General features: G+C 32.4%; 6 protein-coding genes and 1 long non-coding RNA gene across 8 annotated transcripts; 5 read left to right on the top strand and 2 right to left on the bottom strand.

The window, feature by feature from the left end:
* Window positions 1-9,430: 9,430 nt before the first annotated feature.
* Window positions 9,431-11,468, bottom strand: LOC139487151 (uncharacterized). The gene is made up of 3 exons (XR_011655775.1): window positions 11,316-11,468; window positions 10,450-10,557; window positions 9,431-10,006 (listed from the first exon to the last, which is right to left on the bottom strand). It is a non-coding gene; the product is annotated as an uncharacterized lncRNA (long non-coding RNA).
* A 23,677-nt stretch (window positions 11,469-35,145) lies between these two features.
* On the top strand, window positions 35,146-43,921 carry LOC139486414 (transmembrane protein 272-like). The gene is made up of 6 exons (XM_071271286.1): window positions 35,146-35,169; window positions 38,737-38,812; window positions 39,906-40,022; window positions 40,544-40,603; window positions 41,999-42,202; window positions 42,953-43,921. The coding sequence occupies exons 1-6, from the start codon at window positions 35,167-35,169 to the stop codon at window positions 43,141-43,143; spliced, it is 651 nt and encodes a 216-aa protein (XP_071127387.1). The 5' UTR covers window positions 35,146-35,166; the 3' UTR covers window positions 43,144-43,921.
* A 4,195-nt stretch (window positions 43,922-48,116) lies between these two features.
* LOC139484438 (uncharacterized) lies at window positions 48,117-49,250 on the top strand. Its single transcript, XM_071268171.1, has one exon. The coding sequence runs from the start codon at window positions 48,117-48,119 to the stop codon at window positions 49,248-49,250; it is 1,134 nt and encodes a 377-aa protein (XP_071124272.1).
* Window positions 49,251-50,185: 935 nt separating this feature from the next.
* On the top strand, window positions 50,186-51,511 carry LOC139484437 (uncharacterized protein F54H12.2-like). Its single transcript, XM_071268169.1, has one exon. The coding sequence runs from the start codon at window positions 50,186-50,188 to the stop codon at window positions 51,509-51,511; it is 1,326 nt and encodes a 441-aa protein (XP_071124270.1).
* Window positions 51,512-53,607: 2,096 nt separating this feature from the next.
* Window positions 53,608-57,757, top strand: LOC139484436 (uncharacterized). Its single transcript, XM_071268168.1, has 2 exons — window positions 53,608-57,295; window positions 57,408-57,757. The coding sequence occupies exons 1-2, from the start codon at window positions 53,608-53,610 to the stop codon at window positions 57,755-57,757; spliced, it is 4,038 nt and encodes a 1,345-aa protein (XP_071124269.1).
* A 15,736-nt stretch (window positions 57,758-73,493) lies between these two features.
* LOC139487150 (vasorin-like) lies at window positions 73,494-90,243 on the bottom strand. The gene is made up of 6 exons (XM_071272128.1): window positions 90,053-90,243; window positions 87,102-87,261; window positions 79,004-79,072; window positions 77,322-77,453; window positions 74,743-74,862; window positions 73,494-73,678 (listed from the first exon to the last, which is right to left on the bottom strand). The coding sequence occupies exons 1-6, from the start codon at window positions 90,056-90,058 to the stop codon at window positions 73,665-73,667; spliced, it is 501 nt and encodes a 166-aa protein (XP_071128229.1). The 5' UTR covers window positions 90,059-90,243; the 3' UTR covers window positions 73,494-73,664.
* A 15,332-nt stretch (window positions 90,244-105,575) lies between these two features.
* LOC139486413 (uncharacterized) lies at window positions 105,576-121,880 on the top strand. Of its 2 annotated transcripts, none has more exons than XM_071271283.1 (10): window positions 105,576-105,646; window positions 105,893-105,949; window positions 106,983-107,027; window positions 109,726-109,808; window positions 111,685-111,756; window positions 114,023-114,149; window positions 115,224-115,315; window positions 118,446-118,514; window positions 120,095-120,239; window positions 121,795-121,880. In XM_071271283.1, exons 2-10 carry the CDS (start codon window positions 105,922-105,924, stop codon window positions 121,827-121,829), a joined length of 696 nt encoding a protein of 231 aa, XP_071127384.1. In that variant the 5' UTR covers window positions 105,576-105,646; window positions 105,893-105,921; the 3' UTR covers window positions 121,830-121,880. The 2 variants fall into 2 exon arrangements, with proteins under 2 accessions (XP_071127384.1, XP_071127385.1); XM_071271284.1 differs by having other exon boundaries at window positions 105,581-105,646; window positions 105,911-105,949.
* Window positions 121,881-125,933: the final 4,053 nt, after the last annotated feature.

Below are 125,933 nucleotides of genomic sequence, written 5' to 3'. Positions count from 1 at the left end.
TTCAACCCCGAGTGCAGGATATTTTCTCTCTGTATTGAATACTCACATGTGGCCTTCGGCTGTTTTCTGCCCTTTGGTTAGGTTGTTGTCTCTTTGGCACATTTCCCCATTTCTATTCTCAAAACTAGGCAATTGTCGATCACATGAACCAAGTATGGAAACACGCTTTTCTAGAAGGAAACTTGGTCAAATGAAAGTTGGGAGGGGTAGTGTCACCAATTCCTAAGTATAGACCTCATTTGCAAATAATTTGTAAATAATCCTACCTTGCCATTTTAGTCTAGGCAACCTTATGACATTATTTATTATGTATATCTTTTGTAGAACAAAGATCGTATGTAGGGATGTGTTACCAATTAAATTTTGAAGTTGGTAAGGTCGCAATACCTGAATTCGAACCTTGAACTTAATTTCAGACGTTCAATGAACACCATACGCCAACTATTGATATGTCTACATTCGTTGACCCAATGTTAAACTGAAATAGTTTTGATTGTTGTGATTTATCCCCTTTCTTTTCATTTCAAATCAGTATACAATTAATACTCTTCTCCTTATTTCGTTGAACGAAAAACGTGAGAATCTTTAAAAAAAATGCAAACTGTTCTTAGTTTTAATTTCAATCTGACTCCAATATTCTGTAATTGACGTTTAAAAAACTGTATGTCTTTCTTATTATTATTTTTAAACCATATTCGTATGATCTATTTTTAAAACTTATATCTATGTTTTAAATCCAAACAGTTCCTAATTAAATAAATCCTATATTAGATGCACGGTTGTTCGAAACGTTGTTACTATACTACATATAAAAATATTAATTTTCGCGAACCATTTAGGTCACGGAAATTCCAAATAAAGGCAACAGTAGTATACCGCTGTTCAAAACTCATAAATCCATGGACAAAAAACAAAATCGGGGTAACAAACCAAAACCGAGCGAAACGCATTAAATATAAGAGGAGAACAACGACACAACATCGAAACGCAACACACACAGAAACCGACCAATCATCAGACAAAACACCACTAGAATAACAAATGTAACATGAAAACCAAATACATGAATTTGGGATAGACAAGTACCGTGCCACGTCTTATCTCAATATCTCAAAAATAAGAGAAAACACAAACGACTCAACGTTAAAATGCAACACAAAGAGAAACGAACAATATATAACAATGACCATCTTCCTGACTTGGTACAGGACACTTTTAAAGGGGAATAAAAGTGGTGGGTGAATATGGCATCAGTAAGGAGAGTTGTACAAACAATGTAAATACACAGAACCCCATCCAAACTTGCTTTAACTAATAGTATTCATCTTTTTCTATTTTATATGTACTAACAACATTCCATTTTTCTATAATTTCGATTAAAAAATTCCAAAATCTGAGTTAAAATAGGTCGAATGCCCCAAATAAACGTTGTCTGATTGGTTGAAGTACTGTGGCGTCGATGATAAGCATAGAAAGCCTCGATGTAAAGCACACGCTTCACAGGAATAAGGAGAGTTTTACAAATAATGTGAATACACAGATCCTCCATCCTATTTATGTTTTGCTGAAAATGTTGCAGTGTTCATCATTTCTGTTTTGATTCTGCTAACAACATTCCATTTTTTTCTATAATTCCGATTTAAAGATGTGGAAACCCGTAATAAAAATAGATGGCCTGTGATTAATGATTTAAAAGCAACACAAAAAATTCCGTTGATATAAACATGTTGAACTTCGACCCTGAGTTCAACCGGGGTTATATAAACCGATTCACAAATAAAGATTCTTACGCTCAAATGTAATTCTTAGTGAAGTATACGGGTAAATTCGTTTACGGAAATTTATACACACTTTATCATTAATATATTACCAGGCTTTTGCATATTCACGTTTTTTTATGCTCAACTTTAGTCAAATTCAATTCTATACATTTTTTTACGTAAAGCAATAGGAGTAAGAATATTATTTCGCGCCAATTTAACCAGCATCATCACCATCATCAAAATTATTTACCGTTATCTTTGTGAAATTTCAGTTATATAGTTTATTAATTAGAGAAATTTTGGTAAGTTTTACTAATTAAGGTTCTACTGATGTGCTTCTCTATACCTTTTTGACGGTCAGTTTTATCCAATTTATCTCAATATTATCCCCGATGACAGAAATGTCAACCCGACCTATTCGTGTCAAAAGTGAAAATCGCATATTTGATGAACTCATTTCTTCATAAACTGTACATACATTATTTCTGTATTATTTGATAACCAATCACATTCACATTGCATGTTTGCATGATAATGGGTTATGTATTAGTGGATTGTAAGGGCGATGCAACATGTGAGGTCTGCGCGATCACGTGACATTATTATTTGTAAACAAATATGGTCCCCGTGTAACACGTGTGAATTATCCTTTCAAAGTGTTATGAATCTTTCAATCACTATTTTATGATATATTTTTCTGTTTGTTTTTAGGTTTGCATATCAGTAGTCAAAGTGAATTAGACATAGTTCTGAGTAGTGTGTGTGTTTTTTTTAGAATTAGAAGGTAAGTCTACATAACTTCATAAGTCATTATTTAACTGAAGTCTAAAAAAATGACTCAACTTTCCCTCTAATTTTCCCTCTATTTTTGAAACCTGCATACCAAATTAAAGGGCATTTGCTCCCCTTGAACACAAGTTGGCCCCTTCCCTGTCATTTCCCTTTAAATTTGCCGAAAAGTCATACTTTCAGTCCATTTACAGTAACGGCTGATTTGTGATTTTACCATCTTTGCTGCAATTTTCATATTGAACACATTTGACCATTCAGTATGAGTTCCCATGTATTTTTGTCTTATATGAAGGAGGTTTTAGGTCATGTTTTCCTAAACACCTTATTGCTATTTGTCTGTTTGGATTGTTAAAACCACAAAATCAAATATCGATGAATATGCAAGTTTTCAACAATCCAGGAGAATTGACATCCACGAAAAAATATAGGAATCCACAGTAAGATAGCTCCTCTCTAGGTTTTGATAAATTTTGGATATGACATTAGGAAGTTATAAAACTTTATTCTTTGAATATGTTTCGAGCATACCATGCATGCTCAGCACCGCTTTTTATCAGGAATTTTATTATTTAAGTCTTAAAATTCGGGTTTTATCCATTCTAATAGGTGAATTTTCAAGTTAATGCGAAAAATGCTTTGTTCACTAATTCAGCAACGCTTTAACTGTTTTTAACTAGATTTACTTCATTCATTTTTAATTTAAGAGTTCTCCTTTCATTTAAAAGGTAGATTTTCATTTTTGCTGGTCACTTGACTAGAAAATGCATTCAGTGATAATGTTTGTCTAAATTTACACCTGAATTTCAGATTTTTCCTAATTGCCAATCACTAAAATAAATGTCATTTGATACGTAATAAATAGTATTGTATGTGACTATCATATTCATGTTTTTATTTGACATTATGAAAGTACTATTGAGATCCAGGATTCTGACTTGAATAAACAGTGTTTGTAACACACATGGTTTTATCCATTTCTTTCCCTTCCCTTAAAAGTATCTTTCAGTTTGAAACTATCTGACAATCATACTGAGTTCACACCTAATTTGAATTGGATTGACATTAACTAATTTGAATTAGTTTAATTCACATTTGAAACGGTTTACATTAACAAACACATAGTTGAAATGCGAATCGAATGCAAGTGATTTGTTTGTCTATCTATGGTCAACATGTTGGGGTATGACTATAAACCACTTTTACCAATTTTAAGAAACATTGTTGAATTTTATTTATGGAAGCTTACTTTCTATTTATATAGATATAAGATTAATATTTTTGAGATGTAGGTTATGGATTGTCTCTACTTATAAAGGGGGAGGATTCCCAGTAATTTAATATATTTAATCAAATTATATTCAGGCGGGTAGCTCCCTATACGCCAACATGCAGTTGCGTGCACACCAATTCAGCATGCAAAATAGAGGCGATGTGTTCGACAGACTACCAGAGACAATCACCCTGCAGACATGCCAAAACAGTATTCGAAAGTCTCGTTATATTTTGCGTTCATAGACCACTTGATAATGGAACTGGAGTCGCATCTGATATCATCAGAAACTGAATCACTTCTTGGCGCATTATCTGCTTCCTCATGTTTTAGGAAATACAGAAAACAATTGTATGAGACATAATGTAAAAGAATGTACCAAACTGACCTGGCATGTAATTTTTACAAATCAACCGGGAGATTGCTCAATGGCGAACACGCTGGATTAACACCTGGCGAACACCTGGTGAGTGCTACTGTGGAGAGATCGCTAAGTATACTATGTCTGTTGAAAACGTATATACGAGTAACCATGAACAACGGAAGGTCACTGCATATTCTTCAGGATTTAAGTGTGACTATTAACAAAGTAATAGAGAAGTTCGTTCCTGCAAAGACCCAAAAAGCAGACTTTGCAAAAATTTTAGTAAATTCTGTATCACAACAATGTGTTGTTTATGTATTCAATTAACAATGCTTTATTCTCTTCAGAAGATTGCTGAATAGTTTTGCATTCATGAATTGTTTGTAAGTCATGTGTACATGTAGCTAATCTTTTAACCGTCATGTGTACATGTAGCTACTTTTTGAACCGTCATATATATGACCGAATACCACAACAAAACCAAAATCTTAATAAAAGGGTCCCAAAATTTGTTCGCCTCGCTCCGTTTCCCAAATACATACTTGCATATATTTGCATTCTAGCTAAGTACTCGGTATTCAGTTTATGGATTGTGGTCCCTTTTTTGGGGTTGTTGGTATCAATTAAGGTGCATAGGGGGAAACCAAAATAGTTGGAAGAACATTCAAAAATTTTTCTATTTAAGTCCATTGGTATATGTGTATGTTTAATCAGACAGTCAATTTAGGTATTTAGAAATCCAAAATTCAATACAAAATGAATTCATGGAAATACATCAGAATTATTCACACAAGGTGCAATCAATCTTATTTATTTCACCATTTTATTTCTCTTTATTTCTTGGTCTCTTAGTAGGTGTTGCAGATTAGAAGTATTTTCATACCATAGTATTGTTAGTGTTCCGGATCCTGTTCAGTAGTTAATTTAGAAAATTTAGGTAAGTTTACATAATAAATAAACTAAGTCCATGCAAAACTTTCTCTGATTTTGCTGTATATTTCTCACAATTTTTGAAATACTCTTGCATAAAATAATAACAGATTGGCATAATAAGCTTTCTTCTGCACCCCCACACCACCCTCAAACTCAGTGGCAAAATGACTAGTCTTAGGCGAAAAAAAATATATGTCTGTTTACGGTTACCTGACCTACCTTATTTTTAGCGCTAACCCTAAGGTCTTTTATTTCCGTTGTAAAGTGAAAAATAAATTGAACTTGTGTCAAGAGGGTACATTTTAGTGAGGGTAGTAAGGGTTGCCAATAAATTTAATCAATTGCCTGATACATCCCAATGTTCATAATCGAAAATATGACAGCTGTTTTAAGGAAACTTGCAACTAGTGTAATGAAATTAAAACATCGTCGCCATTTTCCTTCCACCCAATGACCAAGGGGAAAACCCTATTTATTTTGATATTGTGATCTAAAAAAGACATTATTTAAAAATTTATAGCAATACTGTTTCTGTCTGCTTTTTTGTACGAAGACGCATTTAGTTTGCTGCAATAACTAAAAATTTTATACCTGGAGGTTCAATACTTCCATAGGAAAATGTGAGGAAGGTGGGGATTGAATTTGGGGGTTATGGTCTCAATAGTTTTGGAACTAGGGGCCACAAAAAGGGCCCAAATAAGCATTTTTCTTGGTTTTTGCACAATTATTTTAGTATAAGGAAATAGAAATCTGTGAAATTTAAACACAAGGATAATGACCACAATGGAAAGGTACATGTAAGGATTGTTTTTGGGAGTTTTGATACCAACAGTTTAGGAATTGGGGGCCAAAAAAGGGTCTAAATATGCATTTCCCTTGGTTTTCACACAATTACTTGAGTATAAGTAAAGAGAAACCTATGACATTTTAACAAAAGTTTATGACTACAAACAGAAGGTTGGGATTGATTTTAGAGTTTTGGGTCCAATAGGGTCTAAATTAAACTTTGTTTGATTTCATCAAAACTTGAATTATTGTGGTTCCTTGATATGCCGAATCTAATTGTGTATATAGATTCTTAATTTTTGGTCACGTTTTCAAATTGGTCTAAAGGGTCCAAAATTAAACTTAATTAGATTCTAACAAAAAACTGATTTCTTGTGGTTCTTTGATATGCTGAATCTAAACATGTACTTTGATTTTTGATTATGGGCCCAGTTTTGAAGTTGGTCCAAATCGAGGTCCAAAATTAAACTTTGTTTGATTTTAACAAAATTAAACTTTGTTTGATTTCATCAAAAATTGAATAATTGGGGTTCTTTGATATGCCGATTCTACCTGTGTATGTAGATTCTTAATTTTTGGTCTCGTTTTCAAATTGGTCAACATAAAGGTCCAGAGGGTCCAAAATTAAACTTAGCTTGATTTTAACAAAAATTGAATTCTTGGGCTTCTTTGATATGCTGAATCTAAACATGTACTTAGATTTTTGATTATGGGCCCAGTTTTCAAGTTGGTCCAAATCAGGATCCAAAATTATTATATTAAGTATTGTGCAATAGCAAGAAATTTTCAATTGCAGAGTATTCAGCAATAGCAAGAAATCTTCAATTTCACAGTATTGTGCAATAGCAAGAAATTTTCAATTACACAGTATTGAGCAATAGCAAGAAATCTTCAATTGCACAGTATTGTGCAATAGCAAATATTTTCAATTGCACAGTTTTGCGCAATAGCAAGAAATATCTTATTGCACAATATTGTGCAATAGCAAGAAATTTTCAATTGATATGAGTTATCTTTCTTTGTCCAGAATAGTAGTTGAATCAACTTAAATCATTGTTTTATACAATATATACAATGTATATTCACTTTTACTACCAACTGATAAATTAAAACAATCTTTACCATTCAGTGATAACAAGCACCTTTTTTACATTTTAATATTTTATGATGTATTTAGAGAAGTTATTGCTATTTCTTCAATTTTTTTGAGAGGATTAATATTCAACAGCATAGTGAATTGCTCAAAGGCAAAACAAACATTTTAAGTTCATTAGACCACATTCATTCTGTGTCAGAAACCTATGCTGTGTCAACTATTTAATCACAGTCCAAATTTAGAGCTGAATCCAGCTTGAAAGTTGTGTCCATACTTGCCCCAACCGTTCAGGGTTCAACCTCTGCGGTCGTATAAAGCTGCGCCCTGCGGAGCATCTGGTTTTAATATTTGCATATGGTTTCCTTTAATTTCTCACATCTATTTTATTTGAATTTAGGGAAATAAGTATTATGTATATAAACAAATCTCATGTCGATATATAACATGTACAACAATCAAACATCAACCCACACCAAACTGGCTGTAGTTGAAAAATATCAAAAGGGAAATACAGTGAAATTTGGAGAATTTATATTATCACATGTACATGCATTTGAAATATTTAAAATATTTTTTTCAATTTTTTTAGTTTAAGGTTTCACCTAGCTACCATATTAGAAAACTTGGATTTAAACGCTAGTCTATTAGAGGTAAATACCAGTGGCGAATCCAGAAATTTTCATAAGTGGGGGCCCACTGACTGCCTAAGAGAGGGCCCACTCCGGTCATGCTCCAGTGGTTCACTAAATAATCAACCATATTTGTATATCACTGGATTGAGCTCTCTGTCTAAGTGTATTATTAAAGTGCTTTGCTTTGAGCTCGGTTCATTGTTATGCAATTCATTCTTTGTGAAATAAAGATTTTACAGACAACTCTCATGATCATGTACAAGGATGTCTCAAAGTATTATCATTTCTATGTACAATGTAAGTAACAGGGAGATAAAAGCATTTTATTTTTTGTTTGAACCAAATATTATTTGTCCATTGACCAAATTTGTTTTGCTTTCACCAGCTTTGAAGGAGATATTATCAAAGAATTGATAGAAAACAGCACAGAAGCTTACTTTCTAGCTCATCAGGCCCAAGCATCATGTTAGGCATTGTCATTACTAAAAACCATTAAATGTCTTCTAATCTGAGGATCAATTCAACATTTTAAAGTGTTTTACTAATGAGACTGACAAGCCACCACAAAGATATATATATAGAACCATACAAATAGTTAGCAAATACATATAAAAAAGATGTGATATGATTGCCAATGAGACAATTCTCCACAACAGACCAAAATGACATAAAAATTAACATTTACAGGTCACTGCACAACCTTCAACAATGAGCAAAGGTAATGCAGCATAGTCATCTATAAAAGGTCTTGAAATGACAATGTGAAACAATTCAAAGGAGAAAAATAACAGGCTTATTTATGTACAAAAAATAAAGAAAAAACGAATATGTAACACATAAACAAACGACAACCACTGAATTACATGCTCCTTATATCATGTTCTCAGATATCATCTCCCAATTAAAAAAAATCACGAAAAATTGAACCTATTATGTGTTGCTCTCCTAGCTATAAAATGTATCCAAAATTAAAGATGTGGAACATATTCTATCATAATCATTTGGTAACTAATGCAATTGGTGTCTCTTCCATGCCCGTCTTGAACATAAAAACTAAACTAAATATAAAATAAACAATACTCCTAATGCTCAGGTTGGTTGTCATCGTGCAACACAGTTAATATCAGTTAATAACATGTATAGGAAATTCATAGAACTACATTTATCATAAAACACTGTCAAACATCCAAACATACTATCCACACTCATCTGTGTCCACACTTGTATTAAATAAACAAAAAACTTATCAACATTGTTGTTGTAAACACTATATTTCTTCATACTTGAAATTATTGTCAACAGATTTTCGGTTTTACGGCATAATTAGTAAGGAGCGTTTTTCCTAATGCCTGCTAGTTTATCGTCCGCTATCTTTAAACATTTTATTTTTTACTGGCTAATTAAAAAGCAATCGTAATCTAACCTTTTTTTGGTCGCTTATTGCTTGCTAGATTAACATATCTAATTGGTTAAGATTTTAATGCTTTGTGTACTTAGTCTGCTTTCAATATTTAAACTATTACAATTGCAAAAAAAATGTATGCTGTCATTTTTAATTAATACTTGAACGAAGGTCAGCAAACAATTTATTAGTCGAACAAAGGAACCTCAGAACACTTGGGAAGAAATATCTAATCATCAATCAATGCTCTCCAACAATTAACAGTGGTATGCAAAAGGGTAAACCTCTTACCATATATTAGAATATGCTCTCGATTTTCTTCAGACCATTACACAATAAGAACAACATTTGAACTATATACAATTTAATAAACAAACAATTCCTTGGCATAATTCACTAAATTAAAAAAAACAATATCGTTAATACATCATTGTACAGATTTTAATGTAATTGTTGATATTACAAATTACAATAAAATATCATTGAGTTACACATACTATACATGCAAATTAGAACAAATAAACGTATATGCTTTCTTCTCAAAAATAGTATACTCTGCTATAATTGAAATCAAATTATAAATCTTCACTTTATTTTGATTATTGTTAATTTGGACCACAAGCCACTATAAATAAACCAAGACCCACCAGCATACAGCCAGACTTGATCATTTGGATTTAACATCGTTGTTACGGTCACTGCACCAGTAAAAGCTTTACTACCACTATGTTCTACGATGTATGTGTATGAAATATCATTTCCATTAAGTCTGATGTGGTAATATGCCTTATTGGTATTTGACATTACAGACGCAGATATCAAGTAAAGTCCTTCATGTTCACAGGTAAACTTTCCTGTTGTCTTGTATGTTGAAAGGTTTGTGATACCCACGCTGTACTTGATATTATCGAATTTAATTATGGCATAACCTATCGTTCCCTGTGACGATGGATGAGCAGTCATGGCAACTGAAAAATTGGAGGAAATGTATTATTATTATTTTAAAAGTATTTCTATTTACAGATTCCAGTCTTTTGAAGTAGGTAACTCTTCTTTTATTGGAGTACATAATTTCGTCTATTTTATGTGCCTTTACGTTTTGAATGTAAAGTATTTATTGTATGCAATGATTTATCATTATTCACTTTGTATTTTGTTTGTATACTTCTAATTTATTATTCGAAATTGATACAATATCATCCATATAGTATATGTCTTCTTGTACTATAAGATCAAAAAGTGTACAAATTGATGTTAATTGTATTTAAGGATAGCTATGTTGAAATTCCTCGGAAAAAACATCTTTAGAACAAGACAATTTCCGATCGCGGATGTAAATTGTTCGCAATGATTTGTCAGAGGACAGTACACACTATAAATTGAAGATAATACATATCGACTATTTACAAACCTCTCTGGGCGGTTCTTTTAACCTTGGATTCAACAAATAACAGTCTTGATGTCGTTAAAGTCTGTTTTTTATATAAATCTTGAAAATCATCTTTCCGCACACAATCATCTAAAAGATATGTATGGTGTTCAACTTTAAAATTGGTTAATTGAATATAACTAGACAAAAAGAGCAGAAAATATCAATAGCAAGCACACACTATACGTCAAGAGGGAATACATAACTAAAGTAAAAACTGACGGAATAATATTACGAAAAATAGATCCAAAAAACATAAACAATAAAAATACTTAACTTTAAGATTTGATTAAAAGATAGAAAAAATACACAACCATAGAATATAAAATACCCGACATCAATACATGATTTTTTTGGACAATATTCCAGTTATACAGCAAAGACACAAATTGTCAAAAAATTATAAAATCGATGACAATCAAATCATTGGCATCTATCAGTTAAAATTTGTTGACTCCTTAATAAGAGTCTAGAGGAGAAACACGAATTATTCAGAACGATTTGAGTCGGAATTTTTTTTTTCATAGTTTTCTATGTCCTTTTGAAAAGATGAAATTGTAAGATTGTTATACGTTTTTTAGTTTTCCACGGCAGATTTTGATGTCTTATCTACTATTTTCTCAACAATACCATTCATTGCTGTTGAAACAGCCTGTTTCCATCCGTGTCTTATCAGTTCTTTCAGCTGCTCTGTTAGAATTGTAATGTCCAATTCCGCTTTTAGTGGCGCATTTAAATGTGTGATTAAAGGTATGTCTATCGCAGATGTTCAATTGTCCTTTTCACAAGAATTCCAAAGCACGATTTTATTAAGTGAAAAAGTAAACAGAAAGATAACACATACGTACAGCATCGTTAAAGTCCTGATATTGAAATGCCATTTGTCTGTTGGAAGATACAGCTTTTATACATTGTGTCTACTTAACACATTTAATATTTTTTGTAAATTATATGCACTTTTGATTATACAGTTTAATACTTTGCTTCAGCACATCACTTAATTTTGACGTGATCAACAGAAGAACTATATCAACTATATCATTATCAGTAACTGAAGTAGTAATACTCATAATAGTACATCTAATTAATGGTGTTTTAGATGAAACATAACAACAACAAATACAGGAATACGACATAGTAATGAAGTTGTCCTTAATCTTTTAAGTAGTTCTTATTAAAAAAAACATCACAAGCATATGATATGAGCATTGACCGAATAATGTGGCTGAATATATATTTCGCTCGCGTTCGTGACTTTTATATAAACATGATAAACATGATAAAAGTATATACAAATACAAAAGTGTGTACTTGCTTCATTGAGAAATCAAACCTAATTGAATATTCGTCAGCTGGCAAATTCAAGGTTTGATAGTAATCAATCCTTGTTAAATGAGGTAGACGTTTGGTTGTGCGGTATGCACAGATACGCAGTCATCTTTGGTCGGTATTGATACATTAATCCAATGACAAGTGTACGGATAGTCCTCTCTAAACAGTTTAAGAACCACTGCAGCAGCATTTTAGGGCTCGTGTCGTATGTATGTTGAATTTTATCAGATAAAATTTCTGTTGCTTTCTTACTTACCCATTTGTTCAAGTAGCAAGCCAATATCAGCCCTTCATCCTGGTTTAGACCATCTTGCAAAACCTACCCATTTTACTTGTTATTAATTTATTCTCAAATTAAACTTCGAAAGAAGATAGTCGTAATGTGTGGACAAACAACTTAAAAGATAATCGTAAATGTATAAAATATGTCTATGACCATAGTAACTTATTTTTTCAGAACCCTTGGCTAACGGAATATCTAATTAAGTTGTGTAAAGATTACAACAAACGCGTAAACAACATTCGTCACCGACATATTTTTTCAACATAAGGTAAGTTTGCATCTTTCATGATCATTTATACAAATATTGGTATACTATTTGGGACAACGACATGTCAACGATATTAAAAATATAATGCTCCTTATGTTAAAACTATACTAAGTTATAGTTTCCATTATATCTTTATTTAACACTCTTAGGGACTTCATTTTTTCCACAGGATTCACAGGAAAATTAGATACCGTGACCTGAAGCATATCCTTACTTAAAGTCATATGAAACCTCAAATTAAAAAAAAATATGCATATGTTTTTTAAAACTAAATGGATAGTTTTTATTATACAACTTATGTACATATACTATTTTCTGAGGAAAATTCTTTAATTTGTCCACATTTCGAAGAAGTTTACTTATTTTTAATTGCTTGCTGCCAGCAAGCAATTCGCCGACATATTTTCCGTATGCATAGTGACCTAAGCGTGACCCTCCTCGTAAAAATCCGGTGATAGCAATACGCATGAATCTGTCATTAAAATTAACAATTACCTGATTGTATATGTTAAACACGTGCTAAATACCCATGCTTTTTGTTGATTATTTACTATAAGTTGACAATTGGTAAACTTCGGCTTCAAAACACGGCATTTAATGAGTAGCCATATTTGTTATATCATAACAGACAGATAGAAAAAAATTGACGATTATACGATATATTTGCGTAAAAAATAATAAAATCGTGCACAGAAGACTAAGTTTATGATATATACATGCATTGGTTCAAGAATTGGGTGAACATTATTTTTCACCAGTCACTCGTTTCTTATGACTTTAAAAATGAACATAATTTAAATTTTATAGTTTCCTTTACAGCAGTGTATGTAAAGTGCGGATCCTAAAATATCATTTTTACTGTATATGCCATAAATGTCTAATGTAGAATGATAAATAAACAGACGAACTTTTTTTTATTTTTGAAGAAAATGAAGAAAAATAGTTAAAATGTATATGTTCAGAAATACATAATACTGATAAAACAAAGTAAGAGATGCGAGCGGGATTTATCGCGCCTAAAGCCATCCAACTGTGAAATATATACCAAAATAAGTGAATTTTTAGGACATTTCACGAACAGATCGTGCAGGTGCTTTATAACTAACAGGTGAGATGTTGTTGCAGTAAAAGATATTCATTTTAATAAAAGTTGTATAACGTAGAATATGTTTTGTCATTCAGTTTCTTCATATTTAACTAAATTCCACTATGATGATTTCGTAATGATAGTCATGTTTACTGTCGAATAATGATACTATTCTTTCATTTTAACTGTGGAGCGAATCATTAGTATTGTATATGCGGTGCATTTTCACTGTATAATTATTTTTTTTTTTTATCTATTACAGCTCATTTCTTTAAGCATGTAGAGCAAGACTTTAGTTGATTTGCTTGCTTTTTTTTATTGGATAATCATTATGATAACACCCATTGAATTTAATTCAAATATTAAAAATACAGGTTAAACTATGCCTATTCATAGTGTTTAAAAATGTCAATCTTATTTACAAAGTTTGTATAAACAATTATACAAACAAAGCAAGCAAGCCAACCAAAGTTTTGCTTTACATGCATTAGGAAATTAGCTGTAAAGCCTTAATTTAGCCGACTTGCTCAAATAATAGATAAAGTAAGAGAAAGATTTGATAAAATTTAACTTACGGATAAAAGTTTGGTTTTAAAACACTCTACTAAATTCAATAGAAATAACATTTATTTCAAATGTATTCTATTTAGTTTCTTATAAAGCGTATAGAGATCTTTATCCTTATTTTTTTTTTTATCCATTTCCATGACACTTCACCACTAATTACGTACATCTTGATATAGATTGCACCTTTGTTTTCCCGTTTAAAAGGTTTTACACTGGAGCCCTTTATAACTTGCTGTTCGGTGTGAGCCAAGACTCCATGTTGAAGACCGTATTTTGACGTATAATGGTCTACTTTTATAAATTGTGACTCGGATGGAGAGTTGTCTCATTGCCACATACGACATCTATATGGCTCAAAAACGAAACGAGACGGGATAAAAGGGGATGAAAAAATCTACGCTACTTTTTTTAATATATTTATAATGGGCTTTATATGAGTCAAAATAGAGTAAAATAGTGGGTCGCATTTGGGTATAAGCGTCACGCCGGATTGCCGATTTTTTGCAAGCGTGACACGTGAAAGTCAAATGATTGTGTAGAGAAAAACGGGAAATGAAGTCTAGCGGGATACGGATAATTACAAAAAATTAGAACTGCATAGTATAAGCTGGATACGGGAATCTGACAAAACAATAAGCGGAATACGGGAATCTGCCAAAACAGTAAGCGGGATCCGGGATCAGAACCCCCCAATGAGACCCCAGAAAAAGATATTTTTGTATATTCATCCTATTGTTACAGTCATGCCTTCAATAACAAAAGTATCCGATGCATGCATTTTTTCATATTTTTGGTCCCTTTTGCAATTTTGTGGGGTCCAAATTTATAGACAAAAGTCCTTTAATATAGATATTTGGAATTCGTTGACATGCTGAATCTGACCATGTATCAAGTTTGGGGATTTTTTGCCTAGTTGCTGAAATAGCCCACATAGAGTTCCAAAGGGTCTAAAATCAACAAAAATGAATTGTAGCATGCATTTCGTGTACAATAACCCAAATGTGCATGGTTTTACCTCTGTGGTAGTATCCATTCGCTTTAACTTGATATTTTCAAAACGTAAACAAATACAGTTTTCCCATGATCCTTTATTCTACAATAGACATACCCGCATATAACAGTAAAAATGAACTAGCTGGCTTCGCACTTTATATACACTGTACAGGCAGAAACCCAGTTGAAATAAAACAACTTAATCGAAGCTCTTTGTTAGAGAAAGCGATAAATACTTACTGTAAAGTTTACTATAGTAACAAAAAAGAAGTAATATGACGTGCTTCTTTTGCTTTATGAATAAACCCTTGCTCTAAATCCAGTATGTTTTTAAAAGATTTCCAAACTCTTAAATGATGCACATGTTGTTACTAATTAATTTATAAGAATGTAATGTGTTGCATTCCAAAATTGACATATTTGACCTAGATACGACTCTGGAAAATCCCAGTGCCAGCTGTTTGCTTCTTTACAAACAAAAAGGGAGGTTCATGGAAGAGACTCTACAAATCGCTTTATCCTTATACACATCGGACATAGAAATTATCTTAATTATCTTAATTGTCCTAATCAGAATCGAAATAATTGATGCAAGCTATATACTTTAATGTAGTTTTAACATGGGTAGGCATTATATTTGTGTTATTTTAGCCCTCAGTATCGCTCGGGCAAAAATAATCACGAATATAATGCCTACCCATGTTAAAACTACAATAAAGTTTTATTTTTTTCTCAGTACCATTTTGTTTTTATAAAGAGACGTAACACCACTACTAACCGTGTATGAAATAAGCCCCGCCTCCCTTTGTACCTTATATGGAATAAAATAGGACGCAACACCACTACTAAGCGTGTATGAAATAAGCCCACCTCCCTACTAACCAATCAAAGCGCGAAAGCGCTGTAAAGGCAGTTAATTACAGGTTGTGTGTATTTCTAGTCCAGTCATATCATTATCTTCCATAGTACAGAGATGGTTTGTAGTATTTAAGATTAAGAGTTCTCTTGTACCTAGTTCATCTATATTCATAGTCTACTGTTTCAGTATATTTTCTGTACCTCGCCAAGAAATGCATTTTTTTAAAGACATAAAAGAACTTTTCCTTATTAACATAAATAGACTATTTTTAATTATTGATTATATACGCATATTCAATGACTATGAGAAGTAGTTCACAAAGATTGACTAGTCACCGTACTGTGCATATTGCAAGAACATCAAGTAACATAATGGTAAATGTACATAGTAATATAACATGTCAACTCTTTTGATGACCATATTTTTTCTAACTCCAAACAAAATTATTTTTCAGTATAAACATGATAAAGTATTTTACCGGTCTGAATGAAAAAGGAGTTTTTAATTAAGAAAACAATGACATCTGGTGGTCATTTATAACAGCTGTCTCATTAGAATTTTAACCACTTCCTATATTTGCAATTAAGACAATCATGACAATAGAAGAAATTGATGCAACGCAAAAACAAAACTTACTTCTAAATCGATGAAATTCTCTTCACGGTATGAGTTTTTTTCATCGTTGGAGATTGTACAGTAGTATCTGTAACTGCTTATACCCATTTCTTATGCACTTTAGTTTGATAAACTCACTAAATATCATGTATATACCACATCTCCTTATTTTATATGCATTACAATAACATTTACAGTTGTAATTCAAATCTATTTATCAAAGCAAAATGAATTGCACCACTTTCATTTATGCATCCTTTGGCAAAATACAAGTTCTTAAATTACACAATATAAATTTATTTATATAAAAATAAAATTTAGTATACGACTCTTAACAGGTACAAATCAAAGAGCTAGTAGCTCTGAGGTGGCAGAAGGTGAATAAAAGGTAACTTTAATTACCATAAAAGCAGCCCCACTAACACAGGCTGCTTTGTTCCATTATCGTTATGATGTATTTTTTTTTCTTCAAACAAGAATGTGTCATAAGTACATGGATTTACCATCCATACATTCATTTTTTATATTCTGTGGACTGAGAAAATTAGGTAAAATCTTTAATTTTGAGGTAAAAGTAGAAAGATCATATCATAATGAACACATGTGTACTAAGTTTCAAGTTGATTGGATTTCAACTGCCTAAAAAACTACCTTGACCATAAACTTTAACCTGAAGCAGGACGGACGGACAGACCAGAAAACATAATGCCCATAAATGGGACATAGAGATAGTAGGACTTGTTACATAGATACCCGCCAACTTTTGAACGTTCCCATGGTTATTTTTAGTGCGCAACAACAATTTTAAACATTACAATTTTTAGCGAAGTATTTTGCACGATCTGGATTGTCTAGAAAAAGTGTCATATTTGTATAATGAACTTACATGCCTTTTTCTTAAGTCTGTTTGCATGATTCTAGTTATTAAATCGGTAGAAAAGATGAACATGTAGCTAGCAGACCAGGGTTTATTCATTTGTGTAAGAATATAAGATGCTTGTTGAAATGTCCAATTTTGAATTATGCACAAAGATGGACCTTTAACAGGTTGGGAACAACACTCCAAATGAGGGGTAACCCTCATTGGAAGAACATTACATTACAACCCACTGTAAAAATGAGCACCTTTATATTCATATTATTTGATGAAACTTCTTCCCAAGAACTATGCATCTATTAAGTATTAAATGGTCAAAAATTTAAACATGTCAAAAGAATTTTGTGATGTTTCTAAACTTATATATATATCTTCTTTATTAATATGATCCCTCATTTAGAAAAGTTGTTCCAAATATAATGAATTTTCCCACTTTTGAGTTAAAAATCTAAATTTTTTTTTACAACAAGTATTATGTCAATAAATTAGTGAAAAAAAATACTATTTATTATCTTTATGGTAGTACAGTAGACTCCGGCCAATCGGATACCCAAAATGTCAGCTAAAAATATCCGATTACCCGATATATTCAATTAGACGATGAATGTATATTCATTGAATATTCTACAATAATAAGTAGATTTATTGCTTAATCTGTTAATATGTAAAAGGGCTGGAGGATTGATGGAGTAATTTTTATCAGTTACATCATCACGATGTTTGCGTAAAAAAATATCAGCTGATTATGTAATGATTAAATTTGTTTGCACTTGCAGTTTTTAAATCCTATATTTATCAAAATAAATCAAATGTCCTGAAATATTTATGTGAATTGTTATCTTCCATCCATAGTTTGTCTTTACTTGTTTAGTAAACAAATTAATATCCATTATTTACATTTTCACACAGGTAAACTAGTTTGGCTATTAATAGATCAAAGCATGTCTGTATAGAATCTCTAATCTAAAATCGTAATTGTAATAATTTTATTTCTTTAAATAATTAAATTTAAATTTATGAAAATAATCATGATTGATAAAATAGTATTGCATAAAGTTTACGTTTTCGGAAGACTATTTATCTTTAGGTCATAGTTCTAGAGGCTTCTTCACAAATTTGTAAACAAACCAATATGGCCGTCACACGTGATTACCTTTGCACATGTGAACAAAATATTTCTGACAAAAGTCAGATTTCTCTTGTTAAAAGGGATTTATATTTATATAGCAATAAATTATTCAGAAGGAGGTACATTCAGTTTAGATTATATTTCTTATTCTATGAGCATTTAGAGTTTAATCAAAATTCTCCCAACAGCAACGTAGAACGTACTGCTCTTGTCAACTGTGTCATATACACATACACGCGTAGATTGACTGGTACCCGATCGTAATGTTACACATATATCAAATAGCTAATGCCCGGAACGTAGTAGCGGGAACCAGGATAATACGTAGACAACATACATAACTAACGAAATTGAAAACGCTTACGGTTTCTCGTTCATAAACCGAATTCCGCTTTGAATAATAGAAAATGCAATATTAATCATGTTCAGTCGACCTTTCATTGTTATATCAACGTCTGAACTGATTCAAAAATCTTTAGATGTCAGATAACACTCGAAATTGACCCGACCTCTTTCCACACGGAATACAAATAATGATAGTTTGTAATCAGGTTGACTGCTTATAATGCAAAATACACATTAATAACAAGTTTTTTTATTTCCCAATGTAAATGAAAGAAACAAAAACCATATCATACCATAAAAAGGAGAGGAGAAAATTGAACATTTCCGGATCTATTTCTGGCCAAATGACCCCCTACATAGATGCGTATGAAAAGATGTACATCATGACTTGAAAGTCAGGCCTTAAAGCACTGCCTTTAAAAATGAAATGTACACGGTCTCTTTGCGAACGTTTTTAACCAATCATATTCCTAGAAATATATAAGAGGTAAGATAAAAAGACTATATCTTCAAAGCATAAAGTAAATTATTAAATTATTCACTAGTTCTAGCGACCCCATCAAACATTTAAACATGATTTATATATAGTCACCTATCAGCATATATAGAGAATGTTACGATCATCACTAACAAGTTCATGTCCAAGTTACGACTATCTTATAATTAAGTTACGGCTATCATAACAAACAAAACGATTCTTGGAGTTACGATGATCTTTCGTAAATTTACAATGGCTATTATTTCTGTAACAAGGTCACATATGATATAAAGAACACACACATACACCACTACCGTACATATCAACCTAGCGGCTGAGAAAAAACAACGCGTGTACACGGAGAAATAACAAACAGACGATTTTACCTGTTTTGGGCTCCGCCATGTTGGGATCACCGTAACTGCAATTACGGTGATCAGTTTTACACCAGTGGACTATCATTCAAAAGAATAGGATACCAGTCCTGTCATACAACTGAAGCCTAACATCATTCAAACGAGAACGAATCTATGACAACGTAAATGCGCTAAAAAAAGAGCTAAACTATAATAGGACGGGCGCTCAATTAGACGTGCCACACGGGTTGTGTCAGACCTCATAGAAAAAACGAGTTTCTTAAGTTCAAACCTTCGAATAGATCGAACCAACAAATTAATTTGGAAGTGTTCAATAATATATTCAGATACAGTTAATTAACTTATTTATCATTCCTAATCAAGTAAAATATGTCTAAACTTATTCAATCTCAAACACCAATATAGTACGTCATATTATGCTTTTGTATCTTTACATCATATATATTCTCACAGGTATAACCACTTTGACATTTGGTTTCAATTCGCAACTCCGTCCTGCAAAAATAAGTTAGAAATGAACGTGAAGACAGTTATACTTGCCAATGTAAACACAACATTGAAATTTTAAAACTTCCACCATAGAATGTCTGTGTGGCAGACAGATATATTATAATGTATTTACAAATGTAATATAAACATTAAGGACTTTCACGCAGTCAATACGTTATATATATGTACCGGTCCAAATAACCTATTGACCTCGTCAAAAGTTCATTCTTGATAGGACTCAAATCTATTTGCAGGTTCCAAATCTATCGCAGATTCATAATCTATGGCAAATGTGACGTTATAAACGTCAATAAAATAAAATCTATATATGGCAGATTTTTTTGTTTTCTCAAAAATCAATGGCAGATCTTTATTTTGCGTAATTTTCTTCGGGAAAAAGTAACATTTAACGTCACAATTCAATTGAATAAAGCCATATTGCATCATCGCGACTGCAAACGATGGCAGGACCCATAGATTTAAACACCATTCCAGATCAAGGTATTTCCGTGGACAACAATATTGCGGCTGGTTTAAAGGACGATTTGACCTATTTTTCAGAATTTGAACAAAATGTGCTGTACCGGCCGAAGCCCGCGATGAACAAGGACACCACCTGTTCAGTACTAGGAATTATAGAAAATGAGTTATAGTTATATTCTACTGTCTGCGACTGGCAAAGTTAATGAAGTGAAAGGTAAAATGACCAGATATCAATTTTATTTAAATGGTCATAAAAAAGATGGGTATTTGAAAATTCAAACTGTTCATTTTTATTTATCATTTTTGTTTTATAAAAATCTACCTTCTTGTTTGTTAAGGGGCTTACTTACTAGTAGAGGGTTTAATAACTGTGTTAAACAGGCATCATGCACAGATTAGAATATGTTTATTTCTACGGTGCACATCATTTTAATCTTGAATAGATATAAGATGATGTGGTATGAGTGCCAATGAGACAACTCTCAATCCAAGTCACAATTTATAAAAGTAAACCATTATAGGTCAAGGAACGGTTTTCAACACGGAACATTTGCTCACACCGACCAGCAAGCTATAACGGGCCCAAACAAAATTACTAGTGTAAAACCATTCAAACGTGAAAACTCACGGTCAAATCTATATAAAAAACGAAAAATGAGAAACACTTTCATTGTATGAGCCATCACAAACGACAACTACTGAACATCAGATTCTTGAGTTAGGACAAGTGCAAACAATTGCAGGGGTTTAAACATTTTAATGGTACCAAACCTTCAACCTTAACTGAAACAACAGTATAGCATCAACACATAGTCATCGAAGTCTGTATTTAGATACATGTATATGAATTCATCATTTAAGATTTTGTTTGGAGTTGCCATCACGATTTGGTTGACCATTGTGGAATGTTTATTTCACAAAAGTTTAAAGACATGCTCTTGTTGTTGTTCATATAAACAAATGGATGTGATATGATTGCCAATAAGCAATTCTCCGAAAGAGACCAACATTACACAGAAATTTACAACTATAGGTCACCGTACATGTAATAAGACAAATCATTGTTCATGTATGTTCTGCATTGTTTTCCATTTGTACAACAAATGAATATTTGCCACAGATTAGGAAACAACAAATATCCGCCATAGATAAGGAAATTACAGAACTTGCCACAGATTGGGATTGTACAAAAACTGCCATAGATTTGGAATGGCATGATGTCACATTTACCATAGATTATGACTCTGCCATAGATTTGGAACCCACCATAGATTTGAGTCCTACATATATACATCATGCACTTTGATCGATTGTTGTTTTGTATACGTGTATCCCAGTCACTTCTTATGTTACTCATAAAACAGGTTTAATCATAAAGAGATGAGTTAAAGGAAGAAATAAAGGACTCATGAGGATCTTGACGGTGGTCCAATTATTGATATTTTTTTTGTAAATCATTCTCTCTCTTTTATATTTTAAACCCTTTTGTTTACTGTTAATTATTACCCTTTTTTCTCTTATCCTCTCTACCCTTAACTTGGTATAAGGACATGTGGTATGATTGTCAAGAGACAAGTTTAAATTAAGTTGATATAGGCAATTATAGGCAACCGTTCGGCCATATAGAGTCGTGTTTGAATTGGATACTTTATATTTCAATAATTAACTATAATTATAATCAGATATCACAAATCAATACACTTATTGTAACTAAGAAAACAAACTTAACAATGTATTCTTTTTGCCCAAAATCTTGATTATAAATACATAACAACCAACATTAGACCGTTGGTTTTTTCGTTTGAATGGTTTTACACTAGTAATTGTGGGGTCCTTTATAGCTTGTTGCTCGGTGTGAGCCAAGGCTCCGTGTTGAAGGTCGTCGTACATTGACCTATAATGGTTTACTTTTATAAATTGTTGTTTGGATGGAGAGTTGTCTCATTGGCACTCACACCACATCTTCCTATATCTATAAAATTAGATATTTTTAATTCAAAGTTTTTTAATTGAAATAATTACATCTTGCATAATTTTTAATTCAGTATATATCGTAACACACCGGCAAAATTAATTGAAGTTTTTAATTATTTGTGTTCAAAACTGACTGTATAACGTTTAATGTGTATATTATGTTTGGTTACTAATTTCTGAAAACTTATTTTAGTCAATACTTTTTTGACAGTTTGATAAGAGAAATACAGAGACAGTTAATCTTCATACTTAGGTGTCCATAATTCCGGTTTGAAGTGGAGCAGGATCTGCTTACTCTTCCAGAGCATCTGAGATCACCCCTAGCTTTTTGTGGGTTTCGTGTTGCTTACTCTTTAGTTTTCTATGTTCAATTTTGCGCCTGTCCCAAGTCCGGAGCCTCTGGCCTTTGTTAGTCTTGTATGATTTTTAATTTAAGTTTCTATTGTATAGTTCGGAGTTTAGTATGACGTCCATTATCACTGTACTGGTATACATATTTTTAGGGGCCAGCTGAAGGACACCTACGGGTGTGGGAATTCTCGCTACATTGGTGGCCTTCGGCTGTTGTCTGCTCTATGGTCGGGTTGTTGCCGCTTTGACACATTCCCCATTTCCTTTCTCAATTTTATTAGTCTTGTGTACTATGATTTGTCTGTTTGACGTTTTCTTTTTTTAGCCATGGCGTTGTCAGTTTATTTCAGATTGATGAGTTTGACTGTCCCTTTTGGTATCTTTCGTCCCTCTTTTATAAACATTAGCTGTCATGCAGATTTCAAAACAGTGTTCCAATATACATATACATAGGTGGTATACGAATACATGTATGAGGTTCAAAATTTTAACTTCTTTAAAATTAATCATTTATACACCACTTTTAAATTTTCTAATTTTCCAAAAAATGAATAGGAATAGATTTTTAGTTAAAACTTTACAGCACCTTATAGGTATATACTTCCCCCAAAATGTGTATAATAGTCTATAAAAGTGTATGGCATGTGGTCCAATGGTAGAAGATGTATGGTGCTATGGTGTAAGGTGTAAGGGGAATGTTGTTATAGTGTATGAGGAATGGTGTGATTGTGTAACGTGTTTATAAAGTGTGGTTATCAAAGTTTACAACTAGGCAATATGAATATTGATAAGAACTTATTTTTAATTTTAAACCTTAATTTATAATATTGTGATCAAAATTCGTTTATCAAAATAAAAATAAATAATTTTGTATTCAAACGCTTCCTTTGAAATGAAATTGTATTATGGGTAATTTCGGATGGTGTAGATAGAATGTGTAAGGAGCATGGTGCAAAGGTGTAACGTGTATGGTGTATGGTACAAAGTGTATAGTGTAATGGTTTTTTGTGTTAGTGAGAAGTTTACACCATTCAAGGACTGTATGCAATATGTATCTGCTCTGTCCGTCAAACAGTAAAAGCAGTTATCGTAGAAGAGCGGAAGATTGTGGGGGTGGTGATAAAAAAATCAGAGACAACTATTTAGATTTTAACAGCTAAACATCAAAGCGGCGGGTGTAAATTTTAGAATGTAAATTCTATACAGGAACATAAACAACAAACATGATCATATATTACTACAGCGATACCTCCAAAATCTAGAGATATGGGCCAAAACCATACGATTCAATGCAAAGAAGTGCTATATTTTTAGCATCAAGCGAAAGCCAGAACATGTGCAGCTTAGACGGACATGTACTACAACAAGTCCAACACAATCCTAAACTAGGCTGGAAAATATCAGAAGACCTGAAATGGACTACGCACATCTCAAATGTAGCCAAGAAAGCCAAATCGCCACTCGGATTTATAAGAAAAAAATCTTCGTTTCGGCCCAAAAGATTGCAAAAAGACCGCATACATATCATTAGTAAGATCGACTATGGAATATGGTGCCATAATATAAGACCCATATACACAACATGATATAAATCAATTGGGAAGGATACAACGTAGAAGGGCTAGATTCATAACAGGCGACTACAGGTCTAGAGAAGAGGGATCAGTCACTGAAATACTAGCCGAGTTAGAACGAGAAAAATCTACAGTCAAGAAGAACAAGTCAACGGCTGGTGTTTCTGTACAAAGTGGTTGAGGGTTTGGTCCCACCTATCAATCTCGACGATTTCTTATTAAAATTAAACCCAAGAGGAAAATCATACTAAAAACTTTTGCTAATTTTGTAAGTCCCAGGTATAGTGACAAATTCAGTGAAGAACAATACGAAGGCACTATACACTTTTCAAACACCGATCCATATAAGAACTCTTTCTTTGTCATGAACATACTCTATTGGAGCCAGCTAGAAGACAATATTGTACGCGCAAATACAGTTGAGAGCCTCAAGGCTGCTCTCCAACACCGTCAATATTATAGGTGTCTGTCTCTATTTTCCGTTGAGTTAAAGCAAGAATTGATATCTTCAAGGTATACATACAAAACAGGTTCGAGAATTTCCTGCTTCATTGAAGACTCACTGCATGGTGGCAAGGCCGTAACTAGACGTAATATTTTAGTGAGGCAAAATAATTGAGCCGATTGAAGCGAAGCGAAATTTTTTTGGGAGGGTATGGAATGAATGGTGTTAAATCCTGCATTCTAGGTATTTCCAGAGAGTTTGACAATGTTTAATATTTAGACACTTTTTATATAAATTTTTCATTTTTAAAAGACATTTACTAACACCAAATTTTGTATAACTTTATTTAAATTTATATGTCAGATAAACATCCATATATCAATTTGAGTCCCACCAGAACACAATAAACATCGCCGGATTCAGTAAAGTTTGTCAATTTTTTTATGGCCGGTTTCTTCAAATCGTTTCAGAATATTTGGTCTGCTAACATCCTTATGGCGATGAACATAGAGCATGACAAGACCGCACAATCTCTCGCCACTCATACATGCTCTTTCCTAAGTTTTCTGTCGTTTCAGGGCAGTCTTTGTTTCTAGCAGTAGCTCACTATCATAAACACAATGATCGACGTCTTCTTCCGATTCCAACTCAATCAGAAATTCGGTAGCAGCATCGGTAGTAACAGTTTTGTTTGCAAAAAAGAATTAAGCTTTCCTGTAAGCACCATCATACAGCCGCTGTCACAAAATATCAAACTCGCTTTTATGCTGACAAAGAGTAAACAAACTATGGATAGAAGGAGATAAGATACATGTATAGAATAAGATGATTCTATCTAGAGTTAGTTTACTTGTATGATATGGGTACAGGGGATTAAACAGGGGTTTTCGCCGTTTATATGTAGGTCCGTGATTTCAAATTATTTCTAGAAACATTCAGTTGTAAGATATTTTCAGTTCCAGAATCGATAAATTTAGAGGTTAATAGGGGTTTTTGTGTGTCCGATCTCTAAATCCCGAATATAATGACAAGAAACTCCGTAGACCCGATTTAGAAAAGACAAAATCCCGTTTTAAAGGTCGTACCGTTCCTCAATAATGTCAAAATGGAATACGGAATGTTCTTTCAATTTTTAAGGTTAAAGAAACATGGATAACAAGAATGTGTCCCAAGTACACGGATGCCCCATCCGCATTATCATTTGCTATGTTCAGTGGACCGTGAAAATGGAATAAATCTCTAATTAATAAAAACTTTAACCAAAACTTTAACTGAAACGGGACGAACGGACGGACGGACGCACAGACCAGAAAACATAATGTCCATAAATGGGGCATAAAAACTAATGCATGCAAATGTGCGTATTATTCTGCGTTTACTTTTCTACATTGGCTAGAGGTATAGGGGGAGGGTTGAGATCTCATAAACATATTTAACCCCGCCGCAATTTTGCGCCTGTCCCAAGTCAGGAGCCTCTGGCCTTTGTTAGTCTTGTATGATTTTTAATTTTAGTTTCTTGTGTATAATTCGGAGTTTAGTATGACGTCCATTATCACTGTACTAGTATACATATTTTTAGGGACCAGCTGAAGGACACCTACGGGTGCGGGAATTCTCGCTACATTGAAGACCCATTGGTGGCCTTCGGCTGTTGTCTGCTCTATGGTCGGATTGTTGTCGCTTTGACACATTCCCCATTTCCTTTCTCAATTTTATGTTTCATATTATGTATATTTTGTTTATCTGTAAAGAGAACTAGTAAACTAAATTTGGTGAAACGGAGAATATGACACCTTGCGATTCCCAGAATTTGGTTTGTCAGTCAATTTATAGTTTTTGGATTAGTTCCAATGAAGTTATATTTAGTACTCAGACTCTAAACTCCTGTTGTGATTACAAACACCATTTGTTTACTAGAACTTTTCCTTCTTTACCTTCAGTATCGCTTTTCCTTTTTCTGAAGAGCCTGTTTTACCAGCGATCCATGATGATTATCGTTACTAGGTTAATGTAATCGAGAAAAATCACCCGTTGAGATGCTGAATTATATCAACGTACATAATTTAAAAGGAATGATGAAAAGGTATAGAAATTAAGGTTGAGACAGAACAACAAATGACTTATATATTTTGTATTTAATTACCATAAAAAAAATCAGTGTCGAAATTTTAGTGAGGCACTTGCCTCAATGGTAGTTACGGCCTTGGGTGGCCTTCAGCTGTTGTCGGCTATATGGTCGGGTTGTTGTCTCTTTGACACTTTCTCCATTTCCATTCTCAATTTTATATACAGATACAGATTATTTAAGTCATGTTCCTTAAATTCGTACACATACCTTTTTTTATATTCCGACAATGTATATATATGTATATGTACTAATCTACCTACCTTTCGAACCTCTCTCTCTCTCTCTCTCTCTCTCTCTCTCTCTCTCTCTCTCGACGGAATAATTCCAGACATACATAACAAAAATAACAAAAGGACGATCACAATGCATTTTCTGAGCCAAAATCTTCACAAAACCTACTAAAGGAGTAGGTTCAGTAAGACCCCTTTTTGGCTCCAAAATATAGCAGTTTTACAAAATTGTTTGAATTTGAACTATTAGTTATTTATTGGACAGTAGAATGGGTCTTCTACATAAATATGGCTCGTTTTTGACAATACAATGCACAAATATCGGGTACTAGCACCATTAAGTCATGCTAAATTACTGAAATCTTCACTATTCTATCATTTTAGTTAAATTTTAGACGGTTTTCGTGTAAAACAAAAGTGGCCGCATTCGTGTTCATCCTCAATATTGAAATGTAAGTTGTATTTGATGATAATCCATAACATATATAAAGGTTGAGGATGAACACGGATGCGGCCATTATCATTTTTGACAAAAACCATCTAAAAAGTGACATTTTTCGGCATGTTTTGTAGATTTTTCATATTTGAGCTTGAATCAGATCGTTTTTACTGACTAAATCAGTTAAAATCTTTCACATAAACTAATTGATTCCAATGAAATAGACACTTAAGAGTTTAAAAAGTGTTCAAAATCTTATGTCAGATGAACCTGAAATTTGAGGCCAAAATCGGTCCTTACCGGACCTACTCCTTTAATTACCTCGCTGACGGGTCAATATATAGGGGTATATACGACAAATTTAAATGCACCCTTCTTCTTTTTACCGTTTTACTATTTAGGGTTGATAACATTTGGTGTGGGTTGGGGTGAACATTTCGTAACTTCTGAGCAAGTCATATTCACAAGTAAATTTGTCACAAAATTTAGAAGATTCACAGATGGTTAACCACGCCTCAATTATCCATAATATAGATCGAAATTGACATACAATAATTGACCCAATTATCTTCATGTTCATTTTTCAATATTGACAAAGATTTAAAGGTGTAGGACAAAATAATCAATACTTAAACAACAAAAAATCCGAGCTTATAATAAACATTTATGAATTAGTCAATAGAGCAACATACTACAGGCTTTTAATAAATAGAAAAGCAAAAAGCGTAAAAAATTTAAACCACAAAAATATTCAATTATTGCATTTATCATATGAACTGTCACTTTTCCAACACCTTAATTAATAGAATATGCGTAAGCACATGTATTTTCTAACCGGTATCCATCCATTCTATATAATAACCCTTCTACCTACTTGTGTAGGAGGATCAAACAACAAATCCATTGCTAACCTTATTTAAGGAATCGATCCTAAAGCAGTAGTAGGACTTATTCTTTCAAAGAACATTGACAAACAGGTAAGGTGAAATTAATGTATGTATATTGAGAGGGGCAATAGGGGGTCTGTCAACATGTTAACAATACCTCGATTTTGGCAAAAAAAATGCAAAACTGCTGATAACAGTTAACACAGTTGGTTGAAAACAGAGAACAGTTTAAATTTATCTCAGATAACAGTTAACAACACCTTGAACAAAAAAAAAACCAGGTTAACATAAAAAAAAAAAAAAAAAAAAAATGACCCCCCCTCTTCTATATTGTTTTCATTCGGAAGTTTTGCACATTACAGTTGTCTCTGATTTTTGAAAATAAATCGACATAGTTAATAAGCTGCGTGAGAGGAGAGCCCTAATATGAACTCCCATACGGAAAGAAACATTTTCATTACAATTTGCTCAACAATACATACAAGTGGAGCAACATGAGACTTTGTACAGGTTCAAATAAATAAATAAAAAAAAAAAACATACGCTTTGTGTACCCTTTGTTTTACAATAAAAGTTTGCTGAAACGAGGAAAAATATATTATAATGACACAAATTGCAGGCTTTTGGCTTATTTTCATTCTCATATTTAAGAGGATAATTGTACTTACAATATATAAATTGGTTTATGCCTGACTTGTTTGACCTATTGATTTACTGATTTTATTCGTAGGTCATTACGTCCAGTGGCAAATATTTCTTGAATAATCATGACGAAAGCTTTAATCATATATCATTATTAGCACTTTTTTTTCATTTTGTACAATGTTAAAATTTGAGATTATCAAGAGTGTTCGATTACTATTTTATTTTACCAAATATTTTATATTTGCATACAGTAAAATTCACATTTATTGTTAAATATGAATGTTATTTTTAAAACTACATGTACATGTATTTTATTGAATTTGTTAATCGATACGACCTTGTTTGAAGAAAAAAAAACTGTTACAGCGGAAATATGAAATTCAAGAAGGTTACCATAAAAAAGTAATAGCATTACAATTTTACGCATTCATTAAGTTATTTTAATCGCGTTAAAATCTTTTAAATCAACAGTTGAATAAATGCTACCATATATTGTGTTTAAAGATCAATCCGTGCTCAAGGCTATTTCTATCGATTCAAATCAGGTCGGTATTACTAAATAAAACCTAAACATATTGAAAATGATTGAACCTTGAAGTACTTTTTTTTAACCAAAACAACATCAATATATAGTACGGCCATGTTTATATGTAACCCATTAATAATATTTGCCTGTTATAATATTATTAAGTTCTATGGTTTAAACATAAACTTCTGGCTCAAGTCTGGCGATGGCTTATATAGATAATAAGATTATGTGATTATATATTTAATACGTCAAATACTAGTACATATTTGATTGTCAAAAAAGTGTATTAAAAGAATTCAACACCACTGTAAGAAATGACTTTCCTGACCTTTGTCACACTGGGTACATTAATAAGCATGAAAACATTTGATCTTATCTTATTCTGATTGAAATAAAACTATGATCTTAATATTTTATCGCATCTTAAACATGTCATACATGTACACTATATACAATCCCATTTCCCAAGGTTCTTACTTTTCTCCTTTTCATAAGTTAATACAGAGTTTCAGTATTTTCAATATCTTGTATGTTACCGCTATAAATAGTACACATGTGTATTAGCCATAACAGTCCAATCATTTCCTCGTATACATGTTGGTCTTCACTGAAAAATCTGCCAAAAAAAAAAAACCAGACACAAAAAACAGTAAATATTCGCCCGTATCGTGACCCTATGTGTACCAATTACCTGTAATTAATAACTACAAAGTATAAATACTGCACTGACCACACGAATACAGTAGAACTCGATGCATTTCTTTATTATTTGTAATTAATGTGTCTGGCCAGCTAAGGACAAACCAATATATATTTGTATTTCCTGAATCCATATATCCGCTCAATTATCAAGCCTTCAGTCCCCTTGTACATTTTATTGATATGTTTGGTAAAGTACCGTTTTAAGCAATTACCTCCCTTTATACAAGTACAAAATGTAGTCTATGTCATTATTTAGTATACACTATGCACTACTGTAAATTAAGAAATGATTGCGAAAAATGCGACAGGGTAATCTTCGCAACAATTGAAACTCGCATTTTGAAATTTTGTATTTAATTAATTAATATCGCAAAAAAGAGTCTAAAATGACAAAATCGCAATGATAAATGCACGCAATAATTTCTGAATTTACAGTATCTAGTACAATCTTTTTTCGTTCTACTAGGAAACCTGAAATTGTTCGGCCTGATTAAAGTAACTGGAATAATAATGCACATGTAAATGCACTGACAGAAATGATACATGTAATTACCGAATTAAATGAACGTATTTAATTTGAATACTTCTATAAAAAGCTTGTTCGATTCCTTTTGTTGCAACTCAAAAAGTGATAAATTTCACGAATAAGTATCTGCATGCGAATATGTGACTGTCATACAAGTGAGATGTTTCGTTAGCTACAAAACCAGGTTCAAAGTTTTGTAAACAGGAAATTTATAAAAATGACTACATTATTGATATTCATTTCAACACCGAAGTGTTGATAACTGGGCTGGTGATACCCTCGGGGATGAAACGTCCACCAGCAGTGGCATCGACCCAGTGGTGTAAATAGTTATCAAAGGTACCAGGATTATAATAATTTAGTACGCCATACGCGCGTTTCGTTGTCTTATTGGAAACTATACCACACTCTCTTAATTTTAAGACAATAATGGACAGGGGCAAATGTTAACCTTTCCACAAGTTACCAATGGAACCGAGAGTTTTCGAAGTTTAGTTTAAACTTTTAGAGAGTATGTATGTTATTCAAATTACACCGAAGCTTATACTTCAATGATGCCATTTAAAACGGACGTGAACAAGTCTTTATACATTCCACACGACAAAAATCGACATACAACCTGAGCAATGAATTTACTGGCGGATAAGAGAAGTCAAGCGCGTTAGCCATATTTTTTTACCAAAAAAAAAAAGAAAAAAAAAAAGAAGACAACTTGGGGGTTTGTGAACATCGCATCAATACCATTTAAAAAAAAATGTATTTCTATTCCGTTATACTTGGATTTGCCCTTATTTATTTCTATCCTTAGAAGTTGTGGAAACATATAAAAAAAAAGGAAATGTGGTATGATTGCCAATGAGACAACTGTCCACAAGAGACTAAAATGACACAGATATTACAACTACATGTATAGTCACCGTACATGCTCCAACAATGAGCAAAGCCCATACCGTATAGTCAGCTATAAAAGGTCCAGAAACGACAGTGTAAAACAATTGAAACAGCTGAAACGAGAAAACTAACGACCTTATTTGTATTAAATATAAACAAAAAACAAATATATAACACATAAACAAACGACAACCACTGAATTACAGGCTCCTGACTTGGGACAGGTACACACATACATAATGTGGCAGGGTAAAGCATGTAAACGGGATCCCAACCACCCCCCTAACCTGGGACATTGGTATAACAGTTCGTAGGACGAGTTTGTGGAACTATAGATTAATTATACTGAGTATTTTAATATATTTCATTGGTTAGTACTGCACGGGCGTTTATAGTCGGCATTACGGTTAGGGTTCTATATAAGTCCGGTTATTATGTATCGAGGTGCTCACAACTTCGAAGTACATCACGTGCTGCAAAGTATGTTATTTGTATTATATTATAATGATTTAGTGTAGAATGTGCAGCTATGTTACTGTTAAAAGATGTTTGTAATGTATTAATTATCGTTATTCAATGGTGCATCACACGGAAAATAATAAGTTACCGCGAGCACACCAAGCCTACATTTAGACGTGCCTCTTATTTAGCCAATCTAGATAGATTAGTAAAGTTTTAAATTCGGACGAATTTATAAAGGAGAATTTAATATATTTCTCCTTCACTTGTATAATACACATTGGTAATTTAATATCGAACAATACACCCACTTGTATTTTCTTTTCAGATATCCTCTTAACATAATTATCTGATCGAGTCTGTTGTTAAATGCAGTATACCTTATTTTCAACCTTTATAAATACCGCAATACTGACACCATTATTTGTTCTCGGTTAACAATTACATTCTGTTATGCGTACGTTTTGTCAGTCTCAAAAGAAAGTCCAGAGGTGGCACGGTAATATTTAAATTCCGAAATTTAGGTTGCTCTTCTGTGTACCCTACTTAAGTCAATGTATCTGGAAATTGTGCTTGGACAAACATTACAGTATCAAGTGAACATACTTTCCTAAACTGACAGATGAATCGGGTGTAGAAAGGAATGAAATAATTTTACATACAGGTAAAAATCATTCTGTATTAAGTGCATGATGAAAGACATATAAAATAAACAATATGACCATGTACATTGTCAGAAAATATAGAATTTATTTGAATGAGCTTTAGAAACAGGACGAAAAGCGAAGCTGATATATGTACAAATAAATTTTATATTTTCCGACAATGTACATACATTGTTTTTATCCTGAAATTACTCCCAACACTTGAAACTTTCGTTATTAAATCAAAATCATTGTCTCTAATTTCTCAAAGAAATCGACATAGTTGAAACGCGGACCGCGAAGAGGACCCTAAAAAGAACTGGTTAGGAAACAGAAATATTCATATTACTGCTTGCTCAACGTGGAAGTGGGGTAACGGGAACCCTATTTGTTCGGGTACAAATAAAGCAAAAAAATATTTGTATACCTGTTATTTGTACAATAGTTGGCTAATTGCAGAATAAAAAGCAGTAGCTACGCGTCGCCAGTAAAACTGCATTTGCGACCGTCAAATCTACAATTGACGGTGGCAACTCTTCAACTACAATACTGTTATTCCTTAACTTTAATACAGTATTTAATAAACAAAAATCAAGGAACATTCATCGTTTTATGATTACCATGTAATACAATATCCATGTTTGATTTTGATGTATATATACACAACTTAGGAGAGGAATAACCTTACTATCTGTACCTGGGAAGGTCCTCTGCAGAATCATCATCAACAGAATTAAAGATACTATTGACAACATACTACGTAAAGAACAAGCTGGGTTCCGAAGAGGTCGAGGCTGTATCAACCAAATATTCATCCTTAGAAATATTATAGAACAATGCATTGAATGGAACAGCCCCCTATTTATCAACTTCATCGACTTCAGAAGAGCATTTGACACTATCCATCGAGAAACCTTAAAAAAGATCATGGCAAACTATGGAATCCCAGGTAAAATAATCAGGATGGTACAAGCATTTTATGATAACTTCAGTTGTGTAGTAGAACATGAGGGTAAACATTCGGAATGGTTCCACATTAAATCAGGAGTCAGACAAGGTTGTGTAATGTCTGGATTCCTTTTCTTACTGGTTATAGATTGGACAATGAAGCAAACAACACAGAAAAAGCGTGGTATCAACTGGGGAAGACTACAGGTATTAGAAGATCTTGATTTTGCAGATGATATTGCTCTCCTATCAGCAACAAGAACACAGCTGCAAGCTAAAACAGATGATATACAAAAGATAGCTAAAACAACTGGCTTAGAAATAAACAAGAAAAAGAGTAAAATAATGTGTGTAAAGGCAAACAACATCCAGCCTATTACATTGAACAACGAAGAAATAGAGATAGTAGACAGCTTCACATACCTTGGATCGGTCATAGATACCAACGACAATGCAACAGCCGACATAAGGAATAGAATTAAAAAAGCAAGAGCAGCATACTATAAGCTAAGAAAAATATGGACATCAAACCAATACAGTAGAAACACCAAAATGAAAATTTATAAAAGCAATGTTATATCAGTGTTGCTATATGGGGCAGAATGTTGGAAGATAAGCAAGAGAGATGGAGATAGACTTAACACCTTCAACACCAGGAACTTGCGTAGAATCTTTAAGATATTTTGGCCAACTACGATATCCAACACAGAACTGCTACAAAAAGCCAACATGTGCAGCATAACCAACACCATTAAGATCAGGAGATGGAGTTGGATAGGTCACATCCTGAGGATGGACCCATGGAATGATTGTAGAATCGCCTTGACATGGACACCACCAGGAAAGAGAAATGTAGGAAGACCAAAAGAAACTTGGAGACGAATGGTAGATAAGGAAAGAACAGAGTTTGGATGGAGAACATGGGGAGAAGCACAACAAGCAGCAGCAGACAGACTCAGATGGAAGGCTTCCATTCGCGCCCTATGCGACACATGGCGCTAATGGGAGTTGTAAGTTGTAATACACAACTTAAACATCTACATCAGTACATGTATATATACCTACGTTGTCAATAGTTCATTGACCGAATAAGAATGCGTGTGTAAACATTGGTTCATCTAACATCCAAACACTGTATATTTGATATGGTCAGTAATTAAAAACATTGTTAGTATAAGCGATATTTGCTGACACTTATATATGATGTACATACTGTCCATGATGCATTCAGTATACTTGATTTTCGACATGCATTGGGGTTATTGTTACCTAGCGTCGAAAGGTCATTTTCCGCCATATAGCATCAAAGGAACCTTCATTTTACATGCTCATATGTGTTACAGCTACATTGTAAATGTACCATCAAGGCGCACTAAGTAAAGTTTAAGTTTCAGCATGCATGTTGGTCATCGTCCCAAAGTCTTATAAACAGATTTGTTTCGCTATCTTTAAAAAACCTTCACTTTATATTTTTATTTTGTTACAGCTCTATGTACCAGTAAGGTAAACGGGGTTTAATTTACGGTTCGTTGCTAACGTTATGTTACCGTGGCAAGCTTTACAATTGGCACGTATCGTTTTAAGGGGTACTCCACTCCCATCCTCGTATATGACCATATGGGCTTTGCTCATTGTTGAAGGCCGTACGGTGACCTATAGTTGTTAATTTCTGTGTCTTTTTGGTCTCTTGTTGACAGTTGTCTCATTAGGAATCATACCACATCTTCTTTTTATGTATACTTGCGACTAGATGTAAACTATATAATTTACATGAAAAAACCTTGCACTGATTAGAAACAACCAGTTTTATGTCATCCTGCATACGACTTTATATCAACACACGTATCTACATGTATGTATCACCTTTTTCAAATATGACAATTTCATGGGCAGATCCAGCGGAGTGTTAAGGGGTTGACAACCATCTTTTTAAGATTTTTTTTTAAAATCATCTTTACGTTTTTTCATTATGGGGGTGCCCCCTTTTCAACATGTTCAAGTTCAAAATGGCTAGATCCACGCCTGAATCTTAATAAAGGCTCCCGACTTGGGACAGGAACATACATATATAATTTGGCGGGGATAAACATGTTAACGGGATCCCAACCCTCCCTATAACCTGAGACAGTGGTGTAACTGTACAACATACGAATGACCTATAAAAATCAGTTGAAAAAGTTATTTAGCCGGTTGTTGAATGACCTGTGTTTATTCTTGAAGAATAACGTAGTCTCTGTGTCTGTTTTACCTGTTGCATATGCATTTCCGGTAACCAGTTCGAGGGCGTACTGAATATGCATGTAATATTTGCCACTGAACTTGATGATTGTTGAGTATACCTTGCAATTAATTTCAACTTTCGGATTTAATCACAAAGTTTTGGGTTTCATTTTTGACGGTCGAGACTTTCTAATTATGATTAATTATATCTAGGTTAAAAATCAGAACGAAATAAAATTAACACCGATCTTCCATTCATTCAATAATATATATTGACAAAGTAATTGACCTATATTTTCTCTGTTAATTTTAATTCTCGTTGACCAAGGTAGGAATGTGCGGAGTAAACCGATCAATAATTTAAACACAAAAATTTGCCACAAACAAAAATCGCAAAGCGTGAAATATTTTAACGTGTTATTAAGATATTAAAAGCGTGTAGTGTAATGTCTATAAATATCAATATATGAACTTGGATCACAAATAGATAACCAGTATTTTCGGATATTTTTGGATTATTATTAAGCAATCACTACAAATCTTCATACTTCATACGTAGTTTATCTGGGTAGCGTTGAGGATTATCAAAACAATTCTTAACTAATTGCTTAAACACAGTCAACATCTTTAGATTGTAAGCTAGGTTGTAAGACAGGTAGGCGATTATTTTTGTTTACTTTAGTAGTGAATTATTGATGAACAGATATATATTACTTTCAAATTGGTAATACATACAGAAGTGCGTAAATACACAGGTATCTGTAATTAAAAAAAAGTATGTTCTATTGTGTGAACGGCTATACATGTATTAGCCATAGGTCCTGTTTCGTTTTTCTTTTAATAGCTATGTGTATACAATTTATGTATAATACTGATACTTGTATTGTAAAGTATATAAAAAGGATCGAGTTACAATAGTACGACCACACGCTGTATATATATATACATATAAATGTTGCGGCATAAAAAAAATGAAAATATCAGACGTACATGAATATAAAAACGTTTAAATATTTTAAAACGAATGTCAAGTCAGTTGTTACAAATGTATAGGACTAGTATAAATGTATACATATATACTATTAATAGATCTTAATACAATCATGTAGTTTTACTTTGAAATTGTGATGGGGAGACGAATCTGGTTAAAAAATATCAAGCTGTCAAATTTATTTAAAAGGTCGTATTTTGACATTCTTTTTTAATAGGAATAAGACTATGGTAATCATGAAACGATAAAAACAATAATATTGAAAATGTAATTTCGCCTAAATTCAGACCAATTTTAGGTTGGTCTGAATGGATTGGTTTTTTTTTAAATATAGAATAGTCATGATAATTGAATCGGTGTTTGTTGTTTGGTGTTTTTTTTGTGTGTTTTTTTTTTTTTTTTTTTTTTTGGGGGGGGGGGGGGGGGGTTGAAACTTTAAAAAAGTATACGAAACAAAATAATGAGAAGCTAGTAAGGAAAACAAATATTAAGGTCATGGACAATGAAAATAAAGAAATAAGATAAATGACATTCATTAAGAATACGGAAATTACGTCCCCCACCCTCATATAAAATGTAGCTATCGTAAATAAATGATCGGACAACTATATATAAAACTATTTCATTCATAGCACTATTATACACTTATTAACGAAATGAATTTGGAAACAAGTAAACAATAAATTTGTGTGCATAAACACGATAACTACATTATATAGTGAGTTACTGAATACACGAATTTGTGAGAGTATTTGACGTGTTCATTCTCCAATTTTATTTGTCAACTTGAAGTGGAGATGGACTTACGAACTGGTGCTTGAGGCATTTATTTGTGCTATTTATCTAATGTATATGCATACATGTACATGACTCTCTTTGAATGATTAAACTTATTATATTTTAACTTGCATTGTGTATGCTCTTTTTCTAATCTTTATGCATACATGTATATGCCTCTCTTTAAATCTTTTAACTTATTTTCACTTATCTATGCTCTTTTTCTAATCTATATGCATACATGTACATGCCTCTCTTTAAATCTTTTAACTCATTTCACTTATTTATGCTCCTTTTCTAATCTATATGCATACATGTACATGCCTCTCTTTAAATCTTTTAACTTATTTTCACATATTTATGCTTTTTTTCTTATCCATATGCATGCATGAACATGCCTTTCTTTAAATCGTTTAATATTTATGCTATTTTTCTTATCCATATCCATATAGGCTTCTCCTTAAATCTTTTTCCCCATTAATAAAGAAATGATATATGTGTAACAACTTATATACATGTACTTGAGTCAGACCACGTTGAATTTATAAGAAAAAAGTTAAGATATTTAAAAAAAAAGATATTGATTAAAAAATACACAAATAAGACACTTCAAGAAAATTGGATTCATGACCCAAGCGCCTGATGTATATTTAAATGATGAATTGTCATAGCTGTACTGGATGGTCTATTTTTTGTATAAATAAGAATCTAATTATTGATATTTCAGACAATGGCTACAGAAGGGGCAGAACTGAAGGCAGCAGAAGCTGGAGCCGCTCCACCCTCGTACGTCGAGGCAAAAGGTATACTAAAGTCATGCGCACATCCATCCATTTTGAAAAGTGGGAGGGTCTTACTTCAAAAACAGCCTGTTAAATTAACACCATGAAACGTTTTACCATATAGTAGGTACATGTGTATGTGGTTCATGTATAAATGTAACCATTTCACAAAAAGTAAATATTCCTATAAAGAAAAACAAAAAACAAAAAAACTAAAAAAAAGACACATTTCTTTTAAAAGGCCGGAAAATGAAATACACAGAAAAAAGTTCCATATTGTTTATTTTCAATTAAAAAATTTACATAAGAAGATATGGTTTGAGTGCCAAATACACAACTCTACATGAGTTCCAAGAAGACATCTCTCTATAAGGGTCCAAAAGACACATCTTCACCAAACAAAATTATGAATATGAGTTGTAATGTACTGTTATCATAGTGCTTACTCAAACATGTGTCGGTGCTATACAAAATTTGTACACAATGCGTTTTTGGTACTGAAGAAAATACAGAGACAAAAGATATAGTGAAGCAAGAAACATGACTACATTTATATAGATTAAAGATAGCAGTGGCGGATCCAGCCATTTTAAAAAAGGGGGGGGGGGGTTCCAACTACATGTATATGCTCCCATTCAAATGCATTGATCGGCCAAAAAAAAGGGGGGTTCCAACCCCCAGACCCCCCCCCCCCTGGATCCGCCACTGGATAGACGTGGTATGAGTGCCAATAAGACAACTCTCCATCCAAGTCACAATTTATAAAAATATAGTTGTTTTAACTGAATAATGAGCCTCTTGTGAATACTTGACCATTTTTATAGTTATTTGATTACCAAACCAAATATTACATGATTATTTTGATATGTGATAATTTAGGACAGTACTGTAACTTTGATATGTGATAATTTAGGACAGTACTGTAACTTTGATAACTATTTTTATATCTTGTTAAAACAAAAATAATGATGATGTGATTATTTGATAACTTGGACACCCCGTGGGAACCTCAATATTCTGTTAAAAGATGCAGAACTACTGATGCAAGAAAAGAACTTTTTTTGTGGCGGATAATTCTGAAAAAAGTGGTAAAACTTCTGGTATTGTATTTCAGATGTAGCTCCTCCACCATCTTACGACTCTCTTTTTGGACAGCTAAAACAAGCGAAGGAAAATTCAGATGGAAATGTTGATTTTGTCAAGACATGCTGTGGAATTCTAGTAGGTTCTGGTAAGTACATGATTTAAATGGTTTTCAAAAGATTTAGCTACATTATAACTACTTGTATGTAAACAAATTATACCAATCGAGATAAGTGAATGTTGTCTTTTTATTTCTATGCAGTAAAACACCGCAATTTGGCACCTGTCAAGTCTGGAGTCTCTTCAATTTTAGTTCAGATATATGTTTTGGAGCTTAGTCTGACGTTCATTTCCACTCATTTAAACTAGTACCAAGATTAGGGGCCAGCTGAAGCCCGCTTCCGGGGATGCGATATTTTTTCGCGTAGTTGAATACACATTGGTGGCATTGGGTGGTTGTTGTCTTTTTTTACACTTCCCCATTTTCATTCCCAATTTTAACTTAAGAATTAGTGAAAGAAAATGTGTTTGTTCTGTTCAGTTTTACTACAGAACGGTATGGTAAAAAATATTCAATTTATTTCTCCTATACCGTTTAACTGACAAGCTAAATGCTACTGTCTGTCACCAAGGTATATGCTAGTGTTGACGAATTATGTTTTTTTTCAGTTGCATGTACTGTCTGTTTAGGGATATTCTTAGCGATTCCAATAGCTATGATTGCTGTGGGTAAGTACATGTAGCTGCTACTATTTCTGCTGTTGAACATCATGATTCGCAAAACCATAACCTACTAAAGTCACCGTTGACTTTTCGTGGTTCAAATGAGTCTTTTTGAGAGAATAACCGGTTTACCGTGAGTTAAATAGTTTTAGCAGATAATTTTATAATTAAAAATAATAGTGTATTCAATCGTATGCAAAAATCCGTATACAATGTAAGTAACAACTATATATACACTAGTTATCAAAACTTTCTATTTTGGTCACCGTATGGCCTTACACGAAGAGCTATAACCATACCGGGCATCAAGCTATAAATGGCCCTGACATGACAATTGTAAAACAATCCAAACAACATAACTAATCAACCGTTTTATGACAAACGATATATAGTATGTGATAAACAAATATAATAAACAGCAGCAAACTACACACACTGCATAACAAGCTCTTGACACCTCTGTAATGATGAAGTGCTGTTGGAAGACCATTTTTCTTTGAAGGAGATGGTCAACAAGTATTGTGCGTAGTCTTATCATCCTCATAAATGGCGCATGATCTAACATTAATGAGAGTTTGAATTGGGTTTACGAAATAGAGAATGATGGGCTTTAATGTAAAGAAAAGAGATAAATACATTCAATAAAATTGAGAATTAAAAAATGGGAATGTGTCAAAAAGACAACAACCCGACCATAGATCAGACAACAGCAGAAGGTCACCAATGTGTCTTCAATACAGCGAGAAATTCCTGCACCCGGTGGTGTTCTTCAGCTGGTCCCTAAACAAACCCATACACTAGCTCTGTGATAATGAACGTCATAATAAACTCCAAATTATACACAAGAAACTAATATTTAAAATAATAAAAGACTACCAAAGGCTCCTGATTTGGGACAGGCGCAAACATGCGGCGGGGGTAAAACATGTTTATGAGATCTTATCCTTTACCCTATACCTCTATCCAATTTAGAAAAGTGAACGCGCTTAGGAGACCACCTGTATTAAACAAAAATCTGTGTTGCAAGACTCCAATTTTAGATCCCTTTGTAGTAAATTTCATATAGGTTGAACCTGTATTTATAGACCACCTGTCTTAAGTCACCATTTTTTGCTCTCCCTTAAGTTGTCTCTTAAAACAGGTTTGACTGGAGACTGAACAAATTAAAGAATAAAGAAATGAAGGACCCCAATTCATACCAACATTAATATGCTGCAATCTGAAGTAAAAAGTCTCAGTGTCCTAAGTTTATGACATGTAGCCAAACATAACGGTGCACGCGCAATCTCAGTATCCTACTAACTAAAAGACGTCTGGAAAAATAAAATCCCATAGTGCATCAGTAGGCGTACAGCCGTTTTGGCATTGTTTGATATAGTCCTTTTCTTTTTCATTTCATAGGAGCTACCTATTTACATGACTGTCCGGCAGAGAGGATGATCCCTATATACCTGATTGTAGCAGGAGTGTTTAACATTGTTTCAAACATACTCATGATCATCCGGGGGAAGGTCAATAAACGGAAGGAAGGGGAGGAAGAGAAAAAGTCAGGCGCAGGACCGGAACAACTTATCAACTGTTTCTTGTTTGCTTGGTTCATTGCAGGTATGTTGTTCAGTTATTGAACTTGTGTTTTTTTTTAAAAGTCTTTAGCAAAGAGCAAATTTGTTTACAATTTTTCGTGTAATACGTCTATAATTGTATGTAAAACCTTTTCAAATGACAAGGACATGCAATACTTACGTGGACGTGTTCATAATCGTTAGATATTGCATTAGTTCAATGCTTGAAAAAGTACACGCTATATTTTGATAAATTCATCCGTTCATTACGTTGCTTCGTATTTTAATTTGCAATTCTTTTTAGTAACCCAAGTAAAAGCTGTCAGCACTAACAGATAACTTAAGAGTCGTACATGTATATGCATAATGAATAATCAATCATTAACTATGGTTGAAAATTTTGCTACATATGAATTTTTTAAGGTGGAAATGTGGAAAAATTGATTCGGGTAAACAATTATGGGGATTGTTTTGGGAGAGATAAGTTAACTAATTGCAACTGTCGAAATAGGCGAAAGATACCAAAGTCAAAGATAAGTCCGAAAAAAAAGGAAAGCTGTGAGTTTTGTCATGTTATCTAGTTTACAGCTGTCTAACAGTAAATTAGTCATATACCAAATAGTTCTGCAATAAAATAAGTGTCAAAAGCCAAACATTGCTGACCGGAACTGCTTACGTCCTTAAATTTCGGGTTTCCTCGGCAGATTTCGCGAAATATTTTTTTTATGTAAACTAGAACTATCACATAATCTTTACATCAATTGAATGAACAATGTGTTACTTTTGTTTTAAGGTAATGTATGGGTTTACAGAACGTACGATGCCTGGCAAAGCAGTAACTCCATGTTAGATAACTTCTGCGATCCAACGCTGTATTACTTTTCATTCTGGATAATAACTTCTACTTATATCGTGTTGGGAGTGTTGCTAGTTATATGTCTTGCTGTTTGTATTTGCATGTGTATCTGTGGCAAGAAGGAATAACTTAGAATACTGTGTGGATAACTTCCGGTCACATGATCAAACGCAACCAACATTTTCAGTTTTGCATCGAGCGGTATTCGGATTCCTTCACTTTCCACGTAAAGGCATACACACTATCTGTTACTTTTTCAATGTCGTAGTTGCTGAGAATAATACAATATAATACAAATGTATGTGTTCTTTCAGTGTAGTCTCGTTATATCTGCTTTAGTTCTCTGAACTTCTCACGAGATTTATAATCGACTGTAACTTAGTTATCGTATTTTATTAATAAATTGTACATATGCATATCATTCATGGATATAGTTAACAAGTGACTGTATCTACTTCGTACGTTTACGCTATTTTATGCATAGTTAATAGTAATCTGTAGTGATAGTTTTCTCATTTTCCATAAATCTTCGTTGATAAAAATCGTATTGACCAGTTTTAGACTATACCAGAGCCACATTCTATCTGAATGCTCATGCCATTGGATTTAATCTTGTGAGTAGTTGATTTCCGGATATTATGCCATAAAATGGAGTTAATTTAATATCGGAAATACATAAATTATATATTGGATGAACTTTATACCAAAACTGTATTTTTTTTAAAAACATTTACTTAGTTGATACTTATATTCATAATAGTTTTACCTACCATCTTACCATGACAGTGTGTATCTAGCTTTAGTTCTATTGATATATCACGAATATGTCTACCTCTCAGGTACATATTATATATTTGTTTACTTTGTTCTTAACATTAAACATATATAAAGTGACAATACACCTACCATTTATCTTTTTATTTCGTCTTAGATGAAAAATGTATATGCACCCATCGTCGCATAGGGGTATTACGTTTTACCCTTGTTCGTCTGTACGTACTTACGTAGAATACATACGTATCTACATACGTACGAACATTGGTTTTCGTTCTCTAACTTTAGTTTGCCTCAGTCAAATGTTATGGAATGTACACTATGCATATAACAACAAAATCAAGATCAAGTTTGAATTTTGGTCGCATAACTTCTACATTTCTTGAGTTATAAAATTGAGAATGGAATTGGGGAATGTGTCAAAGAGACAACAACCCGACCACAGAACAGACAACAGCAGAAGGCCACCAATAGATCTTCTAAGCAACGAAAATCTCCCGCACCCGGAGGCGTCCTTCAGCTGGCCCCTAAATAAATATATATTCTAGTTCAGTGATAATGAACTCCATACTAAACTCCAAATTATACACAAGAAACTAAAATTAAAAATAATACAAGACTAACAAAGGCCAGAGGCTCCTGGCTTGGGACAGGCGCAAAAATGCGGCGGGGTTAAACATGTTTATGTTCCTTTATAACAGTATTGCAAACGGGATATCATGGGTGTCTTATTACCCATTTATTTCTAATTGTAACAGCCGTTGAATTTTACGGCTGTTTTTGTTCTTCAAATCTGCAAAATTCAGACGACGAAACATTCCCTGGTAATTTTGTATATAACATATTACATTCGCCATTGAAAAATCTTTAAATCTTAAACAATTGGTATACTATTTTCAAAAACGCACACCAACATTTGTGTACTTGAATACGCTGTTATAAACAAATGCAATAACGTACAATTAGGGAAATTTGGGAATACCAGCAATATAGTTAAATACATGTATCACAAGGCTTTTTGATTCTGAAACGATGAACCGTTTTTTTTTAGCGCACATGAAATTTTTGTTTAAATATATTGAGGTTAAGTATTTTCGAGTTTTCAGCTATTTTTATATGATGCATAGTCACTTTCTAACGGTCTGTTTAAACTAAAAATTTTACACTGAAAGATTAAATGGATTAATTGGTAAAGTTATAATCAGTTATATTTTGAGCCTTAATTCTATAGTTTTTTTTTTTTGCTGTAGTCCGACCGAGAAAAAAAGTCCTTTGAAAAATAAAATAACAACCATTCTTTTGAAGGAACGCAGACACAACCTTGGTTATGAAAAACATTAAAAAAAAACAACAACAGTGCAATATCATTACACAGAAACACATAGCATGAACAACAACCCCAAAAAAAGGAAGAACTCTGGTGCATCAGAAAGGTGACGCCCCTATTGACATTATTTTCCCAGAGGCTACAATGGTTAAATTTTTCAAGGTACAGATCAGACTTAAGAAAGTTGATATTTCACACATTGAACTACCAGAATTAGTCTCTTAATTCGGAATACCATGTTATCTTGAAGTTCATAAAATGGCTGCGCCCATATTATTAAACGTGTGTTGATTTTGATTGTAACCTGTACTGATTCGCACTTGTAGATATACAAAGTAACAAATTTATAAATCATCCAAACATCTTATCTATATAACTCTTATATCAGTCCGAATATGCAGATTACGTGAAACGCACAAATGTACAACATGTACAAATGCCAGGCAAGTTATTACAAACTGTCCCGCATTTTAAAATTTTTGAATAACTATACACACAGTTATAGTTTTATACCTGAGCGAGGACGAAGTATGTCATTGAAAGGTAACCCGATGATCGGAGGACAGAGGATGATCTTACACTGACACAGCAAGTCCGAGAAGGATGGATTACTAATTTACACCCAAGCTCTTCTTGATTAACTATTATATGAACACACATTTTGTAAAACAAAAGTGAAGTCATGACAAGTGTTGTTTATATCCATTTGTTAAGGACATTTATTCAAACCACCTAAAATTATGTGTAGTTTTACCCGAGAGGTACCGGTGAACCGTTTCTAAATATCTATACACAGAATGCATTAGAATTTTTAACGACGAATTATTGTATGAATGAAAAGGTATTTATTAAGGTGAAAAGTTGTAAATACCATGAATGAATTTAAGGTATGCTTTAAAATATGCTTCAATAAGGCTTTTTTCCAACAGTAGTGTTGTATTGGGGATTCTAGGGGGGTTTCTTGCAATATATTGCAATGTCTGGAATGTGTGACGTCATTCAGTATGTAAGGAATGTTATAGGTTCGGAATGTGTGACTTTCTTCAGTATGTAAGGAATGTTGTAGGTTAGGAATGTGTGACTTTCTTCAGTATGTAAGGAATGTTGTAGGTTAGGAATGTGTGACGTCATTCAGTATACAAGAAATGATTGGTATGTTTGATATTTTAAGAATGTTCTTTATTGTTCATTTGGAGACTTGTTATCCATAAGAGACGTTGACATTATTACACATTCAGTAAACTGTTTCTGTGTGAAAGCGAAAAAAAAATTATAGAGAAATTTGCAAAGACGAATAATTTCAATTTCGCTTTAGTTAGATCACTCTTTTTCACAGATGGATATAGACACCGATGCATACTGTTCAAAGTTGTTTACATTTAAACCTATGCATCCAACGAAAATGTACTACATTGACAGGGAACAATCGTTTGAGAATTGGCCTAGACAGATGTCACAGAAGCCACAAGATCTTATTCGGAATGGATTCTTTTACACTGGAATGAGTGATAAAGTTACCTGTTTTTACTGCAATGTAACGCTAAAACAGTGGGAGAAGTCCGACTGTGTAGAAACGGAGCATTTGAAATGGGACCCTAATTGTTTATTCGCTAAAATGGTGTCTGACAAGGTTCCATTTTATAGCTATTTCACTAAGTAATGGGTTAGACAGTTATCTTTCGAATTTTACCAAATACCAGACATTGGTAAGATCATTATCATAGTTTCACCAGCTGTTTGTGGAATGTGAAATAGTAGACTAATCACATTACAGACGTTTTCTACATCGTTAACATATTTTGACATGATTATTTGTGGAATGTTAATTACTATACAAGACATTTCTGGTATCATTATCATAGTTTCACCAGATATTTGTGGAATGTGAAATAGTAGACTAATCAGATTTAAGGCATTTTCTACATCGTTAACATATTTTTAACATGATTATTTGCGGAATGCTAATTACTGTAGTACATATAAAACTTGCATACAAACGCCACAGTTCGAAAGACCTCATCATCCATAATGGATATAAGTGAAAACACTCTAAGTTTTATGCTTAGTATTTACAATGTTAAGTTTGCTTCTAAACTGAGAAAGAAAATTTTAGAACTATCTGAGAAACATTGTTATGGTTGTGGTGTAGGTCACCCCTCTCAAGTACAACATAGTTGCTTGATGTGGTCGGAAGGAGAACATTTGGAAGCACATTTCGAAGAAGCCTTGATATCCATTGATAAAAAAGCAGTTCTTAATATGTGGCGAGAGGAAATGAAAAACCTGGAAGAATCGGGATGGACCTGTCGTTACACTATGGATATCAGTGAGAAATCTAGAGATGCATTTACACAATTGCTTGAAGATGAAGAATGGTACAGGAAAAATCTACCGAAACCAGAAAGACTGTATAAGGACGTACAAGACTTTTCACAGCTTTTTCAAAGATTCTCTGCAATGATTTAGTATATTAGAAGCTGCTGTTTAGACATTTTAGCATTTAGAGTGACAATGAGTTCTCGCATCATACGCAATTCTGTATTCCTGAAAACAATTTATCGTGCAGAACCTTTTCAAAGAAAACTGATGATTGACTTTGTCGAAATGGATCAATTGTATGCATTATGTGACATTGTTATGATCGTATTACATGGACAACTGATACTTACAGATATTCACAGAGAGAAACTAAAACACTACAGAAACGTCATTCGTGTCTTAGCCAGTAATCGCATTAACATTGCAAGGAAAAAGCGAACACTTTTAGCATATCACAGCTTGATTCCTTTATTGATATACCCTGTTATCCCACTGCTAGATGAGGACTGATGAAATTGCTATTTAATATCATGAGAGACTCTAAATGAATTATTGTATGATGATATCTTGAATGTAAAACTTGTAAGTTTTTGTACTAATAAAATATAGTTCCTTTTATACTTGTTGGTTTTTTTTTTATTTCACATGTTGATTGTTTCCTTTGATATTTCAGAGAATACAATGGTGAAAAGGGTAGACAAACAGAAAGTAGATTCCATTCTAAAAAAGATATATTACAACACCTCAACGGAAGGGGCTTTTTTGGGGCCGGAGAAATTATATCGAGTGCTAAAGACTCGTGGAATCCATAACATTGGAAAAAATACAATAACAAAATGGTTACAGAATCAAGACAATTACAGTCTTCAAAAACCAGCTCGAAAATCTTTTAAAAAAGCAAGAGTTGTCGTTTCTGGTATTGATGATATGTTTGATGCTGATTTAGGGGATTTTGCTAGACTGTCTGATCAAAACGACAAAGTGAAACACGTGTTGTTTGTTATTGACGTCTTTACAAAATATCTCTGGGTAGAACCTCTTAAAAATAAAACGGCAAAGGAAGTGGTAGGTGGTTTTAAGAAAATTTTCAACCAAGGGAGAATATGTAAGAAATTACGCACAGACTCTGGTGCTGAGTTCATCTCAAAGATCACCAAAAATTATGTGAAAAGCTTAGGAATTTATCATTTCAATGCTCTGAATTCACTAACAAAAGCAAACATAGCCGAGCGTGTAATCCAAACCATAAAAAACATGTTACAAAGATGGATAACAAAACACGGAACCCATCGCTACATTGACGTCTTACAAGATATCGTCAAAAGTTACAATGCCACACCTCATAGAAGTTTAAATCAACTTGCCCCTAAGGATGTGAACAAGCAAAACGAGGCTGACGTTTGGGCATACATGTATTTGAAACCAAAGAAAAAGAAGACAAACATCGCTCAATATCATTATAAGACTGGAGACTTAATCCGTATCTCTCATAAAAATATGATTTTTGATCGTTCCTACGATGAACATTTTACTAGAGAGATATTCAAGATTAGACAACGCTTTCGCATGCAAAATATTTGTATGTATAGGATTCAAGATATGGATGGTTCTTCAATTTCTGGAAATTTTTATGAATCTGAGATGCAAAAGGTTGATAAAGATGAAAATACCTTATGGTATATCGAAAAGATAATACGAAAACGCAAACGAAATGGAGAAGTACAGGTCTTAGTCAAGCTTGATGGGTTCCCAAATAAATTTAATCAATGGTTACCGGAAAGAGAGATCAAAGACGTAGTAGATTCTAACGAGTAAACATGAGTATTTATGTAGTCCTCAGTAGCGACCGTTCAACAAAGTACTTTCCCGATAATAAGCCATATCGATTCAAATCACATTTGAATACTCCTTTATATTTAGAAGGAAGTTGGAAAGTGGCCCTAGTAGAAGCCGATGTTATCAGCAAATTATCAAAAGCAGAAGCTGTTTATCTATATTCGAGTATTTGTCAGGATTCTATAGTAGAGGGTGACAAGAAACCTCTGTTACGAAAGCTAATTTCAAACAGACCTGGTGATTGGACAACAATCGTTGACCTTCCTTATTATATTCCCTTAAGTACAAGTGAAATATATGATATCGACATTTACTTAACGAACAAAGAAGACGAATCTGCCTCATTCTTAGATCAACCGTCCACGCTTACACTTCATTTTAAATCGTTTCCTTTTTTCTAAGATGGATAGCAGTAAAATGTATGTCCCAGATCCTCAGAAGTGGGTGAAATATTATGAAAGCATGGCCAAAGGAAATCACAATCCTTATATAGATCGGAAAGGGAGAAATGTAAAACAAATTGGAGGATCATTGACAGGGAGTCACGGCACCTTTATGGTACCGATCGATGAAACATCTAATCCATCGAATAAGCAACCAACAAATAGCTTAGCCGTACAATTAGTATCACCTTCACAACAAGTAGTTGATCAAGCGAAATCAGAACTTCAAATAAATAAGAATGTCATAAAACGGAGACGTTCGAGAAGATCCACCAGTCTACCGAAACGTCGTCATACTGTCAAGACGTTAAAACGTTCCAAAAGAAAGAGCAAAGTGAAACGATCTACAAGAAAGATAGCAAACAAGAAGAAAGTCATTCGAAAATTGTCCGTGCGTAAAACCAAAGCCAAAAAACAGAAAAGAAAAATAAAGAAGAAAATAAAGCAGTACAAGGATATATTTGCTAAATAATGGCTGCACTAAGCATGGATGACTTCAAGGAAGCTCAACCTAGCGAATTGAGTCTGTTTAATCTTCCACCTTATCAATCTGCAGTGGAACAAGTATACTTTCAAGAAGTCCGTCCCACATCTCAGTTAAGTGGTAATATCATTGACATGGAAATTACTGGCAATCATGGAATGGAATATGTTGATCTGAAAAGATCTAAACTTTACGTTAAAGCAAAAATTGTCAAAGGTAACGGGGAGAGCTTAACTGAAAATGAATACGTTGGACCTGTAAATTTATTTCTTCAGTCCATGTTTTCACAAGTAGAGGTTACCATGCAAGGAAAACTCATAACATCATCAACGAGTCATTATCCATATAAGTCTATGATTCAGACATTGTTGTCATATGGAGGTGGTGCTAAAAGCACACAGCTCACCTCACAGCTGTGGTTAAAAGACATTCCTGGACACCTGGACGATGCAGATGTCAACGGTGGAACTAATGGAGCACTCAATAAGCGTTCTCTATACTTTGCTCAATCGAAAACCACCGATATGGAGGGACGACTTTGTCATGATTTATTTAATTTAGACAGGTTGATTTTGAATCAAGTATCAATTAATGTTCGTCTAACGAAGGCAAGACCAGAGTTTTGTCTTATGACGACAGAAGAAACGCCAGACTTCAAAGTAGAGTTAATTGAAGTTGTTTTAAAGGCTTGTAAGTGTAGAATCAACCCTGCCGTGATTTATGGACATGCCGAAATCTTGAAAACGATCAATGCAAAGTATCCATTTACCAAAACCGAAGTGAAGCAGATAGCAATTGCTGCCGGAACTGTAAACTTTGAACAGGATCAATTATTTCAAAACACTCAACCCAACAGAGTAGTGATAGGATTCGTCAATGCCCTTGGTGCTGCTGGTAGCTTTACAAAAAATCCTTTCAATTTTCAACACTTTGATATCAATCAAATCGGACTTTTTGTAGACAATGTTCCGGTGACAGGAAATGTGATGAGGTTGAATTTCAATGCCACTACCGGACGTACTATCATACCAGCTTTTAATAATATGTTCGAAGTGACAGACAAATGGATGCATGATACCGACAATCAGTTAGATAGAAATGACTTTGCTGGTGGTTATGGATTATTTTGTTTTGAGGTTTCGCCACAATTTGGAGATGAAGGATCCTATTTAAACTTATTAAAACAAGGGAATGTTCGACTTCAAGTACAGTTTGGAACAGCCCTGAAAGAAGCCGTAACTTGCATCGTTTACGCAGAATATCCCGGTTATTTCGAAATAAACGCAGCCAGAGACGTTGTTACAGAAAGATGAACACCCACCAGATACAGTGTGCTATCGATTGTGAACAAGAAATGAGTAAACAAATCATTGGAGTCTTTGCGGCCGATCAAATTCCATTTCACAGATCAACACCTTTCGGGTTTATCGTCAATACGGATCCACAGTCACTCCCGGGGAAGCATTGGATAGCGTGTTATGTTGACAGTAACAACGTGTTAGAAATTTTCGATTCATATGGGAATTCATCAAACATACGTTCTCTATTCATCAATCGATATATGAAAGATTTTCACAGAACAATGATCAACCCAAAAAGACTCCAAAGTTCGAATAGCAGAGTATGTGGACAATACTGTCTATTTTATTTGATGTGTCGTTGCAGAGGTTATACCATGACAGACATAACTAATATTTTTAGTCAAGACTTTGAACTGAACGATCAATATGTATTTGATTTTATAGATACTAGATTTTATTGTTGTATGTACACCTCTTCTGGATTTTGTCAGATGTGTGTAAATAAAATATAAAATATAACATTGTCTTTTGTTTTATGATTCCATATATATATATATATAAATACAACTCGCTCAGTTTTGTATCTATTATATAATTACTTTTGTTGAGTATGGACGCTTGGTGGGAAAAAGAGAGTTTGGTAAAATTCGAATCTCCAACTTCAATTTTCATTGCAGCTCCTAGCGGAGCTGGTAAGACCGTTTTAACGAAAAACATACTCAAACATGCTGATGGTATGTTTAAAGTTTCTCCGTCAAAGATATTTTTTTGCTATTCCATTTGGCAAAATCTATATGATGAAATGAAGGATGAAATTAAAAATATACGGTTTCAACAGGGATTACCAACTATGGAAGATTTAAACGATTGGGGTGGAGAAGATGGTCACAAACTTTTAGTTTTGGATGACTTAATGATAAAAGGAGCTGATTCTGAAGAATTGATCCACATGATGTGTGTTGGAAGTCACCATACTAACGTGACAGTTATCTTTTTATTACAAAATATCTTTCACAAATCTAAATCGTTAAGAACTGCTTCTCTTAACTGTCATTACTTTATTCTTATGGCGTCAAAAAGAGATCCACAACAAATTCAAATATTAGGAAAACAGATGTTTCCAGGACAAATAAAATATTTCATGGATGCTTACCAGAAAGCCACGACTATCCCTTATGGTTTTTTATTGGTTGATATTAACCCTCACAGCGATAAAGCTTATCAGTTGCGTACGAACATTTTACCCGGAGAGGACACGATAGTTTATCAGCCCATGAAATGAAGAAAGAAGAGCGAAAATGTTTCATACAATTTTTATTGATATGTTCCCCTCAACAGTTCGATTTTATATTGAAGTCATTGACAAAAGATCAACTTCAAATAATTATGGAAATATTATTCAATGTGATTAAAGGAGTATGTCCAATATCGGACAAGAATAAAACAGTTCTCATGAAACGCAAACGATTCATTCGAGCAGTGTTATTGTCGAAGTTAACACTCAGTCAAAGAAAACAGGGTTTACAGAAAATTCAAAAAATCTTACCGATATTTTTAAAGGCTTGCATGCAGTATGGCTCGTGAAATGATTTTAATACCAAAAGCGAAATACGAACAAATGCTCGACAAAAAAGACACCCTTCAAACAGAGTCTCAAAAAGCGGCAGATGTAGTTACAGACGATGATAAACATGGAGAAAACCTGTTAGAAGAATCATATGTGCAAATGAAACCGAAAGATTTCTTTAATTCTAAACAATCAACAAACCGCAGACTAAAAGATAAATTGAAGAAAAATATGAAAGTCAGTTTAAAACCCATAAAAAATAAAAAAACAAGCGTCAGCAAACAAAAATGGTTGACATTCCACATATGACTGAATACATTCTAGAATGTAAAACATTTTGAGTGAGAAAAACAGACACATGTGTTTTCCATTAATAGTTAATGACTGCTGAAAAAACATCACATGGGGTTCATCTTTATGAGGCATGGGAAATAACAGAATCATAAACTCTCATGGATTATAAACATTCTTTAAATACTATAGAAATGTTACTAGAGATGGTATTTAACCCAACATATCCACCACACACGAACACACCACGATGGATCCATCTGCAGATAGGTTCTTGGAATGGTTGCTCGAAAAATATCCAGAAAGCGATGAGAGAATGACATCCGAATTACAAACTTTAAAGAGGAAATTGAAAGAGTTTAACGAGTCTGATGATGATGAATTAGTACAAGAACTAGAGAGGGTAGAAGACAAGAAACCAAAATTGGAATATTCTTGCGATATTTGTGGTCAACAGTTTCGTCAAAAATACAACAAAAATCAACACATGAAATCCCATTTTGCAACTTTTGTTTGTGGAAAATGTGGAAAGTCATTTTCACGTGATAATACTCGAAAGACGCATGAAAAAAAATGTATGAAACATCCAACATCAAATTATAACACCAAGTTTGTATGTAAACATTGTGGGTTACCGTTTGAAACTTATGAGTTACTTTTTCAACACGTGGTCGACAATCATCCGTTGAATGGACAACAAGGGGGAGAAGCTAAAATTGTTAGAAAAAATGATGATGAACAAGGAAATGGCCAAAACAGCACTAAAATCAAAGTAAACAAATTTGCTCGTTACGTTAGGAAAGGTGCAATCAATGACAATGTTAATCAAACAATCATCTTTCCAGAAAGAGAAGAAAAATACGATATATTAGGATTTTTTGCTGAAACAAAGATTGAAGTGCAACACGAGTTAAAGGTCAGACGAGAAAAGATTCGGGATATCAAATGGTATTTGAATGTGAGAGTTGAAATGGAGAGGAACATCGATGACGGAAGAAAAGAAAAAGTTACACCTCATTTTCGAAGTAAAGCTTATACCTCTTTAGAAAACGATGACGACGAACATAACTTAAATGATGCTTTTCAGAAGATGAATGCCTCGTTAGAAGAATTCATTCACAAAGGATCGAATTGGGTTGTGAAAAAAATTATATGTTTAGAGGTCAATAGCCTGAAATACTCACCTATTGCTGGTTCCAGCTACGTGGAGCTACCCAACAAATTTAGGCTTTCACATTCAGTCATCAACATCAACAACATAGATCAAAAGTGTTTTCTGTGGAGTGTACTTGCAGCTCTTCACCCCGTACAAGACCATCCTAATAATGTTTCAAATTACAAGAAATACGAACATTCTTTAAACTTGTCTGGAATCGACTTTCCCGTTTCGCTTTCTCACGTTGGAAAATTCGAAAAACAAAACAATTTATCCATCAACGTGTTTGGATGTGAAGAGGGTAAAGTATTTCCACTATACCTCACAAAGATGAACAACGGTTTGACAGAAATTAATTTATTATACCTAACCACTGAAAACAATTCTCACTATTGTTTGATAAAAAATTTAAATCGTTTCTTAGGACACACACATAAAGCAAAGAGGCAGTATTTTTACTGCCATCGCTGCTTACATGGATTTACAAGTCGAGTCTTGTTGGACAAACATCGACCATACTGCGATCGATTTGATTTCCAAAAAGTAGAATTTCCCAAAGAAGGAGAGAATATTTTAGAATTTAGGGATTTCCACAAAAGTATGCGAGTTGGATTTACAATCTATGCTGATTTCGAAGCTCTAGCTCGAAAAATTGATACCTGTTTACCCAATCCAAACACATCGTCAACAACTCATCAAACAAAATTCGACGCTTGTGGATATGCATATCAAGTTATATGTACGAACAACAATTACACAAAACCCCCTGTCGTTTTTAGAGGTGATAATGCAGTAGAACACTTTTTCGAAAGCATGTTTAAGGAAGAAGAGTACATTCAGAGCATCTATGGTGATATTGAACCACTAATTATGACTGATGAGACGGAAAATCTATTTAAAAAGGCCGCCAATTGTTATATGTGTAACCGCATGTTTACTGATAACTTTATCAAAGTGAGAGACCATTCACACATTGGTGTCTCTGGTGATAAAAATTCAACCAACTATAGCAACTATCGAGGAGCAGCCTGTCAGTCCTGCAATCTGAATTTACAGAATCCTACATTCATCCCAATATTGTTCCATAACTTCAAAGGATTTGACTCTCATTTATTGGTAGAGGCTGCGGGTAAATACAAAGACCGGAAAATCGTGTGTATTCCCAACAACATGGAAAAGTACATTTCGTTTTCTGTAGGGAAGTTGAGATTTCTTGATTCATATCAATTTATGTCTGAAAGTCTGGAGAGATTGGTTGGAAATTTAGCCGTAGATGGACTGACACATTTTCATCAGTTCCGAAAAGTATTTCCATCGGAGGATGTCGCAAAACTACTACTAAGGAAAAATGTCTACTGCTACGACTACGTTGACAGTCATGACAAATTTGAGGAGGTTACTTTACCATCAAAAGAGGCCTTTTACAATTCCATCAAACTACAACACATCTCTGATGAGGATTACTTGCATGCCCAAACTGTGTGGACAACCTTAAATATGAAAACGTTGGGTGAATATCATGATCTTTACCTGTTAACAGACGTTTTGCTGTTAATCGATGTTTTTGAAAGATTCAGAACTATGACTCTGGAATATTATGGACTTGACGCCTGTCATTTTTACACGGCACCTGGACTCGCTTGGCAAGCAGCCTTGAAAATGAGTAAGATAAGTTTGGAACTTTTAACATCTCCAGACATGTACAATTTCTTCGAACTAGGGTGTCGAGGGGGAATTAGCATGATAACCCAAAAACATGCTAGGGCTAATAACAAGTATGTCGAAGGATACGATCCTACTAGTCCTAGCTCTTATCTAATGTATTATGATGCAAATAATTTATATGGTTGGGCTATGTCCCAACCGCTTCCTTCTGGATTGATGAGGTGGCTAGACGAGGATGAAATCAAATACTTCGACTTACACAGGCTATCAGTCGATAGTGATAAGGGATATATGTTGGAGGTTGACTTGGAATATCCTAAAGAACTACATGAAAGTCACAATTCCTATCCACTAGCTCCCTCACATAAAACTGTTGATGACGATGAACTTTCTCCATACAGTAAAGGGTTATACAACGATTTATATGATGGACAAAGAAAACGACCTAAAACCAAAAAACTGATACCAACACTCGAAAATAAGATCAACTATATAGTTCATTACAGAAATCTTCAACTGTATACCGAATTGGGAATGAAAATCACAAAAGTACATCGTATAATGGAATTCCATCAGTCTCCTTGGCTAGCCAAATACATTTCGTTCAACACCAGGAAAAGACAGCTATCCAAGAGCGATTTCGAGAAGAATTTCTTTAAACTGATGTGTAACTCTGTATTTGGTAAAACCATGGAAAATTTGAGAAATAGGGTTGACATTAAACTAATTCACAACGAAGACTCGCTCAGGACATATACTTGCAGACCATCATTTGAACGATTTCAAATTTTTAACGAGGATTTGGTTGGTGTTGAAAATAAAAAGACAAGCTTACTCCTGAATAAACCAGTTTATGTTGGGGCAGCTATTTTAGAATTATCTAAAATCGTCATGTATGACTTTCACTACAAGGTCATGAAACCAAAATATGGTGACAATCTCCATCTTTTATTTACTGATACAGACTCTTTGATGTATGAAATTTTCACAAAGGACATCTATGAAGACATGATGGAATTTCATGACTATTTCGATACCTCGGGATATGATTCAAAGCATCCACTCTACTCATCTGTCAACAAAAAAGTTGTCGGGAAAATGAAAGACGAATTATCGGGTAAGTTATTTTTCTCATTTATGATACTTCTGCGCTAGAAATGTATGAATTTCATAAACATTTTATCGCTTTTTTGTTGTTTTGAATTAATCAATTTCAATTTGTTTTTCAGGTGTTCCAATCAAAGAATTTATTGGTTTGAGACCCAAGATGTATTCTTTGGTTTATGACGTAGGAGATGACTGTAGAGAAAAGAGAACGGCTAAAGGAATTGCTAAATGTGCTGTCGAGAAGCAAATTCGTCACTTACATTATAAGCAGTGCTTGTTTCACAACCGAATGACTTTAAATGATATGAATTTGATTCGTAGTGACAATCATATTTTGTTTATAAACAAAGTTCGAAAAACTGGACTGTGCAATTTCGATGACAAACGTTTTTGGAAAAATTTAGTACAAAGTTATGCTTATGGACATTATAAAATTCCATTTGTACAAAAGTGTTGTAATGTGTACTGTTGATATGTATGAAAATAATAAACTATATATATATATTGAATTTGGTTTATTTTTACTATAATGAACTACTGTGAAACGAACTATCAAATAGTCAATAAAATGTCACATTAATTGGTTGAAAAATTCCATGGGATCGAAGTTTTCTTCCCCTTTTGGTTTTTTGCTAGGTAGTCCACAACGTGGTAACGTGCTGGGTCTCTTGTTGTTAGACGATCCAAGGACTCTAATGGGTTGTGCAGCATAAGGAGGTGGCGGTGGCATAAGCTCTTGAAGGGTTGGTTGTTGGGGTTGTTGTATTTGAAGTGGCTGAGGCTGTTGGGTTTGAAGTTGTTGCGGCTGTTGTTCCTTAAAAAAAATTTGGTTGCAATTACTCAAAATGTGAGGGTGTTTGAATGGTTCTATAAATGCAAACACAAATAAAAAGTAACACAACAATTAACCTAAGAAAAAACAACACCGATCGATTTAATTAATAAAAAAACTTACCTCAAATTGTTTGAAAAGCTGCTCCAAGCCTTCCTTCATATTGGTCAACTCCAAAAACTCGTCCCAACCAAGAGAACATCTTCCTGGATTCCTCGGATTATTGTTATATAAGTTCACATAGTAAAAGTCATTCACCTTTGTTAAGACTACCGCCATGTGACGTCCAAAATTGGTGCGCATCTCCATGTTTCCCCTGATACTTTGTTTTTTGGTAAAAGCGTAACTTTCCATAATTATAAAACGTTTATTTTATGAAGACTGTACGACAAATTATATCAGAATGATGTTGGAATAGGAGATCCACTTATTTATAATACCGAGTGAGTGCTATAATGAGTGGGTGTTAGACACTCCTCTTGTGTGAGATAGACATCCATTGGGTGAAAAGTCTGTACAACTGCAGTAAAGCGATCGAGAAAAACACCCCTCTCATTATTCAACCAATGAAAAATCTCTCTGTTTAGTCTCTTTCAAGTTTGTTGACTCAACTTTCTCACATTTGTTTGTTTTGCTTACCCACAGATGGTTAAGTATGTTTTTCAGTGACAGATGTTTGGTTAATTACCACACTTCAACTTCAAAACCATAATTTACTAAAGAAGTCGTGCTGATGGGAAACACTGCATTAGCAAACTCTCATGTGGTTGATCAAATGTTCTCACACCATGCTATTAAGCCGAATACAGTACATGAAAGGAAGTCATGGTGGTGGGAAAATAAACGATTGAAAAAGAACGAGTTAAACATGTGTTGTTTTGATTTGCTCCTGCATGTTGAACTTATCTACGCTTCAGCGTCAAACATAATTAAAATTATCAAAAATCACAAAACTCGTTGAGTATGCAATACTTCCAGTTTTCTATTATAAAACATTGATCGTCATATTTATTTTTCAGCTTTGTCAAATTTTCCTTGCTTGTTTTTATCAAGAATAAATAAACGTCTGAAGTTTTGTCTATAAATGCAAAGTAATAGTGCATTTGTAATAAATTCATCCTGTCTTCACTCCGACCCGAACTGAAGAATTGGAATTGTGTAAAATTCTGCTTGCTTATGTCTAGTATCAAGGGGGTATAAAAATGAATTTCTAAGTGTTTAGTCTTAAGAATACATCTTCTTTCTCTTTAAAGTAAAGCATATACAGTAGGGGGCATTTCCAATGTAAAAACTCTCAATTACGGCTTACTCATAAAACTTATAAACCTCCATTTTAGAATACCTGCTTATATGTCATTTTTGGGTTTGTATTATTGATTAACTTTGTTTGTTGGTTGTGATTTAAAAATCGTACAAAACCACAAATAATGCAATGACTGCAAACTATCGGTACTATCAGTGCTTTGATTTTATAAATATCTATTTATAGTGAGTTCATTATCTAGAACAATACTGTCAAAGAACACATCGATAGATTTTGTGAGTTTTATGTATGTTTTTATTATACTTTATACGATTCTATTCGTTTGTATTAATTTCTATTATTTGTACAAGGGAAATAACTAAGTCAATCATAAATACAATTTGATGCATGAATAACAAGAGTTATCGCTCTCTAAACAGATAAAATTATCAAACGTTGAAAATAATGAAGTGTGATAAAAACAAGTCCTGAAAGTGGGTTTAAATAGGTTGAACTTTAATAACGCTTTATCAAAATAATTAAAGCTTGCACGAAACGTTGAAACTACTGAAATAGATAGAAGCTGCTTATTGAAATATTAATTCACTATTATATGGGAGGTAACTCTACGCAACAAAACACATTCGGAACTTTGACGCGTATAGAAAAGTCTAAAGTTTTGCTAATGTTTTCGCGCCACATATAGTAATCGTCAAGAAAATGGAAAAGGTTAAAAGTGTTTTATTGTGTTTGGTATCTTTGATGTCTTTGGTATATTGTGATGTACTTGACATAAAGAATGTGTGCAAGTTGGAACAATCTTTTGATTTTATTCCTAAGAGTTATTCGTGCACATTTGTTAGAGGGAACGTGTATGTTTACCAAGGCAAACCCTCGATTGAAACAATATATTTTGACACATTTAATGCCGATTCTACATTGATTATTTTGGGAGTTAAAACAATTGTGATAAAGCGTGGTTCTATGGATACATGCCATCAACTTGTGACTAGAAATCCTGAAGCTAGTATCATCATAAACGAACAAAATTGTGAAAATGTAAGTTTAAATTATAGGTTTTGTTGTGTTTGTTTTCATAACTAGCTATCCTCATAGTCAGTTTGCATGTGTGGATGTTAAACATTCGAAAGTCTCTTATAGCATATTCAAACTAAAAAATACACATGTGTTTCCAGGTCAACATGATCTAGTTCTCAACAAGCAATTCTCCCCAACTCCCTTTTATCCACTTAAAATGTTGAGGATCAGTAAAAAACACATTAGAACATGTTAGAAACAGTCCGGTGGTAGGAAACAGGCATTTCGGAAGGCTGTACAGCGACCTATAGTTGTTAATGTTTGTGTCATTTGGTCTTTTGTGGGTAGTTGTCTCATTGACAATCATACCACATCTTCTTTTTTATAATTTTGAGGTCTTTTATAGCTGATTTTGAGGTATGGGCCTTGCTCATTGTTGAAGGTCGTACAGTGATCTATATTTGGTCTCTTGTGGAGAGTTGTCTCATTGAAAATCATACCGCATCTCCTTTTATATATTATTTTATTTAGTCTAATGAGCATCCACTTTCAAATTGATACATGTACATGTACATGTATATAGTAAATTTTTCGAATCAAGTTTGCTCAAAATTCAATCATTCCTATACATTTGTATTTGGACAAGTTGCTGTCTCTAGTTAACCTAGATATCTTTGATAACTTATATTTGCACAATATTCTTCTATTGCACGTACATGTATTTTCATCTTGATTAGGGCTTAATATTCAATATTAATGTGGACACAATGACACTTGAGTTTAACAATCAACAAGACAATTCTATATTATTCATTGATTTTGATACATTTTATTTATTTGAGACATCAAAGTACATTTATCTGACACAAGTTATTTCTACATGTTCTACTTATTATTATAAATGTATGTATTAACCTTCATCATTTCAGTCATTTAGCCAAAAACAAATCTAAACATGTATTACATTTTATATTTTCAGTTAAAAATGATTAATCCAGAGACCATATGTTTATCATGTACATGTTGTATACAAATTATAATGTGTGCAATGTCAAAATGGTTTTGAGAATTAAACCAAATTACTTAGAGTAATAAAAGAAATTTGTTAAATGCTATATATGTTCATAATTTTAGGCAGAGAAAACAGTCCGCACATCTAAATCAACAACTGTTTCACTATCCACGCCTACAACAAGTTCTATGATGAGTGTGACTGCTGCACTAACCAGTTCCACAGTTACTACACAAACCAGTTTGACAGCTAGTACTACACAAGCCAGTTCTACAGCTACTACACAAGCCAGTTCCACAGTTACTGCACCTGTAATTATAGTAAAATTTATGAGTATAAATAAACAATGTGATTGTAATGATTATCACTATTTAATTTATCATGTCAATTAGAGAATATTGTAGATGTTATAATTTCATTAAACATTTAGTATTAAAGAAATAAGGCCATAATAAATAATAGGTTTGTTTGCCCAAACTCTACCTACCCAGAAAAAAGCTGCCTACTCAAATAGTTTTATTGTCCTCATTTGAAGAAGGTTTTTTTTATCCAATAGGCATGAAGACTAATTATATATAATAAACATCTGATACTTAAACTATTCATATTTACAACTTCAAGTTTGTATGTACAATAGATGAAAAGTCTTTATTTTTAAAAGTAAAAAAAAAATATATAGATGTAATATATTTTTACTAAATGAAGAAAAAAAAAATACCTCATTTTTTGTATCACTCTCATCATCTGTCTCCTTGTCACTGATTTCAAAATCAGACAAAGGTGGACTTGCTGTACTATTTTCCTCCTGATTCCATGCCCATGGAGGTTGGGCCATCAAAACCTCTGTCATGCTGTGTCTGTTAAATTAATTTACAAAACATTTAATTTTAGGTTAAAGAAAGTGATGGGAACTCTACAGTTGCATGGATTATCAGCTTTGTCCTTTCTTCTGTTGGTAAGCATGCTTCATAAATACATATATATCTCAGAATATTTTGATATTTTTAACTTACAGTTTGTTTCAATTTGTTTTGTTAACCATACATGTAGTTGTAAATGACAGCCGTGACTATTGAGTTTGTGCTTAACCTTCAGTTTATTGAATAATTTCTAATCATTGATAACAGTTGAATTTTCTATTGCATAGGATCAATTGGCTGTAGCTTTGCTTATGTAATAATGAAGATAAGAAAAAGAAGGAACAGACAACGGAAATTAAAATTTCATAGACAAAAATCAATCTCAGAGAGAATGAGAGAAAGAAGGGGGCAACAAACACTTGAAGAGGACACTGTTTAGATTTAAAATGAAAAATTGTTTGTTTGTGGTTACCAACCCACTTAAAACGTGACAACTCTTTTTTCTGTTTCCCTTTTGTAAACATATTTTTTGGGATGTTTTTTTTTTTTTGCATTTTTTTTCATAACTGGATTTATATTAAACTATGCAACAATATATATATATATATATAAAAAAAACTAAAACAAAAAAAACATTTCAAGCAAAATATGATATGCACAAATAATAAATATTCTTAAATACATGTATCACCATTTTGAACAAGATTTTTTTATTCTACCTACCAACCCATCATATGTTGATGACTGAGCAACCGCAAACAAAGATATTTCAGGTTTGGTCTTAAAACAAACTGAAAGTAATCTTTACTGATAGATGATTTGTTACATTTTTGTTTGTTTTAGATGTAGTTAAAGTGTCGGCAGGTGCTTTTTTAGCTGTAGTTGGTGTTCTGATAAAGTTTCGTCGAGATTTGATAGACTTAATGAACGATGATCATCTGAATGTTCAACAGAGGCAACAAATTAATGTTCCCATACCACAAAATATTCCTATCCCTATTCCTCAACGACCTCAAAGAATAAGGAATACACCTGATCGCTATGGACAATGGAAAATGTAAAAAAAAAAATTGTATTTAACTACATACCTGTTGTTGATGATATCTGCCACCATTACATAAATAACATTATCTTCCAGGTCTCCATCCCTTCCATTCACTTTTTTTGCAATTAATTTTAAACCCATTAGATATTTAATGTCTTTAAAATATAATAAATGCAGTCCACTACTAATGTCTGTATGTAGCAGCGTATGATATGTTGCCACTAATTCTTTAGCAAAACTGCTATTATCCTGCAAAACATGGTTCACTTGCGCCATTTCTAACATTGCAAACCTATCTTCCACACAGTATTTGCATGGCATTTGTCTCGGATCGAACATTTCTATGCTGGGCATTTTGCTAATTTCATAGTTGATTGAGTTGATAAATTCCATAATGATTTGATAAAAGCGAGACAATTTTTTGTAATGTTGAAAGTTCGTTTCAGTAATGTTGAAATTTATGTATACATATATATATATATCCATTTGGTAATAGAAAGGTTAAGAAGTCAACCTTTTCTTAACTAAATTTCATTGGATTATTTTGCAATGGGGGTGTGTTTAAAATGTGAATGAAGTAAGGCAGCAAGGCAATATGAAAAAAAAAAATGAATGATAACTAATTCTAATCAACTTTCACATTTATTTTAACAAGTAATGTTCAAGGTTTCTATGTTTATTTTCAATCATATATTAATTTTAAATATATAGGGTTACTGACTGTTGTACCTCTATTTGGTTTTACAAATCATTTTGATGCTATGTACATCTTTACATGTACACATGTGTTTTCTTGTTTATGATCTTATTAATTATGTATATATCTGTGATTTTTATTGTAGTGGTTAGATTATTTTTACATTTGTTTTTAACGACATTCAACTTTTAGCTAACATTGTTAGTGCTGAAATTTACATGATAATAGCAGTACTTTCTTTTTTGTTAGACTGAGATAAACTTTATTACAGGTCATTTCTATTCAGAATTTCATACTCATATTATTGTTACTAAGACATATTAAAAATTTTCCTTTGTTTCACTTTTAAAAACAAAAACCTGAATCTTCCTAAAACTTTTTTTTTCCATGTTCATACATTCTATATTCATGATATTATTCCAGGTATATTTTTCTCGTTTAATAATTTTGCAAGTTTTACCTTTATCATATTTACATTTCAAAACTTTTTAATGGTGTTGATTTTATACAAACATACTCTTTTAAATGTTTAAGTTATAATAAACTATTATACATTGTCGTTTTTTTTTTTTTTTTTCTTGTTGAAAGTTTTTTGCATTATAGTATTAATTATGTATATCTGTGATTTTTGTTGTGATTGTTTTCATTCAACTTTCATCTCCACTACCTCAAACTTTTATATATATATAGTACCAACATACACTCATAACTAGTCATTTATTTCTTTGCATATTACAAGCACTACTGATGAGAATTAAATGTTTGAAACATAATTTCTAGTGCATTAATGTGTGTCCTCATTTTTATTGTCATTACTCGTTGTATTGATAAAAGTTAATAACTAGTCATTCATTGTTTGAATATTTGATTTCCTTACATTATTTTTCTAAAATTAAATCTTAGTAAGTATGGTTTCCTACACTGGTCAATTACTGGTTTTTGTTGAATGATTTCGTATTTTGAATCATTGTAAATTTTTGATTTTTTTTTAATTTTCATTCCAATTTTTTCCTGTTCAAAACTCTTAAATATTTTGAAAACAATAGTGTTCACTGAAAATGACATTCCAAAGTTTCTTTATTCAAGTTATCATTCAGGTCAATTGTTGTCATTAAAATTTAAATGTTCATCCCTTTTCTTTTTTTTCCATCTTCAAAATTTTTTATTTAAATTTTGTGCTCATTTTATATGAAATTATACCTTTACATGTTTTAGATATCAAAATACTGTTTGTTAAAAATTTACATTATTTTTATTGAATGAAAATAAAAATTGTTATGAAAATGTCTTCATTTATTTCACAGGCTGTCTTTGAGGTTAATCACCTCATAATGAATATTTCACATGTTTTGATGTTTGGTATGTTGTAAGAGGTTAATGCTTATGCACCTGCTGAGTCAATTACCTACTTTTAATTACATAGATTTTCTAACCTGTTGTTTTGTTTAAAGTGGCATATGGTGCAACATGTATATGTTCTTTGAAAAGAGAAGTCATCAAAAACATAATTTCATTTACATCCGTTTCAAAATGAACTTTTATTACTACAGGTGCCATCAGAACTGAAAATCCTGGGAAAACTTGTATGTTTCTTTGTCCTCGCAGACATTTGGAAAGATTATTATTCTAAATCAAAGTGTTTTCTGCAAACACGACAAAAAAAAATCCTGAGAAAAAGGTTGAAATTTAGGTATCCAGTAACTGTTATCAGACATCTTGTATATTTGACCTTAACAAAATAGTCACCCTCAGTCAGGAATCTAATAGAAATCTATGGAAAGAAATGAATCACAGACAAAACTTTTACTTTTATTCAATATTTTTATGAAGTGTCACATTTAATGCATTATCTATGGACTTGTCTATAGCATTCTGAAGTCTCTCCAGATAGTTCCATTGGTTTAAGTTCAAATACAGTCCAATTGAAGTAGCTTGTCCTCTGTGAAACCTTCTTATGTCCAGTATAACTGATTCTTGATACCTGCACACTCTCACATATAGTTCATTGTCTGGTAGCTCAAATAACTGAATGCAATGAGTGTCATTCCAGGGAAAGTCTGACTTATCTAATAGCTGTATACATTCTGTTTTGTTGTATCCTTTATCAATTTTATATAAAGAACTAGTCAAAACCAGTGTCGTACATATCAGGGATAACATGATGCAGATTCCAGTAATTTTTATTATGCCTAGATGGAAATCGTAGTTGCGATATATTGAACTCAGACTGGATCTAATGCTTGCATACTGACTTGATGAGTTATCAGAAAGCATGTTAACTGTTGTGTGGTTGTTGAAATATATGACATAGTTCGACACAGTTACCCTTTTTTAAGCAATTCTATCAGAACGTCTCCATGACAGGGGGCTGGGTGACACCAACAACCTAGATTTTTACCTCTAAGTTCACACAATGATTCAGACAATGTCTTGCCATTATAGACCGTGGTATCAGTAGATATGTATTTCCTATATAACTGGATACATTTCTTGCGTCCATATGTCTTTACCTGGAAAGGATTCTGCCATTTACTGCCTTCAACATAAGATGGCATACCTCTACCTATATACACATTATTTGAATTGGACATCCAATGCTGCAAGTCTCTATATCCTAACTGATTCAATATTGACTTCTTTACACACACCAATGTTGCCATTTAAAATATATGGAAACTGCGCTTAATGATATAACATATCACTGAAACATTTTCAACCTATAACATTCCTTACATACTGAATGACGTCACACATTCCTAACCTACAACATTCCTTACATACTGAAGAAAGTCACACATTCCGAACCTATAACATTCCTTACATACTGAATGACGTCACACATTCCAGACATTGCAATATATTGCAAGAAAACCCCCTAGAACCCCCAATACAACACTACTTCCAACGACACATATAACTATCATTTCATCAGGATTATTACAATAATACAAAACATGTATTTCACAATCAATATAAATCTCTTCACTACGACATAATGATTCACTACCACATTTAAATGAATAACAATTACTGTAGTTCAAAAAATGGGATATAAACAGTAGTTTAAAAAATAGAACTCGGAAAATAGACTAAAGTATCTATACCCGTTTAATTTTCAGTCCAACCAGAGCAATGTCTTAAAACGTTTTTCAATATCATTGACCAGTTCAAGACCCAAAACTAAAATATGCGATAATACAAAATTCTATTTCAGAGTAATGCAGGAACAGTTCCGTAGATTGACGACCGTTACTCCATAACCATCTGTCTAAATATCGCTATCAAAATGAACTCTATCTCTTTATAAACCCGAAATCATAAAATATCAAGCTGTGTACAATTCCCTCTATTTATTCTGGAACGGAACATAAATTTGATATTTTAGAAATGTTTGACTACAAGACCGAAAAGAAATATATCAAATGTGAAGAAATAGATATTTAAGTCAAACATAAAAAAAAAAAAAAATGAAATTTAAAGTACAGCTTACCAGTACGAAAGTGTTCCACAATCTAAAAAAATACTGCCCTGACGAGGTTTAAATATCCAAGTATGAGCCTCAAGCACGAGAAAAACGATCCCCGCGAAAAAGTGACCGGACAAGTATAGTCATATATAATATCTAAAAATAGAAAAAGGGGAATTTACGATGACCCATTAACGTTACAGTATTACTAGATTTATTTCACTTGACTGGGCGGAGTTTAAGAAGTTCGCTCATTGAAGACCAGTCCATCTATAGATAGGAGTTTTGGGATAAGCTCATCAATGAAGTGTCCAAATATTCGTCCCATATCAAACACTCAGTTCTTTTGTATATGTGTTTTTTTTGTGACACTGATTAGTGATTATAATTCAATAATAATTAAAAACCAATTGTTCAGAGAACAATTGAAGGTCTTTCCACAAGTATAAGATCTATTTTGACATTGAAATATGAAAAATCAGTTTAAAATGTTAGTTCCTATAGCTTTATGATGTATTAATATCAATTTAAAGCAAAGGTCAAAATCTAGGACGTCCTATTAACCTATGACCTTGACCTCAATTTCAAGGTCACAAACCAAGGATCTTGAATCAAAAGACCCTAGGTCTTTAATATGTTTGGTTAAACATGTTAAAGAGTAATATCCCTTTACGGGTAAACCTAAATATAAGATGGGCAAAAACTCCCATTTATTGTTGGCGCACCCTTTCACCCAAAATATACAAGTAAGGACATGTCGCAACTAACAATTTATGAAAAATTATTTGTCGATATGTCATACGGTATTTGAAAATCAGTGCAAATAAGCAAAAATCAAAATTTAGAACATGACCTGGACCTTTGACCTTGATCTCATTTTCATTTTTTTTGGACCAAGGACCTCAAATCTGAAGACCCTAGGTCTCTATGACTTATGGTTTACCAGTTAGAAATGCATAATACTTATATCATTTACATAAGGGGAATTAACTCTCATATGGAGTCTCTGGAAAGCTTCGGTCCAAATGAATTGCCTAATCCTGAAGATGTAACGAGCAATTTGTTAAAATAAATTTGTCGTAATCTTTTACGGTTGTGAAGGAGTAGTGGCCACAAGAAAAACAGTGTTTGGGGAGATAACTCTTACAACGTAAAGTATTTTGTTACGCGGTTGAAAATTTTTAAAGCGTATAAACTATACGATATCATATTCCAAATATCTAAGCGACATCTTTTGAAACATCAATAATACGCAAGAAAAAATTTAGGCGGAAGAATAAAAAAATAAATAATAATAATAATAATAATCAGAACAAAGCAATAGGTCTTTCCACGGAAAGGTGGAAAGACCTAATTATAACGGCAATCATCCTTATCACACACATCTTCAAAAAGACTGTCCTTATGCAAAATAAAACATGAGCTCCGCCCGATCAGTTGAAATAACATTGGTAATAATCATGTAATCGATCATTGATTAATACAAGAGGGTCATGAAAGGGGTTTACAGAATAGAACTCAAGAAAAGAAAAGGGGACTAGGTGTAGAATAAAGTTCCCGAATATAAAGAATAAACAACGACATATAGAATAGAGAATAATGAGGTGTAAAAATATAAAGAATTGAGAATAATGGGCAAAGCTAATAAGAAATAGCAAATGGTATTAAAATTAAAGAGTAGATACGAAGAACTTCTATCCAGACCTTCATGCAATACCAGAAACAGAAATAGAAAAAGTAATCAAAATACATACAGCATGCTGTGTTAATATGTTTTGTTTACAATTTTTTAATGGCTTAAAGCAACAAATCGATCAATTATTGGGCATAATCTACCTCGCCGCTCAACCGATCAAACATTTGTAGTCTGAAATTATTTAAAAAAAAAAAAAAACAGCATTGCAAATTTTTATAAAAAAAGCAATATTTATTGATAAAATAACGTAACGAATATGCCTAACTGCAAAGAAAATTCTGATCGGAAAGTCCCTTATCAAATATCAAAATCAAAAGATCATATTCATATGAAACAAGTGGAAAACATTTCTGACATGTGATAGACATTTCCTGTTTATAGAAAACGGTAAATCTATAGGTGTCAACACTGACTTAAAACTTTTTTTTTAACAATTAGTATATTTATAATTATATAAAACATTGTATTTCAGAAATTTCAAAAGTAAAAGAAAACAATTAAAAATATAATAATTATTTTCTTTATTTTTAGTTTTTAGTAATTGCGTTTACTTAAGTGATCTTTTATCATGTTATCATGACGACAGATGCGAAAGGTTACTCTTGTATTAAAAAAACACCAACTTGAATCCAAAACCACTCGCTAGACGGACGACAACCCTGTCCCCTTTTCACGAGTGTGACCTTTTGATTTTGTCATTGCGTTTACCCATGAACGCTGCAATCTACGTCAGTTTGTCTCTTGTCGAAATGTGTCTTATTGCAATCATACCACATATTTCCAAAATAACAGATTATTCAATAGAATTTATTTCTAAATAAGTATCTGTATGACTAATATATATATGTTAAGAAATAGTGAACCGTAATCCAAAACCACTTAAAAAGGATTTCATTACAATGAATATTTTTCTTTTTTATCTTTAGCAAAACATACCAAAAAAAAAAAAGGAAATCGGTTACATCCTTTTTTGGGTGAATTTTACAGACAATTTGCTCATTAATTAAAATTTTTATTAAACTAATCCAAACCCTCTTGTAAGGTGCACCATTTAAACATGTACGACGAGAATCTGATTTATTTAATGTACATTGTACTTTACCTGAATTCGACGAGACGCACTTTGCCTTGCAGATACATGTATCTCGTTCTTGTACTTTACCTGTTAATGAGAAACATGAACATACAACACACACGTTGTAAATATGCACTACAAACTTTTCAATCAGACTTAAATTTGTCATATTCAGTGGTGTTTTCTGCTAGGCCGTAAAATACGATATTAAGATTATTCTTGTGCTAACTTTAGTTTTTTTAATATGATAAATCAAAAGTACAAATAACAACAATGCTAGAATGGATATCTCTAAACTATCAATATTCGTACAACGCAGTGAGAATTGCACAGGTTTTAAATTACATTCCAACCTCAAGTTTACCAATACTGACTTATATTTGGATCAGTAAGCATTGATGGCACTTTGACGATATTGGTTTTTAATACAAGGGAACAAGTATTCCTGTTCTTAAGTTCACATAGTTAGATTGAAAAAAATATTGCGGTAGGAACTTCTGATATATTTCACATGGAATTAAGTTTATATTAAATATTAATGTTCAACTCTCGTTAATCCATTAGAATTTAAAAATAAAACATGAAAAATTCAAATATCCTTGTACAATGATTTCCTAACTATTTAAGGACACAACTAGATTCTGATTAATCCATTTAAACTGTAACGGAAAACAGTATGAGTGACTTATCTGCTTTAGAAAACATTATTGTGTTTCTAAAAAATATATGCATGCAAGGATTAATGACTTATATTATATGAATTCATCATCTGACATTCGAATACAAAAAATAAGTGCGTTTAATCTTCATTCATGTATTTGGTGTTGATGTTATATTTGTTATTCTCGTGGGATTTTGTCTGATGCTCGGTTCGTTTCTGTGTGTGTTACACTGTAGTGTTGTGTCGTTGTTCTCCTCTTGTATTTAATGCATTTCCCTCAGTTTTAGTTTGTTACCCCGATTTTGTTTTTTTTCCATGGATTTATGAGTTTGAACAGCGGTATACTACTGTTGCCTTTATTTATCTTGATATGAAATAAGACACGCCCAGTATAAATGCACAAATCAACTATCTCCGAAAAAGCATAACAAGGCGGAGGTTACAACTGTTACAGTGTTAGACTAATCAGACGACAAAACAAAATTAGAAGACCGTTAAAACGTGAAACGTAGTTCCATCGTATCAGCCATCAAATAATGATGGTTACTTTTCATTTTTGTAATCACTGTCGATTTCATGAAATCCGTAACCATCTGTTTCAATCTAATCATTTTGAGAAAAATTCCAATATCGGGCCTTCTTTTACCTGACGGGTCCCTATATTTTAGCGTTAAGGCTAGGCCAGGGGATGTTGTTGGTAAGGGTTAGGTTTTAGAGTTAGGGCTAGTGTTGTATTTAGGTATGGGTAATGGTAAGATTTGGGTTTAAGAGTTTAGTATAGCTCTTTATGGATAGGGACCCTCAAGTAAAAAGGTCCACTAATCTATACAATGATTTCCAAACTATTATAGGAAACGCTTAAGCCCCAGTCCCACTAGACCACGATCGCACCACGCTCACCGCGACTTAAAATAAATTTAGATCGTGTTGAGGTCGCGGTATGAGCGGCATGAAAATGAAAATTTTCGTTTCTTTCACGATGCTACTACGTCCTTTATACGCTTCTACAAAGATCCCGCTACGATTACACCACGTTCTCATCGCGCGTATTCTTCGACCTCACTACGCTTATCAAGATCTCTCTACGCTCTTCACGTTCTCACTACGACCATACCACGAGTTATCCGATTGCAACACGATCTTACTGCGATTATAACACGTTCTTACCACGAATTTTCTACGTTCATAGCGCGATCTGACTACGTTCTCAGCAATCATATTTAACGTCAACATCGTGTTCTATATCAATACAGTTGAATTCCTTCTATTTCTGATTAAAACGACACTAATAAATACAAATTTGACAAATTTGGTCTATTCACAAGAACCTGTTTAGCGTAATCCGTTATCTCAAAATGTCATTAAGTTCTATTTTACTAATTGTACCTAGAGCAGATTACGACATATGGATTTGTGAAAGTTTGTAACAACATAAAACAGTATTAAAAGTTATGAAATAAAATCACAGAAATTTACATTGACATTATTCTGGCAACAAGCCTGGCTACAAACTAGTATTTTATCTTACTCTTAAATTCAGCTCGTGTAGCAGTGTTAAATATATATCAACAACATTCCAACTTTCGAGGTTAACACAATTTTCATTGGGACACCATGGATTTAGTTTCATTCCATACCAATACTTAGAACTAATATCAATGATATACCGCAATATATGATCGTTATTTAATCGACAAAAAATAAGGACAACACGTTAAAAACTCCAGGTTTCCGAAGTTGATTTGTAGATTTAATTTCATCATGAACGACCAAAAGCCGAATATTTGAAAGCCGATGGTTTATAAGAACTTCAATAGCTGATTAAAAGTTAAAGACGATTGTTCAAAGTTGTACGTTTATAAAATTCGTCTACCGACATTATTGCAGATAATAAAAAGTCGGAAATAAGAAAAAATCTATTAATATCAACCCTAAAATACCATTTAGCTTTTAATGCGAGTTGACTAGTTTTCACTGTTACTCTTAAATGATAGGCGTTTGGAATACACCAGAACTGTGTATGTTTAAAAATTCGTTAGCTTAATTTCTGCATACTATTATCAGAGTAATAAATACTATTGTTTGTAGCAAACCATATATATGACATCTGAGTTTATTAGTTTTACTTTCAAAATATTTTAATAAAAGTTCGTTTAAATACTCGAGTTTCGATCATCTTTCAAAGTTACGACCATCTTGTGTCCGTTACGACCAACATCCAAAATACAATAGTTGACTTTACGACCATCACACATTTAAAGTTACGACCATCATGCTCGAATTTTTTAATGACTTTTTTACGAAAATTGGAATTATTTTATGTATCAAATTTTGTTTAAATATCAACGTACTGACGATAAGTGTATATGAAATTAGCGGTTTGGCTCAAATAAACCTTTTACTGCAGGAAAATCGAAAAAGAAAAACTTTTCCGTAGAGTTGTCTCCCATATTTTTGGATGGTCAATACGTTACGTTACGACCATCCGCTTACCATCAGTAGTTATTACAAAACATTATACAGTATAAGACATAATAGATCGTATTTTTGCATAAAATTACATCAAATAAGAACTCATTAAAGCCTGAACATTTTGACATTGTTTATTTAATTTTATCACTATCAGTTTTTTAATGTTCTCACAACTTCCTGTTATGATTTGTCTTAATACCAATGACACTATATACGTTAGTTCATGACTATAACACAGTTTGATGAATGCATGTCTCTCTAACGCCTGGTCAACGAAAACTATTATTTCCCAATCCCTAAAAAATAAAAATATATCAATGGATAAAACACACAAATAACACAAAAAAACCACACAAATAACACAATAATTTTTTTTTTCAATGTAACATTACAAAATTATAAAAAAAACATATTAAAGAAGGGAAACAAACTGTAACTCGAAAACACACATAAATGCACAATTGAAACTACAATGTAACCTCTATGGCATTAATATCAGTTAAAAAATATGCATTTCAAAAGTTATTTAATTAGATTTTTTTTTACGATTAATTAATTAATTAGGATTGATTACTTAATTGATAGTCGTGTTGTTTAAAACTAGAGGCTCTCAAGAGCCTGTGTCGCTCATCTTGGTCTACGTGCATATTAAACAATGGACACAGATAAATTCATGACCAAATTGTGTTTTGGTGATCATGATGTGTTTGTAGATCTTACTTTACTGGACATTCTTCTTGCTATAATTATCTCTATCTATAATGAACTTGGCCAAGTAATTACAGTGGAAAATATATTCTAAAAATTTATGAAAATTGGTAAAAATTGACTATAAAGGGCAATAACTCCTTAATAGGTCAACTGACAATTTTGGTCATATTGACTTATTTGTAGATCTTACTTTGCTGAACATTATTGCTGTTTAAGTTTATCTCTATCTATTATAATATTCAAGATTATAACCAAGAACTGCAAAATTTCCTTAAAATTACTAGTTCTGTGGCAGTAACCCAACAACAGGTTGTCTGTTTTGTCTGAAAATTTCAGGGCAGATAGATCTTGACCTGATAAACAAGTTAGCTTCTGTCAGATTTGCTCTAAATGCTTTGGTTTCAGAGATATAAGCCATAATCTACATTTCGCCCCTATGTACTATTTTTGGCCATGGCGGCCATCTTGATTGGATCGAAGGGTCACGCCACACATTTTTAAAACTAGATACCCCAATGATGATTGTGGCCAAGTTTGGATTAATTTGGCCCAGTAGTTTCATAGAAGAGGATTTTTGTAAAAGATTACTAAGATTTACGAAAAATGGTTAAACCTTCGAGCCAGGTGAGCTAAAAATGTAAATACACACCATTAGCACCCACTGTTTCGCACGTGGTACCATCAAATCCAATTGCACATTGGCACTGAAAGTTATTACCAATCGATTGGCAGGTACCGCCATTCAGACAAGGAGCTAATGCACATGGATCTGAAATTATAATTAAATACGCCGTTTCAGAATCTAATGCATTCTGGGTATTCTTTTCAAAAATGTACCCCTAAACGTCGTGATTGGTTTAAAATGTCATAAACAAGGAAATTTAACCAATGACGTGACGTTATTTCATTTTGGGGTAAGTACCGTTATTCAGACAAGGAGCTGATGCACATGGGTCTGCACTTATAAATAAATTGTTGGTTATGTTGTCTAATATCAAATAACCCTATATAAAGTGACTGCAGCAAGTTTGTTATTGTTTTTAGCTTCTCAACTTTAAGTATAAATATGATAAAACGAAACAGGAAAGACATTGACAATATAACATATATCCCAAACAAATATTTCACTCCTTAAAAAGGAAAAGTTCAATTCATTTGTCAGTCTACGTTTTTTTAATCAAGGAAGGTGTGATTCAGATATTCTTCTGGATTAAACCAATTGCTCTATATTTAACCACATATCATGAGGCAGGTCGTCTATGAATTTGAACTAAGGTGATATTTTCAATGACGAAGTCGTATGAATGTTTATTCAAACGTCACAAAGTCGATTTCCGTTTGGTACTTAAAAACATCAATGACTACGAGTCATGATCAATTTTGAGAATTTGTATATTTAACGTTCAAAAGATATCCCCATGGTTACCCCAAAATCTAAGTTTTGGTATTCAAGGTTATTTGTTTGTATTTTGTATTACTTCTTTATTTTGTGTTTCGTCTTCGTTTTGTATTTCTTCGTTATTTTGTGTTTCTTCCTTATTTGGTATTTCTTCGTTTTATAAAATATTAATATGCATTTTTAAGAAGAATACAGCATTTGGTTGATAATAATGACCTGTCATTCTCAGCGTTTATATTTTACCAACACCCCCCCCCCCCCCTTTTCCACACTATTCCAAAAAAAAAAGCCCAAACAAACCCTTCCCTCCAAAAAAAAAAAACCAACAAAAAAACATTACGTATTGTTATATATGATTGAATTAATATTAATAGATTATTATTGATGCAACATAACATACAGTGATAGTATATGTGATCAATCGAATAATGTTTCTGGTGTTGATATTATCGTGGATACAAAATAAGCTGTTTATTTGAGGATTTTAAAAAAATGTGCATGCAGCGAATATAAATATATACTTTGTGAAGCTTTTAAATGATGGTAACCCAATACCCATGATATCAATTAACACTAATATTAAACGAATGATAATGAATCAAAAGTATATGAATACTATATTCTTGATTTTATAATTTTGATTTATAGAAGATTTGTAAATCGTTCATTATCTAGGCTCTTAAAGCACGTTGAGATTTAACATGAAAAAAAAACTCATTGTTGAGAATAAGAAAAAATCTACGAGATAAAATTCTAAAATAAAGTATTAAAAGAAAGGTTTTATGATATGTTTTTAGAAAATTAAAAGAAAAAATGGTGTCACCGAATATTTTGTCAATTTGTTTTAGATTTATGAGTTTGATTGTTCCTTTGGTATCTTTCGTCCCTATTTTGGACAATGCAATAACTCACTAAGTTTTGTTTATATACATATATAGTCTAACCAATAACTTGTGAATCTGTCTCCAAATTTGCAAATTGAGGCAATGAAGTAGACCGAATGTTTACTGCGATTGTACAATCCAATAAGGCGGTTTACCATGAATCAACATTAAATTCTGCATAATTTATCGGGGAGTTTGACCTATCAGCGACGTTATACACAAACACACAACATGACATGTGCTATGTGTAACATAGGTCACAATTCTATAGCACCTGTGATCATTCAGTCTTCATATTTGTATGGTTTATATATTGGTGTTTGTCTTTTTGGCGGTATTAACTTTGTGCTATTGGGTTTTCAGTATGCACGAATATGAATAAGATCCCCTTTTATACTAGAAGCAAAAGCCTGTAAATGTAGAAATGAAGAAAGTTATGAACGAGAATTTTTCTACCTCTATAGTCATGGTCATGGCAACACTGTATTTCATTGTTCGTGATATTGTCTCCTTTTTTTGAATACATTTCTTTTGGTCATTATGAACTGTTACTTATAGCATTAATGTTATAACGACATCCTTTCCCCTAGTTTTAGAATGCATTTCGAACTATGCTAACACAAAAGACAATATTAATTAGAGCAGAAACTGTGTAGAAACCTTAACTTAACGTACCTACACACAAATGTCAGAGAAACGGAAGACGCGACTGCACCAGCCTTTCGGTTAAAAAAAATATTCCATTGAATATTGCCAGACTTTTTCAGTTTAATTTTTTTAAGGAAGACCAGTTAAGAGGTTTATATATGAAAAACATGAAACCAACAAAAATACTGCACTCCGAGGAAAATTCGAAACGGTAAGTCCATTATACCTTCACAGAGATTAATATTGCAATGAATTACCAAATTACGATAGGGTTAAAACTAAAATCAAATATAATACTTGGAGCTATCGTAGTTTCTATGGGGACATTCGCTGTAATCACTGGTGCCATGGTTGGAGAGGTTGTTGTCGTTGTCGTCGTTGTCGTGGATACCATGTTCATCATCGTTGCAACTGCGACCATTGTTACCGCTACAAGGACAAAACCAATATTATGGATTCATTATTATTCGTTGGATGCCAATTTTCAGTGATTTTGTTGATATCAACGAATACCAATGTTTTGCGATTGGGAATTTTTTTTTAGGAATTGATGCAAAATTAACAAAACCAAGAAAATAAATATCAACGAAAATGCAAGTTCTCATCAATCAACGAACATTTGTACCAACGAAACTAACGATCCACAGTATTCTGAATATTCTGATATTAGGGCATGTAGGGTATTTAAACGGTCGAGTATACATTTATTTCCTAAGTTTCTTTAAATATTTTCTTAATCAATGTATTTTCAAGTTTCAATATGTCTTCTCGTTAAATTACTTGTTGTTTCAATTTGCTTAATTAATACTAAACTATCCCTTATTAAATGAAAATTAATCGATTGATTGATTGGTGCTAACTTTAACAGAGATTTGCCTGTCAATAAATACCTCCTTAATATAAAATAAAAGAAGGTGTTTCGAGCTTTATTTTTTTTAAAGATGATAACAAAACAAATCTGTCTATCAAATTCAAAACAAATATTTTCAATTTATTCTTAAAAGATATTTGTCTGATTTTCATGATAACTAAACGTCAAATATATAATGACGAGACAATATCATGAATGAGTCTGGACGACATGACTCTTTTAAAATAAGTTGACCTTAGACGTGGGATAGAATTTAGAATGGAAATTATCAAATATACAACATGTACACACATGTTTTAAAGATCTCAACCCTTCCCCTATACCTTTAGCCAATGTAGAAAAAAAAAAACAAACACACAACAATACGCACAGTAAAACTCAGTTAAAAAAGTCCGAGTTCGATGTCAGAATAGGTAACAAAAGAAACTAAATAACATGACAATGATACATACAATAATAAAGGACTACTAGCAGTTACTGACATGCCGGCCAAATCACTAACTTTATATTCTTCCTTCTTTTTAATACATGTATAAAAGCGAAAAAGTTAACATTTTGTTTTTGTTTGTTTTATCAAAAATGTGTATTAAATTCCCCTTAGTTAGAGAAAACGTATACTTTAATTACTGATTTGTGGTATTGTAGGCGTAAGATGTATACAGGCATAGTGACATATTGTCCCATAAGTAGTTACCTGGTAAATACAGAAAACGTTGATCATTCGGCTGAAATTTATCTTCAATTGATTAACAATGCAGCTAACTTTTGTTACAAATATGGTAAGCATATTTGGAAACACAAAAACAGAACGAACTTCTATCTCAAGAAATCTCCTTGTGAGGTCAAGTAAAATGACATGAAATTGACTTTGTACACAGTCGCACTGTGATATAATATTTTGTGTTTAAAACAAAATGGAGGTATCATAGCCATGACAGTTGTAGTATATTGATATTTTAACATAAATCTCAATTGACTTTAGGCACTATGTCTGAATTGAAATCTGCCTATCGTAGTATTTCAGAAATGTATTTGTTTGTTTCATATGTGTTTATAGGGATACGTTTTATGTGTTTTAAATACACAAATGTAAAGTAATCACGTTTACCTGCAACAGCAGCCAATGTTTGCGTTTCAGTCATTTCCATACTGGACATTGGTACTCCGAAGAAAGGGTCTGTTGAAAAATAAAACGAATGCTTTAACTACTAGTATTACCAATTGTTACAGGTATTTAGTTTCTAAATCAATCATTATTATCAGTCTACTTTTTATCTTAATTGATAATTGGTTTTAAAAGTTTCTTTACATTAAGAACTTTTTCAAAAGATTCTTAACATTGTGTTAATGTCCAATTTTTCTCTTATACTTTTAAACGTCAAACTAAATGTCAAAAGATTTTTGATCCGTTTGAACACATTTTAATGGTGGTATATAAAACTACAGGGAGGTAACTCTGTAAAATAAGCTGAACATTTTAATCACATTCTATTGTCAAGAAAACATGAAACTTCTTAATGATCAAAATAAGTGTTTGTTAAAATGTTATATATTCAACCAATTGAAAGATACAATGTTTAATAAACTAATGTGATGCTATAATATATTTATATTTATAAAACTATTAATGATATCTAAACTGATAAGTACATTTAACTGTCATGCAAAGAGGAGTTTAAGTCGGTTAAACCTAAAAATGTATCTTTCAGGACCCCAACATTGTTTCTCAACTTGATTTTTGTGTTAAAATGACTGTCAGAAAGTAATGGAAGAAGAAAACATCAGTTGTGCACGTTTCTCGCTATGGCTATTTGAAAGTATCTTATTCTTAATGATAATTGATATTTACCCTTTTTGGGCTATTATAATTAAAAACTAGACTTTTGTTATATTTTTCATCAAGACGTTATGGACTTATGTTAATCAAATTAACTTAAAAAAAAACCCACTTAAGGTTGGTGTTAATCTTAGAAAATAATTAAAACAGTGACAAATTGACTAATAGTCCAGTCGATTTGTGAAACAATTGTTCAGATTGTGGTAAAAGCATCAAACTTTGCAGAGTGTTAGTTGAGGTTATAACTAACATTTGTAGCTATGGAACGAATTCAAAAAATCAAAATGGCGGCTCATGTCCAAAAAAAATAATAAAAAATATTAGAAAAAATATGAAAAATATATTACTTTACCACTTTTGATAAACTTTCGTATTTCTTATGACAAAGAATATCAAATGAGGACTATTGAAGTATGTAGTTGCCATCTTGAATGGTGGCCGTTTTGGAAACGTAAAGTTCCAATATATCATTATTCGCTATCCTACATTGTTTTCTGAATTTATACTAAGTTTTATATGCATTTACAACTAGTTTTGCTAACCTTTTTTTTTATGCATATGACTGTTGCTATTCATATAGGATATATTCACCAAGTGCTCAAAAACATTTAAGGCATGCATATGTTAACAAATAAATGTATTTAAAGAAATAAGTAAATTCTATTAATTGCAGTTTAGCATGAAGGGCTTATTTACTATTTTACCACAAAAAAAATGCGTATATACAATATGAGTTATGACTATTGTATGTTGAAAAGGAAAAATACGTAGGTATTGAAATCACTGGAGCTGAAAAAAACCTAATAAATAAGTAACCTGTAAAGAATTTCGTAAAGTGAGGATTTACAATTCCAAGCAAATACAAAAAAGGAGACATAGACATTTGAGCTGGTACATATGCAATCAGTAATTTTTTGTAAACATACAACTGTTCCTTTAAAATTGAGAAAGGAAATGGGGTATGAGTCAAAGCGACAACAACTCGACCATATAGCAGACAACAAGTTAATGAAGGTCAGGTAATGGGAGAATAACAAGGCAAAAGGTACCTATCCTGTCAAAGCATATCTTAAGATCAAAATATATTTTGTCAGGAAAAACGAAAAAAGTCTAAGATAAGTCACGGATTGGAAATACCAGCAAAATAACCAGCCACCAAACAATGATTGCAGGTTTTTTTTTCTTTCTTTGTGATGAGGTATCTGACTATTATCATGAATCATCGACAATAATTATCGACAATAGAGTACATGACTGTCACATGAACTACTAACCATTGTTCTTTTAGCCATACTCAGTGTTGGAGATATTTCGGGAGCAGATATCATGCTAAATGTTTGTTAAAACTGCACGACAAGGCAATTATACAGAATTCGAGAAGTCAAGATTGTGTTATCCATCGGATGGGGCTTGCCAAAATGATAGAAAACAGCTACGACTCACAGTCTGGAACAGATATTGTTTTAATATTTGAAATTGATGATATCGGTAAATTGTACAGTAAACGTTCTTAATAAATATGATATGTCATGGAAGAAATGATTAATACAACACTTCTGAAAAAATTAATACTAGCTGCCATAGATGATATGCAAGTACACATAAAAGGTTGCGTTTTTTTCCGGTTCTCAACGAATATGTTGGGGAAGTTCTGAAAAAGGCCATGTCTTTTAGTCGTGATGGTGAAGGCCTCTTCATAGTCAAAGTAACTAGAATAGTTTGAAGAGTTATGCTTGCTACTATAAAAAGATTTACAGGGACATTCAATGTAGGCTTTCAACATGAATCAGTTCCACAATATTTGAGACATCTTATTCTCTATCTAAGGATTGATAAGTTGCAGTTATATCCTTTCGACGACGAGTTGCACAATTGAACTATTATAGCTGAGAAATGGTAAGTGTTGTCTCAGGTCAACGATATTACTGAACTGTGCCTTGATGTTTGGCCATCCTGTATCATTCTTACTAAGGAAACTAATGTCTGTTGAACTAAATCGTTTCAAGAGCTAGCTGTTATTGAATGTTCCTGTAAAGCTATTCTTAGTATCAAGCATATATATTTTGCCTGCTATGGCTATGGTGATGCCTTCATTTTTACCCTTTTATAATAAGGTCTATTTCAGAGCTTTACGAATACCTTTGTTGAAAATCAAGAGAACTAATTTATCTTGCTTGTATGCTTGCAGATATCCTATGGCAGCTACATTCAAATTTTGTAAGATGCGTAGTATCAGTTCTTCCTTCCATGATAACTCCATGTTGTTCCAGGCGTTTACTGTACAATTTAGCGTGATTTGCAAGCTTGGGGATTGGTACAATACCTCTTCCAGACCAAGTGCCGTCAATGTATTTTATTATTTTGGAAAGCACAACTCCAAGGATAAAAGATTCCTGGCTTTCTTTATGTCTTTTATTCTGTCTATTTGATATGTTGTCAAGTTTTATCAATCATCAAGCAGGGTACTAGTGATTTGACATCTTCAGCTAAGGGAATATGTCTTGTAGTACAGGTGCACAGTCATGTTCTAATTTTGTCGATTTAAAAATGTCGATGTATCATGGAGATCTTCAGATACATCACCACAGGAAAAAATACATTGCAGTCATTGTTTTTGTTGATTCAGTACCACTTTACAGTGTTTTGTTGTTTATTGTTTTCTTTCAATTGGCAACTTATCTTCATCATCAGAAGTATCTTTTCCCTTTTACTGAAAACTCTAAGGATAAAAGATTCCTGGCTTTCTCTCTGTCTTTTTTTCTGTCTATTTGATATGTTGTCAAGTTTTATCAATCATCATGCAGGAAACTAGTGATTTGACATCTTCAGCTCTTACTTTGGCTAAGGGAATATGTCTTGTAGTACAGGTACACAGTCATGCCCTAATTTTGTCGATTTAAAATTATCGATGTATCATGGAGATCTTCAGATACATCACCAAAGAAAAAATACATTGCAGTTATTGCTTTTGTTGATTCAGTACCACTTTACAGTGTTTTGTTGTTTATTGTTTTCTTTTAATTGGCAACTTATCTTCAACATCAGAAGTATCTTTTTCCTTTTACTGAAAACTCCAAGGATAAAAGATTCCTGGCTTTCTTTCTATCTTTTATTCTGTCTGTTTGATATGTTGTTAAGTTTTATCCATCATTGAGCAGGAAACTAGTGATTTGACATCTTCAGCTCTTACTTTGGCTAAGGGAATTTGTCTTGTAGTACAGGTGCACAGTCATGTCCTTATTTTGTCGATTTAAAAATGTCAATGAATAATGGAGATCTTCAGATACATCACCACAGAAAAAATACATTACAGTCATTGTTTTTGCTGATTCAGTACCACTTTACAGTGTTTTGTTGTTAATTGTTTTCTTTCAATTGGCAACTTATCTCCAACATTTGAAGTGTGTTTTCCCTTTTACTGACGAAATATTTTGAGGTCTGAAAATTTGTTTGACAGGGATTTGTGCCATTATGCCTGGTGATTTTTGAGTGCTTTTGTAGTTCCATAGCCCTCATTCAACTGTTTCAAATTGAGCGAAAGGAAAACCCATTCAAGACCCAACATCTTCGTATGTTTGCATCAAAATAGTGATTGCCAGCTCAAATGTCTATGTCTGTTCTGTTTGTATCTGCTTGGCATTGTAAACCCTCACATTTCCTCTCTAGACGTTTCACACATTCCTTCCAGTCTAATCGCTCATTATGTTCTTCTGATATCTAGCTCCAGTGTTTTCGTAATATACAATTTTGATCTTTTTCAACAACAACTTTCGGTCATAAATTATATCATATATACGTAATTTCTGTTTTAAAAAGTGACTTAGGCAAACGTGTAACAGAAATTCTGATACAGATATCTTTATTTTGTTAACATGTGCATGCCTTATCCGACCACTTTGTAAACATCCAATATAAATTAGTAAAAAAAGTATGAATGCAAACAATGAATTAATAAGATTAGCGAATGATGATATAGAATCATATTTAAAACAGTGTGGCTGTGGCCATTGATTGACGACCTAAAATAATCCCATTGACTGGGGCAGATTATATGAACGTTTGTCTGTAACTACTACTGCTCACTATTTACTTATTGCAGAATTTAAACTGTGGGGTCACCAAAGGTTCTTAACGCCTTTAATAATAAAATAATTCGACTAATTAATCAGGAATAACCTTTATGTTTTGATTTATATTATTGATATAAAAAATCAAAACAACGTGTTATTCCTGATTAGTTTTTCAAATTACTTTATTTAGGTGCTGAGAACCTTTGGTGACCCACAGTTTAAGTGTCTTTAACAAGTACATAGTGAGCAGTGGTCGTTAGAGACAAACGTTTACCTAATCTGTCCCAGTCAATGAGATAATTTAGGTCGTCAATCAATGGCCACAGCCACACTGTTTTGAATATGATTCTATTTGAAAATCATGTTTTTAAAATGGCCATCATTCAAGATAGCTACCAAAACATTAATATAAATGAAGTCCTCAGATGACAATCCTTGTCATCTATGATGAATATACTACATGACTATATCATAACTTCCTGCAGCAAGCGCTTAACTTATAAGTCAAAGTGAACACAGTTACTAAGGAAATGCAAATGTTTAAAGGCAGTATTAGGTTGTACTACTCTATGTAAATGTAGATGACAATGTGATAGAATATGATAGACAGAGAGTGGTTTGACAAAACAAGTACATTCATTTATTGTTAGATATTTTTAACGTCAATTGAGAACATTTGAGCAGTTGATGTTTCCTATAACATTACTCGTATGATATGAAATTCATTATGTCTGCAATCAAAGTTTTTGAAAGATGTTTCGAATGAACAATATCAACAAAAAGAATTACCCTGTAGAGCCAACTATTATAAATGACAGGTGTACAAATTTTTTCTTGCTTTATTTGTACTTGTAAAATAAAATTATCCTGTTATTTTATGTTGAACAAGCGGTGGCACGAATATTGCTTTTAGAGTAATAGTTCAATTTATGATCCTCCTCGTGGTCAGCGTTTTAACTTTCGATTACTTTTGAACATTAGAGACAGTGATTCAGATTTCAACAACTAAAGTTGCAAGTGTTGGCGGTAAACTAATGATAATAACAATAAATGTACATTGTCGGAAAATATAAAGTAATTTGTAACCTCTACGAAACAGAACAATACATCGGTGAGGGGGGATAGGCTCGCTTTTTGTCCTGTCTATATAGCTCAAACAAATCATTTGTATATCTTCGACAATGCATTTTTTTAATCGAATAATGGCAACCTATTTTAGCTTAAAAAAATCACATTTTTTTCAAGATGGCCGGATTTAATATGGGTAATATTTTTATCGAATAATGACAACCCATTTTGGCTTAAAAAACAGGTTTCATGTCAATATCTTCTCTAATATCATTTTCATGTCTTTTTTTATTAATCTAAAGAGATCGAACGGCCACCATTTTAAAATGGCCACCTCTTCCGCAAATTTCGACTTTCAGAGTAGGTCAATAGCTTAAAATGTTTTCCATGATATATACTACTACTATGCCAAATTTCAGGCTTTTACCACAATTTGAGCATTTTGTCAAATCGACTTGACTATAAACACTATTTTACAAAATTATAAGATTATTTCATAGATACAAATATTTGATTAGTAAATGGCTGTACATGTATCTGTAGAAAACTTATCAAAAACTGACTTCAACACATTGAATGTTACAGTAATACTGTACTGTAGGCGTGGCAATCGCGACATGATCTGTGTTAACTCATCAAACTTTTAATGTTAAAAGTTAAATTTAATAGTTAAAGTGACACAGTTTAGCCACAAAAGGAGTTTCTATAGAAAAATCAGCTGTCTATATTTTTGTGATTCATCTTACTGTTTTTCATGAGAAACTCATTTGCCGTTAAAGATTTGTTTGATTAAAACTCAAAAATGTGGAAACAAACAATATATTGTGTTTTGCTTTAAATTTCTGTTATGTATTTTATATCAAATAATAACTGTCTTTTAAACAGTTTGTTATTTTAAAACAAAGATGCGACCACCTTTAAACGTTTTATAAATAATTATATTTTTTTGAGAAACATATTATTTTAGAAATATTGCTTTTACCATATATATGAGAGCAGTGTTTTTGTTAAATGAGAGTTTGTAATCTATTTGATATATTCAGTCCTTAATTACTTTAAGGGTTCTCATGAATAAATCTGTATTTATGTGGAACAATTATTCGAAGTTATTTATTTATGTAGATTTACAACAGAAACAGATATATGGTCCGTAATAATGTACTTTCGAGGCTGAAATTATTTTTGAATTCAACATTTGTTTGACAAAAAAGGGTTCAGACAGAAAAATATCGAAGGGAAAGTCAAACTGAGAAGTTGAAAAAGAACTCAAGATTACACGGAAAAAAGACTGAGCAAAATGAACCCCACCAAATCACGACTCCTGAATTTAGCTGAGCGATTATACATTTATGACGTCTCAAAAAGGCGTTAAATGGACAAAGAATGTATATAGCAATTGTGTAAAAAGTATATACAACATAATTGTGCAAATATCCATGTTTCAGCATTATTGCATCCATTAAATGTTTAATTGATATTCTATATAATTCTGTTGCAAAAACCATGTTATATATTGGGTTAAAAAAAAACATGATTTAGGACTAGGGTTCTTAAAGCTTCATACACAAAGGGATCTCTTATACCAAATGCAGGTAAGAATACCATCTAAGCTGAATTTTTTTGTCGGTAAGAACTTCCGTTTGCAAATAATATCAGTAGCGGAAAATTTATGAATATGAAATAAATAGATGTGGTATGATTGCCAATAAGACAACTCTCCACAAGAGACCAAAATGACACAGAAATTTACAACTATAGGTCACCGTACGACCTTCAACAATGCACAAAACCCTTCCCGCATAGTCAGCTGTAAATAGTTTGTTATTATTCATTCTAGTATTGATCCACTCCTGAGCGAATGAAAATCCTAATAGATTTATTAGAGTTGTTGAAAAGAAAAGTAAAAAAAAAATAAAAAATTAAGGTGATTCCAAACACCTTGACTTAAATTAATTCGCCTCTGTTAACTTCCATAAAGTTCTGACAAAATATTTATTTTGACCCTTTGACAAAAATATCAAAATTTCAAAAATCTTGACAAGACAAATTATCGGAAAACATTTGCTGGATATATAACAGTTTTACAAACACTAAATTTGACCATTGAGAAGCTTTATATTGTCTTAAAAATATAACTTGATTAAAATTTTAAGCAGGTTTTACAGAGTTATCTACCTGTATTGTTATGTACCACCTTAAATATAACGTAAACACATTATAAAAACACTCACAAGATGAAGATCTATCGTCATTTAACAATATTATTTCTTGTTGATTGTATGGATTAACTATAGGTACGAAGCGTGGAACTGGTAGCAATACTCTCTGTATTCTGCTCTGACATGGAACCAGTCCAAATACCAAAAGGAAACATAGGCTAAAACGTGCAATCTGTAATCATGAAGATAAAAAGTACTTATATTACTTAATAACTGAAAAAAAGTTTTCCAAAAGAAAACACATTGCGATGTTTCGATTATGAATAATAATGTTTTATATTAAAAATAAAATTTTTCTTTCTTGATAACATTTTCATAGAGTACATCTAAATCAACACATTGTCTTTGCTAATAAACCCCATGAATAAGTAATTTTCAACTATAAGGTAAGTTTAGATAAATACATTCAGAGTCATTTCGATTTATAAGTTGAGAATTCATTGACTATAAGTGCCAAAAAAAATTAAAAAAAGTATTTACAACAACTAAAACAGTTTAACGGAACGAGAACATGTTATTGTTTATATTAATTAAAACATACCATCAATGCAATACTTGTTCATACTTATTTCCCAAAACGCATTTGTAATTTCGGTTCAGTATTTGTCGTGATATTACTTTTTGATAGAGAGATTCGTTTGTCGTAATTATTTGCAAACCCCCAAACGAATATTGATGAGTTCAAGACAACTATAGGACATAACTTTCGGTTAAGGAATTAATGAAAATAATTCCGGTTAAATATCTTTAAAGGAATCAATGATTTTGAAATACTGATTGTGATATCACGAAGAAAAATATAAGAATAGTTCGTGTGTCCGAACAGATTTATTTTTTGATAGCCATTAATTATCAACTATGCGTAAGTCTAAATATATGAAAGTCAGTGATAATATGATTGAAATTTTATATTTGCGCAGACGCGCGTTTCGTCTCCAAAGACTCAAGCATGGCGCTCGATTAAAAAAAAATGTCAAAAAGGGCCAAATCAAGTACAAAGTCTGTAACTGTAGAGCAGATGGTTATAGTTACACTTTTTAATTAGTAGACATTGCTATTAGTACAAAATTAAACAGTACTTGATAAATATTTAACAGTACATTTTTATACAAAGACTGATTTTTTTGTAACATGTGTACTATCAAGTATCTTTGGTTATAATATTTTCAACTAGTCGAATTATGTCTAAATTCTGTAAACTATCATATCACGCGTTGTATGCTATAGGGAAGATTCAACATACACAAATAAAAGTACATGAGACTCTGAGACGCCTTATGTTTACTATACTTAATAACTTAGGTCAAATACAGTTCACAAATATGATTATGATTACGATAAACAAAAACAAAAACAAAAAAAGAATAATCATAATGTAATTGGTTGTAAAATGCAATGTGTTTTTGCGTTTTTTGCATGACTTTACTTTAATCAGATTTTTTAAACCTAAATATTTCATTTGTTTCGTTTACAGCTCTTCTATAAAAGCATGCAAAGCAAATCTTTGATCAACTTACAAACAATAGGTTAAAAATGGACATGCAATTAAGGTAATGTTTATTGTCCAATCAAATTCCAGTAAATAGTAAACAGACTATCTACCTTTCTTTTAAAAACATCCAAACAAACATAGGAAGTAAGTTGATCAAAGGTATGCTGTGCATGCGTTTGTAGAAGAGCTGTAAATATGACAAATGCAATCCCTACAAACATCTGGTGAATCGCACGTGTTCCGAATGAAGTTCCAGCCTTTAAAGGCAACTGTTGTATTGATTACGGTTCACGTTACATATTTGGGGATAAGTATCAGTACACATTTCGGCAAAGTTATCAGATCTTTTTTATAAAATATAAAATGTCATGAAATTAATATTCAGTTAAATTGCACAATATGACTTGCATTTAGAAAAGTTTTTTTTTTTAAAGTTTAATGTCTAGTGATTTAATAAGTAACATGATTTGTAAAGCGTCAATACAAAATCAGGTTTCGATATTCATTTTGCAAGTTAAAATACTTTTTTGTTCGTTACTTTTGAAAAAAAATGTTTTGTAATGTTGCCTTTAAATGTATTAAAAAATATATTTTAATACAAAGTTTTCTTTGAAAAAAAAAATGAATATTTCTAAAGCTTATATCTCCTGTTATGGTTTATAGGTGAGCTGTTATTCAATGTATAGTCGAACCGGCAGTCTTTTAGATATTCCAAAAAAATAATGTAGCACATCGAATCTGCTCAAGAAAAGTTAAATAACAAACATACCGAACACCGATAACTGTTCACAACTAAAAGTCCCTAACCAAATGACACAATCAAAAGCTCAAACGCATCAAAGGATTGGATAACAATTATCGTATTCCTGATTTGTAACAAGCATTTTCGTATGTAAAAAATGGTAACAAAACATTGGTTTTATAGCTAGATAAACTAGTATGGAAAAAACAAACAATGATTAACCCTTGGTGTATATTTATCCTAGTTTTCTACTATATAGATGTGTGTCAGTAGAAAAATTGTCAACAAAAAATTGTCTTGCACTAGATTAATAGAAAAACTATGGGTTTGAACGTTAATTTTTTTTTCTTTGAGATATGTCACTCAAACCTGCATTATCGTATTAGTACTGTGAAGTTATATAGTAATGTCAATACATTGTCATGTGAAATGAATATAATATTGACCATACACATTTTTATATAAAAACACAACAAATGAAGAAATTTGTCGTCATTTGCGGACGTTCAGACATGTTGTTGGAGGTAAATTAGGGCTGGTACACAATAAACTACCATGAAGCACAATCATTATAATATTTTTTCTTTGAAGCAAATTTTGATACCATATTACACAAACGTTCTTTATTTAAATAATGTGCCTTTATTTGTGTTATTCTCATATTGAATCTCTGAATTTTATATTCAAATTAAAGAACTCGTATGTAAGATAATAAAACAAAATATTTACCTTCATTTGAAAAATAAATTCCGTCTAGTAAGTCGTTGAAGGGTAGTGAACAGTTTTTTCTTAGTTTATCTAAAGATAGTCGTTCAGAAATGAACGTGAAGATGATCATCGTTTCAAACACTATTTCCCTGCAGCAATTTGATGATTTGGTTGGGATATGTAGTACCATTTCCTTCAACACTAATAGTACATTCGTGTACTTTTCATCATGTGTATTAATATCTGATCGTCTTGATATGTATACAACTATGTTCCTTAATAATTTGATTATGTTAGTATTTACCGCACACTAAATTGCCTACCTGTACGCAGTAGAATTGGAATTGGAAATTGTGCATTTCATGGGGGTTATGTACTTGTACTGAACTGAACTGTAAATGATAAATTTCTTGAAATTTTGGACTTTAGACCCGCGGTTTGATAATAAAGGCCCAAAAGTTGAATGAATCACGACGCTGAAGAGCAAAGAAAAGAAGTACCAAATGTCCGAAAGGTTTAGCCATTTTCATCAGGGTTCCACTTTTAATCGGATTTTTCTTTAAATTTTCAATTTTCATTTTTTGTGTGTTTTTTTTTATGTTTTTTTTTTTTTTTTTTTTTTTTAATCTGGATCATTAGTTGCTGTATGTACATTGGTTGTTAATCTAAATCAAATATAGCGTGTATAAAGTGCTTGTTAGTGACTTACATCATTCTTCTAAGGATGAACTATATCTTATAGTTTTAAATACTAATTGTTTAGGATGATTCAAAATCGTCGATAACACTTCACTACTCGAGCGCCTCGGTACCAGACTAAAACCATTTTCAAGAAAGGCACTGAAATATATATATATATATATAAAAGAAGATGTGATGTGATTGCCAATGAGACAACTCTTCATAAGTGAGCAAACTGACACAGAATTTAACAGCTATCGGGCATCGTATGGCCTCCAAAAATAATCAAAGTCCATACTGCATATTCAGCTATTAAAGGTCCCTAAGTGACATATGTAATATAATTCAAACGAAAAAAACTAACGGCCTAATTTATGTACCAAAAATAAACGAAAAACAAATATATAACACATCAACAAACGACAACCACTGAATTACAGGCTCCTGATCATGACCTGGGACAGGAAAATACCTATGTCGAGGGGTTACATGTTAGCGGGATCTAAACCTTCCACCTAACCTGTGGAGAGTTGTCTCATTGGCAATTAACCACACCTTCTTTTTTATATATCAAATGTATATATGTGTCACACTCGACACTGTACTGTAATGTTGTATTTTGTTTTAACGTTGGAAGGATGCTTCAGAAAATGTTATCCTATTTTTAAACATATATATTTTTACATAGATATTATAGCATTCCAATTTTGATGAATAATCTGTTATTATAAATGTTGTAATGTTGTAAGATTGCTAATGAGCCACAAGACACCAATTTACGTTGATAGTAGCATTTGTAGGTAAACAAATATCTTTGAACTGAGAACAAAATCCATACTTCAGAGCTTTAACGACCCCAACATTATAAATGTAAAGCTGTTTTGACCAGAAATCATACAGCCTGGTGTACATGTATATAAAACCCACTAAACGAGCACAAAATGTGACATTTAAGAACAACTACTTCTTAGATCAGACAGACACATTACATCATGAACATGATGGGGATTGTTTGATAGATCAGAATGATTTATTTTTTTATACAGAAAGTGTTTTGTTTAACAGTATTACCAATTGTAGGTTGCATTATGCAAATTAAATGCCACATATGGAGCAGGATATGCGTACCCTTCTGGAGGACCTGAGATCAGCCCAGGTTTGGTAGGTTGCGTGTTGCTTTAGTTTTCTTTGTGTATTATTATTTGTCTCTTTTTCTTTTTCTGAGTTGGCCATGGCGTTGTCAGTTTATTGTACATCTATGAGTTTGACTATCACTCTTATCTTTTGCCCCTTTCTCTGTAGAATTTGAAATCATTTCGATTCAATGATATATTTGACCGATTAGAATTATAATTTGAGATTGGAATATGGAGGAATTAACTTTTGTTAGTGTATTCTTTAATTTTATATTCATTTTACTGAAATATGTAGAGCACACATATACTAAGTCGCTGCAAGCAACCATTTAATTTCGTGTATTTTCTTAATGAAAAAAATGTCTGGTGTCGTGAGACGATGGTAAAAAATAACAAAATACAAAAGTCCTATTTGACATAGTTTTATCTATGAGTTGGGCTATCACTCTTATCTTTTGACCCTTTCTCTGTAGAATTTCGAAATCATTTCGATTCAATGATATATTTGACAGATTAGAATTATAACAACGTCACTATACAACAACAAATTTCCTAAAAGTTCAATAAATTTCAATATTGCATTCTAACTTTCACATTTGATACAAATGTTGGGGACGTTTCGTTGTGTGTTTTCCTTTGAATTCAGTATGTCTATGATTTTTCTTGTTGCCACTAACCAAAAAAGATTCAGTTTTATCCATATTGTACACATTTTGTTTTAAAATAAAGACTGGTTCTATACAGGACAAAATATCTGCTGTTTATACAAATTTGGAATGTTTGAAAAGATTTTAAAAACGCTCTTATTTGTATTAAAACAAAATTGACATAGTTAGACTACTTATACCGCTTGTCGATCAATTACCCTTGTTCATACGAAATAGAAAATTAAAATCTCACCTGTATACGTGCAGAGTGCACCAGTAAACGTACCACGACATTCGCATGTGAAGTTAAGTCCATTTGATAAACATACTCCACTGCTTGAACAAGGATTTGAACTACAGGGGTCTGCAACTGATAAAATATGTGTTTAGATAATTCATTAAATGAACTAAAAAGTATATGTATATAATATCGATATATATGATAAGATGTGGTATGAGTAACAATTAGACAACTCTCCATTTGCAAACGTTAACCATTATAGGTCACAGTACGGAATTCAACACGGATCTTGGCTCACACAGAACAGAAAGTTATAAAGGGCCACAAAATCACCGTTTAGGGTCCAACAACGAATGCTTGAAATCCATTTGAAGAGACAAACCAACGATGTTATATATATAAACACGAAAAATGACAAATGCGTATGAAGCACATCAACAAATAGACCATCATTAAACATCGGGTTCAAAATATAAATATAACATATTAGATGAGATGAAAATATGTAAACAGTAAATAAAAAAAATGCATTATAACAGATTAATTAACAGGAAGGTACGATTTGAGGGAACTCGCAGTTACTAGAAAGTAAAATCACAAAAACACTGAACTCAAGGAAAATCAAATCGGAAAGTCCAAAATCACATGGCAAAATCAAATGACAAAACACATGAAAAACGAAAGGACAAGAACTGTCATTTTTCTGACTTAGCATTTTCAAATGTAGAAAATGGTGCATTGAACCTGATTTTATAGCGCTAAACCTCATACTTGTATGACAGTCGCATCAAATTCCGTTGAAGTATTACGATGCATAAACAAAACAGACATAATATGTAAAATAGTCAAAATATGGATACAACAGTCATCACTATGTCACAATCTTAAAACAAACGTATATGTAACAAAAAAAGCACAAACAGCATCTATTAAATTTAAGAACCACATTCATTGCTTCGCGTATTTGACGTCAAATAATGTAAACGTCACAAAGGAAGAAACATAAAATAGTTTTGTTTTCAAAATATTATAACTTCACATGGAGAATAGTGGTGCACAAGGTTAAAGTATCAAAAGTTATGTTAGAACCAATCTCAGAAACAGATCGAGATTTGAAATTTATCCAGAGTTTTTGTTAGAATTTTTACAAATAAACATATGGCTAATATTACTACGCGAGTGAAATATATGTTTCGTTATAATAGAACGATAACATAATGACATATAATCGGACCGGATCTTTAAAAGCAGCGTAACGTCATATGAACCAAAGAAACACAAAACGTCGCACATGCAAAACATACCAGCAAAAATGAAAGATAATACACACACATTGACGGGATGTATATGTACCGAGCCACGCCAAATGGATATCACAAAAAAACCTGACAAAACAGTAAAAGTAATATAAGTAATCGAATAATAAAAGAACATAGTACACGTTGTTAGGATTATATACAATGTCAGTACGCTTCGCCTCAGGCCAATACAGAAAGCCTCGGACCAATAACAAGGTCAATACAGAAATACTTACGTAATAATATCATATTATTACTCGACAAATGGGTTCAATCGTTTGACTTTACGATTCACTGCACAACTAGTTCTGTTCTACAATGATTTTCTCACTTGCCCATTTACAAATACATTCTCGTTATGTTAATTGTACCTTATTTCTTTTTTTGTTTTTGTTTATATAATTACACGATATAACATTTTCATGTATGACACCCGTCAGATGGTCCGTAGATGATTGTTTTAATAATTTCCTTTAAATTCTGTGTTTTTGAACTTTTGGACAGAGTTGTCTCATTTGCAAACATCTTTATATCTATATGTAATGCAGGATTTGTTATTTTTGCTGTATGAATGACATAGAATGTGTCCCCTAGCCCCTATATATTTACAGTTATGGTTGTTTGGCTGAGACAAAACTGTCTAAATATTCTATTATATGAATGTCCTATCTCTTTTACGTTAAATATCTACTAGAACACACCCGTGATATTACGGGTCCGTGACTGAATTCAAGTATACTACTATGCGTTAGCCTTATGTTAGTATTGGTATTGTCATCTGATAAAGTCATGCCGATTATAAGATGCACAGTTTTCTCTGCTTCCAAAATCTTTCTGGTTGAATCTGTCGACCTGGAACTTATCAATTTTTGGTAATATTAATTTTTTGGAAAACAAAAGGGCCTGGAATGGAATATTTTTTAAGCATTGTCCTATAATAGTTATAAATAAAGTTGAATTCTTTGAATCGCTGTTTAACGTCATGCCGGGTAACAAATTGAAAATTGTACCTATACGCATTTAATATCTTAAGTCCAATTTCTTAAATATTCGTATTGTCATCTTAGAAAGTCATACTGATTAAAATACTACAATAGGGAACAATGTGACAGTGATTGAATTTAGTAGTGTCAACCCTGTGATTGTATTCGTGTATAGGCAAAATCCTAAATACATCGATAGGGGGAGCGCCTGTCAGATGCGGAACGTTCAGATATGGTAATAGGAAACAGCTGAGTATACTATTTGTATCGGTATCAGATTCGACCCGGATCTTGTTAATTATTGGCAATATTAATTATGTGGAAAACAAAAGGGTTTGAAGTGGTATAATTTTTAATCAACATCATTGTCCTATATTAGCTATATATAAAGCTGAAGTATTTAAGTTGTCATTTTTTCCCCATGACGGCTGACAAATTGGACCTCGTTATTATAGTATTATAGATTTATATTTGTCATTTTTGGGGAGTTGTCTCTTAAGCAAACAAACCACATATTTTATTCTTATATTGAATAGACAAATTCTCAGTAGATGGTAATGTAGACCTATCCATATCTTAAACCCTAACAGCCGAGTCAAGTGATATATATATATATATAATACACACAACTGCTATATTGCATTCCATGACAACTTTCTTAACAATGAACTAGGTTATTCTTATGTTATGTAACCAAAAAAATATATCATCAATAGCCCTAAGTGATTTAATAGAGTCTGAAGTGACGTATATTGGACAGTTATATTTCTTGCTAAATGTAGTTGTAAGTTCTATTTTACATTTTTAGAAATAGAATTTATTGATAAATATGATAGACCTGATACATGTACACAAAAACCCATTGCCAGAAAGTATATTTATTTTCTATTTCAAATAATAACATCTGTTATTTGAATATTTATCCACAAATAGTAGAGTCGTGGCAGGTTTGGTCTGAAAAAGAATAATATATGTGTGAAGCATTTTTTTTAACTGCAATTCAATCCCATTTAAAAGACATGTGAATAGAAATATTTAAGGATAACATGATACACTTTCTAGTGATATAAAAACCGAAAGGCCTTCCCAGGTCAGCAACTCACTTACAAATTATTATGTTAGGGAATAATACTAGTAATAAATCGGTTAATATAAAAAAGCAGCTAACTTTACTCTGTACAAACACCGTGTATCGGTAAACCAATTGGTGATTACAGCCGTCCACAATACTGTTTCGGTAAACCGATTAGTAATGGTGACCGTAAAAAACACCCCCTCTGTTTTAGTCAACAAATTGGTGATTGCAAACAAATTGGTGATTGCAAACGTTCATACAGCTTGTATATGGCTGATGTAATGCGTTTTTTCTCATAAGTATGATTACATTGTTTTGCTATTATCTAAAGGAGACCGATCCATTTTAATGTTAGAATTTAGAACACTCACTATCGTAACATATCAATAAGTTGCATTCTATACAAATGTCAGTTGGAAATGTAAGGGAAGAGAGTATTTTTCAATGAGAAATGTATAGTAACCTGTTAAAGAACTTAAGAGTTTCGTCTTTTATACAATAGAATTGACCACACACATGAATCTTCGAGGTCATGAACTATGTATAAAATATCATTAGAATTTGAACTAGTTTTCATTATTTTCGAATACTTATGTTTCGTTGTGTCTTGTTTCCTTATTAAGTTATTGTGTATCCTCTCGAAATATAGAGTCAAATTATTTTACACTTAATATTTAGCTCTGTAACATGTGTAATGGTATGTCTTTTTCATGTCTGAACTAAGTTCGAAATGTGTCTTTCAATGATTTCGTTAGTTGCTGTTTGTCATATTTATTCATTTATTTATTGTGTTCTCGTAAAAATGACTTTTTATTTGTCCGCTTGAATTTAGTAATATTTTGTCATTTTGATGCCTTCTATGGCTCACTTTTTAGAGGGAGGTGTTATCGATGTTGAAGGATGTACGGTCAGATAGTCTTGGTTACCTCAATGACATTGTGTCTCTGAAGGGAAAAGTGGTATACAAAAATGAAACTAAAAGGTTGTGTACTATTTTTTCTAAAATTTGTTTTTGTCATGTCCTGTTTTATGTTCCTATATAGTTTGTGATGGTATATTAATATGAGGCAGGCATTACCTGTAAATGGGGACGAAGTCTGTATGAATTATTTTTTTGTAACTTAAATATTTGTTTAAAAAAAAAGAAACGGAAATACCGTAACGTTTCCGATTTTGGTTCTGTTGTAAGGGATTTAGTTGTGACGTTATTTAAATTATGACGTCATATGCAATGTAAACAAAGAAGCGCTATCATCAGGTAACGTTTTTTCATATCAAGGAATTATTAAAAATGAAATTGGTATTGCGCGTTCCTTCCTATTTTATACTAGACTGATAAATATATATTTTACTCGAAGTTTCATACAAACGAGACCGGAAAAAGGAAGTACATTGTACATTTCTGCGCAGGTCCGGGATTTCAAAACACGACAAAAAAAATTTGAACGATTTTGAGTTCATTAGTACAATGAAAAATTCGGGAAATTTTCCCGTATTTTTTTTTTATTGAATTTTCTACTGTTATTGGGGACTCCGTCCCCATATTAAATCCCTAACGGGAGGGATTATGGTTGAAAAAATATATGATGAAGACACAATCTTTCAATCAGTTTTATTGAGGTCTGTAGCTGGCATATCAGTAACTGCCAGTAGTCTTCTGTTATTTATGTATTATTGTCCTTTAGTTTATTTTCTTTTATTACCTTTTCTGACATCGAACTCGGATTTCTCTTAAACTGCGTTTAATAATGCGATTTGTTGTGCGCTTGTATTTTGTCTACATCGGTTAGAGGTATAGGAGGAGGGTTGAGATCGCTAACTACACGTTTAACCCCACCGCATTTTGGTGTCTGTACCAAGTCAGGAGCCTCTGCCCGTAGTCAGTCTTGTAAGATTTTTAATTTTAGTTTCTTGTGTATAATTCGGAGTTTAGTATGACGTCCATTATCACTGAACTATTAAAAGTATGTGTGTATGGGGCAGCTGAAGGACGCCTCCGGGTGCGGGTGTTTCTCTCTTCATTGAAGACACATTTGTGGCCTTCGGCTGTTGGCTGATCTATGGTCGGGACGTTGTCTCTTTGACACATTCCTCATTTCCATCCTCAATTTCATTGATTAATATTACTTTTACCGGTGTTATTTTCTTGTTGGTGATATCCATTTGACGTGGATCTGTATTGATACATCTCTTCATTGTGTAGTATGCATTATATTTCATGTTACCTTGTCCGTGTGATTTTTTGTGTTTCTGTGATACTCATGACGTGGCTGCATACTTAAACATTTTGCTATTGTGTTATGGTTTTATTATTATTAAGGTCTTTATTCTACGAGAAGAAATACTTTATTGTTTTTCTAATGTTTTTTTTTTCTCCTAGCATTTATTTTGGCACACCCTCCTATCGCTTCTATGGGATTTATCAATACCAAATTTTAACCAACGATAGACCTCATCATGAAGTGTTACCAGATGAATTTTTATAGGATTTCATAATCCCCTTTAGAAGTTTATTTAACATGACCCCCTCGTTCTTTTTAAAGATATCATGAACATATTTTAACAATAGTTAGATCTCATCATGATGTATAACCATATGAGGCTGTATAAGATTTTGAGAGTTATATTCCCTTGAAGCAATTTCTTTTATTTGCATTTTTATCGAAAAGTATTAGAGATAGAATTTAATTTAAAAAGACAGCATGTACAAAAACAGATAGCAATGATTATAAACATGAACAATTGATTTGTTATTATACCTTATAAGGAGTAACTTCCTTTTAAAAATTATAAATAATTTAAAAATAAATTCTGTTTCAAGAACAGGACGTCAAAGAGACTTCGAACCTTAACCAATGATCTTTAATTCATGTGATTTTTAATATGCACCCAAGGGCAAAGGTCACTGAGTCCAAAAAAAAAATTACGCTGCAATTCCATGCTTGCATATATAGAAAACGAAAAGAGTTTGCTGCATACATACAGCATATAAAATGTTCCTCGTGACGAGCTTTACATTTTATACAATAAGCCCAAAAATATCAGACCGTCTGTTCAAAAATAACAACGTGATGATTCTTAAAAGTATAGTATTTTGTACATTCTTTAAAACGTAACATATATCAACCTACTATAAACTGCAAAGATGATCAGTAATTCAAGACCTTCAATATGAGGTCAATGTCAGGTCATGATGAAATTTCAACTTGACCTTCACAATTTACTATGACCTTGACATTGTGATATTTGAAATGTCAAATGGTCCTGAGTTGAATGGTGGTAGTCCCATGCACTACCACTCCAGGTTGTTATTGCATCATATATTTGATGATTCGTTATGACCTTGATGAACCTAAAATTGCCCATATTTTTTTTTCTTTAATGTTGTTCAACTGCAGATCATTTATCACTTATCTGATTTGAGATATCTGCTATCGTTAAAGAGGTAATGCAGTTTGAAATTTTACGAGCGGAGGCATGCATTTCTGAATCAACAACCGGGTTCCACTTGAAATGTTTTAGAAAATGAAGAGGTTAACATAGTTATATGCTTGACCCAATACCAAAAACATTCCATGGAAAAAAATACCAAAAAATGAATTTGAAATTTTTCATGTTTTGCATTGACTTTGTAAGCTTCATAAAAAGACCTTTCAATTGTTTTACAGACAATTGAGATACTGGTTTTTGTATTCTATTCTTTCATATTTGCGAATGCTTTGCGTTTATGTATAGCTTCTTTTATAAATAATGGCGTGGCTCAATTTTTACGAGAAATACACAACGAACCAATAGAAATGCATCAAGAAGGAAATTTAAACTTCTAATTTACATTTTGAAGAAGATCGGCCTAAAGAACTATAGAGTATATTATTTTCCTATTTTGAACGACATTATTCTATAATTCTTTCTGTGTGACGTTTACATTCTGACGTCATCGTTACGATAACTCACGATTTCACGTTATAGCAATGTTGATCTGGGCATTCGGTTCGCGTGCCAAAAAACCTTTAAACGTGTATGGGCGGATTTAACTTCTTTGGTTTTTTTTCATGCATCGTTGTAAATATAAAGGGATTTGTTGCGACTGTAATACAAGTGAGATTGTGGATTAAACCTGGTTTACCTACCTGTAAAACAAGGTTTAATCCACCATTTTCTACATGAGTAAATGTGTGTACCAAGTCAGAAATATGACAGTTGTTTTTTTTTATTCGCTTGATGTGTTTGGGCGTTTGATTTAATTAGCTATATTTATAAACTAAGTTGAAAAATAATGTGCGGAACTGGCTGTTAAAAGCGATTTATTACTCAATTGTTATTGTTTCCTGTTTAAAAAACTCACAACAAGTAAGCTGTCAATAAAATCAACAAGAGCTTCAGAGTTTAATGACAGATATTCTATATTTGAAATCAGAGTTGTCGGTCATTTAAGGAGATTTATTTATCAAAGATCAATGTCCCGATTTGTTTTTAGATTTGACAATGAGCATACGTATGTACAACTCGGCTGTAAAGTCACATACGTTCTTGGTACTTCACAATGACAGTCATTACAAACTATCAAATAATTAGCTTTCACTAGCAATGTATTTTTAAGTCTGCATCGAGTAGAAATTGACGCAAATAATAATCGTCGATAATATATAAAACATGTATCTTTCCGTATTGAGACACATGAATCCAACGTGCAAATCGCGAAATTAAATCGTTGTAAAATAGGCCAGATGAATGAAAAGCTGCTTTTGAAGTAGTTGCAATTTGATGATCTCTGCATATGAGGGTATTCGTGTCATTTTGGTAACTAAAACATTGAAAGAACTCAACGGATTATCAAAAGGTTGAAATGGTTATTAAGAAAAAATCAAATAATTTCACAGATGTTATGAAAACGTTTATTAATCAACACAGCAGGAGCTCCAAATAGTGTCTCAAATTATCGCTATTCCATTCTCTCATTAATCTGTAATTTAACAACATAAAAATAGCTAATGTTTGATAAGATGTAAAATTTGAAATCTGAAACACCCTTTTGTAGATAATGGCTCTAGGAACAAACTATAATGAAATCAACCCTCTCGGGATATCCATGAAGAAGCTGATTTCAATTGAATGTGGACATTTCATGTATAGTATTGTAAACACAGTTAACATTTTAATTTTTTCAATACTTGTTGTATAATACTAAGACTGCATGTATTTGAAGGATTAATCTGTTAGCTATCCAAAAATTTTCAAGCATTATAAAAAAAGTTACAGCGTTTTAAAACTGGGGATTTGGAGGTATAAGATCGTTGTATTGTGCTACCTTAAATAAACCTAGATGGTAACATCTTTATTTGTGTTTTTTTTTCTTCGGATTTGTTTCTTTATTTGTTTCTGTAATAATCATGATAATATCAGTTTTTGTTTTTTTGGGAGGGATATTTTCATTTTCATCTCTTTAATACATTGGTTCGACATCTATCATATTCTAATGTGTGATATCTTTTTATTGAATATCTATCGTCGCCATACTTTCCCTTAAAATTATTATTCTGATATACTAACCAGCAACTTATCATGAAATACCTTATAATCGATATTTCATATTTAAACAGAGAAATGTTAAATCAAAATTAATCAAAGACAAATCTATAATGCAACATTCCAATAATTGAATGTTCCTAACCATGTTGGCTTAATAAAAGATAAATTTCAATTGGAAAATAAATTTATTTCAACAAAAAGCTATACATACCGATTCTAGAAAGTAGTTTCAAGTTCATATTATGTCTATCTTCAATTAGTCACAAAGCTGTAAAGGAAATTTTGCAAACTATTAATTTCAGATTCAAACCAAAAGCAAGTAGAAATTAGCGTAAGTTAAGTAAAGTAAATAATAGATATGGGAAGATGTGGTATGAGTGCCAATGAGACAAGTCTCTATCAAAGTCACAATTTATAAAAGTATAGGTCAATGAATATTGATACAGTACTGCTGTTCTTTACATGAAGTATATAAGTTTCATAATTTCATTTTAACATTTTTAAAATTCTCAAACGTTTCTCAATTCAATTTTGTAAAAAAAGGTTAATGTACACTGTATATGTCAACGGCTCAATTATTTTACTGAAATGTAGGAAGGATTTAACTTAATAAATATTTGTAACATTTTGTAGTGGTGACTACTAAGTATATTTGCAAGTAAGTTCTCTTATTTTCAAAGTTTAAACGTAGTGCAAGTACGAATCATTTACATTTACATTTACATTTGCATCTGGTGCAGGAAAATTTGTACCGTTAATGTTATTGCACATCACTCATTTTGTTATTAAGGAGTCGTAAGCTTTACTTAATCGATAAACAATATATAATTATATGACCAGCTTTTTAATGTAGCACTCACATTCTGAGTCTTGGAAGCATTGCATTTGTTATAAATTGGATTGAAGGTAGAGAAAGAAGCTGTCTTTGACATGTTGCATAAAGCTTTATTGTTAGATTGTTCTTGCTGTCATTATATAGAACAGGGACCAAAGATACCAGAGGGACAGTCAAACTCGTAAATCGAAAATAAACTGACAACGCCATGGCTAAAAAATGAGAAAGACAAACATGCAAACAGTAGTACACATGACACAACATAGAAAACTAAAGAATAAGCAACACGAATCTACCAAAAACTAGGGTTATAAACTATTCACTTTAAGGATAAGATATTCATTTAACTCATACATATACATTGATATATTTATGCTTTTCTTTCAATTAATTTGAGCCCATTAATATGATTTCAAGAACCAACATTCATTTTAAGAGCTAATAAATATTAATTCCCCGCCTTATTTTAAGACTAATACCTGAAATGTGACATAGGAAGTCCTCTCAGAACCAGAATATATGAAAACTCTAAAAAAAATTAAAATATTAAATTATCAATTTCCCTTTACCGTAGTAGCAACATATCAACTACATAATTTCTATTGATGTAAATGATAAAAATGTGCACTCACATGAAAAGTTAAGGTATCGCCTTGATGAATAAATGGCAATGCTTATCATTTAAAGTGGGATAGTAGCTTATCTAGATTTAACTTACACGTATGTCTCGTTCACCTTGTGTCATTTGCACGTCCTACCATTCTTGTTTACGGCTTTCATATAGCTATATTTTACATGTTTGTTAAAACATTCTTCATGCAATACGTAGCAAAGATGGATGTTTGTACAATATATTTACAAGTACACAACTATGTTTTGCATGTCATTATTCTGCAATTACGTCGATGGTTGAGCAGAACTATTAAATATCTAATAATGAAAAAAATACATATAATGTGTTAAAAGTACTTATATATTTTTAATAGATCATTGTGATCAATTTTGTTAAAACATTTTGGTAGCAAATAATTCGCCGATGTCCGAGATTATCTCATGTACATATTGCAGAGATCATTTCAGATACATTGACACATTCCCCATTTCCATTCTCAATTTTAAGAATTTTAGTTAAATCTGTGTAAGTTCATAATGCACTGATCGGTCGCTGACTTTTCACTTACATGTAGCTTAATCGACATATCTGACGGATTATATAGATCATTGATGACATAACATTTATCAATCAGCCAAATTATTTATCCACTGCTTAGATAAGTTCTCGTCAAACAGTAACGCATGAGATTGCAAATACAGTACTTAATTGTGTTTCTGTACAGGTACATAATATTTGTAAACTTAAGCACATGCAATTCGATCGTCAGTATTTCTTGTAAATTCACTTATTGGTCAAACAAACTTATCGTACAGCATAAGTACGTGGATTTTATAATAAATTAACACAATACTGTAATTGGACTTTACTAGGTTCATGTTCATTATCATAATGAGTATAAGGAAAAGCCTTTATTTTATAAGTTCATCAGTGTTGCTCGTTTCGCGTTTGTATTATAGATTATATCGTTGTTTTTCCCGTTTAAATGGTCTTAGCTAGGCGTTTTGGGCTTAGATAGCATGCTGTTCTATTTGAGCTGAGGCTCCGTGTTCAAAGCAATACTTTTAGCTTTAATGGTATGGTTGTACAAACTGTTTCTGGGATGGAGAGATGTCTCGATGCCGCTCATACCTCATATTCTTATATCTATTTACAAGAAACCATATATCAAAAGGTAATTTTACCTGTATTAACTTATCACTGCATCTGTCATACTTTTCTGCTAAAACATGTAACAGTGGGATGACAAACAGTGTAAAACAAGATGTAATCACTTAGTGTGAGTGTCTCAGAATTTATATCAATCCACATTCATATTATTCGGTAAAAATGTGAACAATCAAAACGATAGTTGTCACATCATGTTGAGCAGAAGTTTCATAATTTTTTTAATGTAATTGTAAAAGTAATTTACTTATTTTAATTTAAAATGTTGATGAGTTTAAATCCAATTTTCTTTTAAGACCAACCTCACACAAGGAAGTAAAAACCTTATTATTAAGTTATTAACTGCATGGAAATTAAAACATAACTCAAGAATCATGTAAGTACTGAAGATTTGAATTTTTAGATGATAGTACCTTTTGGAACTAACAATCCCCTAGTAGTGAATTAAACCTAGTGCCATTAGCTGAGAATAATACTTAACTTTCAATCGTCTGATGTGCTTTTCTGTATTCACCTTCGAGACTCAGAAAGCCAATGCCTCGAAAACGTGTTCAGTTTGATAACTAATACATGTAGGGACATAACAAGAAAATCCAAATTCATCTAGGTATAACTAAGCGTAAAGGAATTGGAACCGTATAATTGGTTTTCAAATGATGCATTAATTTATAAACGACTTCATTTGTATAGCATCTCATATGGTATTTTGATTGTCTAATAATATGTTATAGTTATTACATCAATATTATTAGGTGCAACATTTATTCTGTTGTATATAGATATAGGAAGATGTAGTATGAGTGCCAATGAGACAACTCTCCATATAAGTAACAATTTATAAAAGTAAAACAATATAGGTCAAGATACGGCCTTCAAACGGAGCTTTGGCTCACATCGGAAAACAATCTATCAAGGGCCTAACAATTACTAGTGTAAAACCAATCAAACGGGAAAGCCAACGGCCTTATCTATATAAAATCGAAAACGAGAAACACTTATGAACCCATACAAGTGCACGACAGCATTGTTACAATCCTTCATAACACATATGCACTTATTATCTGCAAATAATGACTAATAATAGAATGTATTAGGAATGTTGTCGAGTTAAATATGTTTAAAATTACAAAAAACTAAAATGATAAAATATACGGGAAAATTTAACAGAAATACTATTGTAGAATTAGATAAGTATACCATTTGAGATATTCAGTCTTCTTTGCTAAACATTTTAGGAAAGATCTCGATAAACTGTAATAGTCAGCTATATCAAAGATATGCAATACCAAAGTACAACGTACAACTAACACAAGGTGAAGGAAATTTAAGTTCAATCAAGATAAGCCACTCACCGATTTAAAACGATAACCATTGTCATGCATACATCAAGGAGGGCTCTTAACTATTAATGTGAGTGCTCATTTATATTGTTAACCTGGTTCCAAATTAATGTTTAAGTCCATTATCAATGTTTATAGGGATTCCAAAGCTATTAATATATACTATGTATACACCAAAGGCAATGTAAAATGGAACCAATGCAACTTTTGCCCATACATGAACATTACTTTAACAGTACTTTTACAGAAGAAAAAAATGCGTCTATAAGACATGTGAAAGAATTTGAACTTAACTAGTTTTCAATATTTTAAATAGTGTTGTCATTCATTGAAGATAAAACAAATATGAACTGGAAACTGCTAACTGGAATCGGTATGTATTGCATTTTGTTTTTGTATTAATACAGTTAGTTCCAAATTGAGAGTTTTCTTGTTTTACCAAAAAATGGTAATGTAGGCACTATAAGGGACATTTGATTTTTTCTTTTTTTTTCTTCAAATCAGACATTTATTAATTCTAATTTCAAATTTGTCTTTTCAACTTAACATTTCACGGATTTAGGTGGATATTTCTCAGTTCCAATTTGTCACTTCTAATTCCCAAGTGGTTATTTTCTCAATTCAAACTTGAGATTTTGTTCGAAGTACTAAATGTAAATATTGAGCTGAAAATGCGACTTTAAACTAAAATTGTAATTTTTGAACTGTAAAAGTTCTACTTATAAATTAGAAAAGCCAAGTTAAAAATGAGAAATTGTATTGACACACAATATATATCGGTCTATCAAACTTCACATATCCGTTCTTTAGTACATGAGATTTTAGACTATTTTTTAGCGTGTCTTAACAACTGATGTTATAGTAGATATCAAAAGACAAGACACATTTATTAAAAAAATGTCAACGATAGACATGGCTATTTTAAATAGGAGATGAAACTGAGAACTAATTTCGCTAACAAACACTAGAGATTCTTAAAATAAAGATTGAACAAACCATATTTGAAAAAGAGCAAATAAACTATACTGATGTAATTTTTGGGGTTTTTATCAAATAATTCTCAGGCCTGTTAATATTTTCGTTTATCTTAGAAGATAGTTCATGCATATCTTGTTAGGTACATGTTAAAAATTGAATACAATACGTAGAAAAATTTCTTGCGTCCGACGTGCTTTTCTGGATTTACCTTCATCAGGAACGCTCAAGGCCAAACATTTGAAATCCGAAATGTAAAAGAGTTTTATGTTTTACGTGAATACTTACTGAGACTTTCATTAAGAGACGATTTAATGTGATGGATTGCCGCATTAACAAATTGGAGAAGAGCTACTATCCATCTTTATTGTAATTATTATTTATGATGTGAGAACACATTTGTTAATCATATAATTATCTTCTATTTTTAGAATTAACTCTTATTGTTGGGATATTTTATGTATCCTTTGTAAATGGTGAGTAATGTCCTTTTAAGACTATTGCGACTTGGTCCTTTTAGTATAACTTGCCTTTACCTAAATATAGCATCGTCCCAATATGTTATGACATAAGACTCTTCGTAGTGATAAATATATTCCTTCAAATAATAAGTAAGTAAGTAAGTAAATTATTTATAATAGTGACATGTGTTTTTCCCAAAATTTTATATAAAACAGTGAGATATAAAAACAATGATTAGAACACCCGACCCTTTGGGTCTATAAGTCACTTTAAACATGAATTTCAATGGTACGACGAACAAAAATAAATAAAATGTTATCGAAAATTTTCATATAAAAAGTTTTTTCTTTTACTGAAAGCTTGCAATAGATATTTAGCAGTTTTTCTCGGATGTTGACATAGTAAATATTTAAACTGTTCTTCATTTGATAGTATACATAAATTGTCTATTTGTGAGAAATGTTGCAGTCGCAGATTGTTATAAAAGTTACAGTTTATAAGGAAATGAAATTCGTTTTCCACACAGTTATCGCTACACATTTTACACAAACGGTCACATTCGTCTTCACCTACAAAACGACCAGTTTCTAACCTGAGAGGAAGAATGCCACACCTGAGTTGCGCTATTATGGATCTTTCAGTACGGTTAAGATTAAGTTCAATGTATTGTTCACAGCAGTATTCATATTTTATGAGCCTGTATGTTCGTAGTTTCGGAAAGTTTGTTAAACCTTTCTGCCAATCTGCGGAGCATTTATCTTTGAGCAATGTTTTACACATAAGTGAATCGCATGTGTTTTTTGTAATAAAATTGCTCTCTAGACCTATAACTGACATAATGTTTTTCACTTCGGATGACCAATTGTTCATGCATTTTTCGTAGTCCCAATTGAAGACGCGTTTACATATACGAGTGTCGTCCATTGATATAAGTTTGTTCCAATACCTTATCATATTGCACCATCGTCGTTCCTTTGAGTTCACCCAACCAACTTCACCGTTTATTGCCAATGTCGGTGCAAATTTATGGACGCCAAGAAAATAACGAATTGCTTTGTTCTGGATTTGATTCAAGCAAGCAAAGTCTTTGTATCCCCAGATCGAAGAGCTGTAGTCAAGCACTGGTACTACACAAGAGGTAAAAAGTTTCTCAAAAGTTTTAATTCCGAAGTCTTTTAGATGATGAATCTTGGAGATAACTCCTCCTAAAGCTCTACCTCAAGCTTCTGATAGTCTATTTGCATTATCTTTAAAGTCCTTTAGGTCGTGAAAAGTTACACCGAGGTATTTGTATGTGTCAGTTATTTGAAGTAGATTGTCACCGATTTTGAACTGGAATTCACTTCTTTTAGATCGAGACGGACGAAAATGCATAACTTTTGATTTCTCTGTATTTATCAAAACACGCCATAATAATTGCGTCAATAATGGTGGCCGCGTGCTGCTTTTCTTATGCATTTGTCACAAAATAAAGAATACACGTAGGTTAAAAAGTCCAAATAAGGTACAAAACTAAGGAGAGTTGAAGACAAAAAAAAATCAGAAATGTTTAGCAACTTATATATAATGCTGAAATAATGTAAATTCAAAGTTTTGAAATAGATTTTCTATATTAATGACCGATCTATATTATGATTATGCATTCAGAAAGTATTCATATCTATAATACCTCACACGGATGTAATATATGTTGGCTTTTCGTTATTTGCTCGAAGTTCGATTCATTTGCGTTGCAGCAATATCAAAAGGAGGTCTATACTTCAATATATATTGAAAGGATTCCGAAGGTAAAGGTCAAGTACTTTATCACAAGCCTGTCAACACTGAAGTTCTGAAGTTCAAACCTGACGCACGGTAGGTGCGCTTGACAGGATATAAACTGTCATTCCTAAGGTCGGTTGTTTTCATAGGCTACCTTTATGAATGGAAAACTGACAACCAATAGCCAACTTGGCCAAAGATGCTGAAAACGGAAATTTGTTACAAATAAAAAGATTATTTCATCATGACATTTTTTAACACTTCGTATGCGTATGAACAATTGAAATGAACAGGAATCCCAGTTTTTAAGATATGTGTACGTGACATGACGTCAGATTTGTTTGTATTACAAGTGAAACATTGTAAATAGTTGAAAATTCCACTAATAAAGGCTACAGTAGTATACCACTTGTTGAAAGTCATACATAGATTGAGGGAAAAAAAACAGGGTTACAAACTGAAACTGAGGAAAACACATCAAATATCAAAATATCAGAGGAAAACAACCAAACAACAGATACACTTAAGTGCAGCAAAAACCCAACTATAACGCAACACACATAGAAACGAGCTATAAGATAACTAAATGTTCTTCTGTTCAGACTTGTCAAGAATCTGAGCTTGTATGCAAGCTGTTATCATCTACTCTTATCACCATGACTGGAACAATTGCTGTGGAATATCATTCCAATTGGCATATATATTTGTATGTTTATACTCAATATGCAAGCGCTGCTAGAATGTTACTATATTGTTTCGTTTTTTTTCAGAATAATAAAAGAACAAAACTATTGGATTAGAATGGAAACATATACACACACATACATACATATAAAAAAAACCACCGTAGTCTCAGTTTTTTTTTATGGCTTTAGCTTGTTATCAAAATCAATGTTAAACCAATAAAGAGGGCCGTAGTTTAATGATATTGTTTTTCATTTGATTTTCTAGGATTATCCTGCTTATTCTGCGATCGTGCTGTCAATGTTACTGACTGCCTAACTCAGATAGCTTCATGTCAAGATGGAATTGAAGTAAATACATTTATATTTTCACGTAAAGACAAGTTATCGAAAAAGTGGAATTTATTTGTAGGTTATTCCATATGAGAAATAGTTTTAATGCATGAGATGACAAAAACACGATACATATGGTAGCCAACAATGTATCACAGCAGTATATTTCCGATTTGCTTTTCTTTTCAAAAATGTAAAAAAAAAACTGTATTTAGCATCTGTGCAATAGCAATTTAAGTTTACTTAGTTATCAACAACTAGGCGTCGACAAACTAAAATTAAGGTAGACATGTAAAATGAATTTACAAACATGTTTTTGAAATATCTTTGTTGTCGACGTATGCATTCCATGTTTTCTGTCCAATAATCGATGGAAGTTTACCCATTTTCGTTGACGTTTTCAATGAAAATAAAAATAAGTACTATTTGTGACGTCATACGTAATGCAGGAACCTACATTTTCAAAAGAAGGGCTTACTTTCTATCTTGTCACAGTTTAAGCTATGTTTCATTTCGATATTGGTCAATGGATAATAATTTGAAAATTACGCTAAAAAAGCGGTACATTTTAGGACCTTCGGTAATTGTTTGCAGAACAGACTAAAGTATATGTCTGTAAACCGCAATTAAGTCTCTTCAATATAACCAGTAGCAACTACTAAAACATTCATTAGAATTTGTTAGAAACAAAAGTGGACATGATATTTTTAACAGACTGCTTTTACTCGAAACAAGTTGTTCGTATTTGATATAAAAACCTTCAAACACAGACGTTTACTTTGTGTAGACATGGTAAACGTAGAGGGTGTAAAACAACTTTTAAAAGTCTTATAATGCAACTAATCAAATTGTTATTTATAATGTACACTATTTGATAATCAACTTAAAGATTAGTGAATGTGACTGCTGTTCAAGTAGGTATTTAAATGTATCTATTTTATTAAATCAAGCTAGTAATATTACTTGTCTTTACTTCAATAGCATATTGATGATTTCCGTTTGCTCAGTTTTTTTTCAAATGTGAATACTACTTTCTCACATATCTGTGTTTGCTTACAAATACTGCAGCAGTGATAAAAATTCAAATATAATATATAAAAAAGAAGATGTGTATTATTGCGAAAGAGACAACTCTTCACAAAAGATCAAATGATACAAAAATTAACAACCATAGGCCATCGTACGGATATTCAACAATGAGCAAAGCCTATACCGCATATTCAACTGTGAAAGGACCATAACTAAAAAAATGTAAAACAAGTCAAACGAGCAAACTACGTACTGACTTGATATATGTACAAACTAGTGAACGAAAAATAAAAGTGTTACACAGAAACAAACGACAACTACTGAAAAACAGGCTCCTGACTTGGGACAGACACATACGTAATGTTGCAAGGTTAAATATGTTTGTTTCTGAAATTGGTGATTAAACATGAACACAAATGAAATAAATGTAATCTAATGTCTTTGATGATACAATTGCATACTATTGTCAACAACTTGTTATTCTGTACGATTACAGACACAGGATATTCTGATCCAGTCGACGAATCTGGTTCCACTACGGTTTGTTTTACATACAATTCCAATTTATTTATGTACAATTCATTGGAATTTTATGGGTTGCCAATTGTAGTGCAACTTGATTCGTTATATCATTTTGTTGCATACCTTTCCTAATAATAAACAAAGAGAACGACATACCTTTTCTATTAAGCCCTTGCGAAAATGAAACATCACTTTATAACGTTGGTGTAATAAAAATACGCTTCTTTACGAGCATAAACTCCTAAAAATTTATGCATTCGGCTGTCATTGGTCATTTACTGAATTGACCATACTGCACATCAGTGTCTAATGTGTCTGACGATACCCAGCATTTTGTTTACAGGAATGTTACCTAGATTGGCAAGTACTCCCAGACCTGTCTGCTGTGTTTACAGCTGGATGCAGATCAAAACAAGTAATTAGATTAAAAGCTTGTCTCATATCTGTGTGGATTATCTCTCTAAAATCAGGAAGCATTTAGTCATTTTTAAAAACTATGTTATACATTAACTTTATTTCTAGTATTTTCAGTAACATTGTGTCTTTATTAATGTACCACTTCTTTAATTGCGACACTATATTACTAGATAGTACATGCGATGCGGGTCCTCAAGAATATTTTTTTACATTGGCTAGAGGTATAGGGGCAGGGTTGAGATCTCATAAACATGTTTAACCCTGCCGCAATTTTGCGCCTGTCTCAAGTCAGGAGCCTCTGGCCTTTGTTAGTCTTGTATTATTTTTAAGTTTCTTGTGTATAATTAATGGTTTAGTATGACGTACATTATTACTGAACCAGTCTATTTATTTGTTATTCCGGTGAGGGAATTTCTTGCTGCATTGAAGACTTATTAGTTACCTTCACCTGTTTTCTGTTCTATGATCGGATCGTTGTCTCTTTAACACACTCCCCATTTCCAATCTCAATGTAATCATAAGTAAGAAGCCTGCTATTCAGTGGTTGTCTGGTGTAGTTCATAAGTATTTCTAGTTTTTGATATAGATTAAATTATTGGTTTTCCTGTTTTTTTTATACGAGAAACTCTTTTGAACCGTTTGAAGCTTGCCTTTTAGTGTGAGCTAATGTTCAGTGTTAACGATGTTTAAGACCGTTCTTTGATATATTGTTTACTTTGTACATATTGAGACTTCGTTGAAGAGATGTGTTTCTGTTTTGAATTTAAAGCTGAGTTCAGTATTTTTTTCATTTATCGGATTCTATTGATCTGAGGCTATCTTCAGTTTAGTTTTTTAGTGTTTAATGTTGTAGCACCACTGTCCTAGATTTGAGGTATAAAGGCAACAGTAGTATACCGCTGTTCAAAACTCATAAATCCATAACAAAAAACAAAATCGGGGTAACAAACTAAAACCGAGGGAAACGCATTAAATATAAGAGGAGAACAACGACACAACAACGAAACGCAACACACACAGAAACGGACCAAGCATCAGACAAAACACCACGAGAATAACAAATATAACATGAAAACCAAATACATGAATTTGGGATAGACAAGTACCGTGCCACGTCTTATCTCAATATCTCAAAAATAAGAGAAAACACAAACGACTCAATGTTAAAATACAACACACACAGAAACGAACAATAGTATAACAATGGCCATTGCTCGTGAAACCGTTTCAGAAAAAGAGAAGATGCAAAGGATATCACACAATCGATTTACTACAATTAAGAGCTCACATCCTTTTTTTTAAACCCGCCGCATGTTCAAAATATCCGTTATTAGTCAGGAGCTGTAATTAATAGGTTGTCGTAGGTCCATACATGTATCTGTCAAATTTTGTATATTGTTTTGTTAAGAATTAGACAGTTAGTTTTCTTAATTATATTTTTTTTTATATTTTCCATGTTAAGGTATTTTGAAGTCAATTACATGGTGTGGCTGTATGGTTCCAATTAACTGCTTAAATCCACTTTCTGTGAATAGTTTGGCTAGTACCTTTGTACCACATTCCGAACTCTTTGTATATATACAAAACTAAGTCATGTGTGCCATTATTTACATTTCTCACGAAATTCTACCAGTTTGACGGCTAATGCTATGGTTTACCTAATAGAGACGGGGATAGTCATTCAGCACATTACCATCCTAACTTGAAAGTGTGTACGGCTAGCTGTATTCATACTGTAACCAAACTTATTTTTGCGAATTATTTTTTTTTTGCATTAAGTCCTTCTCACCCATTTTGCAGCGATTGTTTTCGAGATGTAGTTATATAAAGAAAAAAATCAAGATTTACTTAATTGCGACGGTTTATATTCGCGTAGTATTTCTACATTACTTAATAGATCTTTACTGAAATCTTCGTTAGGGGTTGCGCATCGAGACAAACCACGTACGCTCGATAGCAAAGTTAGCAACACATTGAGGTTGCAGTTGCGCATTACTATATCATCTAATACCAGAGAGTTATGACGTTATATAATATGCAATTAGCTATAACCCTTTTCTTTTTAGTCATTTGTGATTACTTTGCAGTCGTGCCAGTTGTTATTTAAGAAGGATGTTTATTTGAAAATACACGTGTTATAATATTCAACATTCCACATCAGTTATAACCATGTGTCTGCTAAATGAGGGATTTGTTCAATTTTCAATACTATCATTTTTTGTCAGAGTATTAGTTTTAGATCAAAATTAATTTCTGTATTTCAGGTGTGTAATTTGATATCTAGTGCTTTTTATAAGAGAGCATCAAAAAGAACCATTGGGTGTTCTCAGTGCTGTAATAGCCCGCCAAATAGTAAAAATATTCCGTGTAATGGTTACTTATGCAAGCAAGGTAAGTTATTTTTCACTGAAAAATCATTACCAAAATAGTCGTACGATATCTATATTTTCGTTAAAAAAATATTTAAATATCCAGATTAACCGACTTTTTTCTCCAATAAAAGTCTTAAGGTCTAAGATTATGCAAAAAACGAATTATGCTGGGAGTGCAGTCAATTCTGTAATTATATTTTTGCCACTTTTCCCTTTTTGATTTTTATAAGCGTTCGATATTGTTTTGTTATTTACCTTTGAATCAACTTCATGTTAATCAGTCTTGTTTGACGTCTTTTAATAACTTGAAAGGAGTAAAATTAAAATGGTAACACACGGCTGTGTATCTGTATTCAAATGGCTCAATAAAACAATTGATAAACTTTAATCATCTACAAACAAGGGGGGTTGATTTTATCTATAGAAAAAAAAAGATGTGATATGATTGTAGATCAGACAACTCTCCAATCAAGTACCAATGTGTATTAAGTCAACAAAGCATTGCCTTCAATACGGAGCCTTGGTCCACACCGAACATTGATCTATAAAGTTTCAACAGTTGATTTAATCAGGAACAACCAACGGTCTAATCTATATCAAAATAACGAAAACGAGAAACATTTATGAACACCATTGATCTACTTACTAATGCATTGTTGACACACTTTGGATTTTTTCTAAAAAATGTATTTGTTTACGACTTTTAAAAATGATTAGTAAAATATTTAAGAGATAACAGTATTGTATTTTAAACTCCGACGGCATTCATTGGGGATTTGATGGTCGCAAATTAGGTCTACTGGTGAAATGTTGACGGAGACAGTAGACGGGTATTTACAACCATCAAATCCACCAATTGATGCCGTCGGAGCTTAACATACAATATTATCTATCTCCTTTCTAATGAAACTGACAGAAAACATGAAAAAAAACATGTATTTAGAATATGTACTTTGCCGTCTACGCTTGCTCGTACATTCCATAGTATCAATTGGTAATTGATGCCATGTAAATAAGTGATGTTATCAAATTAAAATGAACGGTACCAACATTGTTGCATTATAACTATTATCAATACTTATTCTTATTACAGCACCTGTTGTACAAGGGGCCATTTGTGGCATTTGTGACAAGGTTAGCGATCCAATGGATTGTTCAAATCTCCAGTCATGTCAACCAACAGAGGTTAGTTAGGGGACGGCCATTTGATATTTTTTTTTGGGGGGGGGGGGGCAGGACTTGTAATGTATTATAAATAGATAACTCAGCAGGTCTAATCTAAAGTATTAGATTGAACCAGATTCTTCATCAACATTTCCCAAATAAATCGGGAAACACTTCCCATTGTTTTTAACAATAAAAGTATAAATATACTTGAAATGTCTGAAAATATTGGTTTCATTTAACTTGAGGTGTATTGTCTCAGGAAACCTTTCCTTACTTTTATTTTAACAAGGCCGTATAACTACATTGAGACAAATGCCTCATGTAGGAAATTTCAAAACCAAACGCTTTTCTCCATATCAAATTGTGCTCACGGCGAGTGCCTTGCAATAAGCAAGTTCTATTTTCCCTCAGATATAGCCCTGATTTTTGCAGGATCAATGTTTCTTATTTATTTGTCTTTTGTTCGTTGATTGGCCTTCTGTAGTATGTTGCATTCCTTTTGCAATCTAGTAATTTTGTTATGAACTTGATCATGAGTTAAAAAAAACCAGCAGGCACAGACTTTACTATGTGAATTTCAATTTTGCTTAATCATTCAAATTGGTCTTTTGATGTTGTCCCTAGAAAGTCTTCCACTAAATTTATACATTTTGCTTTGAGCATGTTGAGACCAAAATATAGTAAAAAAATATTAAAACAAAACTTACATTTTCAAATTATGAATGGGTCGTCGGAACACCCAGAAAGCATGATTTTGCATCATTTGTTCTATAGCTTCTTGGGCCTTCAGTGGCTCCAAAACCCGTAAAAAAAAGGTTGCCTCTCTCAGCTCAGCGAAATATCTTGGCCAATACTTTTAAAAGAAGCTAGTTACAACAAAACTATAATACTATGTATGTATGAAATACATGTATATGCAGTTGAGAGTATAAAAGATTCATTTCTGCAGAGGATGGTAATTAACTCTGATTAAATGGTACATAATGACTTGACACCATACATGTATTGTTTATAATAAGCAAATCATTTCAAAATTAGGTGTTTTCGAATATCATAAATATAGTTGTGAAAATGAATAATCATTCCCTTGCTTTAATGACAATGAAGAATCTTGTTTCAATAGTGCAAAAAATGAATATTCTGTCCTCTTAGTTTCAAAAATAATTAACCGCTCAAAAACAAATCCTCCTGTCCACCCTCCCCCCCCCCCCCCCGAATATCAAATGGTTGTCCCCTCAACAAAAGAACCAATATTTGTTCTTATCTGATATTTATGTAGGACAAGGAGGTGCGTTTGGGACGCTGCATTGTGATGCTCTTTGCAGATGGTCTCATTACGAGGTCATTATGTACATTTTAATACCAAAGGAAGAATTGTTCTCTCCATTTAATAGCTTTAACAGTTTATCCTTACTATTTTCACTACACAGCGATACCATCTTTTTTTTAAATAATCCAAATACTCACCTCTCATGATTTTCGGGTTAAGCTTAACACCACAATACGGAAAGTATTTTTGCGGACTATATGTAGTTCGAAATTTCCGGATCCAATGTACGAAAAAAAATCTTAAGAACTCTAACAAAAGTTTCTCATCCCTGTATACTTATAATCACCCTATGCAGGTAGTATTGAACGTTATTCATAAATCATTTCCATGTTTGAAAATGCTAAGAAATTCCATCTTAAAAAAATGCAGTAAAAATCCATTGATGTATAAAAGGATCGAAGTAAATGGCATAAACAAAACTTCAGTTAAGAGGTATTTTATTTCAATTCCTCTTTCGTTAATTATTTTCTTATTTCGGTAGTGATACAACATTGTTATTTTCATGTTTTAATATTCAAAAAGATTCCATATTTCCACCAGTTTCAGTTAAACTCATCGCCGATGATAAGTGAAAAGGCTCTTATCATATGCATTTTGATCAGCTATCACAGTTTTAGTCATTGAATTGAACTGATTTTAATGGGGGGAAACCGTTGTATGTAGCGTCTTAAATTATAATACGAACGTTGGTTTATATTTTTTAAAAGTAAAAATACAACTTTATATAACATGTATATAATGACAAGAATTATTAATTATGACTTTTTTTATGGATTTATATTATCGACGATTTTTATTTAATTTACAAGATAAGCTGCTTCTAACAAATGTGTAGACTTTTTATCGACATGAAAAAGGTTGAAAATATAATTTATGTATTCGATCACATTTCAGCGTAACCATCACAGTACTTCGGGTTGCTATCAGTAAAATAACGTAAAATTGCCACCATCGCACTTGAGGGTGATTATGAACGCACTTCAGTGTCAAAACTTCTAACTTCAGTGTTACCATCATGGTTCGAAGTAAATCACGGTTCAGTGTCCTGTATATAAAAGTTTATCCTCGAGCATTTAAAGTAAAAAATTAAAATAACAGAAATACTAAACGCTGAGAAAAAATCGAAACGAAAAGTTCTTAATCAAATAGCAAAATTGAAAGTTCAACACAATTTTAATGGTTGGATAGTAGCTGTCATATTCCTGACCTCAGAAAACCACAACATTTGGAAAGTGAATAGTGTTATAAGAATACCGAGCTTCAAGGCATTTTTGAAAAAAAGAGAAAGTTAAAGAAAACAGACTAAATGATACGCTAAAGGTCAACTGAACAAAGGAAAAATAACTGACATAATGCCTGTTTCAAGGAATTGTACCGTTGTTTCCATCCGTTTGATGTGTTTGAACTTTTAATTTTGCCATTTGATTATTACATTTCCGTTTCGAATTTTCTCGAAGTTCTGTTTAGTAATATTTTCCTTTTCCCTTACTTGATAAATCCTCATCCGAAAAGACTGACGGTATATAACCCTTGTTTTAAAGCTAGTTCAGGTAATGGCTGAAATCTCAAATAAAATACAAATTATATTTCTATTTAAAAGTCTGATCAAAGAACCTTAAAAACTAGGTTATCTAGAGATCTGAAAATTAACTACGGGCTGATAGAAACATCATTAAAACGTGTTTTATTCCTTGATTTATTTTACTTCATTTTAAGTTCAGAATGGTTACATAATAATATTTAGCATAAATGCTCTAAATTAAATTCATATGGTGCATGATAAAAAGGTCATTCTGTACAATCAGTTTATGTTTGTAGACATGTAAGACTATGACGTTGTTTTCTGGTGGCGTTATAAAATATGAACTCGGATGTGAGCAGAAATCTGTAAGTACAATGTAACTGTATGTACAATGTATGATATACACAGGATTTTAAAAAAAAATAAAAAAACACGTTTATAAATTTCTTGCGTCCGAAGCGCTTTTCTGGATTTACCTTCATCAGGAATGCTCTAAGCAAAACATTTGAAATCCGAAGATGTATAAGTACCGAAACCGTAGAAATGCTATACACAGGATTTTTAAATGTTTATAGACACGATCTTAAATAAAGGCAACAGTAGTATACCGCTTTTCAAAACTCATAAATCCATAAATCTTAAATATATATTTGGAATGTTCCAGTTTCACGAGGATTGGGATTTTCCTATAACACGTAAGCACATGTTCCCCGTTATTATCTGGATCATATGGGCAATATCGTAACAGGTTGTAACAAGCTTGCAAATAGAAGCATTTAAAAGCATCACAACTAGCTTAGTTAAAATGAAAATGGCACTAGATTTGTTGTTTGGTTGAAAGTAACACTTAAAGCCCCATTTGTTTTCTACGAATTAATATTTCCAAGCATAATCAAGTTTCGGGTATCAATATTTTATGTCATTTGTAGTTTTCGGTTGTAGTATGGTTGTATGGTAAGTATCTTATTCCTTTGATAGGAAAACTGTATACACTATACGATGATATATAACACACAGTCACCTTTTTCGCTTATTATTAAAATAAAATACAATTTAAAGAGAAAAAGTTAGAAAACCAGAACGGATTCGAACAAAAGCAGAGTAATTGTGCACATTATAATTTCCATGACTTTACCACATGAAAACATGAGTACTAGAAATTAAAGAAATAAGCCGTAGGTACTTTTATTCAGTCAAATGAGTGCAAACATGGTTAGGCAAAATTAGAGACAGGGATGGGGGTTTGCATGTGTGACTGGAAAGTCTGTTTCGCCGAACTGATATATTGAATACTTTGTTCAATACCAAACTGCAACGAGCTGCTGGGAGTGGCCTTTATGTCTCCGTTTGTCGACCGTAATTCATAAACTCTTTGACATTTCGTCTCATTCGTAGCCTTTGGTTAATTTGGAAGCCCTCACGTCCGTTAATTTTGTTAAGTGAAACATGCCAAACAAACATTTGGATAAAAAAAAGGTGTGTCGTTCTTAAATCATGTCGGTGTTTTTACTGACAAGTCCCACATGTAATCAGTACAAAGCTTTGGATCAATATCATTATTTTATGATAGACAATTAATAGGGAAAATACAGCATCAATTATGTCCAACCCTTACACTTAACAGTCGCTATAGAATATACATGCCCAAATTATGAACCATATAAAAAAATGCATTTAACACTTATTTTATGTTTTTTAGCTCGGCAATCGTTCAGAATATTAGCCCCTTCTCTTCAAAAATCCTGAATCAACCCCTGCATGTACAGTTCAAACAAAGACATTTTTTTTGTATCTGTAGCTTGATTGATGCAAAAACCATAAAAGAGATCATACCGTTTTGAAACAAACTATATAACAATCAATAACAATCCATTGTCCATATCATAATTTTTACTAGACAAAATTTAGATGAAACTTTCATCTATCAGATTATTGTATATTTCAGATATGCGATATATGGTTAAAAGAGTACAAAAATACTCACACACCAACCATTGGTAAGAGAGCAGATCATGGAGACATTGTCCTTTGTGTGGCATGCTGTGACGGGCTTGGTTGTAACAGAAATCAATGTAAAGAGGTCAGGAAAAGTACGTTTGGTAAATCCTTATACTTATCTAAAATAAGTGAGGCCCCTCATGGGGGGGGGGGGGGGTCCTAGTAATCACATAATCACAATTTTTTTGCCAATATAATCACATAATCATTAAATATTTGCTTATCTTTAGTAATCAAATAATCATAAACTAAAAATACAGTCCTAGGTAATCAAATAATCATGAAATATTTGGCTTAATAATCAAATAATCATTAAAAAAACGGCCAAGTAATCACATAATCAAAAACCCCATGAGGGCCCTCATAAGTAGAACAACAATCAAGTGTGTTCTTGGTGTAGTGCACTTACTCCTTTTGCATTGCCTGTGCAGTTCTTTATTCATACACACTTAAGATATGTGTCATTCAAATATTATACATCGTTTATTATTTTACATTGTTATACATATAAATCTAGCTTACCGAATTATTATCCTTTATAACAAATAAAATTAACCAGCGTATCTGGTACTCATTACTAGTCACATGTTAGTAGTGCAATAGCTGTCATATTGTTTTTATAACGTCATTATTTATATGGAAGTTTCGTAAATTTGAAAAAATAAGATATAAGGCACTTGACGAGGAGCCAACTATAAACAAATTTCAAATTAACGGGAATAAGCAATTTCAAGTTACCAATCGAATTTCTTGAAAAAGCATGTAGTCAGTATAACGTGTGTTAAGGCATGTACATAAAACAATGTGAAACAATTAATAAACAACATTAAATAATAAAAAAAATGTGATGGACATCAACTGACGACAACCAATTAAGTTCAAGCTTCTGATTTTGGACAGATGGAAGTAAAAAATGGTGTGCAACCCACACCTTACTTAGCCGACAAATATAGTTTGACATATATATACATGATGACTATATACTTATTATATCGGCACGCAGCATACACACATACGAACACAATACATAGAGCGCACCATGTTAATAGTACTGGCGTGTTTCATCTATAACAACAAAATAGATTTCAAATAGATATAGGAAGATGTAGCATGAGTGACAATGAGACAACTCTCCATTCTAATAAAGTAGTTGTATCAATTTCAGTGAATAAATTAAATGAATAAATGTCATAAATAGTCATCGTTCGATTTCTCAGTAAACATCGGTAAATTTTATCACCTGCACTTGGTTTTTGATCTAGACATATCCTATAACTTATTGATATGTTATTTGTGTGTGTTTTTTTTTAAATAACATGAAACATACTCCTTTATGTTACATCAACACGAATGAAACAGAATTATGAGGAAATATAACTGAAATCAACACCAATTCTTTGACTAATACAAAGTGCTTGTATAAGTTTGAATCGGCTGATTCGAACATGCACATATTGATCATAACGTATTTCCTGCTATAACCAAACAATGCGTAATGGCTTTTATGAATAGGTTTACAATGTACGCATTAATAATATTTGTCATTTTGTTCATACTTCTTCAAAATAAGATACATATCTGGTTCATTATGAAATCGTTAACGAACACATGTGTTGAATAGTAAAGTTGTTCTATTTATCTTTTTAGATCAACCGTGCTTCGACGCTACTGTATGTGGATAACTATGTAGTAATCATTGAAGATATCAAATAAATAAAGATATTGCAAGATAATAGTTTTTCAAGTGTGTACATATTGCAAGACAACCACCGTGTATCATCGGTACAGCAGATATAGGTACAGGCCAAGCGGGCACGATCGGTTACGAAAATCTGTTTTGCTTTTAACAACATTCAGCGTTCGGTCTCACGTGTACATTTCTTACCAGAGTTTTTATGAAACTAATATCATACGTTTTCTAGCAATATCTTAGACTAGTTCGAAAATCAATGCAGATAAATTATTTTAAAGAGTACTGCCCCTTGGAAACATTAGTTATATAAAAAAATGCATTGTTAGCACACTCATATGTACAATTCTTGTCAGAAACATTTAAAAAAAATTGCACCGTAGATTTGTATTAGCAATGTTTTGGACGAGTTCAAAAATAAACGCCGATCTATTACTTTTAAAAAAGTAATGCCCTTTGCAAATACAATTTTATAGAGAACTTTTAGGCGCTCTCATGTCTGCCATTCATGCCCGAAGTTTATAAAACTTAAATTATAGCTGTTTATCAGCAATTGTTTGGAATGATTAGAAAATTAATACCGATCAATTATTTTTAAACAAGTTATGCTCCTTAGAAATATTCATGTGTTATTCTTGTCAGAATTTTATGAATCTTATATTTATCAACCAATGTTTTAGACACTTTCGAAAGTAAATTATGATCAACTATTGTAAATGAGTTTTGCCCTTTGAAAATTATTATGGAACTCATACTGCAGCTTCATTTCAAGTTATTATTAAAAGTGTTAAGAACAGATATGACTTGCGTTTAGTTATTAGCGCTGTACCTTAGATAATTTAGATATATGCAACGGGGAAGAAATAAAAACTCGTTTGCGTTGTTAGTTTTGGTTGTTTACCTAATATATGATACAATTGAGAAGGGAAATGGGGAATGTGTCAAAGAGACAACCATCCGAGCATAGTAAAAACAACAGTAGAAGATCACACACAGGTCTTAATGTAGCGATATATATTTCTATCATATGTTTAGTAGTAAATACAGTAGTTTTGAATATGTGATAAATAGCCTGCTGTTTAATCCATATCGCGCAACTTTGATGCGCACCCTTTACCACACCACTAACTTTAACCGCATGGCTACCCTTTATCGCATGCCTACCCTTTATCGCACCCCTACTCGGATTTGTCGTTTGTATTCATTCAGCAAACGACAACATTGATCATCTATTCATGTCATGGCTTTGCCACGAAGCACGCACAGCATTTGAATGGGAGAAGAAGTAATGAATAGTTTGGCTCAAGATGTTTTAGAACTGGAAGATCGGATTGAAGAACGAGTTCGTGCTGCTGAGCAGATGACTACAGATGAATTCATCGACCAAATGAGAAATAAGAATACAAGTAGGAAGACAAATTCAGATGTCAACAAGTTAAACACATGGCTTTCCGATCAAAATGAACTACGGGAATTTCATGAGATTTCTCCCCAGGAACTTGACCTCTGGCTAGCAAGATTTTCCATGACTGTCAAAAAGTGTGATGGAGGGGATTATGAACCAGACACATTCAAATCTATTCAAGGCAGCATAAATAGACATTTGACTGAAAAACACTGTAATATAGACCTAATCAAAGACAAGGAATTCAAGCACTCAAGAGATGTTCTAATGTCTAAGAGAAAACTACTTCGTCAGAATAGAAAAGGTAATAAACAAAAAAATGCTGAACCACTGAAAAAGGAGGAAATTGATATACTGTCTTAAAAGAAACTTCTAAGAGCAGGTAAAATTAGAGTTCACAATTAAAATGATAAAAAAAAGCAATTAGATAAACCACATGATGTTTTTCGCTTTAAATTACTTTTTATTGTACGCGTCTGTCTGATATGAAGTTTGTGCTCTCCATATAAATCTACAAAACTAACTGATGTAATGTTCCTCTTAACCTTTCGGCTCATAGAACGTGACACATACATGATCATGATGACACGGGTATCTTCTTGTATTCAGCTATCTTTTATGAATTTATTTTACAAGTAACAATAACGTTATTTAAAAGTAAGATGCATGCATATCCCTCATTGGCCAATAAAAATAAACAAATATTTTTTCTGTAGTTTAACATTTATTATTTTGACAAAAAAAATAGTACTTGTAGGCTTCATTTCACCTGGGACTAATGTAATAGTCCCAGATCTCACACACAAAAGTGTTGGTTGCTGAGCATGGTGTTTTATAACTAATATTAACAAAATAGTCCATTTTTTTAAACAGCATTTTGTTCGAAAAATTCAAAGTTTTATAAACAGGAAATTTATAAAAATGACCGCCTTATTGATATTTATGTCAACACCGAAGTGTTGACTACTGGGCTAGTGATACTCTCAGGGACATAAACGTCCACCAGCAGTGGCATCGGCCCAGTGGTTTAAACGCAGAGTTAACGTGGTATTTAAATACAGTGCATACGAGTAAACACCGCGTCAGTCTTCATGTAATGCTTGGTCTGCAACCATCTGTTAGGTGTTATCTCAAATATTTAAATTAACAGTATGAGTCTAAGAAAGACAACTCAATTTTTTCATAAGATGTCAGTTGAATTATGATAGTTAAAAATATTAATGTATTTCTAATCGGCCTCGACTGTTGTGAGGGTTTTGTTCTGAAAGGTAATAAAAAAGAGAATGCAAAGGGAAAAGATTTCAAAATAAAAACAAAGGAAAAAAAGGCAACATGCCACCATTGGGTCTTTAACGCAACGATACAACACTATACTCGGAATCGTCTTTTTTTTTAGAAAACCATAATCTATACTTATTCACTCTTAATTTCGAAACATTAAAAAAAAACAAAAAAAACGTGCATTACTTACAAAGTCAATGTGTTTCAAAAATGCCGCGTGTTTAAACATGTTTTTGGGGATAGCAAAACTTGCCCTTTCTTAAAGTCAGTGTGGAATATAAAAAAAGCAATACTTAACAATACGCATCATACACTTCAGTATCTTAACATCTTAAATTTACAAGAAAAATATCACTCACATTTTCGTATATTCTTAGAATATAAGTTCGTTATTCGATATTCAATATTCAACCGGCTGCTAGCATCTGATTCGATATTCAAATTTAGTTAAAAGTCATAATCAAATATAATATTTGATAACATTAAAAGCATGACTTTCCTATTTGAAAGGAGTGCAAGATACATAGGAAATCGTTTTATGACCCCTTCATGTTGGCTAAACTCCCCCTTGTCCTCGAATATAAACCCTTATCAATGCTTATGTAAGTTGCATATTTGTGATTATCACTTCAAAAGTCAAAATGTCTGAAAAGACCAGTTTTTGTCTTGATTTGCATGAACTTTTACTCGACATTATCCAAAAGTATGACTTGTGTCTTAATTTTGTTGACAAATTCTCATTTATATAAAATTTGTATGAAATTTACTCGACATATTCTTGACATTCTGAACATGGTCTTAAATTTCTTGACATATTCTTGACATTTGAACACTGTCTTGACATTTCTCGACATATTCTCGACATTCTTATTTTTCTCAGTATGGCTTGACATATTCTGAATATTTTGAATTGTGTCTTAAATTTACTTGACAGTTCTGAGTTTTACAAATCATGACCAATATTCATGATACGAATTTAATCTGTATTTCTCTTTACATAATACACATGTACTGTTTTTGTAAGTTACACTTCTTACAAAAAAGTCAAACATGTAAAATAACTAACAAGTTTGGTATCTAAATATGTTTACAAGTGCAAATATGGTATGAAATATAATTTATAGTATAATTTCAGTGTGGGTGATTTAAAGTAATTTAAATGTGGGTTATTAAAAAAATACAAATTTTGATTCATTAAATTTCTATTTATTAAACCATTTAACCAATTATACTGTAGACATATTATACATTAATATGGTAAACAATTATTGTACAAGCATGTGGTTTTTATAAATAGCAAATTATGATGATGTAAAAATCAGTCATTTAACAGAAGAACAATCTCTGTAATGTCATCTGTTGGGAAATATATTAAGTATTACACATAGACAGGACGTTCCCCATAAATTC

This window comes from Mytilus edulis, chromosome 8 (assembly GCF_963676685.1).
Source record: "Mytilus edulis chromosome 8, xbMytEdul2.2, whole genome shotgun sequence".
NCBI lineage: Eukaryota > Metazoa > Mollusca > Bivalvia > Mytilida > Mytilidae > Mytilus > Mytilus edulis.
This window is presented reverse-complemented; position numbering and strand designations above follow the sequence as displayed.

Coding starts and splice junctions, on each gene's coding strand:
- LOC139486414 (XM_071271286.1), top strand. Junction 38,813..39,905: donor CTCGTACGTCGAGGCAAAAG/GTATACTAAAGT, acceptor ATTGTATTTCAG/ATGTAGCTCCTCCACCATCT. Junction 40,023..40,543: donor TGGAATTCTAGTAGGTTCTG/GTAAGTACATGA, acceptor GTTTTTTTTCAG/TTGCATGTACTGTCTGTTTA.
- LOC139484438 (XM_071268171.1), top strand. CDS start 48,117: ATGGTGAAAAGGGTAGACAAACAGAAAGTAGATTCCATTCTAAAAAAG.
- LOC139484437 (XM_071268169.1), top strand. CDS start 50,186: ATGGCTGCACTAAGCATGGATGACTTCAAGGAAGCTCAACCTAGCGAA.
- LOC139484436 (XM_071268168.1), top strand. CDS start 53,608: ATGGATCCATCTGCAGATAGGTTCTTGGAATGGTTGCTCGAAAAATAT. Junction 57,296..57,407: donor AATGAAAGACGAATTATCGG/GTAAGTTATTTT, acceptor TTTGTTTTTCAG/GTGTTCCAATCAAAGAATTT.
- LOC139487150 (XM_071272128.1), bottom strand. Junction 79,073..87,101: donor TGACGATAGATCTTCATCTT/GTGAGTGTTTTT, acceptor ATTTTTCAACAG/ACCCTTTCTTCGGAGTACCA. Junction 77,454..79,003: donor AACATTGGCTGCTGTTGCAG/GTAAACGTGATT, acceptor TTGTCCTTGTAG/CGGTAACAATGGTCGCAGTT.
- LOC139486413 (XM_071271283.1), top strand. CDS start 105,922: ATGAACTGGAAACTGCTAACTGGAATCG. Junction 111,757..114,022: donor CTGGATGCAGATCAAAACAA/GTAATTAGATTA, acceptor TCTGTATTTCAG/GTGTGTAATTTGATATCTAG. Junction 115,316..118,445: donor AGTCATGTCAACCAACAGAG/GTTAGTTAGGGG, acceptor TTATGTTTGTAG/ACATGTAAGACTATGACGTT.